This window comes from Brachycentrus maculatus, unplaced genomic scaffold, assembly GCF_059751285.1.
Source record: "Brachycentrus maculatus isolate JH-2025_06_01 unplaced genomic scaffold, ASM5975128v1 h1tg000013l, whole genome shotgun sequence".
Taxonomy (NCBI): domain Eukaryota; kingdom Metazoa; phylum Arthropoda; class Insecta; order Trichoptera; family Brachycentridae; genus Brachycentrus; species Brachycentrus maculatus.
In genome coordinates this window covers 711398-855576 of record NW_028280767.1, presented here as the reverse complement: position 1 = coordinate 855576, position 144179 = coordinate 711398, and the positions used below count along the sequence as shown (strand labels likewise).

The following is a 144179-nucleotide window of genomic DNA, read 5'->3' as shown; positions in this document are numbered from 1 at the left end:
AATAAAACAAAATATTTATATATCTCCACGTACATGAAGAAAAATATGGAAGTCTGAGAGTTTACAGGACATAAAAGGACTCTCAGTCTATTTAATATGATATATTATTAGATTAAAACCAATCTTTTTAGCTTTTCCACTTTATTTTTATTTGACCAGCGACCGGGTTTCGTCGTTACCGACATCACCAGACTGGTGGGAGGCTATACAAATTGTTGTTATATTTAAAACAAGGCAGGAGTTGATAACCATGTATATCAAATCATGGTTATCAACTCCTGCCTTGTTTTATATATAACATAACAATTTGTATAGCCTCCCACCAGTCTGATGATGTCGGTAACGACGAAACCCGCTCACTGGTCAAATAAAAATAAAGTGGAAAAGCTAAAAATATTGGTTTTAATCTAATAATATATTAAAATGCAATTCCATCACGAAGTGTCAGTGGATAATATAAATCTATTTAATATTGAAAATGCCATAACAATGCGAAACAATTCTCACAGATTTGATGTGTTTTTGAAAATAAAATACAATTTATTAGACTAAAAAAAATAGTATTTAATTTTAATATTTAAAAAATGTTTATTTAATATATCATAGGCTGTTTGAGTGATCACTTTACACGCGTGTAACATTCACCATTCCACCTTTGATTGACAATCACACTGCTCTTAGATATATCAAGATAAAAAGTATGTGAGTCTACTTTGATATTTCTTCTGCAACTTCCTGTTTCACATTCATACTTTAGAGTTGGAACCAAGACACCATTGTGTGCTGAAAGGTTTTTATTTGGTATAACTAACTTCAGTGCAACATGCACAATGTTCCAAAATTCAGTTACTAAGTTGAATTATTTCTTTCATAATTTTAACATTTTAAGAGATTATTTCATTACGTTTTTTTGACATCTCAATAAAGATGAAGAGGAATATGATTGACAAACACACAACATAATTATTTTTTGGAACTCTTAGATATATATATATCATTAATCTCATAATTCAGTACATATGAGTTCACAACATCCATCTATGTTGGATTGAGAAAGTTTTGATTTAGCAGAGACCATTTTTTAATGCATGCAAGATCCGAATCGAGGATTATTTTTACATACTTCCATATTCTTCTTCATCTATGTTGAGATGTCAAAAAATAACTACGTAATGCAGAGTATTTAGACTGGAGTTGGATTATTTTATTTTTCGTTTCGGCATTCACTTTGTGGTAATACATGATGGAATTGTTAATGAAAACACATTTTTACCACTTGAGATATATTCATTTTAACGACTTGTTTCGGAAGCTACAGATGCTTCCATCTTTGGGTCTGAAAACAAACTCAAGATTTGAAGATAGAAGCATACGTAGCTCCCAAAACTAGTCGTTAAAGTAAATTTAACTCAAGTGTTTTCATTTCTTGAATATTTTTCGCAGATTCTTTGTGGTACATTTTATAAAATTTATAAAATAAAATAACTTTGATTTTACCATTTTTACAACCGGTTTTGACAAGAACCTTGTCATCCTCAGGGTTTATGTACTAATTCTAAAACATTTAAATACTCATAGTTACGTTATAATAAATTACCCTTCCCTTACTATACCAAAAACTTCCACACACTCCGTACACCATATGAAAATATGATTTATTTCAAAATATGATTTATTTTTGTTTTTTTTTTTTTTTTTTTTATTATTAGATTAAAACCAATATTTTTAGCTTTTCCACTTTTTTATTTGACCAGCGACCGGGTTTCGTCGTTACAGAAATCATCAGACTGGATGATGTCGGTAACGACGAAACCCGGTCGCTGGTCAAATAAAAAAGTGGAAAAGCTAAAAATATTGGTTTTAATCTAATAATAAATTAAAAATGCAATTCCATCACGAAGTGTCAGTGGATAATATAAATCTATTTATTTTTCGATTTGATTTTAATGGAACTAGTTTTGACAAAGTTATATTTTATAGAGAAATTTTCATTAAATACGACATTTTATTTGTGACCAAACTGAGGAATATGTAGTGTGTCTGAAAATAAGTTCGAGTGTCACTAACGACCCGACGATGCAAAGTCAAAAATAGACAATGGCAAAAGTTATCACCGACATTTTGTTAATTTTCCTTTGTCGGAGTGCTTCGCCAAGTAATTAGAATATTAATATTAAATTAATATTAAATTTAAAGTAGAGGGCGACTTTATCTCAACTAATATTGCAAAGCAACATACTATTTCCATGAAGCAATATTACCAACCTGTCTGTGATGGAATAGTTTCTGCTCAATTATCAAATTACCTTTGATGTACAAAATGTACATTATAAACGATGCGAAAATACTAAAGTTCACAATTTACTGTATCTTTTAATTAAACAGTGAAATTTTCGCAATTTCGAATCAAGATTTTTTATTTTTTTTTATTATTTGTGAAGTATGTTTTCTAGGGATATAAAATATTAAAAAAGATTAAGAAAAAGAGTGAATGCTGGGAATAGAGGGAATGGACTGAAAACAGTTGTAGCAAATAAAAACTTTTCAGCGAAAGCTAAACCGGCAGTGCGCAAAGGAGTCCTGGTTCCAAGCTTAATGTTTAGAAGTGAAGCTTGGAGTTAGCAAAATAAGGATGAAATAAGACTGAATGCTGTCGAAATGCGATCAGATGAATATCTAGTTTATGTGATTCATTTATACAACATTTTAAATTATATTTCAGACCGTCCCTTGTTATTGAAAATGATAAATATTTACGCCAACCAAAAACACATGGAACCGTCATATATTTTGTTGTAATAACAGCCGAACAGTGTCTGGATTCAATACTCCTATACACCGAATGCAAAACCTCGGTAATGATTTCGCTGACCATTTCGACATCTGGAATTTGTCACTTCCTAACTATAAAGCAATGATTATTCAAAAATTTCAGTCTAATGCATAATTTCTTGTTTTATATTTTAAATATGTTTATCCTTGTTTAGATAAGTACCTACTCTCTCAGACAAATGTGCGGTAAAACGATGTATGATATATGTTTAAATGGTGATATGATGAATGAATCCAAGACTGAGATGAGCATTATCGATACAATTGAGAACGGTTCGTTGAGATGGTTTGGGGACTTGAAACGAATGAGTGAAGATAGAAACTGTAAAACAAGTTTATAAGGTGAATGTGGTTGGTAATAAAAGCAGGGAAAGACCGAAGAAATCAAATATTTCAAATACCGTAAAGTGGGTATACATTGCACCAAAATACTGCATTTTTTCAAAAAATTGTCTATTCAGATCAGGTTTTTTACTTTTTCTGAGGTTTCAACTATTGCAATGTAATAACACATATACCTGTAACATGTCTGATATGTTTTTAAATTTTTATCTATTTTGCCTATATATTTTTTTTATATTTATATTTTGGTGCAAAGTATCCCGGGGTAAAGTACAACTTTGCACCATGATATTTTCTCTACACTTTTCGTACTAGAATCCAAATTGATGCAAAGTAAAGGCTATCCTACAAGTTTTAGTGCACCTTATGAAGGGTTTTGGCTCACAGTTCACTAAATGCAGATTATAATATTGTATAATTATGGAAAAATAAGACACTTGAAAGAATTTTTTTTTTAAAAATATTTAAAAATGTAACAAAAATGTTTTTTTTTTTCAATACTGAAGGTTTAAAATTATATAAAATAAAAGGTGGATATTAAAACATATCGTACTACATAGGTAATAGGAATTAAAATTAAATTAGGTCTAAATATGGTCAAGTTCCGGGACGGTAAAGAAACCTCTTTTGGATTGCATTTTCGGTTCTTTTATGGAACCCGCTACATCCTTTCAAGAATTTTGAAGAAAGTCATCCTTCATCGGCCACTTCCACGATTTGAGACTCTCCTGCATGGATTTAACAGCTCTGTCTTTCTTTATTTCCAAAATCTGTCCCGGAAATTTTTCTCCTTCATAATGAAATACGACATATTCTCCCACCTTCTTTTTTACTGGTCCTAATGAAACGGAAGAACAAATACGATAACTGATTTCAGTCATCGTTTTTGTTCTTCTCCCTCTTCCTCAAAGCTTCCGTGGTAACTATAATCAGTTAATGCTAGATATGCTGGAAGTTTCGATGCGGAAGGTGGGATCATTGATGTAGTTGGTTCAGGTAGCATTTGTGTCTCGTCAACGTTCATTTCGACATTTGGATCGTGAGCAATGCTCTTACCTGGTTCTATCGGTATCGTTTTCCTGCGTTTTAAGACTGAATTCTTTGGGTTGAATCTGTTTTCTTCCAAAAACTGTTGAAAACTCTGGCGCATGTCATCGTCATACGCTTTTAATGGCAACCGATTAAGCAACTGACTAGTTTTAGCAACAGTCAAGGTTTTATGTCTTAGCAAAAATGATCTTATCCATTCAGAGCCTGGTACGTTGTTCTTTAATATTCGTACTCTTCTGCCAAATCTATCCAAATAGGCTATTAGAATGTAGCGAATGTTAAAAACACTCACTGGGAAACCGTACTCACTCATGTCTACTATGCAGTTTACGAAGGATTGCTCTTCGCCCTTGTCACATATCGGAGGTTTTCCCACAGGTTTTGTGTGCTGACCTTTGAGCTTATAGTTAATCGTCCTTCTGGGGATCTTCAGCCTTTCTTTGACTGATTGCACCATTTCGAATGGCCTTCAAACACTGCTCCACTCTCTTTGGTGTAAAATCACAGTATCGTCTGGCATAAGGCCGCTGTTTGTGTGTTCTTGACATTTTTGAAAAAAATATACCATCAGGAATTAAGTAAGTACACAAAACCAATAGATATTTGGCAAACATGTCAAGTTGTATTAGCCGTTTTAAGACTTTTCATCAAATTAATTAACTATGGCCTTTTGTGGATACTTTGCACTTGGTGCAATGTTACCCCAAATGTGGTCAATACAAGTCAGTTCTTAAAAAAATATTATTTTTACAAAAACTTGACAATGTAACTAAAAAATACAGCATTTGAGAAAAGCAGGGCCTATCTACCTACGATTTAGAGACCACTCGCTTGTTGTAACTAGTTTCAGTATACTGATTCCACTGGATTTTTTCGGACACAATTTTCAGACAGAAAACTTTCTTTACGTTCGGACAGGAAAAACGCATTGAAGCAATAGCGACCGACTGTTACTTCTGTAAACTAAAAAGTAGATTGAAGTGCCATCTATCAGAAACAATAGAAAGTAGAATGAAAAATGACATGTATCAGAGATGACCAGCTCTACAATTTCTTTACAGAAGGTGGTGCAAAGTATCACCCATGGTGCAAAGTATACCCACTTTACGGTACATGAAAGTAGTCAGCTCAGGAGTCGGAATAATAGACGGGTATCTATGAAGAGATGCATGAATGCTGAAGAGGCAAAAATCATTTCCAAATACAGATTGTGTGTATCTTTGACATTCACTGCAGGGAAAGGATGATGGTTGGTTAGTTGCTTTAACTTAACCTGTATTATTTATTGAATGGGATATTACCATACCACAAAGTTAACAACGCTTTTAATATACAAAATATAGTCGTGTTTACATTAATAACCTAAAAATTGGTCTTAAATACGTGTTTTTTGAAACTCAGCCTACATTTGAATGATTTATTTAAAATTCTAGCCATCGGTGTATGAAGTATTATTTTCTCATTAGTGGGCGTTTTAGAAACAGTGCCCGTAGAATATCTGCCCGAAATGTGTGGTAAGGTTGTTTTTTCGAGCGTACATTGTGGAGAGCCTTTGGCTGCTATTTTTATTTTTAAATTACGTACCGCTTTTTATGTCATGGCTGTCGGAGAGGAACAAGTAGCAGCTTAACATGAGATTTCCTCGTCGAGATGTTTTTCCACCTCAAGACTCTCTACAAGGAAATAATATTTTATTGCTCTACCTGCGACTGTGAATTTTTCAGAAATTATATTTCCAGCTTGCATCTGAAAAATTATGAATACGACGTTTCCTTTTTATTCCATTACACGGTATTAATTATGTAAAATATTATATTTCAAACGTGTTTTTAGAATAATGCCTAATCTTTTTGCAATCAATTAAGATTAGAACTAGTAAAAGACTGGATTGTCAGTAAAAAGAAACTTTTGAAATTGAAGATTTATTTGTTTAAAAAAAAAGTTAAATATTTTTTTATTATTTATTCAATAAAGTTACAAGATATTGAGTGTGTCCAAATACTTGTTTACAAAATCTGGATTATCTCCAATTACAGGAGTTATTTTCATATTATTTTTTGACATCTCTGATGAGATGAAGAAGAATATGGAAGTCTGGACATTTACGGTGTGTAAAGTAATCACTTAAACCAGCCTATGACGGTCGTCAGCCCCGTAAATGCCTAGACTTCCATATTCTTCTTCATCTTTGATGAGAGTTCAAAAAACAGTATGAAAATAACTCAGATTTTGTGAACAAGTATTTGGACACACTCAGAATGTTGTAAATAAATTATCTGGTCAAATTTTAAGCTTAAATAATAAAAATGAAAATGATATTTTCTGGCGTTTCTCGTGTGTGTGATTATAATCCAGGATTCGGACCTCACAAACTAATAAAAGAGTTTCTGCTCAATCAAAAGCTTCTTATCATCTCACCAATAGATCTAAAGTGATTCAAGAATAATGTTTCAAAATTGGTTCATATATATGTATATAGAACTTCCAAGAATTTGAGTAGTGTGGTTGTCAATAATCGGTAGAACTGGTGAATGTTACACGTGTGTAAAGTGATCACTTAAACCAGTCTATGACGGTCATCAGCCCCGTAAATACCCAGACTACCATATTCTTCTTCGTCTTTGATGAGATATCAAAAAATAAAGTTCCAAGACTTTTTTATAATTTAATTAATTTTCTAGACTTCCTACTTTACATTTTGAATTGATGTTTTACTTAGTAAATACCACTATTTCTTAAAATCTACTGTGATACGTGTTTCGATGCATTCCGCAACATTTTCAAAAACTACTTTACCCCTGGAAATTGAACCGGGACCTCCAGTACGGTAAACGAGCGTGCTGAAACTTTCAATTTATTTGAGCAAATGATACCGAAAAAAAACATGAATAAATATTATTTTTTACTATATTTTCGTACTGTTAAATTTCTTTACATTATTCTTCTTACCCTTATCCACACCCAGTGGTGCATAGGGCATTTCGTTCTGACAGAATGTTATATTGACTTATCATTTTTTACACGAAGGGAAGATGATCAATCCTGCCATTCAGGGACCAGTCCAGGGTAATTTTAATAGTTATTTGATAGATATATCACTAATTTTATTTTGATCCTCTACGCCTGAGAAAAAAAAGTGCTGCAAAGATCAAAGAACGGCTTATTGGTACTAGAAATTAGACCAAAACGTGTGGAATGTGCAATGCAAAACGTCAGAATAGAGCGTTATTACCTCACAAAGGTCTTATACGAAACAATCATTATATACGAAAAAATTTAAATATGACTCTACAAAACGAAACAGCTGTCATTCAAAACCACGAGTGGAATTGTACTGTATGAAACTTAAGTAACATCCACATTGATTAAAATATTTATTAATCTAAGAATACTCATTTTGAAAGTGGTCAGGTTAGGAGTCGTAATAATCGGCGGGTATGTATGAGGAGATGAATGAACGTGGAAGAGGCGAAGAATGTTTGCAACGACAGAGTGGTGTGGCGTTCTATTCTCTCTACCTACCCCTGCGGAGAAGCGGCGTGATGGTTAGTTAGTTTACACTCAACATATCATTCATCGTTCATAAGGATAATGTTATATTATCATACCTAAAGTGACCATACGTCCCGTTTTGAACGGAACCATCCCGTTTTTACATAGCCTGTCACGTTGTCCCCAACGAGACGTCGAAATGTCCCGTTTTCAAAAAATGAGCAACACACGGTAACAATAAAAAAGTGCAAAAAATTAAAGGTAGTAAAGCCGTTTGAAAATTTGTTCACCAGAAAAATATAAAACAACGTATTTTTTTCATAATTTTATTATTTATTCCTCTTTTTTTCTTTTCTTTTTATTAAAATATTAAAACAATAAAAAAAACATGTTTTCTTGAATATAATACTATTACGTAAAAATTGGTAGATGTACCGTTTTGAGGACAAAAAAAGTGGTTAGTTTAATCATACCACAACGCCTTTAATATAAAAAAATACTCATTATCTTACAGCCAAAATAACTAATTATCCTCGTATATTAATCTTTGGACACAAAACTCTTTATTTGGTCATAAACTTAATATGCATTTAGCCTTTTTAAATCATACTGGCTTTAATAATTTCATTAATTGATTCGGCAGATACTTTGTGATAATATTCATCCATTTTCAATTTAAATTTTACTTAGTAAATACCACTTTTTCTTAATTTATTTTATAATTTCTTAATCGTAATGATTTACAATATGCTTGAATACATTCCGCATCATTTTTAAAGACCGTATAATAATAAGTTAATGACTACATATCATAGAGTTTTTTGGTTAAAGATTATATGTATTATGCATTATTTTTACTGAGATAATTAGTATTTTCAGTTTACATAAAAAGCATTTTAACTTTGGGATATGGTAATATAACATTCTCCTTTTTGTTAATCTAACACATACTTAAATTAATCACGTTAACTTTGAGTTTAACGCAATAAAGTTAAAATAAAAGAAATTAGTCCAAAAAAATCATTAAATAACAAAACTACGAATATAAGAGCTAATTATAATTACATACTTAAGGAAGGTAAATTTGGAATGCATTATATTATTAGACAAATAACTATTCAAATAATTTTATAAATAAGGTTTTGCTAAATGTGCCTTTGGCACAGCAAAACACTTTACTTTAAATTTTAATTTGTAATTATGGGTATAATGAAAAATTCGACATAATACGTACAAGGTACTTGTATCAACTTTTGAGGATATTAAGGATTTTAATGAAGAAATTGAGTTCCCATACAGAAGCAACACTCTAAATCAACCCAATTATATAAAATAATTTAATATACAGGTTTTTATTACTCGGAAAAATGTTTGCTCAGCTTTTGAAAGGTACGACTCCCAGAGGTAAGTTGGGGAAAGAAAAATAACAAAAGCTTAGCGGGAAAAATATTTTTTGACAAAAAACATCAGTCGTCAGAATGGTATCATCACAGCGGATACTGCTAGCTTCACATAGGGATGCCAGGGATTGTCTTCTGACAGCTTTTTGTGGAAAATTCTTCACGTACGCATCGCGTAATCTCCTTGAGAGAATCTTGAGCACTCCAGTGCGTACGTTTATGTATTTAAAAGCGAGAGCTTTTTCACGAGGGTTTTAATGTAGACGTTTACTCCCTTAATAGCACAATTTTCCCAGCAAAATCTTATATTTTTCTTATTACTTTTGTGTTTCGAAAAATTTCTCGAAAATTGAGGCATCTTCTTTATACCTGTATAGTGATAATTTCGTATTGTGCTTTCAGGGTTTTTCTCACCTATGAATTTTAACACGGTATAATTCCTTCAACTAGAAACTTTGTAGTAAAAGAAATATCACATGTGTTTTCATATCATATTATAAACATATGTTTTGTTATTATTTCGTATTGTTTTTTAGGGTAATTTCACTCATGAATTTTATCTCTGTATTCTTTCAGTTAGAAATTCAATTGTAAAAACGGAATATGATATTTTTGTGTTTTTATATGAATGCATAGTATTTATTTTGTATTTTGTTTTCAGGGTTATTGTCACCTATGAGTAAATATCTTATATCACGACATAATTATTTCATCTAGAAACATAGTCATGAAATTGAAATATGACTTTTTGTATTGGTATATGTATATTTATTTGCAGTGTGTTTTCAGTATTATTCTAACCCATGAATAAGGGTATGATTCCTTTAAATAGCAAACCTCTAAATAATTATAAGTAGGGAAATGAAAATATTACTTGTATTTTTTATATGTATGTATGGTGATTATTTTGAATTGTGTTTTCAGGGTTATTCTCATTTATGAATTATTTCATATTTATGTTTTCAGAATATTAATACCTAAATCATTAGACACTCAACATAGACGTAGAAGAATAAAAAAGTCTGGGCATTAACATGGCTTACGACCTGTCATAAGAAAGTAAAGTGATTATCTCGTTTTGTATTTTCTGGGTTAATGTATTCTCACCTTTGAATTATTTCATATATATTTTTGTAAGAACATTAATTTCTGTCCGCCTCCATAGTGTAATGGTCAGCATGCTCGCCTACCGATCTGGAGGTCCCGGGTTCGATTCCCAAGGAGGGTTTAATAAATATAAGTGATTTTTTCACTCTAATATTTATTTAATATTACACTGGACTGGTACCTGAAGTGGGGGGCTGATTACCTTTCCTTCATGTGTAAACGATCGAGATAACACTGCGTTTATATGAAGCAGTGCCCTATGCACCATTGGGGTGCGGTAAGGGATTTATTATTATTATTATTATTAATTTCTTCTCATTTTTCAAACATTTTGGATATCTCCAAAATATGAAGAAGAATACGGAATTCTAAGCATTTACAGGGCTTACGACCGTCATAGGTTTGGTGAAGTGATCACTTTACGCAAGTGTTACATTCACCAATTCTATCTGTGATTGACAACCACACTACTCATTAAAAAAAATTTAAATACATAGAAACTACCGCGAGCATGTATGCAATAACTCTTGTAAGTTTTATCCCAATCAGCTCAATAGTATAGAAGTCTTAAAGAGTCTCAAAGAAGTCTTAAAGTGTCTCAGAGAAGTCTCAAAGAGTATAAACATATAAATATACATATGTTCATTTTTTTATATGCAAACATATATTTTTTTCTTCTGTATTTTATTTTTTTTGCATTTCATAATATATTATAATTACAAGTACATAAAGTTATAAAATAAAAAACAAAAAAAGATCGCACAAAGGCATGGCCTGTGTGTGGGTTTACATTTTATTTTAGGTCATAATTAAAGGACACTGGCAAGAATACAATAGATATTAGAAATAAAACTATTATTTTTTGAAATCTCTTCAAAGATGAAGAAGAATATGGAAGTCTGGGCATTGACGGGGCTGACGACCGTCATATGCTGGTTTAAGTGATCACTTTACACACGTGTAACATTCACCAATTCTACCCATTTTTGACAACCACACTACTCAAATTCTTGGAAATTCTATATATATTGACAATTTTGAAACATTATTCTTGAATCACTAGAATTTCACTACAGACGTCTATTGGTGAGATGAAGAGAAGCTTTTTTTTTTGAATAACGTAACGTCCAAGTGACTCTGAAATCTAGCTACGGCTTATGCAACACCGTTTATCATGTCCCTACTCAGGTTTCAACTTTATAAGTTTCATAGCCTATGCTTACTTGTGAGTGGATTTACTCTTTATGTTTAAAGTTACTATAATTTCATGTAATTCATGAGTGAAAATTCTAGGCAAAAACACTCGCCGAGAAGCTTTTTATTGAGCAGAAACTCTTTTATAAGTATGTGAGGTCCGAATTCTGGATTATAATCGCACACATGAAAAACGCCAGAAAACATCATTTTCATTTTTATTATTTAAGCTTTTAATTTAACCAAATAAATTATATCAAAAGTGCTAATATAATCTACAACTATTTGATTTTAACAAAAAAACAAACAAACTAAACTAACTAACCATCACGCCGCTTCCCCGCAGGGGTAGGCAGAGAGAATAGAGCGCCACACCACTCTGTCCTTGCAAACATTCTTCGCCTCTTCCACGTTCATGCATCTCCTCATACATACCCGCCGATTGTTACGACTCCTAACCTGACCACTTTCAAGTATTTGGCATACCTGATCGTGCCATGTTTTTCTCGGTCTTCCTCTGCTTCTTTTCCCGCTAACATTCGCCTCATAAATTTGTTTTACCGTTCTTTCCTCACTCATTCGTTCTACATGTCCAAACCATCTCAACACACCTTTCTTAATTTTATCGATAATGCTTATCTCAGCTTCGCATTCTTTCCTTATTTCACTATTCGCACATCTATCATACATCGTTTTGTTACACATTCTTCTGAGAGATCGCATTTCGACTGCATTCAGTCTACTGAACAATAAAAAAGATGAAAATGAAAAAAGTTTGCAAATATGTACTTTATATAAAATAAACACAATCGCGTTGGTGTGTATAACATGCTGGTATATTAACATCGGACGATTTGAAGTCCCGGCGCCTGAAATAATGGAAAAGAGGAATTTGAAAGTAACGCCGTAAGCGTGTGGGGGTGAGATGTTGTGTGGAATACAGTGGGAGCCGTGGAAAATATGAAATGTTTTACAAAGTGCGCCCACGTGACCCGCCAGCTGACCATCTGCGCTGCGACTTGGAGCTGGAAGCGAGAGACAAATTGCTCCTTCTCATACATCATTTGTAATGTGCCATTATTAGCGCCTTGTTCCGGGGACAACATTTAAAAGGAAATTTCCCGATGAGGGGTGAAATATTGCTTTAACCCCGTCCCTGTATTTTACTACACTTTAAAGAGAAAACTGTCCGCCTTCGTGCCTAGTGTAATGTTCAGCACGCTCGGCTACCTTTCTGGAAGTCCCGGATTCGATTCCCAGGGGGGTGAAATAAATTAAAAGTGATTTTTTTTACTCTAATATTTATTTAACACTACCCTGGACTGGTGTTTGAAGCGAGGGCTGATCACCTTTCCTTTGTGTGTGAACGATCAAGATAACACTTCGTTTATGTAATGCAGTGCCCTTTGCACTTTTGGGGTGCGGTTAAGGGTTTGAATTAAGAAATAGAGAAAATAAATATCATTTATATTACATCTTGTTTTTGTTATTTTTTTACCCTTGTTCGTAACCAATGATGCACTGGGCACTGCATAGTTATTTTGATCGTTAAAAAAGTATCATTATCAGTTACCACTGTTAAATTATTTAAAAAAATTGATTAGGCGATTTTTGAAACCGGCAACATTCTGTCTAGAGACTGTCAATTTGACAGTTGACAGTTGATTAGTAGTCAGTACGTTTCGCCATTTCATCATGGATAGAATGAATGACCATTATGCGCGTCGAAGGTTCGGTGAATGGGCCGAAAATGATGTTCAGCTTGGTCTTCTTTTTCAACGCATAATTTTATTCACCGATGAGGCGATTTTAGGTAAAATGGCTTTGTCAATAAGTAGAATTGCCGAATTTTGAGTTTAAAAAACCCAGGAGCCTCTGTCGGGACGCCCTAACATCAATTAAAAGTCCCTGTTTGGTGTGCTTCATGGGCAGGTGGAATCATTGGCCCATATTTTTTAAAAGACGATGCTGGCCAGAATATTACGGTCAATGAAGAGCGCTACAGAACCATGATTACTGACTTCTTCGTACCTCAGTTGAATGGCGTTGATGTGGCAGAGATGTGTTTTAATAAGATGGCGCAACATGCCACAATTTACTGCTGGAAATTTCAATTTATACTCGTAACCCTTTAAAAATACACCCTTTATTTTGATTAATAAATAGAGAGGTAGAAATATAGATACAGGATCAAATTTAAGGTTGCCTTTACGGCGAGAGAACGCCTAAAATTCTACATACGTTTCAACGTGACACACATATTATATTATTATGTGAATGGTAAAACTTCTTAAATTTAATATGTACACCATCCCTTTGGAGCGCGATGGTGATATGTCCAAAAGTTAAATTGTTCGGTGGGGCCATTCCAAGTTTGTGCGATTGTAAGAATCACTTCAAAGATTCACAAGTTTGTAAACACGGTACAACCATATGTGAATAGAAACAATTTTTTTTAAGTCAACATGCTGTGATAAACTTTATCCATTCTTATTGCGAGTAATTTCATCTTCTTCTTCCTTCTTAAAGGTTCCGTTATCCTTCTCCTGTGACGTGGACTGTCAGCTGTTACGCCATGGCTTTGCAGGTCTTCCAGGTGGTTTTGTAGAAGAATAAAGTCTAGGTTTTTACAGGGCTTGTGACCAGTTAAAGGCTGGTTAATAGATCGCTTTACCATCCGACCCATGATTGACAACCACATCAATCATATTTTGGAACTCCTAGATTTATGATCAATCTTAGATACAGTACCACCCTCATAAAGTCTGTAAATATCTAGACTTCCATATTCTTCTTCATCTATGTTGAGATGTCAAATGTTTCTATTTAAAAAATAAATTCTACTTGGATATGATCCAGATTTGTGGACAAGTATTTGGACACTCTCAAAATGTTGTAAATAATATAATTAAAAAATAATAATTCTTTTGATGCATATTTGGGATATGTATAATAGTGATTAAAACGCCGTATGATCCGACTAATTCGTTTATATTTTATTTATTGTTTCGGCATTAACTTTGTGGTAAGATATGTTACAATGATTAAAGAAAACACCTCGTTTTTTACCACTTGAGTTTTATTATAGACTACATGTTTCAGAAGTTAAACTTACATCATTCAGGTCTGTATAATAACTATATGTTATATACTATATTATTATACAGACCTGAATGATGGAAGTTTAACTTCTGAAACATGTAGTCTATAATAAAACTCAAGTGGTAAAAAACGAAGTGTTTTCTTTAATCATTGTAATTCGTTTTAACATAAAAAAGTCCTAATTGGAGACAATGCAAATTTGTGGAAAAGTATTAGGAAACACTCAATTTTTTTTTAATAATACATATAAAATAATGAAAGGTTTCGATGCACATTTGGGATATGTATAATACCTATCGGCATTAAAACGCGGTATGATCCGACTAATCCCGTATTTGAGAGTTACGCGAAGCTGGAATAAATTCCTGCAAAATAATGTTCTCTCCCTGAAACATTCACGAGGCTAGCTCATGCATTGTATAGCAGGCACGGTGTATATTGTCTCTACATTCGGGACGCCCTGCATTATTTACATCTGCCTTCAGACGCTGCCGGTTTTAACACATACATTTCCCTTAAGATAACAAGAAAATCCTATCACAGTTTCAGTTTCTCTTTTCAATACACGGAGAGGTATTAACAACCGCTGAAAAATGATACGCCCTTTTCTCTGAATAAAAATATGATATTATTGACGTAAAGAATAATAAACAAACAAATAAACAAATTGGATTTGAATCAAGAGAATATATATATATATATATATATATATATATATATATATATATATATATATATATATATATATATATATATATATATATATATATATATATATATATATATATATATATATATATATATATATATATATATATATATATAAATAATATAATATAATATAAAATAATATACTAAAATTAATATTAAAGACTAAAATAACCACTATGTACCTGCATAGTTTTATGCACATAATTTTTATTTGACTATCGTCTGGGTTTTGTCGTAACTGAGGCTAGACAAAATGTTATTTTATACACGCAACGAGGCGGGGGTTTAAAACCATGATTTTTATATTTTTTTCTGCCAAAATTAATTTAAATTGATCGTGTTTTTAAGTATTGTTTTATGATGATTATAACTTGTTAGTTATGGTAAAGGTTTAACATAATGATTATATGTATGATTTGATATCATTTTATTTTAGAAATTGATTTTGTTTTAAATTTACATTCAGTCAGTACAAAACGTATAAATAACACTATACTTATCATTCATCGGTCACTTAGTGTAAAACCACTTTAAAGTGGTATTACACAAAGTGAACGATGAATGATAGGACAGTGTTTAATTTCTATACCACAAAGTTAACAATGGTTTTAATATAAAAAAATATAAAATTTAAATATTAATATTGTTAACACACAAAAATGATAAATTGATACATAACTTTTAATAAAAAGATCTGTGAAAAACGGAACTTTCTCACGCTTTTTTCGTCTGCGGGTGAAAAAATAAAGAAAGTTGGCCGAAAGTGTTTGAACGCCTTTCGTTAAATCGTCGGGACATCGCGAGTATAAACAATAAAGTTATGTGAATATCCTTGTCACCTCAACTCATCCACTCTGCCCTAGAAAAAGTTTCGAGATTTACTCGACTGAAAGAAGAGGCCAAACTTTGGTCGGAGCAATCTGCGAACTCGCTATATATTATTACATCGTTATTGTCGGGGTAGTCCTGTATCCTTTATCTAGGTCCAAACTTCAGGCGCTAAGGGAACTTTGAATTATCATAAAATGCTGTATCCTTGTTTGGGATTATTCCTTCTAGACACTATGGGAACCAGCTCTTTACTCTGCACCATAACCTTAGCAACCCCCCAACTGATGATAAATTGTAATGCGTTTGTTAATATTCATTCGTCATTAAAAGCGAATACTGAAAAGGTGGGAATCAATATTTGTATTAAAATTTACGGATATTTTTATGGATTTGGAATGAATTTTGTGGAAAAGCATGATAATTTAAGTTTTAATATAAATCACTTGTAAAATAACCAGTCTGATGATGTCGGTAACGACGAAACCCGGTCGCTGGTCAAATAAAAATAAAGTGGAAATGCTAAAAATATTGGTTTTAATCTAATAATATATTAAAAATGCAATTCCATCACGAAGTGTCAGTGGATAATATAAATCTAGTAAAATAACTTTTATATTATCCACTGACACTTCGTGATGGAATTGCATTTTTAATATATTATTAGATTAAAACCAATATTTTTAGCTTTTTCCACTTTTTTTTATTTGACCAGTGACCGGGTTTCGTCGTTACCGACATCATCAGTCTGATGATGTCAGTAACGACGAAACCCGGTCGCTGGTCAAATAAAAAAAAGTGGAAAAAGCTAAAAATATTGGTTTTAATCTAATAATATATTTGTAAAATAACACTTTTTGAGTTTTTTAATGTAAACACGAACAGTTAGAAAAAAGAAAATACAAACTAAAAACTAACTAACTAACCATCACGCCGCTTCCCCGCAGGGGTAGGCAGAGAGAATAGAACGCCACGCCACTCTGTCTTTGCAAACATTCTTCGCCTCTTCCACGTTCATGCATCTCCTCATACATACCCGCCGATCGTTACGACTCCTTACCAAAAATACAAACTATTTGTTTATATATTTATATACGTGTATGTGTGTGCATCTATAAATTAATTTAAAAAAAACAGTATGTATGTGTGTAATTATTTATTTATTTTTTCAAAACATATTACATACATAAGTCATATACAATATATAATATTCCCGATGAGTAATTTCTACTTCTCATTTTAGGACTAAGGTTAACAAGACTGTAGCACAAATAATAAAGTTACGAAAAAGTTTTTTTTTTAAATAACCAAAACTAAAACATGGTTATATATAAAAACAACAAACAGATATAATAAAAAGGCGACGGAAGGTGCCGGAACGCTGCGACACCGCGTAACATGAAAAAAAAGTCTTGGATATAATGCATCGATTATCCATACATTTGTCTGAAGGCATGCATTTCAGAGTCATTTATTCTTTTCCCTAGGCCATAGCTAAGCGAAGTTTCGGGTCGGGTTAGGTAGAAATAGGTCTACATCAGGTCAAGTGAGGTCAGCCGTCTGAATGCGGAGTCTTGCATACCGCACGGCCAGTAATCCCTGCACTACAATCTTGGGTTTCCACTCCGCTGTCCATAAATGCTTCGGGCACTTCGACTGCAGGACTGAATGTCCTTTATGGAGAGTTGGATCAGTCGGGAGTCGAGGCATGAGAGGTGGAATGAGCTAGCGAAAGGCGCTTACATATCGCTCACTCCTTTCAACAACGTCATATATCAAAACACTTGATCTTTCAGGAGATCGTTTTTAAAGTTTAAAAATATAATAAAATGTATTAAAAATAAATATCAAGCCACTAATTGAACTTTTTATTGGATATTTAGAAAATAATAATGAAACAATACTTTTCTTAAAAATGCAAAAACAACACATTCTGCCCTGTAGCGGGTAAATATTAACTTAAAAATATGCCGCTTTTGCTGGGATATAGTACATTTTCTAGGCATTTTTGATAAATGACGTTGTTGAAAGGAGTTAGCGATATATGTACGTCAATAAGCATAAAATAATCAAGTGTAAGTATTTTAAAAGTTGTCGTGTAGTTTTTTTTCGTAAATGTATTAAAATCATATGATGTCGACTTTTGGACCCGTGGTTAGTATCGCGGACTCTTGACTCCAGAGTTCCCAGTTCGAACCCGCTCTACCACAAACTGATACATATTACTAATAATAAGCCGCTTAGGCTCACAAAAAAATTATTACACTGAATTTTTTTTGGTAAATTATAAGAACCCAAATATTTATCATTCTTTATATACGAAAATTAAAATTCATATACAAAAATGGTACAAAATTTGCAATATTCCACAATAAAAAATGTATATATATATATATATATATATATATATATATATATATATATATATATATATATATATATATATATATATATATATATATATATATATATATATATATATATATATATATATATATATATATATATATATATATATATATATATATATATATATATATATATATATATATATATATATATATATATATATATATATATATATATATATATATATATATATATATATATATATATATATATATATATATATATATATATATATATATATATATATATATATATATATATATATATATATATATATATATATATATATATATATATATATATATATATATATATATATATATATATATATATAGATATATATATATATACAAATATATATATATATATATATATATATATATATATATACACTTATATCGTAGTCATACAGGAGAAAGTGACCAAGTGCATTTTTTTACAAAACCGTGATCATTAACTATTTGATATATTACTAGCTTAATATTGCCCCGAAAAAAATCCCAAAGGATTTAAAACTTAGAAGTATAGTATATTATTTGTTAAAAATGACTATCTGCATTAATGTTTATTTTATTGCGAAGCAAAAGTGACTTCAATAAGGCCTCCTGATCATTCTCAGTTTTGGTAGTTGGTCATTTTCTCCTGTACGACTACGATATGATAAATAAATATTGTATGTATAGAATTTTACACAGCTTCTTTTTTGTATTTTCTTATTCTGTGAGTATATTATCCTTACACACATTACCATATAAAAAGTCCAAATGTTGGCAACTTGGAATTTTTACTAACCCACCAGATCTAGACCGGGGGACTATGGACCCCATCGGTGTTTTATATTATAGTCAATTTGACAATAACATGTTCACAATTATTGTGTATTTATAGTCGCATTTCGAACTTAATTAGAAAAAGTCCATCGTTACATTTTCATTATAAATGATTTTAAGTAATCAGGAATTCTAGCTTGTAAAACTGTTACTTATTGGTGCAATTAAATGATTTCATATTGGTTTAACACAGGATTGGTCACGTTTTAACGCAACTTTCATTAAGATTTCGATGTAATACAGTAAACAGGACAGATTTGCATTTAAATGATTTTCCGTGCAATATTGGAAATGTTACTTTTTGGTGAATACATCCACATTTTATTTTTCATTGTTTTTATTGAAAATAATCTATTATTATTATTTACCTCTGGACAAACTAAAAATATTGTGAATAATTTTTTTAATTCGTCCTAAAAAACCCCTTGGCTGATAATGATTTGACGTTCCGTTCGGCAAGGGTTGAACAACCGAGCCTAGAGCTGAATTTGCGTAAATGTGCACATTTTTTTCATCAACGACCTAAACCTAAAGCTGTTGTAGCATAAACCCCGTTAGGTTTGGGCTTATGAGCTTTTAGTTAGAACGATAATACGAGTTTTATTAGATAATACAAGCCTGTAATTATGAAAGGAGTCTCTTATATGTCAAACATATTGTATAACAATATTTGGAAATATCCTGAATTAACAAATGTAAACAACGCAAAATATTTGTCCAAATACTAAATAAGCTAAGTATGCTTAATGAATAAAATGCAAAGGATATTTTCTAACGTTTCTCGTGTATGTGATTATAATCCAGGATTCGGACATCACTTACAAATTAAAGAGTTTCTGCTCAATAAAAAGCTTCTTTCATCTATCCATAGATGTCTCTGATTGAAAGTAAAATTCTAGTGATGACTGTGTTTCGAATTTGAACAATAAATGTATATAAAAGTTCCAAGAATTTGAATTAGTGCTGTTTTAAATCATACGTAGAATTGGTGAATGTTAAAAGTGATGTGTAAAGTGATCATTTAAACCAGCCTTTGACGGTCGTAAGCCCCGTAAATGCCCAGACTTCCACATTCTTCTTCATCTATGTCAAGATGTTAAAAAATAATACAAATATTTATGTATACAAATAGACAATAACTTGGAATTAGCTGAAAATACTACAAAAAATAATATTAAAAAACTCAGGACATTTTGAGTGTGTCCAAATACTTGTTAAAATATATGGGTTTTCTTCACTCAGGAGTTATTTTCCCTTTTTTCTTGACATCTCAACATATTTGGATGTTGTGAATTTATATTTATTGTGTCGCGAGATGAGTCATATGTTTAAGAGTTCCAAAAATTTGAGTAGTGTGGTTTTCAGTCATGGGTAGAATGGTAAATGTTGTGTACGTGTGTAAAATGATCATTTAACCAGCTTACGACAGGTCATAAGCTCTTTAAATACCAGTACTTCCATATTTTTTTTCATAGGTGTTAATATGACAAAAAAAAGTAAAAACAATTTCTTAGTGGAGAAAACTAACAAAAATTTGGAATGAAACAAAAATGCTGCAAATGCTTATTTATACATAAATTTGTACGACAGGGTAAAATATTTCAAAGGATATAAGATTTATTGGGGTTTAAGGTAGGTGCGCTAGGTATATAAGCATATTTTAAGCATAATAATTTGCAACAGATTCGTTCAAAGACTTGAAATGATAATTATTCGGGAAAGAATTGATCTTCTGCCCGGAAGCCGCAAAGAGGGGAAATTATTAATTGTCGGCATGACAGCATCCGCTGTGACAGGCGTAACTCTGTCGTTTAAGATTCCACTTTGCCGATAATGCGAAGTGATGAGAAATGATTCGGCAATAGGTAAAGTGGTGTTCGGGAGATCAGGAGCACAGGAGCGGCAGGAGGCAGGGCGGAAACACTTTCGCTTGATCGATATCCGCGAGAAGGCGGCGTCTTCTTTACCGCCCTCATATCTCATCCATATAGCGCCGCATTTAAGAGTTCGAGTTCCTCTTTTCTATTACCCTAATGGCCGGGCGATTTCATTTTATTTATGGTATGAATTTAGCAAACGACCGATATTACTTGTTCCTGGCCTGTGCCGGAATGGTGTTATTTGTTATCTTTTATTTTCCTTATAAATATTTTAGTGTTTTTTTACGTGACGCGAGACGTACGTGAGCTCTTGGCCTGCTAACTCCATTAGGATTATTAAAACCTTTTAAACTGAGTTATGACGGTTTCTTTACATAAAATTGCTCAGATCTCTCTCAATTTATACGCATACTTTATGTTTAATCCCACTTTCAAAATATTAAATGATTCTCATTTGTAAATAACCTTTTGACATCTCAAAAAAAATAGAACTAAAAATATTACATTTTAAGGGTGTCTAAATACTTCATAAATCTGGGTTTTCTCCTCTTGGGAGTTATTTTTACATATTGATATCTCAAGATAAATAAATAAGAATATGTAAGTCTGGGAATTTACGGAGCTTACGACCGTTATAGCCTAGTTTATGTGATCACTTTACACACATGTAACATTCATCAAATCTACCCATGATTGACAACCATATTCCAGACATCCATATTTTTCTTATCTATGTTGATACATCAAAAAATAATTTGGAAAATAACTCCTTTAATTAGAGATAATTCAGATTTGTGAATTAGTATTTGGGCATACTCAAAATGTTGCCCCTAATACTTGTATTTTCATCCAAATACAGCCTTTAACATCAAAATTTGTTCATGAATTATTTTATTGCCTTTTTTGAATTTTGAGTAGTTTCAAGGTTATATGTAATGCTAACAAAAGATTTATATTATCCACTGACACTTCGTGATGGAATTGCATTTTTAATATATTATTAGATTAAAACCAATATTTTTAGCTTTTCCACTTCATTTTTATTTGACCAGCGACCGGGTTTCGTCGTTACCGACATCAGTCTGATGATGTCGGTAACGACGAAACCCGGTCGCTGGTCAAATAAAAATAAAGCGGAAAAGCTAAAAATATTGGTTTTCATCTAATAATATATTAATAATGCTAACAACCTTATGAATGAAGGTGAAATAAATAAAGAATGCAACCAAAGGCATTTCATACCTCATTTTCTATTTTATTTTATTTTATATATTTATATATATATATATATATATATATATATATATATATATATATATATATATATATATATATATATATATATATATATATATATATATATATATATATATATATATATTTATATATTTTTATATATATATATATATATATATATATATATATATATATATATATATATATATATATATATATATATATATATATATATATATATATATATATATATATATATATATATATATATATATATATATTTATATATTTTTATATATATATATATATATATATATATATATAAAAATATATAAATATATATATATATATATATATATATATATATATATATATATATATATATATATATATACCATATATATAAATTCTCTGTGAATTTGTTGCGTCATATCGAGTTTAGGACAAGAATGGCATATTGCTTACTCTGTCGTATGTTTCTTTTGTCAACGTTCCGGAAGCTGTGTGCTGTCACAATTTAGCCGGGAGGGGGGGGGGTTGCAAGAACAGGGGATGGTGGGGGAGGCTCACTCGTCCGGACGTTATTGGACAATGCACATAGTTGTTGCATTACGCGCATGGCCGTGCCGGCGTGTCGTCTGAGAGACCGCAAAGGGATGCGAAGTCTCTAAGAGAAAAGGTACTTGCTCTTCCCAATAAGATGAATGCAGCTGACGCTCGTTTATCACGGTTTTTAAATCCAATCAATTTAAATGGAGTGGTTAAAAATATTATAACTTAAAGCATTATCGATAAAATGTAGAACGTATTCGAAGCACTGGTCAAATAAAATGTATGTTTAAAAAACAGCATAGTTTTTATTTTTTATTTATTGATATAGCGTTTGATTTGTAGAACTCCATTTTAATTTAAGTTTTTATTGTTGAATTGATTATAGTCTAATATGTCATCTTTTAAGTGATCACTTTACACAGTGTAATATTCACCAATTCTACCAACGATTGACAACCACACTACTCAAATTCTTGGAACTTCTAATTGCATTGATTAAATCCGAAACATTTTGTTTTGATTTCCCTAGAGACATCTATAGTGAATCTAAAGATTCTTTTTATTGAGCAGAAACTCTTTTCCAACATTTTGTGTGTGTCCAAATACTTGTTCACAAATCTGGATTATCTCCAATTATAGAAGTATTTTTCATATTTTTATAATTACTTTTTGTAGACTTCCGTATTCTTTTTTATTTTCGATGAGATGTCAAAATAAAAATAAGAAACTCTTTCATTTATATGTGAGGTCCGAATCCTGGATTATATTCACATACTCGATAAACGCTGGAAAATATAAAATTTTTATTTTTAGTTCATAATTTGACCAGTTAATTCAATAACAAATTTTTATTTTTATATCTAAATCATCTTTGTATCCTAAAAAGATAATGCAATATTTTACTTACATATATTTACTTATTAACTTTGTGGTAAGACATGTTACAATGATTAAAGAAAACACTTGTTTTATACCACTTGAGTTTTATTAAAGACTACATGTTTCAGAAGTAAAACTTCCATCATTCAGGTCTGTATAATAACTCGATTTATTATACAGACCTGAATGATGGAAGTTTAACTTCTGAAACATGTAGTCTTTAATAAAACTCAATTGGTATAAAACAATTCGCTCACTCCTTTCAAGAACGTCATAAATCGAAAATCGTCAATTTTCAGTTCTGCATGTTTTCGGAATGCCCATAAAATGTACTATATCCCAGCAAAAGAGGCATATTTTTAACTTAATATTTACCCGCTACAGGGCAAAAAGTGTTGTTTTTGGATTTTGAAGAAAAAGTATTGTTTGATTATTTTTTTTAAATATGCGTTATAATTTTCAAATGGAGAAAAAACCTTCAGGTTTTACCTAAAAAGATCTGTTGCACAGTAAATAGTTCAATAAGCGGCTTGATACTTATTTTTAATATTTTGTATTATATTTGTAATCTTTAAAAACGTTCTCCTGAAAAATCAAGTATTTTGATTTATGACGTTCTTGAAAGGAGTGAGCGAATTATTTTTTTTAATCATTGTAAGATAATGCAAAATAAAGACATAACAGAAAAAATGACTTCTGTTTTATCTCAATTCATCTCTTTATCAAAAGTAGTTATTTTCAAACCCTCTAGTAATTATTCATGAACACCGCAAACCTACCCTTAATAAGCTGCAATTGCTTTGAATATTGAAATGCCTCGGTACCTACACAACGTAAATTCATTTAAGTAGATTGAATCCACAGATATATCTCGAGACGATGCAGTTGGCAGAGCAGACTTGCATCTCAACTCCATGGGAGTCACTTTTATTGGCTGAATAAATTATGGAGAGCTTTCCCGCCTTTCGAGAAACGAGAATAAGTAAAACACCCCTACCCCATAACACAGCGGAAAATAAATGAAATCGCTTTCAACAATAAACAGTGCAAAAGTACTAATTAAATAATCGAATACTTATTTTTGTTCATAAAAAGCATTGTTAATATATTCATTGATTTGGCGTTTAATTTGTAGAACTCCATTTAAAATAATATATATATATATTTTTTATTTAATAACCGATTTTAATTTATTTATTTATTTTTCAAAACATATTACATACATAAGTCATATATTTAATATTCCCGATGAGTAATTTCTATTTCTCATTTTGGGACATGGGATTTAGGTTAACAAGACTGGAACACAAATAATAAACTAACAAAAAAGATTTTTTTTAAATAACCATAACAAATACATGGCAAAATATAAAAACAATAAACAGGTATAATAAATAGGCATAAGAAGCATATTTAAAAGAAAAAAAATGAGAAAAACATAAGGTAAGAAGCATATTTAAAATAAACAAATGAAAAAATAAAATAAAATTATTAAATGTTTTAAAATATTGTGAGTCTAAGTTATATTTTATTAATATTGTTATTGCATTTTCAAACGAAATGAAGATTAAATGGACTGACGGTCTTTATATAGCTTTACAATTTTAGGTACTTAATTTATACATACATAAGAAACTACAGAAAATATCATTTTTATTTTTATTATTTTAGCTTATAATTTGACCAGTTAATTTATTTACAACATTTTGAGTGGATTAAAATACTTGTTAAAAAATCTGGATTGTCTCTAATCAGGAGATTTTTACATAATTTTTAACATCTCAACATAGATGAAGAAGAGTATGGAAATAAGAATAATATAAAATTAGTAAAGTCTATATTTTTCTTCGTCTATATTGAGATGTCAAAAATAACTCCTAATTAGAGAAAATTCAGATTTGTGAAAAAGTATTTGGAAACACTCAAAATGTTGTTATTATGATTTCAATTATACACAGTATCGACGTCAATTTAAAGATATTTAATGTACGTTATTAACTGACGTTTTAAGATATTTGTTGTACGTTATTATCTATAAAAAGAATAAACAAAAAAATATATTTAAAATGTATAACGCCTATTTTTCAGGCGTATAAGACGCCATGTTCATCGAATTTTCGCAATGAACTGAACTCCTAAAACGCTAACTACTTTATATTGACAAAACATAAAGTTATAAAACGACGAAATACATTATTTTATACTGCTTTCAATGTATAATACTAGTTTAGAATTTCAGATAAAATCGTAAATTAAAAAAAAAAATGCGTTGAAAAAATCTTCTAAGCTCTCTCCTGCAAAGTAACAGATTTGCAGAAAGAGTACTTTACGTAGGGGCCGTCGGTATTGTCCGAGACGTTTCTTATTTTGATTAAATAAGAGTTTAATCTTGTTTTTTCGAAACTCATATTTGATATTCACAAAACAAGTCTCCACTTTGCCGATGCGCGATTTCGAAAATTGGGTAGACACACTTTATTCGTCGAGTTAGCGATTTTAACTAGTGAAGCATTCGTGAAACTTTGTGGAAACTACGTAAGCTATAATAGTATTCCACTTCGTAGGGAAGTTTCTTCCACAATTTTCTCCGGGTATGAAAACTCAGGTGAGGAATAAAAGTGCTTCTTTAGAATAAACAACTGTCATATATCATTTTGTTATTATCTCCTTTCAGGAAAAATATACGTAGAAGTTACTGATTTCCACAATGCGGATTGGAAAATAAACTTTACCATTATATCAAGATACATGATTTTATTTTTTGACATCTCATCAAAAATGAAGAAAAATATGGAAGTCTGGGCAGTTACGGGGCTGACGACCGTCATAGGCACCAGCCTAAGTGATCACTTTATACACGTGTAACATTCACAAATTCTACCAATTATTGACAACCACACTACTCAATTTCTTGGAAGTTCTATATACATGAATCAATTTTGAAACATTGTTCTTGAATCACTAGAACTTCACTACAGACATCTATTGGTGAGATGAAACGAAGCTTTTTCTTAAGCAGAAATTCTTTTTATTAGTATGTGAGGTACGAATCCAGGATTAATCACATACATGAGAAACGCCAGAATATATCATTTTCATTTTTATTATTTTAGTTCATGATTTGACTAGTTCATTTATTTACAACATTTTGAGTGTGTCCAAATACTTGTTCACAAATCTGGATTATCTCCAATTATAGGAGTTATTTTTCATATTATTTTTTGTATTTAAATATATTATATATATTATATATATATATATATATATATATATATATATATATATATATATATATATATATATATATATATATATATATATATATATATATATATATATATATATATATATATATATATATATAAATATATACATAAATATAAATATATATATATATATATTTATATATATATGTATGTATGTAAATATATATATATATATATATATATATATATATATATATATATATATATATATATATATATATATATATATATATATATATATATATATATATATTTATATATATATATATATATATATATATATATATATATATATATATATATATATATATATATATATATATATATATATATATATATATATATATATATATATATATATATATATATATATATATATATATATATATATATATATTTATATATATATATATATATTTATATATATATATATATATACATATATATATTTATATATTTATATATATATATATATATAAATATATATATATATATATATATATATATATATATATATATATATATATATATATATATATATATATATATATATATATATATATATATATATATATATATATTTATATATATATATATATATATAAATATATATATATATATATATATATATATATATATATATATATATATATATATATATTTATATATATATATATATATATATATATATATATATATATATATATATATATATATATATATATATATATATATATTTATATATATATATATATATATATATATATATATATATATATATATATATTTATATATATATATATATATATATATAAATATATATATATATATATATATATATATATATATATATATAAATATATATATATATATTAAATATATAAATATATATAAATATATAAATATATATATATGTATGTGTAGGAATACCTTTATTTGAAATTACCATTTAAAAAATATTCGTTATTAGCTCACACAAATACGTTATAGAATTGAACGATCAATTATTAAACACGGCACACTCGACTACTAGAGTTTTTTATTCAAATCCCTAGTCGAATTTTTAATAACGAAATTTATGTAATGCATAAAGATTTCACAAGAGCGCCGGCAAGAGTAGTATTGTCGAACGTCGAAAGCCATTCTGAAAGTGGTATTCCGGGCGCTTAAAAAATAAGTTGTTGATGCCGTAAAAAGTTTAAGCACTTTTGTCGCCTCGGAGCATGCATTTCTTTTAAGCGGTCGGGAAAATCATGTTGCGCTTGGGAAATTAATTTCCAACAGTCTCACAGAGAGACACTCTCTTCTTATATCGACTTTTCGTGTAAATTTTCATCGGCGGCGGGAGGAACAAATCAGGCGCAAATATTTACAGAGGCCTCCACCCTTCCGCTAGGGGTTGTAAAAAGTTTAATGATACCTTCGCACGGGGAGGCGACAAGAGGCAATTATTGTTTTTTAGAATAGAGATAACTTTGTTTATTTCGGAAACTTTTCATTTACGCCCTAAGAAAAGGCTCACTCTGTCGTTCTAGTAATTATTTTAGCTAGACAAAAAATTAAGCATACAAAAAAATATTGTTTTAAAATAATACAGTAGTTTATAACGTTTTTTTCGTCTATTTACAGCCGTAGCCAATTCGTACATAATAGATATAATACAACATTTTGAGTGTGTCCAAATACTTGTTCCGGATTTTGTGAACAAGTATTTGGATACACTCAAAATGTTGTAAATAAATTATGCGGTCAAATTATAAGTTTTAAAAATCAAAATCAAAATGGTATTTTCGGGCGTTTCTCATGTGTGTGATTGTAATCCTGGATTCGGACCTCACATACTAATATAAGAAATTCTGCTTAGTAAAAAGCTTCTTAACATCTCACCAATAAATGTCTCAAGTGAAGTTCTAGTGATTCAAGAACAAGGTTTTAAATTGGTTCATATATATAGAACTTCCAAGAATTTGAGTAGTTGGTTGGTTGTCAATGATGGGTAGAATTGGTGAATGTTACACATGTGTAAAGTGATCATTTAAACCAGCCTATGACGGCCGTCAGCCCCGTAAATGCCCAGACTTTCATATTATTATTCATCTTTGATGAGATGTCCAAAATAATATGAAATATAATACATGTGATAATTGTCGTATAAAATAATATTATATTTTATGTTTATTAAACAAGCATGAACATATTAGTCAAGGAATACTACATCAGCCTGAAGTATTGTAATTATTCTTGCTTTATAGTTAGCAAATGACATGTTCCAGATATTGGTATGGTCCACGAAATCACAGCCGAGGTTTTGCATTCGGTGAGTATTACACCCAGACACTGAATCCACACAATCCGGAGTAGTGAATTTGAGATCGTTCACACCTTTTATTCTTAAGACTAGAACTGGCTTTGGTTTGGATGTGTTAAACGAATTAGCGAAGAAAGAATAGTTAAACAAAATTATGAGGTGAATGTCATTTAATAAATAGGAGCAAAGAAAGACCAAGGAAAACTTAGCACGATCAAGTATTTCAAACACTTAGAAGTAGGTCAGGAGTAGGAATAATCGACGGGTATTTATGATGACATGCATGAATGTGGTAGATGCAACGATTGTTTCCAAAGGTAGACCCGTGTGGCGTTCTATTATCTATGCCTACCCCTTCGGCGAAGCGGCGTGACGGTTATTTAGTTACATTATCTAAATCATTTTCATAGATTTATATTATCCACTGACACTTCGTGATGGAATTGCATTTTTAATATATTATTAGATTAAAACCAATATTTTTAGCTTTTCCACTTTTTTTATTTGACCAGCGACCAGTCTGATGATGTCGGTAACGACGAAACCCGGTCGCAGGTCAAATAAAAAAAGTGGAGAAGCTTAAAATATTGGTTTTAATCTAATAATATAAATCATTTTATTTGAAGGTCCAAACGAATGAATTTTGATACAACGATAATTACAAAAATAAAATTGTAAAGTTATCACTTCCCCAATTGGTCAAAGTTCATACTCGAAAATAGTTTGCCGATTACAAATATCTCATGAATAATAAATTGATTAAATTATTTAATAATTATCAAAAAAATTATCATAACTACGTGAATAATATACATTTTTTTGAAATCAGCTATCTTTAACTTTTATCAGCGAGGTCGACTTACTCGAACTGAGTCTAGTAGTATACATATTTTGTATATTATTTTTTGACATCTCATCAGTGATGACGAATAATATGGAAGTCTGGGCATTTACGGGGCTGACGACCGTCATAAGCTGTGCATAGGTGTAACATTCACCGATTCTACCCCATTATTGACAACCACACTACTCAAATTCTTGGAAGTTCTATATATGTATATGAACCAATTTTTGAAACATTGTTTTTGAATCACTAGAAATTCACTAGAGACATCTTTTGGTGAGATGAAAAGAAGCTTTTTATTGAGCAGAAACTCTTTTATTAGTATGTGAGGTCCGAATCCTGGATTATAATCACACACATGAGAAGCGCCAGAAAATTCAGGTATCATCTTTGATGAGATGTCAAAAAATAATATGAAAATAACTTCTGTAATCGGAGATCCAGATTTTTCGGACAAGTATTTGGACACACTCAAAATGTAAGTATATTTTGTAAATTAAAGTCATTGTCAATTTTGTAGTATGGTAATATAACACTCTCCTTATCATTCATCATTCACTTTGTGTAATACCAGTACTTTTTTAATTTTTGAAGTGGTATTAAGTGTAGTCTTGTTTAATTACACACTTTTTGAAATGCGAAATTATACATTCAATTTTTTACATCTAAATATAAGGTTCTGTCTGCGAACAAAACAATTTAAAAAATAATATTATTTTAATATTTTATGAACACAAATTTTTATTTTTTACCTCTTAAAATAAAAATTTGTGAATTGTTACAATTAATCAATGTTTTACTTAGTAAAATACCACTAACTTTGACACGTCTTTCGATGCATTCCACATCATTTTCAAACACCGAAAAGTGTACTCACTAAGTAAAACTTCAATTAAAAATGGATAGATTTTACCACAAAGTGACTGCCGATTGATTAATGAAAAGAATAAATTATTTTAGAACTATATATATATATATATATATATATATATATATATATATATATATATATATATATATATATATATATATATATATATATACATATATATATATATATATATATATATATATTTTTTTTTTTTAATTTTTTTTATTTATATATTTATATGTATATATATATAAGTATATATATATATAAGTATATATATATATATATATATATATATATATATATATATATATATATATATATATATATATATATATATATATATATATATATATATATATATATATATATATATATATATAAAAGTAGAGGTTTGCGGTAGGAAATTTGGATGTAAATTCCACGTCACTTAGAAGGGCTTTACCTTAATAAATGAGACGTCTATTAGTGCCCCTTCCCACCGGTGCCTGCGGAGCCCCCAACCGATAATGTATTGTATACTTTACCAATAATATTTTGCGTGGTTCGAGGCAATAAATAATAAACGAAGCCATCGGTGTTCAATAACGTATCACATTTAAAGCGATTCTCCCTCCCTTACGCACTTGTTGCTGTTGTATTTTGCCATCCCTCTCGCATTCATTTTTTATTTTTATTTTATTTGTTAAATAAAGTTATAAAAAATGCAATACAATGTAAACAAATTAAGCTTTCAAATTATACTTGTTCACAAATCTGGGTTTCTACGCTTTGGAGTTATTTTACATTTTCGACATAACGTAGATGAATAAGAATGAGGAAGTCTGGACATTTACAGGACTTAGGACGTGTCATAGGTTGGTTAAGTGATTACTTTACACACCACCATTCTAACCATTATTGACAACCACTTGAAAACACGATTTAAAAGTTTTTTTGTAGCTCATTCATTATACGACCAGTCACCAAATGCACGTTCATTGGGTTTCTCCAGTTAGCAGTTATTTTACATTTTTGATATCTCAACGCAGATGAATTTTACAAGGCATTTACAGGGCTTAAGACATATCAAATGCTTGTCATAGGAAAAGATTTAGCAAAATAAGGATAAGAGTTGAATGAATCGAAATGCGATTTCTCAGATGATTGCTTGGCGAAACGTATGATAGTAGTTTGAATAGTGAAATAAGGAAAAATGTGAGAGTGAGATGAGGATAACTGATCAAATTAAGACAGGGGAGATGAGTTCGACATGTGAATTAAATCAGAAAAGATGTGTTGAAAAATGAGCAAATGTAGTTTAAAATGGGAATAGAAGAATACCGTAGCACACTTGGCATAATCAAATACTTTTTATACTTGTAACTGGTAAGACAAGGATTCGGAATAATGGCAGGTATGTATGAGAAGATGTCGCTCACTCATTTTCACAACGTCATATATCAAAAACTTGATTTTTCAGGAGATCGTTTTTAAAGTTCAAAAATATAATAAAAAGTATCAAAAATAAATATCAAGCCATTTATTGAACTTTAAACTGTGAAACAGATCTTTTTAGGTAAAACCTTAATGTTTTTTCTCCATTTGGAAAATATTTAGTTTATTTAAAAAAATAATTAAACAGTACCTTTTCTTCAAAATACAAAAACCACACATTCTGCCCTGTAGCTGGTAAATATTAAGTTAAAAATATGCCGCTTTTGCTGGGATATAGTAAATTTCTTGAGCATTTCAAATACATGCACAACTGAAAATTGATTTTTTTATATATGACGTTGTTGAAAGGAGTGAGCGATGTGTGAACGTGGATAATTGTATTTATATAGTATTCTCTTTATTCTATGAATTAATTTGTATCAAAATAAGTGAAGTAGTCATTTGATAAGAGTGATTTTGTCGAGAATATTATGTTAGGTATATTACGAATCTGAAAACAAAATCTAATTTTAATAAATAATAAATACAGCTCGCTCCCAAATTGACTGTATTTTATTGCAAAATTCCACGAGAATGGCTTCTCAATTTGAAAACCCTACAGCCAAAATACGTGGAAGAATTTCGTCTCCAAGATTTATTGCCTTGCGAAATAGTGAAATTTATGTGTATTTTTATTTATTCTCTCGATTATTTGGTATCATCTTCCCGGGAGTTCCCGGCCTAACCACATTGAATTATGTATCTGTGCGAACCTATTGTTTGTAAAGTTTGAGCCGATTCAACGATATTGTCTACTGATAATGGGATGGCTATATTATACCTCTAGCTAAAGATATACAGTGTGTTTTTTTTATTATTTAATTAGGCTCAGATAAAGGACAAATGAGGACCATGAATCAAAAGGAGACAGTTATTTACTCCACAGATTTTATTTGGTAAGTCAATTTTAATCGGGATATATAATCGGTTAAAGATACCACATACGAGTATGTATGGTGAATGTTACACGTGTTTAAAGTGATAACTTCACTTTTTGTTAAACTTAAGTTTTTGACAATCATAAGCTCTGTAAATGCCCATATTTCCACATTCTTCTTTATCTTTATATGTCAAGATGTCAAAAAAAAGTTATTTTCAATTATTAATTCCGGTAATTAGTTTTAAAATAATAAAATTTATCCCCAAGTTTTGTATGTTATATATGTATGATATATATGTATATATATATATATATATATATATATATAAATAAATATATATATATATATATATATATATATATATATATATATATATATATATATATATATATATATATATATATATATATATATATATATTTATATATCGACGCAGTGTTATATTGATCGTTACTTACACGATAACAAGGTGATGATTACTCCTGCGCTTCAGTGACCAGTCCAGGATAATATACATATATATATACAGTTTTTTATTTGATCAGTGGCCGAGTTATGTCGATAGCTATATCAAAAGTCTAATGATGTCGATAACAACGAAACCCAACCACTAATCATATTAAATAAAAGTGAAACAAAAAACTCTAAAACAACACCCTCCATATTATTTTTTGACATCTCATCAAAGATGAAGAAGAATATGGAAGTCTGGGCATTTACGGGGCTTACGAACGTCATTACCCTCCATATCATTCATTCATCGTCCACTTTGTGTAATACCACTTTAAAATAGTATTACACAAAGTGAACGGTGAATGATAAGAATATTACTTTACCACGATGTAAACAATGCTTTTGATAAACAATATAAAATTAAAAAAAAAAACAGTTTATTTGTTATTATACAAAATACAATTGCCCCAAAAAATTTCAGTACAAAATGGAATAATATACTATTATATTTTTCTATCGAAATTTGAGAAGGAACCACCGATATTTATGTACCAATAAAAACACTCATGTGAGTGGAACCTTCGTAGAAAAACCTACGAAAAGTAATAAAATATATAAGAGATGATAAAATTTTTGCTTCCGTATGATTCTGTCACCGGTGATGAAATTATATCCCGACATCCGCACAAAGTCTCCGCCGATTACGGGAATTCTACAACTAATCGCAACTTTTTCTGAAAAGACAAATATTGGGTTTACTATTTCCTCCGCTTTTTCTCGGGAATTTCTATCTTATTGTGTCTTCTTGTGTTATTATTTGTCATTAAATAAAATTGAAAATATAAAATAAAAACATAACCGCCTAACAAGTTTGATTTAACTCTGAAAAACTAACCCAGCTCAAGTTGAGTCAGCATTTTAAACCGTAAAATAACAGCTTTATAGTTTTTATCACACCATTTCATTTAACCAGAAACATCAGACTGTTAAAGATGTCGGTTACGACAAAATCAGATGACCATGCATGAATTTGGAAGAGGTAAAAATTAATCGCAAAGACAGATTGGTGTGGCTCACCAATCACTAACCCTCAAGAAATCTTCGTGTCCAAATACTTGTTCACAAAATCTGGATTATCTCCAATTACAGGAGTTATTTTCATATTATTTTTTGACATCTCATCAAAGATGAAGAAGAATATGGAAGTCTGGGCATTTAAGGGGCTGACGACCGTCAAAGGCTGGTTTAAGTGATCACTTTACACATGTGTAACATTCACCAATTCTACCCATTATTGACAACCACACTACTCAAATTCTGTATACATTAACCAATTTAGAAACCTTGTTCTTGAATGACTAGAACTTCACTAGAAACGTCTATTGGTGAGATGTAAAGAAGCTTTTTACTAAGCAGAAACTCTTATATTAGTATGTGAGGTCCAAACCCTGCATTATAATCACACACATGAGAAACACCAGAAAATATATTTTCATTTTTATTATTAAGCTTATAATTTGACCTGATAATTTATTTACAACATTTTGAGTGTGTCCAAATACTTGTTCACAAAGTCTAGATTTTCTCTAATTACAGGAGTTATTTTCATATTATTATTAGTTTTTTTTAGTTTGTGTTTATTTTATATCAATCGTTTGGTCTCTCCAAATACAATATATTTTAAACCACCGCCGTTATTTGGGCAGAACAAGCGTGTCCCGAAACCCGATTTTTTCGCGTATCGACGAGGGTATAAATCAGGAATCATGGCATTTTTCACGCGACCGGCGCTATTAACTTTAATAACTAATACAGCGATACACTCGCCGCGGGAGCTTTATGATAAAATTAGTGCACACAAAGCTCCGCGCTGTTTCGCCATACCGCTAATTTATCGACAGTGCAGCAGCAGCGAGACCGCGGAGCATTATTCTAAATTTCAGCTTTAGTGCCGGCGTGACGGGGATGGCCATTTGCGCACACCGCCGGGAGAACGAGAAGGAGATACACATTACACGTAGATATATCGGCTAAGCGAGATATAAACATACGAGCGTAATTGTAAGGAGTGTGAGCCACTCTAATGCACTTATGCAGCACGTGTGAAGTTTTCAGATTTTTATCCACAATCAAAATAGTTGTCATCTAAATCAGTGCTACGCAACCGCTCGGCTGTCCAAACTTAAAACACAGTAAAGGTTTTTTTTGCATTTTTGGACTAAGTAGAATCTACACAGTCCAAAAATGCAAGAAAACGTACTGCAAAAAATTATCCCTTACTGTGTTTTGAGTTTGGACAGCCGCGCTGTGCCGTGACAAGATACAGGTGTACCGCGGGCAAATTAAGTGATATATTTTCGACATTTAACAATTTTTCATTATGTATTCAATACACAATGACAATATATATTTATAAAAAAATATAAATAAATATAAACATATATATATATATATATATATATAAATGTATATATATATATATATATATATATATATATATATATATATACATATATATATATATATAAATATATATGTATATATATATATTTATATATATATATATATATATATATATATATATATATATATATATATATATATATATATATATTATATATATATATATATATATATATATATATATATATATATGTATATATATATATATATATATATATATATATATATATATATATATATATATATATATATATATATAAATATATATATATATATATATATATATATATATATATATATATATATATATATATATATATATAATATATATATATATATAAGTACATATTTATATATACTTATATATTTAATTTAATACAACAGTTTCATAAATACATTTACATTAAAGAGTAACAAAAAACAGGTATTTGTAAGATTCCAAAATTCACATATGTAATTTAGTGGAAATGTCGAGGCACTCAACTGTGAAACTGGCATCGCGGGTTCGATTCCAGCCAATTGTAAAATGAATATTTATTTTCAACAGGTTTGGGTGTTTGTGCTGCATTTTTCACATTCACCTTCACTATCTTTACTATCCTACCTGCTGACAAGCATTTAAAACAGATGCTTTGCAGGTTATTCCTTTTAAAAAAAAAGTAATAACAAAATTTCCAGTTTTGTAAAATATAGTAACCTTGTTTAGAGATACATATTGCTTAAATATACTAGAATTTTACTAGAGGAATCTATGGTGAGATGAAAGAAGCTTTTTATTGAACAGAAACTCTTTCATTTGTATGTGGAACCGAATCCTGGATTATAACACATACTATAATTTTTATTTTATTTTTATTTGACCAGTTGATTTATATACAACATTTTAAGTGTGTCAACATAGATGAGATGTCCAAAAAATAATTTTAAAAAACTCTTAAAAATATTCTTTTTATATGAAAAATAACTCCTATAATTGGAGACAGTCCAGATTTGTGAACAAGTATTTGGGCACACTCAAAATGTTGTAACGGAGAAATATTCTTCGGGAATGTATGAATTTAAAAATGATTAATTATTCGCATGATGGAATGAATACCGCCAGGTCACCGCGTCACTTTGATGTAGTCGCGTGTAATATGTCGGGTAAATAGCTTCACCCCTTTGCAGCCACTTCGACCGAATCTCGGCTGCCTTTGTAGCAATTATTATATTTCCGCGCGGGGATATTACCGGCCTGGCTCGCCCGCTCTCTGCACCCAGTAGATGAATAAATTGTCAAATCGTAATGAGTTTCATCCCCCCACCCCTGCCTTTGTATCGCAACACCAGGATAACATCATGATACACACACACACAGTTCAGAGTGGACTGTAATTAAAATTTGACCATATTCCTGGCACGTAACGCCGTAAATCATCAATTATAAAAAATAAAAAAACGACCTAATCGCGTAAAGCACTCACGGAATGCCAAACACTGTTTTTCACCTTTTTACATGCTTAATACTCATTTTCTCAAACTTTTGTGGTGTACAGGGCACTGGACCGAATTAAAGCAATAATAATTACCTTGACAATTTTTTCTTGAATGTTTTTCGCAGATACTTTGCGGCAAATTTTATAAACTTTATAAAATAAAAATAAACTTTGTTTTAACCACTTTTTTATTGGTACACTTTATCCAACTGGTTTCGACAAGAACCTTGTCATCATCAGGGTTTATGTACTAAATTCTAAAACATTGTAGTTGTCATTTGGAGTTGTCGTATTCGCTACGCAATTGCACAATAAAAACAACATTTAGGAGTTTTTAAATCATATTCTTTAAATCATATTTTCATATGGTGTACGGAGTGCGTGTAAGTTTTTGGTAAGGGAAGGGTTATTAACTATGATTATTTAAATATTTTAGAATTTAACACATAAACCCTGATGATGACAAGGTTCTTGTCGGAACCGGTTGGATAAAGTTTACCAACAAAAAAGTGGTTAATACAAAGTTGTTTTATTTTATTAAGTTGATATTTTTTATTTAAATATTTAAAAAAAACAACCTTATCTCGTAAAGCACTCACGGAATGCTAAACTTTTTTTTTCAACTTTTTTTATGTTTATTACCCTTTTTCTCAAACTTTGGTGGTGTACAGAGCTCTGGACCGAATTAAAGCAGTATTATTACCTTGATAACTTTTATTTTAATATTTAAAAAAAAAAACTAATCGCGTAAAGCATTCACGGAATGCCATACACTGTTTTCCACCTTATTGTGTGTTTATTACCCTTTTTCTCAATTGTCTCAGTTGTCAATGATGGGTAGAATTGGTGAGTTGGTGAAAGTCGTAAGCTCCGTAAATGCCAAGACTTCCATATTCTTCTTCATCGATGTTGAGATGTCGAATATTATTTATTATCACCCCCCCCCCCTTAGGAATCGAACCCGGGACCTCCAGCACGGTGGCCAAACACGTAAACCATCACACCACGGAGGCGTATGTATGTATGAATATTATAATCATAAACGAGTAAGACTGCCAGCGAAGGAAGTTCGCTGTCTCAAATCCTTATTAGGTAAAATTACGCTACGTAACAGTTTCTTAAGTTTGCCCATGTAACGAAATGTTCGCTAAAAGTTGTCTGAGGATGGTCCACGGGAGACTTTCCTCATTAATATCTACTAAAATGACGGAGCACATAACTGTGACTGGGGCTAGGGGATGCTGGAAGGGGATGGGGTGAGATGTTAGGGGGTGAACAGCGGAGGGATGAGAGATGGAGGCTTTGTGCTTTAACCTAATTGTATTTTCATACTTTTCTTACAAGCGTATTGCACTATTGGGCTCAGATAAGGAACAACGCTCTATGATACATAGTGAACTAAACACTCTCCTTATCATTAATCGTTTACAAAATGAACGATGAATGATAAGGAGAGTGTTATATTACCATACCACAATGATAACAATGCTTTTAATATACGGAATACATTAGTTGAAAAGTCGAATGGTGAGCATATTGTCCTCTCAGGATCTTTAAAAAACTATGCTTCTCAGCATTGTATCTATGTTCCTACTAGAATCAACATCACGCACACACACACACACACACACACACACACACACACACACACACATTCATTAATTTGCTAGATCTACACTAAATATTTTGAACTAATCTTTTTGTTTCTGTAATTCACTTTAATTGGATTTAATCTTTCAATCTTTCAATTGTTTTATTTAACATATGTTGCTGTTGTTAACCCAAATAATAAAAAATAAAAATAAATACATTGTTTTTTCATAATATTTTGGTTGGTATCAAATTACTTCTTCTAACCTTTATCAGCACTCTTTGATTTTTTATCCCCAATTCACCAGTTCTACCCACGATTGACAACCACACTACTCAAATTCTTGGAACTTCTATACATATATATAATCCGATTTTTTAAACATTGTACAAGAATTACTAAAATTTTCACTAGTGACATCTATTGGTGAGACGAAGAATGTTGAGATGTCAAAAAATAATACGACAAATAATTCCTATAATTGGAGGTAATCCAGATTTGTGGTATTTGGACATACTCAAAATGTTGTTCATACCTGATCATGCCAAGTTTTTTTTCAGTCTACCTCTTATCCTTTTTCCGACTATATTCGCCTTAAACATAAATTTCTTTTATGTTGTGCCAAATATTTTTTGACTTGTGGAATTATCTGCTAAGCTCTATGTAATGTCATGATATTTGAGGACCTATCCATGTTAGTTCATTGGGAGCTCTCACGAGAGGTGGTATGATATATCGCTCACTCCTTTCAAGAACGTCATAAATAAAAAATCATAAATTTTCATTTGTGCATGTTTTCAGAAAATGTACTTTTATATATCTTAGCAAAAGAGGCATATTTTTAACTTAATACTTACCCGCTACAGGACAGAAAGTATTGTTTTTGCATTTTGAAGAAAAGGTATTGTTTAAGTTTTTTTTAAATATTAATTTATTTATTATTATTTATTTATAAAGTTCAAAGACCTCCATATTCTTCTTACACGTTAAAACGTTTCAAACGCGTTAAATAGATTATAAGAAATAGTGGTATTTACTTATTAAAAATGGATAGATTTTACCACAAGGAGACTGTCGAATCAATTAATGAAAAAATTCAATTATTGATCTATAAACCTTGTACATAAAAAGCAAATATTAAATGCAGTTCCCATTAAAAAAAATACATGATGATTTATAGGTGATGCCTCGCACTTTGATGCTGAATTAGGAAAAGTTACAACATTTTGAGTGTGTCCAAATACTTGTACACAAAATCTGGATTATCTCCAATTGCAGGGTATTTTCATACTATTTTTTGACATCTCATCAAAGATGAAGACGAATATGGAAGTCTGGGCATTTACGGGGCTGACGACCGTCATAGATCATCATCTCATTTTTATTTTACCAATAGATGTCTGTAGTGAATTTCTAGTGATTCAAGAATAATGTTTCAAAATTGGTTCATATATTTCATAGAACTTCTAAGAATTTGAGTAGTGTGGTTGTCAATAATGGGTAGAATTTGTGAATGTAACACGTGTGTAAAGTGATCACTTATGACGATGTGATCACCAGCCTATGACGGTCGTCAGCCCCGTAAATACTCAGACTTACAATTCTTCTTCATCTTTGATGAGATGTAATAAAAATATTAAAAAATAATAATAATAGGAAAAGATAGTCTAAGCTCCTATTTTTTCTAGCAGGTGCCATCTTTACTTGAATATCAGGTAGAGATGGCACCGGCGAGGCTGTATTGTACGGCGACCCGCCCTGCCGCTCTCCCCCGCCCTCGCGGGGAGCTGTTATATATTCAGAGTGATGAATATGTAACTAAGGATGTGCTTTGATCTCCTAATGTACGTGATGGCGGCCCGCGATCCCCGTAATAAGTAATTAAGGCAAGAGAGAAGATTGAGTTTAGAGAGCGTCTGCGATGGAATTTTTGTAAAAGAGCCAATTCGTACAAAAAATCTATTAAAAAAACTTGATTCAATTTCGTTTTCACACTTTGCTCCAGAGCAGCGAACGTTAAAACAGTCAATTATTTCATTCGCAATATTTTGAATGTTTTCAAATCTGGACTTGTTTATTTGGGAGTTGTTTATTTTACATTTATTTCACATTTTTATTATATATTTTAACATAGATGAAGGAGAATTTAAAGTTCTGGGTATATATAGAGTTTACTTTCTGTCATAGACTGGCTTTAAATGATCACCTTTTACACGTGAAAACATTGACCATTCTACCCATATCGCTCACTCCTTTCAAGAACGTCATAAATCAAAAATCGTCAATTTTCAGTTGTGCATGCTTTCGAAATGCCCAGAAAATGTACTATATCCCAGCAAAAGAGGCATATTTTTAACTTAATATTTAACCGCTATAGGGCAGAAAGTGTTGTTTTTGCATTTGGAAGAAAAGGTATTGTTTAATTATTTTTTTAAATATACTAAATATTTTTCAAATGGAGAAAAAATCTTCAGGTTTTACCTAAAAAGATTTGATGCACAGTAAAAAGTTCAAAAAGTGGCTTGATTTTTTTTTAATACATTGTATTATATTTTTAAATTTTAAAAACGTTCTCCTGAAAAATCAAGTTTTTTGATTTATGACATTCTTGAAAGGAGTGAGCGATATGTGAAAACTATATTGAAAATTTGGACGAATGTTCTATTTTTACATTTCATTGAAAAAAATCAAAAAAACAGAAATATGTGCGTTTTTATTAAAAATAATAATAAAACCCTTATCCGCACCTCAATGGTGCATAGGGCACTGCTTCATATAAACACAGTGTTATCTTGATCGTTTACACATGAAGGAAAGGTGATTAGCCCTCCGCTTCAGGTACCAGTCCAGGGTAATATTGAATAAATATTACAGTGAAAATATCAATTTTGTTTATTTGACCCCCCTGTGAATCGGACCCGGGAAATCCAGAAGCTCGGGAGCTCGGTAGCTGAGCGTGCTGACCATTACACTACAGAGGAGGACATTTTTTTTTATTATTTACACAAATATTTCAATTTCATACTATTTCTGTGAGCCTAAGCGGCTCACTATTAGAAATAGGTATGAAATTGTGGTAGAGTGGATTCGAACCGAGAAACTCTGACTTAAGAGTCCGCGACACTAACCACGGGACCATACCCGACACTTCCCAACTTCTTAAACTTATACAGAAGCATCTCGGCTTCCTGACAGACCTTCTCTTGCAAAGCGATTTTTGTTTTTAACTAAGTTGCGAAATTTATTGAAAATGGGGAGGTCTTCATCAAAACGTTACAATTCCATTAAAAATGAATTCTAGTCCAATCTAGGTATTCTAGCTTGTAAAATTGTTACGTTTTGGTGCAATTTAATGATTTCAGATTTGTTTAACACAGGACTTTAATTAAGATTTCGATAGAATACAGTAAACAGAACAGATATGCATTTAAAGGATTTTTTGGCAATATTGGAAATGTAACTTTTCGGTGAGGACCTCCAAAATTGTGGAAAAATTGTATCCCGTTTTTACTGTGAATTTACATTTAAAAGCTTTTAATATCTCTATCACTGCCAATCTAAATAAATACAAGATTGTAAAACCATTACTAAATTTTCTAGAAGTACCCCGGTGTAGGCAGTGAAAGGGATTAGTATTTAGTTAGTTCAGTTAGTCAGCTAGATTTGATGTTAGCCGGTACACAGACGCCTACACAACCGCGACCAGAACAGCACAAAGAAGTACATATATACTCGTGTTATATTACTCGTATAACACCGGAACGGCTATGAGAAGAAATTTTAAAATGGATACATTATAAGATGGCTATCGCAATGTCTCACTAGGCACTTCACCGTGTTGTAAGCAGGCACTAAGTAAGAGTGTGCGCCCTTAAGTGTCACGAGTTTACTTGAACCAACAAAGTTGTTGAAATACCAATATTGACACAAGCGCTCAGGTAGGGTACAGGCCGAGATCTCTCCCTTAAATAACTCGATCATACTCAACCAGCTAGAGCAGTCGTTTTGAACCTTTTTCAAGTCAGGGAGCACTTCTGATAATTTTATTTTTATTTTTATTCATTTTTTTATTTATTTGAATTAACAACACATACATTTATCTTCTTCTTCTTCTTCTTCTTTTTTTAGATCTAAGTCCTGTCATTCTTCGGTCCGCTCCTCAGAGGTCGAAGACCAGCTATCCCTCCATCGTTTAGGTGGTCTTCCTGGAGGTCTGATCCCGCATACATTTATGATAAAACAGAAGAATATTAAAAATATTAAAATTAAACACTTGAAAAATCCACTTTATCGAGTTTTATTCTTATTTACGACTAGTTTCGAAAACGACAGTTGTTTTCATCTTCTGGTACAAATTAATTTTAATTTGTACCAAAAGATGAAAACAATTGTCGTTTTCGAAACTAGTCGTGAATAAAAATAAAACTCGATAAAGTGGATTATTCAAGTGTTTAATTTTAATAAAGTAATCATGTCATTCCACAAAAGTTAATGGCGAATCAATAAATAATAAAAATATTAATATATCTAGCCAAACAATGAATAATTTACTAGAAATCCTTTTTTGCAAATCCAGACTCGCTCAGTGACACTCATTTTTCGTAACTCCAAAACTGTTTAATTCACAAAGACTATGTTAGAAATTAATTACCTTAGTTTGTTTCTATTTAAATATTGCTTTAATTATTTATTCTAAAAAAAAACAGATTTTTGTAAGTCCCTTTTACTTTTAAACGTATAACTTACATAATAAATATTTGCTAACTTTTTTCATTTTCTTCTTTTTGATTTTTTGTTTTCTTTCAAAATCAAATATTTGCAGTTTATATTGGCACTTTTAATAAGTTTTTTAAAGAGAAATATTTGTATTTTTCTTATTTACAAAAATATTTCAATTTCATACTATTTCTGTGAGCCTAAGCGGCTCATTATTAGAAATTGGTATCAAATTGTGGGGTACAGTGGGTTCGAACCGAGAAACTCTGACTCAAGAGTCCGCGACACTAACCACGGGACCACAACCGACTTTGTATTCTTGTCAGTGTCCTTTATTATGATTTAAAATAAAATGTATACCCATACACAGATCATGCCTCTGTGGGATCTTTTTTTGTATTAGTACCATTTTTTGTACGATCCTTGTAACTATAATATATTGTAAATAAAAAAATAAAAAATAAAATTAATTTACAAAAAATTAAAGCATTAATACTCCAGTGAAACTTTTTGCGGAGAAAATTATTTAATGTGACATTTGAGCTTGTTGGCTTTTACAAATTTCAGAGATAATAGGCAAATCAAAAATCGTAATTTTTCAGTTGTGCATGTTTTCAAAATGCCCAGAAAATGTACTATATCCCAGCAAAAGCGGCATATTTTTGACTTAATATTTACCCGCTACAGGGCAGAAATTGTTTTTGCAATTTGAAGAAAAGGTAGTGTTTAATTATTTTTTTTTTAAATACTAAATATTTTTCAAATGGAGAAAAAACCTTCAGGTTTTACCTTTAAAGATCTGTTGCACAGTAAAAAGTTTAATAAGTGGCTTGATATTTATTTTTAATACATTGCATAGTATTTTAAACTTTAAAAACGTTCTTCTGAAAAACCAAGTTTTTTGATTTATGACGTTCTTGAAAGAAGTGAGCGATTTGATATAGCTACTCTCATTTCTTCGTCCAAATTGCTAAGCCAAGGTTCACAAATCAAGGATCATAAATCCTTTCAATTTTAATGTACATAACTTCCATGATATTTTCAATTGTTCTAAGTATGATGAAATAGAATAAAAGATATCTTAACCAAGAATGCTGCCATCTAGCCATTTTATTTGCATTTCTTGAATGTTTTTCGCAGATACTTTGTGGCACATTTTTAAACTTTATAAATTTAAACAACTTTGTTTTAACCACTTTTTTATTATTAGTACACTTTTTAACCTTTCGGACAATAACCCTGTCATCATCGGGGTTTGTTTAGTTTTACAAATTTTATTTGCAACTCAAATCGCACAGTAAATGAGCCAACATAAAATTATGGTTTTCGTAATTTCGCGGAACACTTGCAAAAAGCTCGTGGAACACGGGTTTAGAGCCGCTGAGCTAGAGGCTTGATGTAGCTACCCTTGCTGAATTAAAGAAAAACTGACAACCTCGCCATTTACTTTTGTACAGAAACAAAAAAGTTTTATAAGCTGGTGACAAAATATAAACTATTATTACTCTATCAGGCTGTGATCAACTAACAAATCACGCCATCACGCCGCTTTCCGCGGGGGTAGGCAGAGAGAGAGAGAGAGGGAGAGAGAGAGACAGAGAGAGCCAGAGAGTTACAAAAGTTGGACTAGTGTGTTTGTCAATCATGACTACGTGGAATGTAATAAAATTAAAGCTTTATCGTTTTTCAAACTTTTATTTTATTTGACCAGTGACAGGGTTTCGTTGTTACGGACATCATCAGATTGATGGAAGACTAGAGATGATTCTAATTTTTTTTATATAAATAAATCAAGGGAGGGGTTTAGAACAACGATTTTTTTTAAATCACAGTGACATACAGTTTATTTGTTAATTTGACATAAAGCTAATTTGTTGCCGAAGGATGTTAGAGGTCAAAATAAAATATGAATCAAAGGCAAAATAAAGGAATGGGTAAATGATCAAGGGTTAATTGTATGAAAATTGTAAAATGTATATATAGGTACTTAAATTTTCTCTCTTTTTTGTGTGTATATTAGGGTAAAATGGTTAAAAACAATCAAAAATATATTAAAAAAGAACTCCACCGACAAGACACACGAGGTGGGCTTGGTGGGTCTCAGTAAAATATTTTTTTATATATGTATATAAATATATATAAGTATATAAATATATATAAGTATATATATATATATATATATATATATATATATATATATATATATATATATATATATATATATATATACATATATATATATATATACTACTACTACTACTACTACTACCATCACGCCGTTTCCCCGCAAGGGTAGGCGGAGAGGATGGAACGCCACACTCTTCTGTCCTGACATACACTCCTAGCCTCCTTCACATCCATACATCTAGTCATACATGCCCTCCGATTACGCAGACTTTTGACACCGCCAGATTTTTGGTTCTGATTGATCTGATCGTGCCAAGTCTTTTTCGGTCGTCCACGTTCTGTTTTCCCTCTCACATTCGCCACATATATTTTCTTAGTCATTCTCTCGCTATCCATTCGCTCCACATGTCCATACCACCGCAAAGAGCTTATATATACATATATATATATATATATATATATATATATATATATATATATATATATATATATATATATATATATATATATATATATATATATATATATATATATACATACATATATATATATATATAAATATATATATATATATATATATTTATATATATATATATATATATATATATATATATATATATATATATATATATATATATATATATGTATATATATATATATATATATATATATATATATATATATATATATATATATATATATATTGTATATATATATATATATTGTATATATATATATATATATATCTATATATATATATATATATATATATATATATATATATATATATATATATATATATATATATATATATATATATATAAATATATTTATAATATATGTAAACATTTAAGATAATAATGAATATGCTTTCGTAGCAAGGTCAAATGTTAACAGTGTTTGTTAATACGTGCGATAATGTACGTATTTATGTACAACATCTATTGAAGTGATCAAATAAAATACAGCCGTACGCGTAGGTACGAGTGTTTCGGCGAATTCGCCAAATTTATTCCAGTCACGTTCGCAATATTTCCAAATGAGTTGTGTATCTTACAGATTGAACGGCTTTATATGAAATTCAAGTTCGAAAGTTGGCAAGTTTAGCATATGTAGCGTGCACGATCAAAGCGTGGGATGGAGGGTGGAAGGCGGGGTCCGATTGACCGTTCAGGGATCACTTTCCGAAAGTGATATACCCGCGTATAATATCGCGGAGAGCCTACCAGTGTGCGGGGCGACCGAAACTTACCCCTTTTGATGTTGATTGGAGCGTCGCAAAGTATATATACTAGCACACCCATTCATTAGGAGGCCAGCAGCCGAGAGCGGACGAGCGAAAAGAGACCAATATAAATGGTAATCACCGTGTAGTTAAGTCAAAGTACTTTCATCAACACTGAGGGTCGGAGTATGGAGCGCTCGCACTGAGGAGCACGCTGCGGTCAGGCTTCGCTTCTACCCCTACAGACCCCTACTAGCGACTCCTGCCAAATTAAAAGACGTCTCGGGAATGTGAATAAATATCCAAATATCCTTTTATTTCACAACATTTTGAGTCAGACCAAATAAAATAGAAATTGCTTGATTAAAGCTTTCTCAATGCAACGTAGATGACTCTTGTGAACTCATGTAGGAATCCTAAAAATTTGAGTAGTGTGGTTGTCAATCATGGGTGGCATGGTGAATTTTACATTGTGTAAAGCCCTGTAAATACCCAGACTTCCATTTTCATCTTCGTCTATGTTGACATGTCAAAATGTATTTTTTTTTTGTTATTTTACTTCGACGAAAAGCTAACAAAAAGCTAAATTAGCAATACACAGCGTCCTTAACATTTTAAGTGCATTAAAAATAAATATCAAACCACTGATTAAACTTTTTATTGTTCAACAGATCTTTTTAGGTAAAACCTAAACGTTTTTTCTTCATTTGAAAAATATTTAGTATATTTAAAAAATACGTTTTCTTCAAAATGCAAAAACAACACTTTCTGCCCTATAGCGGGTAAATATTAAGTTAAAAATATGATGCTTTTGCTGGGATATAAACATGCACAACTGAAAATTGACGATTTTTGATATTTGACGTTGTTGAAAGGAGTAAGCGATATGCCAAAATGAACATATTCATAATTAAACAAAAATTTCTTTTGTGAAAAAGAATATTTACCAAGTCAAAGGCTCTAAGGGAGTTTAAACACCCGATATGCCACACCGGTCCGCGGGCTGCTGGTTGCTCTTCACGTTTTTATAACACACGTATGTGTGTGACTTTCCTGTTAAAAATTACAATACAAAAGGTCACGCGTCCTTTCCTTTACGACTACGCATATGTGCGTGTGATGAAATAATACATGAAAACAATAATTGCCAATTTGTGTCCTTTAATTTTACGCTTGAATGAGGACAAAAATCATATTTTTCGCGCGAGATCTCTCAACGACCTACAAATGTCGCACACTGGATCAAACCGAATACGTTTTTAGACAAGAATTTTGAAATTTCATTATTATTAAAAATATACAATATATATATAATTATTTTAATTAAAAAAGTTTATCTTCGAGATTCTCAAACGATTTTTCTGCTCCAAAATGCAACACTAAGCAATTTCAACAAAACTTCAAATATTTGGCAATTGAACATTTCAATAAACTCCCTAAAGAAATTAAAAAAAATAGATGATATGAAAATAGTTAAAAAAAAATTAAAGCTCATTACATATAAATCTTGAAAAAATATTTTAAAAAAAAAACTATTATACCATTTATTATATAACATTAAACTACGAGTGTAAGTCCCTCTCCAAGCACAAGAGCTCAGTCTCTTTTTTGGAGAGTATTATCTTATACTTAAAAATGTAAATACATTAAATAATATATTGTATATAAAATATATAAATTTAAAAAAATACAAAGATTTGAAAATGCTCGATTTTACTGTCTTTATTTTAATATGTTTTCAAATATAAAAATCTAAATCTAATATTGAGCCACTTGGGCTCACAGAAATAGCACGAAATTGAAATATTTGTGTAAATAATAAAAACACAAATATTTCTCTTTATTCAAAAAAATATAAATATTAAATTGTTGACAACGTTTTCAGTGTATCCAAATCCTTGTTCTCAAATCTGGATTATCTCCAATTGTAGGAGTTATTTTTCATATAATTGGAGATAATCCAAATTTGTGAACAAGTATTTGGAAACAATAAAAATATTGTTAATAAAATGAAAATGGTCTATCATGCACTTGTACAGTCTTCTCTTTGTAATGGAATAATTGGATGGGGGGGGAGCATTCAATATTCATTTAAAGCCTTTAGAAACAGTCCAAAAACTTATTATTAAAATCATGCTTAAAAAAAATTCTACTTTTCCTTCCAACCAATTATTTCAGGAAGCCGAACTTTTGGAGCTACGAGAAATCTATTGCCAACAGTGTCTAAAATATGTTTATATGCGCCAACATTTATTTCCTAAAAATAATAATAGATCTAGCCAACGAATTAATAATTTATTAGAAATCCCTTTTTGTAAATCCAGACTTGCGCAAAGACACTCATTTTTCATAGCTCCAAAACTGTTCAACTTATTCCACAAAGACTATTTGTTAGATGTTAATTCCCTAAGTTCGTGTAAATTAAAAAATTTGCCAAGATTATTTATAGAAGAGACAGATTTAAGCTCCTTTTTCATTTAGCACATGATCGCTAGCTTTTTAATTTTTTACTTTGTCATCTTTTTTATGTTTTTTAAGTTTTAATTTTAAAAAAATGCTTACTGAGAGTTAAGTATTTTTTTTTGTATTTTATATTAAGTTTTTTGTATTTTGTATTAACTAATTATACTTAGAAACCTATACCCTTATACCCTGTACTATGACTATTTATTTTGTATACCCCCTCACAGGCCATGCCTTTGTGAGATCTTTTTTGTATTCATTTTTATTTTTTATTAATATTTTTTGTTTTTGAATTTATGTAATGCAAAAGAATTTAAAATAAAGAAAAAAAAACTGCTTAAATAATAAGCTAAAATAATAAAACGAAAATGATATTTTCTAGCGTTTCATTATGAGTGTGATTAAAATCCAGGATTCGGACTGCACATACAAATGAAAGAGTTTTTGCTCAATAAAAAGCTTATTTCATCTCACCTATAGATGAAATCGTCTAGTGAAATAGCCTGTATTGAAATTCTTGTGATTCAAGCACCATTTTTTGAAATTAAAACCATATGTTAAGAAGTTCCAAGAATTTGAGTAGTGTGGTTGTCAATCATGGGTATATTACACGTGTGTAAAGTAGACATAAACTAACCTATGACGGTCGTAAGCCCCGTAAATGTCCAGACTTTTATATTCTTTTTCATCTATGTTGAGATGTTTATTTATTGGAAAACCAACAGAATATTAAACAAAAATAACGTAATATAATAAAATTAAAAAATAACATTCCAATTAGAGGTTTTCACTTAAGTAATTTAAAAAAAAAAACTATATAATTAACTTACATTACATGTTTTTATGAAATAAGATTAGAAATTTTCTTTATCAACTAGTCAAATAGACATCAAGAATATTTCTCTTAAACGTATTAAAAGAAACATTATTGATGTCTATTTCATTGTTGCATGGGGAGGCTCATACAACAACATACTGAACTCAGTGAAAATAGTACGGAAAACCATAATTAAAGTTATTTTGAAAAAAAAAACATATTTCCAACAAAATTATTATTTAAAAAATTTCAAGTCCCAAATATAGAATCCATTTATAGAAAAACCGCAATTTTTCAAATACTAAAGGGTGAAAATGATTTAAATTTAACAAAAAATTTATCATCGAGATTCTCAAACGATTTTTCTACTCCAAAATGCAACACCAAGCAATTTCAGCAAAACTTCAAATATTTGGCAATCAAACATTTCCCTAAAGAAATAAAAAATAGATGATATAAAAATACTTAAGAGAAAAATTAAAGCTCTATACATTTAAATCTTGAAAAAATATACAAAAAAAAATTATAACTTTTATTATATAACATTAAACCACGAGTGTAAGTCCCTCTCCAAGCACAAGAGCACAGTCTCTTTTATGGAGAGGCACAGTGAATCGAAATATAAAAGTTCTCCATGTGTATAAATGATTCAAATGTATGATGTTATAAATAAAAACGTAAATATATTAAATGAATAATAAAAAAATGCACATATCGCAGGCTCGATTTAAAAATGAATTTTGGTAGGACTTGGTGTGCATTTTAGGGATTTTAAATAATTTTTTTTAGATGTTGAAAAATTATACTAATATTGTTTAATTAATAAAAATACATACTTATTCTGAACAATGTGTTATGTAGATGTGTGTGTGTGTAGATGAGGGTGAATTTGGAATGAGAAATGAACGAAGGGGGAGTGAAACAGAAGAAGGCAGAGATAAAGTTTGTGGAGGGAGGAGAGCAGTATCACGTTTCATCAACTTCTCAGAAGTTGAAAGTATCAAGCCTGTTTATTTTCGAAATTAATGTTCATAAAATCTCGGTTTGAGCTGCCTCTTCAATTTGGCTAAGTTTACCTATAGCTACCAACCCTTCAACCAAACTGACATACATATTTTGAGCGGAACATTTTACGATTAAAAAAGTTCAGACAGCCCTACTCACGAGCACTGGTACCTTTTTGTATACCTAATATTCTAATACACACACAGTATACGTGTAAAATACAAATGTGGAGGTCCTCACCAAAACGTTACATTTCCATTATAAATGATTTTAAGTAATCAGGTAATTCTAGCTTGTAAATTTGTTACGTTTTGGTGCGATTTAATGATTTCATATTGGTTTAACACAGTCATCATCATCAGCCTGTTTCCGTCTACTGTTGAACGTAGGCCTCCCGCATGAGTCTCCATCCTCTTCGATCCTCCGCCTTCCGCATCCAGGTCACTCCCGCTATTCTTCTTATATCGTCAGTCCATCTTGTAGGGGGTCGGCCGATGCTTCGTTTGCCAGTTCTTGGGCGCGATTCTAATACTTTTCTTCCCCATCGACCGTCGTCTCTTCGACAGATATCGCTCACTCCTTTCAAGAACGTCATAAATAAAAAAACTTGATTTTTCAGGAGAACGTTTTTAAAGTTTAAAAATATAATACAATGTTTTAAAAATAAATATCAAGCCACTTACTGAACTTTTTACTGTGCAACAGATCTTTTTAGGTAAAACTTGAAGGTTTTTTCTCCATTTGTAAAATATTTAGTTTATTTAAAAAAATAATTAAACAATACCTTTTCTTCAAAATGCAAAAACAACACTTTCTGCCCTGTAACGGGTAAATATGAAGTTAAAAATATGCCACTTTTGCTGTGATATAGTACATTTTCTAAGCATTCCGAAAACATGCTTAACTCAAAATTCACGATTTTTGATTTATGACGTTCTTGAAAGGAGTGAGCGATATGTCCGGCCCATTGCCACTTGAGTGTGCCTATTCGTTGTGTGTTTTCGATAGAATACAGTAAACATAACAGATTTGCATTTAAAGGATTTTTTTGTCAAAATTGAAAATGTAACTTTTTGGTGGGGACTACCACAAATATATAACTCTTGAGCCATGTCAACTAAACGAAATTTGCGGTGTCGCAACATGATATGAAACATTTTTGACATCTCAACATAGATGAAGAAGAATATGGAAATCTGGGCATCTACTGGGCTTACGATTAATTTCCTTTTTTTTGAAGGAATAATACGTAAAATTATACTATATTTTTAGAGGCTTTTCTGCAGGTAGGATAGTAAGGATAGGGAAGGTAAATGTAAAAAATACATCACAAACACCCAGACCAATTGAAAATAAATCATTCTTGAATTTATTTTGCGATTGGTGGGAATCGAACCCGTAACACCAGTTTCGCAGTCGAGCGTCTACCCAACTACGCGACGGTACCTATCATAGGCTTGGTAAAGTGATCACCATGCACACGTATAACATTCACCAATTCTACCCATGATTGACAACCACACTACTCTATTTTTGGAACTTCTAGATAAAATATATTGATTCAAACTCGTGACAAAGTACATGTGAGTTCACAACAGCCATCTATGTTGCAATAAGGAAAGTTTTTACTAAGCAAAGATACTTTTTATTTGTATGAAAGGTCCGAATTCTTAAATTATTGAACTTACATACATATTATTATAAAATTATTGAAAATATTAAATTGACATACTCGCAATCACTATTTCTAACTACTGGTGGCAGAGCATCTCATGTCATCGGTCCAGCAACAGCAAAAGCACGTTCGCCAAATTTAGTGCGCTGGTAGCAAGCTAGTAAGATCGTTTTACCCATAGCAGTTGTTATATTATGCACTTGATCTAAGCGTGATGATGAAGCGTTGATGAATAATTCTTCTGGAATTCACAGCTCTTTTAGATACTTTGGAGCCATATTAGTAGACAGAGTGGATGGCTTAACTCTGACCATTGTACACGACGGATTCTTCAGTTCTTTGGACACGTTGCGCCTGGCAATGGGGATAGCCTGGAACGACCGGTTGTGATCGGTAGCCTGGAGGGGAAGAGGGGGGAGAAGAAGATCCCCACACGATGGACCGATCAAGTTAAGGCAGCAGCAGGCATCTAGGTGGTTGGAGCGCTACGTGCAGCGCAGTCAAGGGATAACTGGAGAAGAGTCATCGCTTCGACAAGGGTCACAACCCTCAGTAATAAGGAATAAGACGGAGAAGAAAATTATCACAAACCATTAATGTCAGTATTACCAATTGAAAAACCAAACAATTAATGTACATATTTTATTTATTGTTTCGGCATTAACTTTGTTGTAAGACATGTTACAATGATAAAAGAAAACACTTCGTTTTTTACCACTTGAATTTTATTATAGACTACATGTTTCAGAAGTTAAACTTCCATCATTCAGGTCTGTATAATAACATTATACAGACATTATATTATTATTATATTATTATTATTATTATTATTATTATTATTGTTATTATACAGACCTGAATGATGGAAGTTTAACTTCTGAAACATGTAGTCTATAATAAAACTCAAGTGGTAAAAAACGAAGTGTTTTCTTTTATCATTGTAATTAATGTACATGTGTTTTTTGTTTTTTTTTTCGTTTTTACTTTTTTGCACTCTGCTTATAAATGCAAGGTCATGCTACGGGTAAGGCATTCTTGCACTTTTGCTATAGTACTTACCAGTATGCATTATGTGGGAGAAAAAAAGAGGGTAGAGCGCGGTCAGCCGCTTCACTCTACTACATTTAATTCCATAAGTATTGGTCATAGTTGTTCGACAATTCCCGGCTCCGACGTTTATCCTCCTTCATTGTAGTTTTTCATCTCCAGAACTATGCTTTCCAGGTAGTCCAAGTACAACTTGGTGACGCCTCCGCTTCTTAGCATCTCCTGCGGGTTCAGGGAGTCGATGTTGTGAGCATCACACTCCAGTTGGAGAATCCACCTGTTTCGCTAAAACATTGGGCAAGATCTCAGTACGTGTTCTACAGAATGAGCAGTGGTGCCATCACACACGTGTTTATTAATGTTTTGTTGATGTTTATTGATGTAATATAATATATCGTCTTTCATTTATTGTTTCGGCATTTACTTTGTGGTAAGACATGATGAAATCATTAAAAGTACCACTGAAATACCAAATTATGAATTATGCATTTACAACATTTTGAGTGTGTCCAAATACTTCACAAATCTGGATTATATCCAATTAAAGGAGTATTTTTCATATTATAAGCTAAAATGATAAAAATGAAAATTATATTTTCCGGCGTTTCTCATGTGTATGATTATAATCCAGGATTCGGACCTCACATACTAATACAAGAGTTTCTGCTCAGTAAAAAAAATATTTTCATCTCACCAATAGATGTCTCTAGTGAAGTTCTAGTGATTCAAGAACAATGTTTCAAGAACTTGCAAGAATTTGAGTAGTGTGTTTGTCAATAATGGGTAGAATCGGTGAATGTTACACGTGTGTAAAGTGATCACTTAAACCAGCCTATGACGGTCGGCAGCCCCGTGAATCCCCAGACTTCCATATTCTTCTTGAATATGGAAGTCTGGATGAGATGTCAAAAAATTATATGAATTATGTATTTAGAAAATTTATAAATCCAAAAAAACTTAAATACTTATTATAATTAATAAGATATTGTTTCAAAATTCTTCACCTTTGCTTTACATTTTTCCTTTATTTTCAAACTCCACTCCCTTGACTAACGTCCCTCCCCTAACTTACCCCTCTTCTTATTTATAAAACAGTTAATTATTTATTATGTTTTAGTTTACATTTAGACCTAAAGATGTAAGCTTAAATTCAGAAACTAGTGGTCATAAAATAAACTCAAGTGGTAAAAAATACAAGTGTTTTTTTTAAAAATAATATCGTCTTTCCATGGGTGTAGGTCAAATTTGTCAATCGTATAGTATACGTACATATTATGTACATACTTATATCCACACACTCAAATCGCTCGTAAGCAAAATGAGCGATAAGCCTGACATAGTCTTTTAACTTTTGATTAACACTGAGTTAATTTCAAGGCTGATTCTGATAATATTATAAAATAAAATTGATGTGTAGTTATAATTTGTTTGAACTATAAACCTCAGCAAAGATTATAAAAAAGACAAAAAAACCCGAGGTGGAATTGAATAAATATTAAAAACAACATTTATACTTGTTCACAAATCTGGGTTTCTCCACTTAAATCTGGGTTTCTCCACCTTTGAGTTAAAGAGGTGTCTGCTGAATAAAAGCCTCATTCATCCAATGTAAACTCAATCATAAGACTAATCATATATATAGGAGTTCCAAAAATTTAAGTAGTGTGGTTGGCAATCATGGGTAGAATGGTGAATGTTAAACACGTGTGTAAAGCTATCACATAATCAGCTTATGACAGTTTATACGTTCAGTGTAAAATACCCAGACTTCCATATCCTTCTGAGAGGTCAAAACATACATTTCAACTTATATTTAACTAACTAAGGGGTAGGCAGAGAAAATACGCCTCACAGGTCGATCCCTGCATCACCAATATGAGTATGTATTAGTAGATGCATGGCTGTTGTTTTATTTGAAAATATTGTTTTTGCAAAGACAGATTGGCGTTCTGCTATCTTTGCCTACCCCTGCGAGGAAGCGTCGTGATAGTCAGTTTTTTATTATTATTTTATATTTAATATAAACGATTTTAGATCGCACCTCTTAAAAAACTGATGATAATGATATGCTAAATAATTTAAAATGTGACTTTGCCACAAGTCATTTTTTAAAGTTCATCGAGTATTGTAGGGTGAGAATATCCTTTCTGTATTTATCTATTTTTTTTAAATAAATACATTATTAAAACGCCTCTGAATAAGAAATAAACATATTTAATTTGAAATACGATCTCCTATAAAATAAGAAGATTGTATTGCACCTTCATTAAGTTTAGATAAATCTATCTAAATATAAATAAATCTATAAGTTAATAAATCTACTGTGTCATTTTGTATGCAAGCAAAAAAACTTAGCCTCTTTTGGAGAGGCGTAGCGTGACTAAAATAATATATTTTAAAAAGTAGTCAGGATTTTTTGAATTCTGTTTTCCTCAGTTAAAATGATGCGGAATGCATCGAAGCACATGTCATAAAAGGTTTTTAAAAATGATGATATGTATTTACCAAGTTAAACTTAAATTAAAATAGGATAGATATTTTATTTATTGTTTTTTTTATATTTTAGTTATTATACAGACCTGAATGATGGAAGTTTAACTTCTGAAACATGTAGTCCATAATAAAACTCAAGTGGTAAAAAACGAAGTGTTTTCTTTAATCATTGTAGGATAGATATTACTAAAAAGTGCCTGCCGAATCTTTCAATGAAATAGTAACATGTTGAATGATTCCAATTACTAAGTATTTGGACACACTCAAAATGTTGTAAATAAATTAACTGGTCAAATTACAAGCTAAAATAATAAAATCAAAAGTACATTTTCTGGCGTTTCTCTTGTATGTGATTGAAACATTTATGATTTGAACCTCACATACAAATATAATTGTTTCTGCTCGATAAAAAAGCTTCTTCGTCCCACCAATTGATGTTACAAGTGAAAATTCTAGTGATTCAAGCAAAATGTTTTGAAATTGGATCATATATATAGAACATCCAAGAATTTGTGTAATGTGGTTGTCCAATCATGGATAGAATTGGTGAATGTTACACGGGTGTAAAGTGACCACTTAAACCAGCCAATGACGGCCGTAAGCCCCGTAAATTTCCAGACTTACATATTCTTCTTCATCTCTGTTGAGATGTCAATTTTTTTTCAATTTAAATTGTACTTGGTGTAAATTATGCGAATCGAAACACGTGTCATAATAGGTTTTAAGAAATACATAGCCATATTTACCGAGTAAAACATTAATTTAAATTAGATAGATATAAACCACAAAGTGACTACCGATTCGATGAATAAAATAGTCATTAATTGTTGATAAATTTAAGTGTAATGTATTTTACAACAATAGAAAAATAAAAATATTAACTAAATTTAAAAAAAAAAAACTGATTATTTACGTTTTGTGTATTATGGTAATACGAGTATATCCAAATTATCGTTCATATATCTGGAGTTATTTTACATCTCAACATAGATGAAGAAGAATATGGAAACCTGGGTATTAATTAACAGGGCTTACGATCCGTGATAGACTGGTTTGGGTGATCACTTTATACACGTGTAACATTCACGTTTCTACCCATAATCACACTATTCAAAATTTTGGAACTCATATTTATGTGATATACTTTATTTGTCGCTTCATGTGCGAGTTACGGGCAGTATCTATGGTTTATTTGAGTGAGCTTTTCATTCAACAGAGACCCTTTTAACCCTAGACCATAGGACTTACATAAAATGTACGATGATAAGAAAATTTTCACATTTTGCAAAAAGTGTTTACTAAAACATTTAAAAATAACACTGGGCAACAATGATTTTGTAACTGAAATTTTGATGACTGATTTGGACTAAGTTAATCGTTCTTACTCAATGTCTATAAGGTGACAAGTTTGTATCACGTCAAGTTTTGATGTTACAGTCATATTATTGTTTGTATGGACCCCATACGTTGAAAACGTAATATTGGTTGGTATCTAGACATGTCTAAGGTCTAAGAGGTTCAAAAAAGCATTGATAATTATGGAGTAACAGTGGAAATATATCAATTTATTAATATTGAATAGGATAGCATTATATGTTTATATATATTTATACATAAATAATGAGATAAACTTTAGTCAATATCAGAATTAAAAATATCCGTAACTAAAAAATCTGACGTGCTATATTTTTTTTGCTTTTGTTTTATAATTCAGCTATACAAAGTGCATAAAGATCAGATATTTTCATACCAGTTACAAAATAAAATCTGTAAATTGTTGAACAGTGTTATTGCAACATGTTTTTTGAAAAACTAAGAAGCTTCATTTCACACATTTCACATTCGATAATTGTTGTTTTTTTCTCGAAAAATACTTATCTTAACGAGGATGAATACATAAAAAAACAAGGAATTATGCATTAGCCTGAAATACTGTAATTATTATCGCTTTATAGTTAGGATACGACATATTCCAGATATCGATATGGTCCGCGAAATTATTGCCGAGGTTTTGCATTCGATGTATTGGAGTATTGAATCCAGACACTGTGCGGCTGTTGTTACAAGAAAATATAATTATGACGGTTTCTCGTGTTTCTGGTATATTAAACAATCTATTATGTTATATGACGCAATATACAGATATCTAAATGTATCTTTATTAAGATATTAACGGGGTCATAATTGTATAAGCAGAATGACTGACCGCAATTATCACTTATTAAAGTTAATACTGTTTTTTTCTAAAATTATCTTACACATTTTGCTCATTATCTTTGTGTATTATATAATAATTAATGCGGATGTTTTTATTCTATCATTTATTAACCCTTTGACTACCAAGACTTTTTACGTGTCAAGGTTAATCAACGATATGCAATTAATTGATAGAAATATAATACATTCGAGTATATTGTACAACATAAAAAAATAAACGCTAATTACTCATACTCCTACTCTATTTCTTTCAACACCGGATGTCGTCGATTCGGCCAAGAAGTTGTTTGATTTGCAGTGTTATGTGCACTGTGTTAAAGGAGGTGGATACTAAGCGAGCATCATTTACTTGTCAACTAAATTCAGATATTATCGACGCGCCGAAAATGAAATTTAAAAACAGATTTGTCTCAACAATGGCACAGTGTGTTTAACATTTGAATTCTTCTTAGTCCTCATTACTGAGGGTCGTGGCCCTTATCGAAGCAATAACTCTTCTCCAGTTATCCCTTGACATTGGCCAGAGACAAGCCAAAGAGCCAAGTAGCGCTCCAACCGACGAGATGCCTGCTACTGTCTTAACTCGATCGGTCCATCGCGTGGGGGATTTTCCTATCCCTCTCTTCCCCTCCAGGCTACCAATCACAACAGGTCGTACCAGGTTATCCAGATTGCCACGCGCAACGTGTCCAAAGAACTGAAGAGTCCGTCATGTACAGACATTGGCCAGAGTCGAGCCATCCGACTGTAACCCACCGTTGGTGCGTCTAGCTGTCCATGGGATTCGGAGCATGCGCCTCCAACATCAACAGACCAACCAGATTTCCATATTCTTCTCCATCTATGTTGAGATGTCAAATATATTTTAAACATTGTTGACAATAGATTTCTCGTAACCCCAAAAGCGCAGCTTCTTGAAATAATTGTTGGATGGAAAAGTTATATTTTAAGCGTGTTTTTTTTAAACATTTATTTATTTGTCAAATATATAAACACATATACCATACATTCATTTACAAATTCATAAGTTTAGTTAACACGCAGAGACCTACCAAGCCACTTTGTGTGTCTTGTCGGTGGAGTTCTTTTTACATACGTTTTTCATTATCTTTCATGTATTTTAACATTATATACACACAAAAAAGAAAGAAAAAAATTGAAATAATTACTATTTTACAATTTCCATAGTATTTACTCTTAACCCATTCCTTTTATTTCGCCTTTGGTTTCTGTCATCTGTTAGTTTTCTAAACTAGTCGTGTGTAATGAAATTCAAACTCATTAAGTGGTTATACAAGTGTTTAATTATAAATAAAAAAAATCAACATGATTTTTGAAACAGGTAGATGATTTCGTGTATTTGGGTAGTATGTTTTCTAGAGATGGAAAGATTGATAAAGACATAGAAAGGAGAGTGAATGCCGGGAACAAAGTGAATGATGCACTGAAATCAATTATAGCAAATAAAAACCTATCAGCGAAAGCTAAACTGGCAGTGCACAACGGAGTCCTGGTTCCAACTCTAATGTATGGAAGTGAAACATGGAGTTGGCAAAAGAAGGATGAAAGTAGACTGAATGCAGTCGAAATGCGATCTCTCAGAAGAATGTGCGACAAAACGATGTATGATAGATGTGCGAATAGTGAAATAAGGAAGGAATGCAAAGCTGAGATAAGCATTATCGATAAAATTAAGAAAGGTGTGTTGAGATGGTTTGGACATGTGGAACAAATGAGTGAGGAAAGAACGGTAAAACAAATTTATGAGGCGAATGTTAGTGGGAAAAGAAGCAGAGGAAGACCGAGAAAAACATGGCACGATCAGGTATGCCAAATACTTGAACGTGGTCAGGTTAAGAGTCGTAACAATCGGCGGGTATGTATGAGGAGATGCATGAACGTGGAAGAGGCGAAGAATGTTTGCAAGGACAGAGTGGTGTGGCGCTCTATTATCTCTGCCTACCCCTGCGGGGAAGCGGCGTGATGGTTAGTTAGTTAGTTAAAATCAACATGTCATTCCACAAAGTTAATTCCGAATCAATAAAAAATATGTATTGAAGTGTTCTACTGCCATATTTTTTGTTCAAATCAATATCAAACCTTTGTTGTTGTAGCGCCCTTACGAAAATGGTGCTATATATATTATCCAAATTTATTATTATTATTTGTTACGCAATATTAAAAGCTGTCCTACAGCATTCCCATATCTCTGATACAGAAGCATCTAGGCTTCCTGATAGACCTTTTCTAGCAAAGCAATATTTTTTTGAACTAAGTTAAATTTATTGAAAATATGAAGAAAAAAATTATATCCCGATTTTACTGTGATTTAACATTTAAAAGCTTTCAATATCCCTCTCACTACCAATACAATTTTGTTGCGTTATAAGTAATAATACTTGAATACATATTTTTTTTCATATTCCAGATGAAGAATCTTCCGGCTATAGTCCTGGTGCTGTGCTGGTGCGCCGTGAGCGTTGTGCATTCCCAGTGCACAGGAAACAACTTCGGATCTTGCACTTCGCGCTGCGGCAAGAAATGCTCCCTCAACCGAGATCTATGCAAAATCGAAGTGCGTTGTCCCCCAAACACCGTTAAGATTAACAACATATGCCAGGAGACTCGAGTCATCTGCCCCGTCGGGGCCACGAGGATCAACGACGTCTGCGTAATGTCGGACGTCAGGTGTCCCCAAGGATCCTACTTACAAAACGGCGTTTGCGTATCAACCTCGGTCACATGTCCTTCTAACAGCGTCAACGTCAACGGAGTCTGCATCAGAGAAGTATCCAATCTATTAGAATCGCGTTGTCCGCCAAACACCATCAAAATCAACAACGTATGCCAGGAAACTCAAGTCGTATGCCCCATGGGATCTTCGAGGATCAACGACGCCTGCGTGATATCGGAAGTAAAGTGCCCGGAAGGCGCCTACTCGCAAAGCGGGCAGTGCATATCGACTACCATCGTATCGGTCTGCCCGGCAAACAGTTACAAGGTCAACGGCGTCTGCCAGATCAGAGATGTCGTATGTCCAGACAGATCTTATTTGCAAAACGGCCAATGCATATCGACAACGATCGTGTCAGTCTGCCCGCCAAACAGTATCAAAGTCAATGGCGTCTGCCAGATCAGAGACGTAGTATGTCCAGACGGATCTTACTTACAGAATGACAGATGCATATCTACCACCCTCGTGGCGGTTTGCCCTCCGAACAGTAATAAGGTCAACGGCGTCTGCCAGATCAGAGATGTCGTATGTCCGGACGGATCTTACTTGCAGAATGGCAGATGCATATCTACCACCCTCGAGACGGTTTGCCCTCCGAACAGTATTAAGATCAACGGCGTCTGCCAGATCAGAGATGTAGTATGTCCGGACGGATCTTACTTACAAAATGGCAGATGCATATCTACCACCCTCGTGACGGTTTGCCCTCCGAACAGTAATAAGATCAACGGCGTCTGTCAGATCAAAGACGTAGTCTGTCCCGAAGGTGCATTTTTACAAAATAACGTATGCACGTACACGGCAGTGTGCCCGTCCAACAGCGTCAACGTAAACGGCATATGCCAAATACTGGAAGTGTCTTGTCCTTCGGGATCTTACAGACAAAACGACAAGTGCGTCTTCACCGCGGTCTGCCCGGCAAACAGCATCAGAGTCAACGGGGTTTGCCAAATATCGGAAGTGTCCTGCCCGTCCGGGTCCTTCAGACAGAACGACGTGTGCGTATACACCGCGAGATGTCCATCAAACAGCGTGATGCTGAATGGAATTTGCCAAGTCTCGGAAGTGTCCTGCCCTTCCGGGTCGTTCAGACAGAATGACCAGTGCGTGTACACGGCAAACTGTCCTTCCAACACTATGATGGTCAATGGAGTATGTCAGATCACGGAAGTGTCTTGCCCATCCGGTTCCTACAGACAGAATGACATATGCGTGTACACTCCGAGCTGCCCGTCAAACAGCGTGATGCTGAATGGAATGTGCCAAATAACGGAAGTGTCCTGTCCTTCGGGCTCCTTCAGACAAAACGACCAGTGCATTTACACCGCCAGATGCCCTTCAAACAGCATTATGCTCAACGGGGTTTGTCAAATATCAGAGGTTTCCTGTCCTTCCGGATCTTACAGACAGAACGACCAGTGCGTGTATACCGCGAGATGTTCGGCAAACAGTATAATGATCAACGGCGTTTGCCAAATCACGGAAGTGTCTTGTCCCTCCGGGTCTTACAGACAGAACGACCAGTGCGTATACACGGCGAGATGTCCGTCAAACAGTATAATGGTCAACGGAATATGCCAGATATCGGAAGTCTCCTGTCCTTCCGGAACCACGAGGCAAAACGACGTATGCGTGTACACCGCAGTCTGCCCATCGAACAGTGCCAATGTCAATGGAATCTGCCAAATACTCGCGGTCTCTTGCCCCTCCGGATCTTACAGACAAAATGATCAGTGTGTGTATACTGCAAATTGTCCATCAAACAGCGTGATGATCAATGGAGCTTGTCAAATATCCGAAGTTTCTTGCCCCCCCGGATCTAGCAGGCAAAACGATAAATGCGTATACGCCGCAAATTGTCCGTCGAATAGTGTTTTGATCAATGGAATCTGTCAAATATCGGAGATCTCTTGTCCTTCGGGATCTTACAGACAGAACGACATGTGCGTATATACTGCGGTCTGTCCGTCAAACAGCATAATGGTGAACGGAATTTGTCAAATATCCGAAGTGTCCTGCCCCTCCGGGTCTTATAGACAGAATGACCAATGCGTATATACCGCGAGATGTCCGTCAAACAGCGTGATGGTCAACGGAGTCTGTCAGATCTCGGAAGTGTCTTGCCCCTCCGGGAGTTACAGGCAAAACGACGTATGCGTTTACACCGCGGTTTGTCCATCGAACAGCGTCAATGTAAATGGTATCTGTCAAATAATGGAAGTCTCTTGCCCGGCCGGAGCGCGTCGTCAAAATGATATATGCGTCTTCTCCGCGAGTTGTCCATCAAACAGCATAATGGTCAACGGGGTTTGCCAAATAAGCGAAGTGTCTTGTCCCTCGGGCGCGATAAGGCAAAACGACATGTGCGTGTATTCTGCAACATGTCCGTCAAACAGTATAAATGTGAACGGCATCTGTCAAATACGCGAAGTCACCTGTCCGAGTGGAACGTATAGACAGAACGACGCGTGCGTGTACTCCGCATCTTGTCCATCCAACAGCGTGATGGTCAATGGCGTCTGCCAGCTGACCGAAGTGTCTTGTCCCTCCGGGTCTTACAGACAGAACGACCAGTGCGTATACTCCACGAGATGCCCGTCAAACAGCGTGATGGTCAACGGGGTCTGCCAGATATCGGAGACGATCTGCCCTTCCGGATCGATCAAGCAGAACGATCAATGCATCCAACGCATCACTTGCCCTTCGAACAGCATGAATATCAATGGCGCCTGTCGCTTAACGGAAATCAGCTGCCCACCAGGGTCGTATAAGCAGAATAATGTCTGCTTATACACGCCAGTTTGTCCCGCCAATAGCGTCAACATCAACGGCGTTTGCCAGATAACGGAAATAACCTGCCCGCCTGGATCTTACAGCCAGAACAACAAGTGCTCATATCCCGCAGTATGCCCTGCTAACTCCCATATGGTGAACGGGATCTGCGAACGCATGGACACTAAGTGCCCCGCCGACTCTTACCAGTCAAACGGACAATGCGTCAAAATGTACTCCGTGTGTCCACCTAACACCATCAACAAAAATGGGCAATGCCAATTGACTCAGATCACATGTCCGGAAGGAACAGTTATGAAGGATAACAAATGCGTGGCAGAATGTTCTGTGGATACGGGAGACTGCGCCAACAATGGTAAGTAATCCATTCAGTCTCTTTTATTTAAAGGTTTTATAGATTTTCTGTTTTCTTGTTCTTTTGTATCCTGGATTGGTCTCCAGCAACAAATGGCACATCCTTCACCACTCCGGTCTATTTTGCAAAACCCTCTTCAGCTCCTCATACATTTAATAGCTCATGTCCTCCTATAAGTCGCAAAGATATTTGTGTGGCTTGGGCGTCCTCTGGCGTTTCTTCCTTGTTTGTCTCCGATTTGATTTGGCTTGTTTTGATTTGGTCAATTTAATTTAACTGCGATGCAGTTGGAGAACATGAGCAACAAAAACAAAGTAGAACCTCTCATGAGTTTAATTTGTTCCTGCATCTTACTCGTTAAGCAAAACATTATTTCCCAGACAAATCAAGGGAAAATATGTTAATGTGTTCCAGGCCGAAAGAAAACTCAATTTTTTTATAATTTTTTTAAAATAAAATCAAATAAATTACTTGTTAATTGTTAAGGAGTGTTAAAACTTGGAATCTCCTTCTTTGGCCAACAATAGATTCTACTAAGTTGTATTTTATTATTAAAAACACATACAAATAAAATTTGTGACAATTGTTTCGCTTTGTTATGGCTTTTTCAAACTACTATTTCAAACTACAGTAGTTTTGATAATAAAATACAACTTAGTAGACTATACAAATCAGTATTTGATTTTGTTTTGAATTTGAGAAATTATTAATATATTTTTTATTTTTCAGAATGCTTATATAAATAATGGATAGAAACGCATATAGATCCAGAAGCATATTTCTTCATTTCTGTGGCTGATTTGTTACATAAATAACGTTACATATGTAATATATTACAATACACTTCTAAAAAATTGTACACTAAAATTAATACAATTACATTTCCATGTCTTTTTTTTTTAAATGGTCACTATTAAATTTATAAAAATTAATATGAAAGTTAATGTGTTATTTGATCACCCTACTCATAAGAACGTACGTGATACGTTGGCTATATTATCGCCCGAAAGCAGCAAGCCGTATCCCGTACGTTCAGGTACAAAAAATTATACACGCAAGCATAGAAACGTTGGTGATATCGCTCACTCCTTTCAAGAACGTCATAAATCAAAAATGGACAATTTTAAGTTGTGCATGTTTTCGGAATGCCCAAAAAAATGTACTATATCCCAGCAAAAGGGGCATATTTTTAACTTAATATTTACCCGCTACAGGGCAGAAAGTGTTGTTTATGCATTTTGAAGAAAAGGTATTTTTTATAATTTTTTTTAAATTTACTAAATATTTTTCAAATGGAGAAAAAATCTTCAGGTTTTACCTAAAAAGATCTGTTGCACAGTGAAAAGTTCAATAAGTGGCTTGATATTTATTTTTAATACATTGTATTATATTTTTAAACTTTAAAAACGTTCTCCTGAAAAATCAAGTATTTTGATTTATGACGTTCTTGAAAGGAGTGAGCGATATGTTAAATTGTTCCTACTCGCCCCACGCATACCAATACTTTAAATGGCGCGTGTAGTAAATGAACTGTTTATATTCGAATCTTCTTCTCTTCTCCGTCTTAGTCCTTATTACTGAGGGTTGTGACTCTTGTGGAAGCAATGAGTCTTCTCCAGTTATCTGTTGACTGCTCTGCACGTAGCGCTATAACCACCGAGGTGCCTGCTGCTGCCCTAACTTGATCGATCCATCGCGTGGGGATCTTCCTCTCCCATTTTTCTCCTCCAGCCTACCGATCGCAACCAGTCATTCCAGGCTATCCTCATTCTCCAAAGAACTGGAGAATCCGTTGATATTCAAGTACCGAGCTTATATTTAAACCTGTGGATGGAAGCATCTGTAGTATCCGAAACTAGTCGTAAAAATTTAATACTCAAGTTGTAAAAAACTAGTGTTTTATTTATAATTTACTCTGTACTACACACATTTTGTGCCAAGTCTCATATTCATTAACAGTATTACATATTTTAACATTATTATATTTTCTCACTCATTACTTTTAATAACTTATCAATAATAACTAAGTACTCTTTATATAAACTCAGACATTGGATGACAGTTAAATCTTCGCAATAAACGGTCAGCAACTGAATACTTTCAGAATACTGTTGTCTCCTTGCAATCAAAATTGGTTCAGCTATTTCGTAAATTTGAATCAAGTCGGCTTTGCAAAAACTTGAAGAAAACATTTTCATATTCCACGATGTTTTATCATTATCAGAAATAATAAATAAAAAACGTAGTAAGTTATAGCTGAATCCGTTATGATCTAAATAAATGTCTACATTGATTTTATGCTTATTGATATAAGTAAACTTTTCTCTCGAGATACCGCAACAAGATTCATTGCGAACATATTGACAGATATCGTCAAGCGTAAAAATAACTGCAGTAAGACGATTTGACGGTAGACAAAATCCGTACTCCGTTAACAATTTCAAATTACCGTGCTGACCGTAAGAAATGAATATTTGATTATATTTAGAAATGCCAGACAATGTGACTAACCTGTAAAATGGTAAAGTACAATTATCGTTGGTGGTACTTAGTGACTGTATTAATTGAGCATCGGTATTTACTTCAGGCGAGTGATTAAACATATCCAAGTACGGAATCAAACCCAAATTGGGAGAGTCAAAAATCAAATCAACGGAGTTAAAATTAGTTTTTTCATTTTTTTCAATAATATTTTTCATTATAACAGGATCTAAGTACACGCATCTACTATTTACGGCGAAATAGGCCCAAGTATATAATTCAAGAGTAAACAATTTTGAAAAATTACAAATCTCATCATCCGCTAACCGCGAATGCAAATTTAATATGTTTTTAAAATAGGAGTACGATGTACTGATGTTGGATTTTTGAGTATCAATAATTTCCAATACACCTTCATCCAAACAACCTAACTGATCGTTAGAACAAAAATACGGTTGATTGAATGCTTCAGGCAAAGAATTGATATAGTGTGACCAGAAAGAAGACGGCGCACTTGTTTTTAAATATGCCAAATAAAATGAAAGCAACGCTTGACAGCTTTGAGGAGATCGTTTAAAATTTGGTAGCGTAAATAATTTGAGGAAACGTTGATCAGTTTGTATCGTGTGTAAGCTGATAATCAAGTTAAAAGGTATTTCCATCAATGCATCGCCGGCTTTCACTCTCTCTAAGGCCATCACGCCTCGTCCCGTGTCTACAAAGTTTGCTAGGCATATTTTCTTGCCTTTTTTAAATCCATTGTCGTTAATCCATTTATTGAGTGATATTACTTCGAGACTGTTTTCGATGGAAACTGGCCTGTTACCAGATTTGGATCTACGTTTATTACCAGTCCTTCCCATTACTTTGCCAATTTAATACCTGAAAACATAAATAGTAAAATTAGAAAACATGAGATGCCTATATAATAATAATTTTTCTGAATTTGCTGAACATATATTAAATAACAATCATTCTTTTAACCGGATCCACGCGGCTCGCATAACCGTATGTGTTTTAACTAGACATGCCCCATACGCGGCTGACATAAGCGTTTGTGTTTTCACTTTGCTCAATCCTCGGCCTTATGACATCTGTTGAAATATCTGACTAATAATTTGTACCATCACAAGGATAAATAAAACAACAGATCCCTGATTTTTCTTGCGGTCGGTAATTAGTCCGCGCCATAATCATGCCCTATATCTGTCTCACTCTCGACGCTACGCATCGCCAGTGGGTAAGAGTGACACACGATGCGTGCTTTGATTTATTTATGTTACGATCTAATTTGTTTATATTACGATATATTTCAAGAATAATGTGACACACGTGTATTATAGAGTACCAAAAAGGCACAATGAATCCCATTGAACGTTTTTGTTTAGGAAAATAAATCTTTCATAACTAAATACATGATAAAAGTAATCATTTAAAAAACGGCGAAAAACAGCCGCACGAGCGTCTCTTAGGAACAAAGTTAACGCGTTTAAAAGGTTAATTTTTAAAATGGCATTGAAATAATAAATTCTAATAAAAAAGTTAACTCATTACATATTTGGAAATTAAAAAAAGCGATAAAACAAAATTTAAATACTATTAATAATCAATTACATTTAAGTAACAGTCCTGTATTTGATATTTTTCCAATTTCTGTTCCTAAAAATTCCGCACAGTAGGTTTTTGTGTGTGTACTACACTTTACGTTCACGTTTGCCATACATTCTTTCTTAGTCGTTCTCTCGTTATCCATTCGCTCCACATGTCTAAACCACATTAAGTAACTCTTCTTGACCTTTTCAATTATCCCTTGTCTTACATTTCTTTCGTTTTTAATTCTGTCATAAAATAATTTTCCATACATTCGTCTGAGGGAGCGCATTTCAACGGCGTTCTCTGTTCTTAAAAATATCCAACAAAAAAATCACAACTCTCCGTTTGTCCCATCCTATAGCAATATGGCCAAAATATCAATAATAGATATTTTTTAGTTAGAACATGGAAAATATAGGTTATTAATTTTAATTTGATATTTCACATTTTATATAAATTGAAAAAGGGCCCTTATTCAATAATATAAACTCACCGAAGAGAATTAATAAAAACATAAGCAAATACAATAATCAAGATATATATGACGATATTCTATTAGCATTTTTTGAAAGCTCAAATGTTTGCTTTCATTTTAAATTTGAATGTTAAACGTCAATGTTACTGTCAAATGTCACCATAGATAATTCCACAGTACTGTATGTAGAACGGATTAATTTATTTTTGAAATATTTTTTACTAGGCACTTTATAAACTGGAATCATTCCTAAAGAGATATGATTTTTACTAATTAGCCTTAGCTTTGAACTCATCACCACAGCAAAATGAATTTTAGTATTTGGAAACTGCAACGTCATAATGAAATGCATGAGCATAGGGAAAATATATTTTTTTTAATTACCTAACGTGCAAGTGACTCTGAAATCTAGCTACGGCTTATGCAACACCGTTTATCATGTCCCTACTCAGGCTTCAACTTTATAAGTTTCATATCCTATGCCTACTTGTGAGTGGATTTACTTTAAATTATGTTATGTTTAAAAATTATGTTTAAAGTTATTATAATTTCATGTAATTCATGAGAGAAAATTCTACGCAAAAACACTCGCTATCTCGCTAGAGGCATGAGTTTATACATTTCATTGATTCTAAGTTAGCAGTGAAGTTACTTAGGTGTATGATTTTAATTCTTGATTTTACTTAGATAGTGAATTTACTTATGTGTTCTTATATCTATGTATATACTTACATTACTATAGCCTTAGGAATACTTACATTGCGCCCGGGAATGCAACATGCTTAGCTTAACATTACACTTAACTAACTTATGATTAAGTAGCATCTATGTGCGGGCGGCTGGAATGGGCGGGCTCGTCGGGGGGGGGGGGGGGGGGCAGCAGTTCCAAGTGTGTGGGAAAATAATTAAATTCACACCCTATTTTATATGGAGAGTAGCTAGTAAAATGCATATCTTTCGTCAGCAAATTCCTCTTTCGAAATTCACAATACATTTATCTCATAAAAAAATAATTTTTCATGCAGGCAGTCGTTTATTTTCAAGTTGAAAATATTTCTCTTCTGAAATTTCAATTTAAACATTTATTTGTTCAAAATTTTGCAAGAATAAAACGGAAAGTGAAAATATCGGCAAATTATGCGCTCTTGCTAATAATTCCCGAAAAAATAAGATTGTACAATATTTATACAGGTAAGTACTGACAAGAACAATTTTATATTTTGTTTATAAATGTATTTTAACGCTGTCTATGGTCACAATGGTTAAATTTTCTGCGCCAACTGTCAAAATCTGTGGTTATTAAAAGTCAATTGTGTGCTGGCTGTCATCATATTGGTTATGTCACAAATCTATCGATTTTCTTACAAAAATGTTTTGATTGCTATACACGATATATCATAAATGTAGTTGTTTTTAATACTCTTCGGTTTTTATTTATTGAAATCCGAAATGTCTCTCCAACTTAAGGCTTTCGGACTTAAGAGATTGATATACAAAAATAATTTTTATTCCCAACAGAAAGTTTTAAATTTTGTTCCATATTTGTACTGTGGACACCCAGCGTGCTATAGTCATGCACTTCGAGTAAGTCTATGAATATTTGTATTCTAAATCAATTGTTTTCTGAATTTTTAACAAGTATGTGCCTTTTTCTGTGTTTTGTCATTTTGTTGAATAACTTTGAGTTTGAATTTAAACCTGGCACTGATGAATGCCAGATATATAACGCGAGATCGTGGTAATTCTAAAAAGCGGGCCATTTATGACCCTTGAACTATTTTATTAGATTGTAAACAAGATAAAGAATGTAAACATTTTTAGAAAACATGTATAGGACTGTATTTAGTTCAATGTTGTGGCAACAGGTTTGAAGTAAAACTTCGTCAAGCGCATTGGGGCGAAAAAGTAAAACGCTTCTTTTATATATTTTTTCTTCCGCTTCAAAATTTTGTAAAGACTTACATAATTATAATTTTTTTTTAAAAAAAATAAAATATTTGTGCTGTTCTTTAAACCCTTATCCGCACCCCAATGGCGCATAGGGCACTACATCATATAAATGCTGTGTTATCATGATCGTTAACACATGAAGGAAAGGTGATCAGCCCTCTGCTTCAGGTACCAGTCCAGGGTAATATTGAATAAATCTTAGAGTGAAAAAATCACTTATAATTATTTGACCCCCCTTGGGAATCGAACCCGGGATCTCCAGAACAGTGGCCGAGCATGCTGACCATACACTACGGTGGCGGACAAATATTTTAAGCATATAATTTTATTTTCTATTAGGATACCAAGATTCAGTTTATTTTTTTTATTATTTTACAATTTCAGCACAAAAGCACACAGACGCAGTCTCCAATTTCTAAAAGTCCGGACTCTAAGTATGGGAATAGTGTGCTAGCAGCTGTTTTGGGAAGGAAAGTGAAAAACTTGAAAATACCCCAAGGTAAAACGGTAACTCAGGGTTATTTTTTCAGATCTTAATAATTATAGTAATTATCAATCACGTAGATCATGTTACCAGCCTATGACGTGCGGTAAGCCCTGTAAATACCCAGACTACCATATTCTTCTTCGCATTTGTTGAGATGGCAAAAATGTAATAATATGGAAACTTTGTATGGACAACGTCATGAAACGATTTATTTTCCTAAACAAAAACGTTCAATGGGATTCATTGTGCCTTTTTGGTACTCTATAATACACGTGTGTCACATTATTCTTGAAATATATCGTAATATAAACAAATTAGATCGTAACATAAATAAATCAAAGCACGCATCGTGTGTCACTCTTACCCACTGGCGATGCGTAGCGTCGAGAGTGAGACAGATATAGGGCATGATTATGGCGCGGACTAATTACCGACCGCAAGAAAAATCAGGGATCTGTTGTTTTATTTATCCTTGTGATGGTACAAATTATTAGTCAGATATTTCAACAGATGTCATAAGGCCGAGGATTGACGTATTATTTTATCCAAAGTTCCACACCATGAAAAAATCCCTCCAAGTTGAACTGAGGTTCGAAACTTGGAGCAAAGTGAAAACACAAACGGTTATGTCAGCCGCGTATGGGGCATGTCTTGTTAAAACACATACGGTTATGCGAGCTGCGTGGATCCGGTTAATGTAAATTTTCATCTTCATTTCTCACTAATTATTTTTCACTTACAAACTGATGTATGGAATGTGTTGCGTCAAGTTTCATTATTATTTCAGTGTAAAAACTTGAACCAGCCTGTGACACATTGTAATCCCTATAAATGCCAAGAATTCCATATTCTTCTTCATCTATATTGAGACTTCAACAAAAATCTTGACAGTTCTTTGGTTGACAATAATCAATAGTTTTTTTTTTTTTTTTTTTAACCGGATCTACCCGGCTCGCATAACCGTATGTGTTTTCACAAAACATTCCCCGTACGCGGCTGACATAACCGTATGCGTTTTTACTTTGCTCCAAGTTTCGAACCTCAGTTCAACTTAGAGGGATTTTCTCGTGGTGTGGAACTTTGAATAAAATAATACGTCAATCCTTGGCCTTATGACATCTGTTGAAATATCTGACTAATAATTTGTAACATCACAAGGATAAATAAAACAACAGATCCCTGATTTTTCTTGCGGTCGGTAATTAGTCCGCGCCATAATCATGCCCTATATCTGTCTCACTCTCGACGCTACGCATCGCCAGTGGGTAAGAGTGATACACGATGCATGCTTTGATTTATTTATGTTACGATCGTATTTGTTTATATTACGATATATTTCAAGAATAATGTGACACGAGTGTATTATAGAGTACCAAAAAGGCATAATGAATCCCATTGAACGTTTTTGCTTAGGAAAATAAATCGTTTTTTAACTAAATACATGATGAAAGTAATCATTTAAAAAACGGCGAAATACCGCTTCGCACGGCGTCTCTCAGGAATAAAGTGAACGCGGTTAAAAGGTTAATGTAGCATTTATTTCTGAAGAATATTGAATTACTATATGAGGTTTGGTTATGTGGTTTGTGAATATTTATATGTAAATGTGTTATTTTTGCATGAGACTATTCAAATGATTTACCATTTTAAATATATGTACAGTGAAACCCATCACATTTTTTAAAGAAAAATGTAAAAAACCAAAATGAAAGAAAAATGAACATGAGTTATATTGAGAAAAAAAAACAATATTTCAATTTTTTTTGTCTACAAAATTGTGATGAGTGTGATGGTTGCTTTTTTGTGTAATTCTACTAATGTTTTAACCCTTTGGTTACCAGGACTCTTTTGGCTACTAGGTCAGAAAAACCACGATTTAAACATAAATAATTCAAAAGTTAAATGTTTTCTATAATGAATAAACACTCTGTGCCATTGTTTTATTTTTGGCGCGACGAAAATGTCTCTCGGGGTTTAGTTAACTAAATGTATGCAACATTATAAATAATGTACCACCAAGTAAATACTGCTTGCCTAGTGTTCACCTCTTTTTTACGCCGTCCGCGTAACACTGAAGATCAAACGACTCGCCGACATAATTGCAGATATCCGGTGTTGAAAGAAATAGTATAGGGTTGCGTGTAATTAACAAATAATTTTTATTTAAAAATTTTTTGGGTATACAAAATATGTTTTATATTTGTATCAATTAATTGCATATTTTTTATTAACCTTCAATCGTAAAAATGTATCTTTTTGAATAATATCATAGCTTAACACAACTTATTTTATGCAGAAACAAAATTGGTTTAAAGCGCTTTTGTTTTTCTCGTCCGTTTTTAAGTATTTTTGTAATATTATAAGTAATTGTCATAAATGATCAATAATTCAAAATTTCGATGTATAACTTACTTAAGATAAAAAAAAACAAATATTTTACATACTTATTTATTGTTACTGCAGACAGTTAGTAGAAATCCGTATTGAATTGTTGGGTAATTTATCCAAAATTAAACACGATTATTGGATTGAATTCTACTTTTATTTACATATTATCATATATCGTAGTCATATGGGAGAAAGTGACCAAGTGCATTTTTTACAAAACCGTGATCATTGACTATTTGATATCTTACTAGCTTTATATTGAAAAAACCCCAATGGATTTTAAACTTGGAAGTATAACATATTGACTTGTTAAAAATGACTAACTGCATTAATGTTTATTTTCTATGCCCTGCAAAAGTGACTTAAATGGCTCTCCTGAACATTTTACATTTTGTTAGTTGGTCACTTTCTCCTGTACGACTACGATATATGTAAATAAAAGTAGGATTCAATCCAATAACCATGATTAATTATGGATATATTACCCAACAATTTTACATACTATCCAAAACGTATCTGATACTTTTATGTATAAATCACGACATCTGATCCGACGCATCTGGTATTTCTTGAATTTTGGTAACCAAAGGATTAAAATATACTATTACTTAAATAATTACACGCAATTTGCCGGGAAAGCGGTAAATCTGGGCATTTTGATTCCTTGTTATTATTTGTTTGACAACTTTTTGTTTTAACAGTGGATGATTGCAGTGCTTGTTTTCCCCGACTCCTAGCGTAGTTCCTAACCACCTAGATGCTTGTGCCACCCTTTCCTTGCTCCCCCGCTCTGTCCCATCCTCTCATGGACTTGTCCCTTGGTGTCAGGTATCCACAAGCGAGACTGCTTTCATCCAGGTGCCTCTTTTTTGTCCCGAGAAGATGTCAACCTCGGCAGGGATGTCAAGTCGGTGACGTCCGCGGACATGCTGCGCGGAATGATGGCGTACATATGGCCCAAGGTTTGATATGTAATCCATTTCATTTGCTAAACAAATATTTCAATAACCTTCCTACAGATATAGAAAAAAATAGAAGATAATAACATTCTTTCAAAAAATTCATGCCTTTTATTAATTACGCCTTTTATTATTAATTTAACAACAAAAAAACACACACACAGAAAATCATCATTAATGACTTCATTAATGATGATTTTGTACTTACAAACAACAAAATTAAAAATTAAACAATTCGCTCACTCCTTTCAAGAACGTCATAAATCAAAAAACTTGATTTTTAAGTTTAAAAATATAATACAATGTATTGAAAATAAATATCAAGCCACTTATTGAACTTTTTATTGTACAACAGATCTTTTTAGGTAAAACCTGAAGGTTTTTTCTCAATTTTAAAAATATTAAGTATATTTAAAAAAATAATGAAACAATACCTTTTCTTCAAAATGCAAAAACAGCACTTTCTGCCCTGTAGCGGGTAAATATTAAGTTAAAAATATGCCGCTTTTGCTGGGATGTAGTACATTTTCTGGGCATTCCGAAAACATGCATAACTGAAAATTGATGATTTTTTATTTATGACGTTCTGAAAGGAGTGAGCGAATTGTTAACTCTTACCACTCTGTAGGCCAGATTCTAGTAGGCAGCTTCGTGGGCCACAATGTCTGGCCCGGCAGAGGTATAAGTTTAGTCATTGATTTCTCTATCACCAAAGTATATTCTACCAAAAAATATTTGAGATAAATGGGGTTAATCATTGCAACATATTGAATTAACCAACATTTCTTCAATAAAACTTTCTATTACTTAGATATAATCTAGGAAAAATAGATTATCATTTAGGGTGATAGAATATTTGTCATACGCTAATATTTTTTGGGACAGTCAGTCGTTATCCTTCATTTATGACGGTTCTCCAAGGATACGTTTTGTGGAGCTATTATATTTAAAAAATTTGTGATATTAGTTTTAGTAGTTAAAATAACAGAAATTGCATTTTATGTGTTTATAATAAATATTTGTATAGTTAATCCGCCATGGAAAACAATGAAAGTTACACTTTCAAGTTTAGTTATAAAAACGAATGGTCATACGAATTGCCAGACAGAGTGTCCCAAAATTAGGGAAAAAAAATATTTATTTTAATGGTAGAAAAACGTCACATTTTTTTGATCAGAGTAGCTGATCAGTTATGAGAAAAAATGGCCAGAGTGGAAAAGGTTAATTGTATATATGTTGAACTTAAAAAGTTGAAGTCTAAATAGGGTCATGATAAGCGGTATTCCATAAGCCGTAGTTAGATTTCAGAGTCACTTAGATGTTAGGTAAAAAAAAACTAAATTAATTAAATTATTTCAGGACGATGAATTCATCAAGTCGCGTGTGAAGTTGGCGTTATCGCTACTTGTCGGTGCCAAGGTATTGAATGTGACAGTCCCGTTCATCTTCAAGTACGCGATCGACGGCATCAACGAGGCGGCAACGATGAACGGCGAAGCCCTAATGGGAATGGCGACCGTGCCTCAGGCTTTGGGAACCGCTGGCTTCAGTCTTCTCGTTGGATGTAAGAATAACATCATATCGTGGGTGTACTGGCAAGAAAGGTTAAATTTTTGGGTAATATCCAAAATTAAACACGGTTATTGGATTGAATTCTACTTTTATTTACATATAAATGATTGTAAGCGCCCTTGAGGTAGTATTTTACGAAAATGGCGCTATACAAATCATGCTAATTATTATGTATTATTAGTATGTGACGCGTTTCCTCTTATTAAGACATTATTATACTAACTAACTAACTAACTAACCATCACGCCGCTTCCCCGCAGGGACAGGCAGAGAGAATAAAGCGCCACACCACTCTGTCCTTGCAAACATTCTTCGCCTTTTCCACGTTCATGCATCTCCTCATACATACCCGCCGATTGTTACAACTCCTAACCTGACCACTTTCAAGTATTTGGCATACCTGATCGTGCCATGTTTTTCTCGGTCTTCCTCTGCTTCTTTTCCCACGTACATTCGCCTCATAAATTTGTTTTACCGTTCTTTCCTCACTCATTCGTTCTACATGTCCAAACCATCTCAACACACCTTTCTTAATTTTATCGATAATGCTTATCTCAGCTTTGCATTCCTTTCTTATTTCACTATTCGCACATCTATCATACATCGTTATACATACATTATTATACACTCCATCAATATGACATTATTAATAAGACGAAACGCGTTACATATTATCATATAAACGTAAACAAAAGTAGAATTTAATCCAATAACCTTGTTTAGTTTTGGATATGTTACCCAAAAATTAAAAACGGAATTCTACCGACTGTCTACAGTTACAATAAATAAATAACGTTAACCCGAAAATATGAAATTTTGACTCAATGATGCATAATATTAAGTTTTAAACGTTCTATAAACTGGCAAAATACACTAAGTAGTTTGAAATGTCATATATTATATATGTGGTTTTAAAAGTATATTCAGCATTAAGTTTAACAGCGGGTATTTTATTCAGGCTAAAAGCTTTAAATAACAGAGATTATTCATATGATTTATATTTGAAGCAATGCCTTTGTGATTTTCCATTTTACAATTAAAATATAACTTTGTTTTAAAATGACTATAAATATTTTATTATAACTTAATTATAATGTCTACTGACTATTAATATTAATCAGTCTTGAAAAAGAAGCGGTTAGCTTCGAAACCGGTAGACATTATAATTAAGTTATAATAAAATATTTGCAATGATTCTAAAACAAAGTTATATTTTAATTTTAAAAGAGTTATTCAATCTGGGATTTTAGAGTTAACGTTTTTTTCCAGTATACCCACGATATTTTCACAGTATATTTCTTTGATTCGATCCAAAAATCTTCTTCTTCCTCTTTTTCTAGATCCTAAGGATCTGTTTATGCCTCTGCTTGTAGCTCTTGACTCCCAGCTGTCTGTCCACCTTTTTGGAGGTCTGCCTGGGTGTCTGCGTCCTTCAGGGATTCCTTGAAGGGCGATACGTGGAAGTCTGTCATCTGACATTCTGTTTACATGATCATTCCAAAAATCTTTATGTAAAATTGTAAAGCCTCCTTGTTTTTGAAGATGGTATCGCAAGGTCCGGAGCGGCAGGTTTGAATGAGTTGAGAAATGCCGTTTTCGCGAGGGTCGCCCAGCACTCTATAAGAAAATTGGCGTGCAACGTGTTCACTCATATTCACAACTTGGACCTCAATTTCCACTTGTCAAAACAAACTGGGGCGTTGTCCAAGGTAACTATTTTGGTTGCTTTTAACCCTCCCCTAATTGCGCTAAAAAAATAAAAAATCAGGTTATACTTACATAATAAGTGTGTTCTTGAATCTTGGGATTTCTCAGGTTTTCAAATTTCCAGGTTTCAACTGTACTAAATCTGATCCACGGATTTCATTGCTCATATTTTAGTCGTTATGGCTTAGTTACTGTTCCTTTTTTAAAATCTCTTATCCGTACACAATGGTGCTTAAGGCACTGCATCAAATTGATGCAATGTCCACTTGATCGTTTTTATTACATGAAGGCAAGGTGATCAGTCTTGCACTTCAGGCATCAGTCCAGGGTAATATTAAATAAATATTAGAATGAAAAAACACATATTTATTTGGCCCCCTCCCCTGGGAATCGAACCCGGGACCTCCAGCGTGATAGCCAAATGTGCTAACCACTACAGTATGGAGATGAACAAACTACTTCTTCTGCTGGTATAATATTTTATTATTATTTAAAAAAATACAGTTACAAACTAAAAAATATTCAAATACATGTTTTTTTCCAGACTATTGATAGAGGATCACGGGCTATAAACTTTGTTTTGACGGCTATGGTGTTTAATATTGTGCCTACAATATTTGAACTTGCGTTAGTCTCAACGATACTAGGTTTCAAAGGAGGTCTGGCATTTGCAGGTAATAATAATAATAACAAATTTGGCGTTGAGAAAAGGAGATGGTGGAAATGATTTAGCAAACAAATGCGTTTTTATTTATTTTTTATTTTAAAGATCATCTAACTCTCACTTTTACTAACTACTGGTAGAAGATTATTCCACTCCATCGGTTCCGCATCAGCAAAGGCACACTCGTCCAGTTTAGTGTGCTGGTTGCAAGCAAGGTGGTCCATACCACCTTTAAGAACTTTTCTTAATCTTTTAAATAATTCCTAGTTTAGCCTTACATTCCTTTCTAATATCTTCAATTTTAATTCTGTCATGTAACGATTCACACATTCGTCTGAGGAAACAACATGATAAAAATTAATGAACATTCAAACAATAAAAACAACATTACATATCGCTCACTCCTTTCAACAACGTCATATATCAAAAAACTTTGAGGAGATCGTCTTTAAAGTTTAAAAATATAATAAAATATATTAAAAATAATCAACCAATTTATCGAACTTTTTACTGTGCAACAGATCTTTTTAAGTAAGACCTAAATGTTTTTCTCCATTTGAAAAATATTAAGTATATTAAAAAAAAAATAATAACAACACCTTTTCTTTAAAATGCAAAAACAATACTTTCTGTCCTGTAGCGGGTAGATATTAAGCTTAAAATATGCCGCTTTTGCTGGGATATAGTACATTTTCTGGGCATTCCGAAAACATGCACAACTGAAAATTGACAATTTTTGATATATATATGACGTTGTTGAAAGGAGTGAGCGAAATGTCAAATACATTTGATTGATGCACAACGCCGTTTGGAAAAATGATAACATCTTCCAATAGGGTGATAAATTTTGTGCCACCCTGTATCTGGCATCTACTATCATTTAAAATGGATATGTTTAATCAGAGATGAAAATTAATTTTCAGGAATTTCTTTCAGCTGTGTGTTTATTTATTCAGCCTATACGCTGGCTGTGACCCAATGGAGGACCAAGTTCCGGGTTTATATGAATGAAGCTGAAAATGAGGCTGGAAATAAGGCTGTTGATTCGTTGATCAATTATGAGACTGTCAAGGTAAAATAACGATTCCTCCTTTCAAGAACGTCATAAATCAAAAGACTTGATTTTAGAGGTGAACGTTTTTAATAATAATAATAATAAAACCCTTATCCGCACCCCAATGGTGCATAGGGCACTGCGTCATATAAACGCAGTGTTATCTTGATCGTTTACACATGAAGGAAAAGTGATCAGCCCTCCGCTTCAGGTACCAGTCCAGGGTAATATTGAATAAATATTACAGTGAAAAAATCACTTATATTTATTTTACCCCCCTTGGGAATCAAACCCGGGACCTCCAGAACGGTAGCCGAGTGTGCTGACCATTACACTACAGAGGCGGACAAAAATAAATAATAATAAAATAAAAATATAATACAATATATTAAAAATAAATATCAAGCCACTTATTGAACTTTTTACTGTGCAACAGATCCTTTTAAGTAAAACCTGTAGGTTTTAAGGAAAAGACGTATTTACCAAGTATAATTAAAATAAAATAATGGTTATAATTACCCTGTAAAAACCCAGGCTTCTTCATCATCAATGCTGCGATATCAACATTTTTTAAAAATGAATTAAGTAGTTGAAAACAATGTGTGAAATTAAACTATTTGATTTTATTACGACTGTTATATTTTCTCATATCCGCTTTGATTTTATTAAATACTGTGAACTTTCCATTTTAACTTTATTGTGACGCTATTATTACGGACGTGGATAGTTTATAATAAATTAAGATAATGAATATAGCACCATTTTTGTAAAATAATACCTCAAGGTCACAAATATTTCATGTACTTGTCTACTTTTTTGATTCACGCATGTATACTGTATAAATATAATCTTTGTATTATATGTACGCGAAAGATATATATTCATGTGTTATTAATATTCTAGTATTTTAACAATGAAGAATACGAGTTGAAGAGGTATGACGAAAGCTTAAAGAAATACGAAGAGGCGTCCCTTGAAACTTCGTCCAGCTTGGCCATTTTAAACTTTGGACAGAACGCGATATTCAGTGTTGCCCTCAGTGCGATCATGGTCCTTTCTGCCAATGAGATCATTCGAGGTAGGTACCTGTTAAAAAGTACTTGGCCACTTAATGCTTTTGAACGAGCAGTGTTTGCGGACAGCATATGTTTCCGCCTACATAGTGTAATGGTCAGTACGCTCGGCTATCATACTGGAGGTCCCGAGTTCGAATTCCCAGGGGGAGTCAAATAATATAAGAGATTTTTTTCTGATGATGACCTTTCCTTCATGTTTTAATGTTCAAGATAACACTGAGTTTATATTATGCAGTGCCCTATGCGCCATCGGATGTGGATGACGGTTTAAGTGATTAATGAAATAATGCATTATTGCATAGCATAAAAAAAATTCAGTTTTTATTGAATGATTACTAAACTAAGAGAATTTCTCAACTACTTTTAAAATAAATGTTACATACACCGTTACAATACATAATCGACTCTAGATACGACAAAAATATTTTTCAATTGACGGGCAGCATTAGTTGGCAGATTCTTGCGAATGCTTTTAAGTGCTGCTTGCCTGTTCCAGGAAATATGACTGTCGGGGACTTGGTGATGGTGAACGGCCTCCTCTTTCAGCTCTCGGTCCCTCTGGGCTTCCTTGGATCTGTCTACAGGGAAGTGCGCCAGGCCCTCATAGACATGCAAACTATGTTTACTCTCATGACGGTCAACAGCGCTATACAGGTATAATATGTACCATAGTATTAACACATTTCGGACGGGTGTTTTAAACGCCTGCAGACACCCATACCTCGCTATACGGCCGCTCTTTATACGGCATTTCGCTATAACGGCCCTCTTCAATTAAGGCACATTCTCGATTTAAAATGTTTCCCTATGCAAAAAATATGCTAAAATGCCCTATGCTAAAATGTTTCCCTAGGCAAAAAAACTTTTTTTTGACGTCAATATATCTACATGTTGCCAATCACTGAAGAACTAAATAGACAAGTAGGCAAGATAAACAACGTTGATCAATTTTTTTAAGCCAGGCCCATCCTTACCAGCGAAAAATGATGACGACAGCGATCCGCAGGTTACCATTTCTTCATCGTCTTCAGATTAAAGCCATTTAAAAAATATGTGTGTGTATACACACATTTTATGCAACATGTAGTTGTTTAATTTTTGTTTATAGATTATTTTTGGTTTTTAGAGTCATTGTTTATGTACAAATGTATGTACTTATTGTGTATATATTTTTTATTTAAATGAAATAAAAACATAAAATGCATTTTGAATGATAAACCATGTCACATATTTAACAAATTTGGAATGGGTCCCATTGAATTTGTATGAATTTGTATTAGAATAATTGATTCTTTATATGGCTTTTCGCTTTGCGGCCAAGTTTCGTAGAACGTATCTAAGCTGTAAAGCAAGTATAGGTGTATATATATATATATACATGGTGGTGTATAAGTAACATTATTCATATCATTCACCATTCACTTTGTGTAAACTATATTTAAAATTTTCAATTCATTTCAATTTATTTATTTATAATTAACACACACATTACAAAGTAAAATTTAAAGCCAAAAATTAACAAATATTGAAAATAAGCAAGAGTACTCTTGTTAGTAACGTAGAAGAATCCGCTTAGCAATACCCCCTCAGACACAAAACAGATCAATATACAGCTTGGTATTGTTCAGCATAGCGGTAGCTCTTCCTACAGGTATAACCATCGGAAGGTTGGTCCTGTATATAGGAATGTTAAACAATCTATGCTGATACTGTCTTAGATAACTATCGGGAACACACAGACCAATGCTCCGGATAATTTCTGGATTATACCGCGCAACAATCGATAAAAATGCATAGTCAAATACACATTCCTTCTAGTCTCTAAACTGCCAAGCATACCCTGGAGAATCTCGAATATTTTTTTTTGACATCTCAACATAGATGAAAAATAATTAATATGGAAGTTTGAGCATTCCAGAGCTTACAACCTGGCATTTGGCTGGCTTAAGCGATCACTTGTGTAACATTCACCATTCTGCCCATTGTTGAACATCCATATTGCATTCATTCTTAGACACAGGTCGTAAGCCCTGGATGCTCACACTTCCATCTTCTTTCATTTTTTTTATTAACATAAATTGTAAATTAATATAAAATTTTAAACATATTTAAAAAATTTTTTTTTTGCAGAGACCCACCAAGCCACCATGTGTGTCCTGTCAGTAGAGTTCTTTTAGTATACCACAAAAAATCCTTTAACCTTTTAACTGCGTCAACTTTGTTCCTGAGAGACGCCCGTACGCGGCGGTATTTAGCCGTTTTTAAAATGATTACTTTTATCATGTATTTAGTTAAGAAACAATTTATTTTCCTAAACAAAAACGTTCAATGGGATTCATTGTGCCTTTTTGGTACTCTATAATACACTTGTGTCACATTATTCTTGAAATATATCGTAATATAAACAAATAAGATCGTAACATAAATAAATCAAAGCACGCATCGTGTGTCACTCTTACCCACTGGCGATGCGTAGCGTCGAGAGTGAGACAGATATGGGGCATGATTATGGCGCGGACTAATTACCGACCGCAAGAAAAATCAGGGATCTGTTGTTTTATTTATCCTTGTGATGTTACAAATTATTAGTCAGATATTTCAACAGATGTCATAAGGCCGAGGATTGACGTATTATTTTATCCAAAGTTCCACACCATGAAAAAATCCCTCCAAGTTGAACTGAGGTTCGAAACTTGGACCTAAGTGAAAACACATACGGTTATGTCAGCCGCGTGTGGGGAATGTTTTGTAAAAACACAAACGGTTATGCGAGCCGCGTGGATAGAGTTAACCACTCTCATTAATTCCTCTCCTTTCCTTCTCCTTCCTGCTAAATCTATTTTTTATACCATACCCTTACCCTTTTACTCCCTTCCTCACACACACACACACACTCTCCCACTCTTTTTTTTCTTTTTTTTATCTCTTAATGTTTTTACAGTTATTATAACATAAATGTGAAATTGTTTAATTGGCTTTATTTTTATTAATGTAACTATTGTCGTTACTTTAGTGTAATGTTTATTATTGTTAATGTAACTATTTTTTATTATATACTTTTTTAAATGTAAAGCTGTACAATTCCATAAAAAATAATTATATTTTTTATTGTTTTAACCATTTTAACCTAATATACACAAAAAAGAGAGAAAAATTAAAAATATAAACTATGTAGTTTACAATTTTCATAAAATTAACTCTTGATCATTTACCCATTCCTTTATTTTGACCTCTTACATCCGTCAGCAACAAATTAAAAAAAAATCGGAACGATATATTGCAGTGTATATAAAGAGAAGAATCATACATGTTTTATATCATGTTGAGAAACCTTTAAATTGATATCTCACCGTAAGATGAATAATTCAGTGTCTGACACAAGTAATATTAATATTAGTTTAAATTTTATTTTTAGAATGCAGTGAAGGCACCATCTTTGAATGTGGACAGGACCAATGCATCAATCACTTTCAAGGATGTCAACTTCGAATACGAACCGGGGAAGCCTATATTTAAAAACTTGAATTTTTCCATCAGTCCTGGTAAAAAAGTTGCTTTTGTAGGGGGATCTGGTTCAGGGTTAGTACGTATTGACTTATTTATAGATTAGGCAAATAATTTTTAGAAATCCATTTTAATTTATGTATTAAATGTTAAATCAAACACTGATTTTATGTGTCTACTAAATTGTATTTTATTATTTTAAAAAAACCACATAATAATCAATTTTGTGACAATTGTTACGCCTAGTTTTGCCATTTCAAACATTCGTTTAAATATGTCTTAACTAGCCGAAACAATCGTCATAAAAATTTTTTTTTTGTTGTTTTTTTTTAAGAATACAATACAACTTAGTAGACTCAAAAAATCAGTGTTTGATATTATTTTTTGACATCTCATCAAAGATGAAGAAGAATATGGAAGTCTGGGCATTTACGGGGCTTACGACCGTCATAGGCTGGTTTAAGTGATCACTTTACACACGTGTAACATTCACCAATTCTACCCATTATTGATAACCACACTACTCAAATTCTTGAAAGTTCTATATATATGAACCAATTTAGAAACCTTGTTCATGAATCACTAGAACTTCACTAGAGACATCTATTGGTGAGATGTAAAGAAGCTTTTTATTAAGCAGAAACTCTTATATTAGTATGTGAGATCCGAATCCTGGATTATAATCACACACATAAGAAACGCCAGAAAATACCATTTTCATTTTTATTATTAAGCTTATAATTTGACCAGATAATTTATTTACAACATTTTGAGTGTGTCCAAATACTTGTTCACAAAATCTGGATTATCTCCAATTACAGGAGTTATTTTCATATTATTTTTTGACATCTCATCAAAGATGAAGAAGAATATGGAAGTCTGGGCATTTACGGGGCCCGTAAATGCCCAGACTTCCATATTCTTCTTCATCTTTGATGAGATGTCAAAAAATAATATGAAAATAACTCCTGTAATTGGAGATAATCCAGATTTTGTGAACAAGTATTTGGACACACTCAAAATGTTGTAAATCAGTGTTTGATTTGACATTTAATACATAAGTTAGTATTGACTATTTTCCGTTTTTCACTAAGGTTTTACTCACAGTAATAGAATTCACTAAGCATCCGGCTTATTCATTAAGAGCTGGTCTTCACTTACATATTAGATTTTCGTTTTATTTTTTTATAATCTTAAATGTTCAAAAAAACTCCTTACCTTTCAATCACTCTTCTTTTTAAAATTTTATTTCACCATTTGAACATCTATCATACATCGTTTTGCCTCAGATTTTTCTGAGTGAGCACCATTTAAATTGTAAAATTTTTGTTCATAGGAAATCTTCAATGGTCCGGTTATTATTCAGATTTTACGAACCTCAGTCGGGGGAGATCCTAGTCAGTGACCAAAATATCAAGGAAGTAGACATGGATAGCTTGAGGGAAGCGATTGCTATTGTACCCCAGGTAAATTGCAATGAGAAGTTCCTGATTGACCCACATTAGATTATCCCTCCTGTTCCCAACACAGATTCAAATAAAAACATATTTTTTAGTTACAAGAAACAAAAATCTACTTAATGATCTATAAACCGTTATATTTATTGTTTCGGCATTAACTTTGTGGTAAGACATGTTACAATGATTAAAGAAAACACTTCGTTTTTTACCACTTGAGTTTTATTATAGACTACATGTTTCAGAAGTTAAACTTCCATAATTCAGGTCTGTATAATAACTAAAATATAAAATATAAAATTGTTCTATAAATAAGGAGAGGGGAAAGTAAGGGGAAGGGGTTAGTCAAGGAACGGAGTTTGAAAACAAAGGAAAAATGGAAAGCAATGGCGAATTATCATGAATTATCTTGAAAATTTAGAAATACAAAAAAACCTGAATTCTAATAATAATTTATTAAATAATATATTGTTTCAAAATTCTTCGCCATTGCTTTCCATTTTTCCTTTGTTTTCAAACTCCGTTCCTTGACTAACCCCTTCCCCTTACTTTCCCCTCTCCTTATTTATAGAACAATTTTATATTTTATATTTTAGTTATTATACAGACCTGAATGATGGAAGTTTAACTTCTGAAACATGTAGTCTATAATAAAACTCAAGTGGTAAAAAACGAAGTGTTTTCTTTAATCATCTATAAACCGTGTACATAATAAATGCAATTCTCATCCATAAAAAAACGCCAGGTAAATTTAAATAAATAAACTGCTAAAACCATCCATATTCTGCCATTTTTGTGCTCCTGTTATTCAATGTCCGGTACTCGGAGCCCTGAACACCACTTTACCTATCGCCGAATCATTTCTCATCACTTTGCATTATCGGCAAAGTGGAATCTTAATAACTTATTAATTTTTTTACAAAAATGTTAGTTATATGTATTAGTATAACCACTCATCGAGATTTTTATGTCTACCGGTTTTGAGACATACCCGTCTCTTTGTCAGGACAATCACTACCACAGCATGCAAACAATACTACCCTTCACTACCATAGCACTATTTACACACTTGAACTACACAAAATGTTTAACATATGCGATTTTGGTCGACCCGAAGACCAACATGTGTTAAATGCATGTGTTAAACATTTTGTGTGGTTTGTGTAAATAGTGCTATGGTAGTGAAGGGTAGTACTGTTTGCATGCTGTGGTAGTGATTGTCCTGACGAAGAGACTCGGTGAGTCATCTCGTGAAAAATCTCGGTAAGTGGTTATATTACTATTATTATATTACTATTATTACTAGCATTTTTGTAAAAAAATAAGTAAAAATGACTAACCACAGCGTAAATGCTTTAATTATTAATAATATTGGGAATCTTAATCATATCCGAATCGTATCGAGTTGTGGTCCCGTGGTTAGTGTCGCGGACTCTTGAATCAGGGTTTCTGGGTTCGAACCCACTCTACATACCACAATTTAATACCTATTTCTAATAATGAGCCGCTTAGGCTCACAGACATAGTATAAAATTTAAGTATTTTTGTAAATAATACAAATTTAACATATTATGTTTAATGCGAAATGTGAGCCTCCTTAACTGAGCACAGGCAATCAAAATTTGGAGCTATTGTGTTATTTTCACAAAACTAGACTTTTTTCCGCGGTACACCATTTTATCACCACGGTATACCAGTGTGCCACGGCACACGTGGCGGAACAATGGTAAAGATTAATTATTTAAATAAGTTTAAAAATATCTTTGCAACATTTTTGGGTATGTCCAAATCCTTGTTAACAAATTTGGATTTCGCTACTTGGGAGTTATTTTTACATCTGGACATCTCCACATAGATGAACACTCCTTTCAATAAAAATGAAAATCTGTTCCAGGACTCCGTATTATTTCACGACACAATTTTGTATAATCTCAACTATGGAGATTTGTCAAGCCCGCGGAACGGAGTTGAGATGGCAGCCAAGATGGCGGAGCTTCACGAGTCCATTCTGAACTGGCCCAACGGCTATGAAACCAAAGTGGGCGAACGCGGCCTCAAGCTGTCGGGAGGGGAGAAGCAGAGAGTAGCCATCGCCCGAGCTATCTTGAAGAACTCTCCTATACTCATATTCGACGAAGCCACCTCTAGTCTGGACTCACTAACCGAGCATGTGAGTATAATTGCTCCTGCAATCTGACTGTATTAAAAAAAAAACACATACAAATTTCAGTGCGCTTTAAATCAGAACTGATTCAAAGCGCACTGATCACTTTGCCTTCATATAATTAACAATCAACTCGATATTGCATCAATTTTATGCAGTGCCCTATGCACCATCGGTTCCGGGTAAGGTTCAGTGGTACGTTGCATCAGTGGTTATAGAGTTTAAAAAAAAATATAAATATAATATCTTCTTTCTTTCATTGATTCAGTAGTCACTTTGCGGTAATATATATCCATTTTATATTTAACTTTTTCTTGGCACTATTTAACCGTCTAATCGTACCAAGACTTGAGAGTCCGCGACACTAACCACGGGACCACAACTCGACACATATTTCACATATTGTTAAAGAAAAACACTTGTCTTTTTGACCACTTGAGTTTATTTTATTATAATAACTAGTTTCGGAAGCTATGCTTCAATCTTCTAGTCGTTATAATAAAGTAAAGTGGTAAAAAACAAGTATTTTTCTTTCACAATTTCATTATGTCCTGCCACAAAGTGAATGCCAAAACAATAAACAAAATATTTTGCATATTATAGTGTCCGCCTCCGTAGTGTAATGGTCAGCACGCTCGGCTACCGTTCTGGAGGTCCCGGGTTGGATTCCCAAGGGGGGTAAAATAAATATAAGTGATTTTTTCACTGTCATATTTATTTAATATTATCCTGGACTGGTACCTGAAGCGGAGGGCTGATCACCTTTCCTTCATGTGTAAACGATCAAGATAACACTGCGTTTATATGACGCAGTGCCCTATGCACCATTGGGGTGCGGATAAGGGTTTTTTTATTATTATAGTGTTAGCTCGCTAATTTACGATCTTGTTTGTTACAGAACATTTTGAAAGCGTTAAACAGAGCAACAGAAGGTAGAACATCGATTTGCATCGCACACAGACTCTCCACCGTGATGGATGCAGATGAAATATTTGTGCTGGAGAATGGATCTGTGAGCGAGCGCGGAACGCATTTTCAACTAATTTCTAATCACAATTCATTGTACGCGCAAATGTGGAAGAGACAAAATCAACCCGACACATCTACTAGTAAAAAGAGTTGATCATACCTGCAAATGTTCAAATAACGTTATTGATTATTATAATATATGCATATACAATATGTACTGTTGATATTTCATGAATATATTTTTTATTAATAAAACAAAAAAACATGACTTTTATTTCTACATTGAAATTCTTTTTCAAGTGGAACTTCTTACTTTAACTAACTAACTAACCATCACGCCGCTTCTCCGCAGGGGTAGGCAGAGAGAATAGAGCGCCACACCACTCTGTCCTTGCAAACATTCTTCGCCTCTTCCACGTTCATGCATCTCCTCATACATACCCGCCGATTGTTACGACTCCTAACCTGACCACTTTCAAGTATTTGGCATACCTGATCGTGCCATGTTTTTCTCGGTCTTCCTCTGCTTCTTTTCCCGCTAACATTCGCCTCATAAATTTGTTTTACCGTTCTTTCCTCACTCATTCGTTCTACATGTCCAAACCATCTCAACACACCTTTCTTAATTTTATCGATAATGCTTATCTCAGTTTTGCATTCCTTCCTTATTTCACTATTCGCACATCTATCATACATCGTTTTGTTACACATTCTTCTGAGAGATCGCATTTCGACTGCATTCAGTCTACTTTCATATTTGAAATCATAGTTTCATAACTTCTTACTTTAATATTTGAATATCAGTATGTGTTTAATGCAAGAAAGTACCTTCGAGCAATGCACGCAAATCACAATTAACACATTTTATGGAAACGCACAAAGAACTACAAGAAACACAGAAACACATCAAACAAAATACATACCGTAGAACAGGGCTACTTGAACTTTGATGTTTTACTTGAGCCCAGTACAAAAAAGATATATAAATCTGTATTTGGTCTACAATAATGAATGTATCGTGACAATAAGTGTCACCTGTCAGGGAAACAATGAATCATGTCGATACGTTCATTATTGTAGACCAAATACAGATCTATTTTTTTTTGTACTGGGCTCTAGTAACACATCAAAGTTCAAATAGCCCCGTTCTACGGTACCTATTTTGGTCAGAAGAACTTCGATTATTATGTAATAAAGTTGTACAACCTGCTTTTATGTGCAAAAGAAGGTATGCAGTTGGCAAAAATTGATGAGGCAATAGGACATAAAGATCCATCAGATTTAGTGGTGTCTTATTAAGAAAATATGACAAGAAAAAGAAGATATTGAATCCATTGTGTCTTGCATTGTCGTATCTATTGTATTGTTTTTAGGGATCAACCTTATTCATATATTATTAACTATACGCATCCACTATCATTTTTAAGATGTATAAACTAAATATGCTATAAATCCTTGTACATAATAGGCAAGGAGGATTTTCTAAGTCAACTAATAACTATTTAAAAATGACTCGACTCTGAGAATGTTTTGAATATTGAAAGCATTAACTTTGTGGATCGTATTGATATATTATTTCGAGAAATAAAAATACTTTGCGTTTTTAGTCATAAATTAAAGTTATAAATTAAACCCTGAAGAGGGCAACAGGTTGTTGCCGAAACTAGTTGGTTAATAAAAATGTGAGTGGATCAAAACACAAAGTATTTTTATTTCTCGAAATAATACAACTCTGAGAAAATTATAAAACTAAAAACCCAAATCATCCTTTCCTTATTTTTTTCTTTCTTAATGATAGAAGTTTTTAGACACATTGCATTGCAAAATAAAGAATGATTTTGTTCAGTTCTGTGCAAAAGACTGGTTTGTTTCTCATTTTTTACTACACTTGGGCTCTAAAGAGCTTGCTAGTAGATGTCATGTGTAGTAGTATTCGATTTGAACATGTTCAGAAATAGCATGCTTAATTTGAGCTTGCATGGACAGGCTAGAGAGCATGCCCATTTTAAGCATGCTCATTCGTAGCATGTGTATCTATACCTTATGGTTAACAATTATTGACCAAGTTTCCACGCTTAGCAACCGTTGTCAAGGTATACAAAACACAGCCATCTTACACACTCATTACAAGGTGATGTAATTTGTTTATCCTTTATAACAAACATTTTTTTACTCAAGTTATTTAAAGATTTGGAGACATATAAGGGGATATTGGAAATGTCAGTCCTGAGCCTGATTCCAGAGGAGAAAAAGAAATGCATCCAAAGGTGTGTACACAAAGCAAATAGCAACTGGTGCGGATATTAAATAATGTAACATTTCAGACATGAATTCTATGGATTTCCCTCAATATTTATGTGATCCTGGTAGGGAGGGGTATGTATTTATTATTAGTTTGCATTTAACCGGGACATTTGTAAAATTTGCGAAGGACATCCAATCTGTGGGAAGGACCGAGGCAATACATGTAAAGAATGTAGTGACAACTGGCATGAATCTCAATTTGTTACCAATATTTTATGATCGTATTTTATATAATGTTCTCAAAAAACATGTTGAAACATATGTTTTAAATGTTTTTAGCAGTGGTGGGATTCACCTGGTTCGCACCGGTCCGCTAGAACCATTGCCTAAAATTTTACGAGTTCACCCAACCTTAACCCTTTGTTGTCACACAATATTCCAATTGAGATCATGTTTCGGGGTCATCATAAAAGTCAATTGAAATTTATACCTACTATTATAATTGGAGCATTCTCAGTTGTTGTGTGAATGTTCTGTTTATGGGCAGAATAAAAAACAAAGAAATGAATAAATGTTAAAACTATTTTTTATGGGGGGGATAGGAGTAGTACCTAAAGGGTGAACCGGTTTTTGAAAATTTTGAATCCCTTCACTGGTTTTTGGTAAAATGAGAGTTTTTCTCATCGTACATTTTATAATAGTCCCTTATTAAGATACATCGAAACTAGTTCCATGGTCTTACTTATAACCCTTATCCGCATCCAATGGTGCATAGGGCACTGCATCGAATTGGCGCAGTGTTATCTTGATCATTACTTACATGAAGGCAAGGTGATCACTCTTGCGCTTCCATGGTCTAGGGTTACAAAAAACATTCATATAGGAGTCACAATCAATGTAAGAAATATTATAGGTGTCTAAGCTTGATATGAATTATGTATCATTCTTATATATTAATGAAGATGGAATTTGAGAATCCCAGGGCTTAAATGAAGTATATAGCTTTCTTCAATTGAATATAGGTGAGATTCATTCAGAATTAGTTAACACATATTTTTAGAAGAGAGAGAGCCTGATAAAGCATTAATTTTTTTTATATAGACTTCTATCTTTATTTGTATAAAAACAATAGATGCCCTGCTTCAAGTTGACACACTAATAATGTATATATATTTTTAAATATTAAAATCAAATACTGATTTTAAGGATCTACTAAGATATATATTTTATTTATAAAAAATGAAGATAAAAATTTGTGATAATCGTTTCACCTTATTAGAGCATTATCAAACTTCTATATAGTTTGTTTTTTTTTTTTAAGTAAAATATTCAACTTAGTAGACCCTAAAAATCTAAGTTTGATTTAAATATTAATTAAGGACTTCTACAGATGAAACGCCAAGTCAATAAATATACTGATATATCGCTCACTCCTTTCAAGAACGTCATAAATAAAAAAACTTGATTTTTCAGGAGAACGTTTTTAAAGTTTAAGAATATAACACAATGTATTAAAAATAAATATCAAGCCACTTCTCGAACTTTTTACTGTGCAACAAATCTTTTTAGGTAAAACCTGAATGTTTTTCCTCCATTTGAAAAATATTTAATATTTTTTAAAAAATAATTAAACAATACCTTTTCTTCAAAATGCAAAAACAACATTTTCTGTCCTGTAGCGTGTAAATATTAAGTTAAAAATATGCCTCTTTTGCTGGGATATAAGAGATTTTCTGGGCATTCCGAAAAAATGCACAACTGAAAATTGACGATTTTTGATTTATGACGTTCTTGAAAGGAGTGAGCGATATATCATCGAACGGGTGAAAAATCCAGTATCTGATGAATAATTTATAAAAATATCAATGATGTTTCTTAATATTTCATGGTACCTGCTTCACATATATGCCTACATCCACATTGTTAGTTAATCTATGTGATTTTATTACATGCTTGTATTTTTAATGAGTTCCCTTTAGATTTCACTCTGTTTATCTTTTGTTTTCTTTCTACATATTCTTGCTCACGGATGAATCACAGCCGATAGCTAATCCATAAGGTATTATCATTTAATATTCTTAATGTTGTGTGAACTTACCATCGTGTTTAGGAATAAAGGTATACATGTATGTATATCATCGATGTACACACATTTTAGCTCATGTGATGTATAAAACCTATTTTTTCGACCCCTCTCCTGCAATTCAAATGGTACATAGAACAATCGTGATGTTTGGAAGTTCAATGCTTGTAGTTAGTAAAAGAACTATGAAATTGCAGTCAGAATGCAATCTTTCAGTGTAGCAAAACCATGTATGATAGATGTTCCAATAGTGATATAAGGAAAAAGAATGCAAGGCTGAGATAAGCATTATTGACAATATAAAGAAAGGTTTGTTTAGATGGTTTGGGCAAGTGAATCGAATAAGTTAGTAGTAGAGGGAAAACAAGACCAAAGAAAACTTGACATTTTGAATACTTGAAAGTGGTAAGGTCAGGAGTCAGAACAGTTTAAGGGTGTGTATGAGGAGATACATGGTCCCCTAAACTATCTTCACTTAGTACACGACTCACTCCTTCTGTACTCCTGGTAATTCAAACATTAAAATGTGACTTTTTAAAAGTTATTTATTTATATATTGTACTGGTTCCAACCCTAATGCATGGAGTAGGCAAAAGAAAGATAAATATAGACCGAATTCAGTCGAAAAACAATCTCTCAGAAGGATGTGCTGTCAAGTGATGTATGATAGACGTTCAATGGTGATATAAGGAAAGAATACAAGGCTGAGATAAGCTTTGTCCATAAAATTAAGAAAAGTGTATTGAGATGGTTTGGGCATATGGAACAAATGAGCAGAGAGTAACATTCTGTACAATGTTATTCGTACTTGTGATTTTGAAATGATTTTGTGTGATCAAAGGTGCATTGTGTTTTCTTTATATAATGTATTGCATTGTGTTGTTGTCTTTTTGTATCGTGGTAAGAACTTTGTGCTAGGTTAGCCTAGGGTTGTCTTTTTATTCTGTCCATCGTTTGTTAGAATTGTGATAGGTTTGTGACAAGAAAAACTTGTGAAAGGGATCTGTAATAGAATGTCGATGAATAATGGCTGAGTGGGAAATGCGATGACTGAACATTTTCTGCAAATGCCTTGGTACTGTTCCGTGTCTATTTGCTGTGCTAGTCATGGTTGTTGAGGCGTCTGTGTATCATCCAATGTCAGGTTGGAATCGAATAAAGCTAACTATAAACTAACTAACAACTAATCCCTTTCACTGCCTATACTGAGGCACTTCTAGAAACTTGGTGGTGGTTTTACAACTTGTATTTATTTAGATTGGCAGTGACAGGAACATTTTAAGCTATTAAATGCGAATTCATAGTAAAATCAGGATACAATTTCGTTTCACATTTTCTTATAATGTTCGCTACTTAGTTGCTTTGCAAGAGAGGTCTGTCGAGAAGCCTAGATGCTTCTGTATCGAATCCGGGAATGCGGTTAGATTAGCTTTCAATGTGCAATTAGTTTAGTAAATGTAGGGGATTAAAGTTGTCTGTTCAAACAAAATAAGAAATTTATTTTAACTGCAGACAGTTGGTAGAATTCCATATTGAAATGTTGTGTAATATATCCAAGATAATACAAGGTTTGTTGGATTGAATTCTACATTTATTTATGTATTTGTTAATACGTGACGCGTTTCGTCTTCTTAGGACATTATCAAACACTTGATGATGTCAATTGAATAGAGTGTTTGATAATGCCCTAAGAAGACGAAACGCGTCACATATTAACTTATATATAAAGAAATGTAGAATTCAATCCAACAAACCTTGTTTTATTTTGGATATATTACACAACACAACTAGAAAACTAAATTTGTATCTTATAGCAATATAAATGATGGAATTTCTTATATGATTGTGTAAATTTCAACAGTTCTGAGAGTGTGTACAGTTCGAGTTCTCTGAAATTCCCATGCGCTTTACACAAAAGGAAGATTCTTCATCCGCTGCTCAGTTCCACCACGATGCTTTCCGTTGCCAACAACACCAGTCGGAGCGGAGACAAATTCGTCACCAAGAGGGTCTTGTCAGCGAAGGAACACAGGGTGAAACAGCTGCAGAACCAACTGGCTGATGCTCACTTTCATTTAAGCGTAAGATTAGTATTTTCTAATTACATATATAGTAAAATACGATAAGTCAAATGTCTTAAGCCTTAAATGCGTACGGTTGCAATTCTGCTACAACAATTTCATACCAGTTGAAGAATCGTTTTTATAATTCTGTTGCATATTCATCACACACCTAGGTGTTAGAATAAAGTCAACCTTTTATGTTTTGAATATTGAAAGCATTAACTTTGTAGATCATATTGATATATTATTTCGAGAAATAAACCTTTTATAACTAGATGGCGTCGGGAGTACTTTCTTGACATTTAATTATTGTTATCAGAGATTTTTTTTTTAATTATAAAAATTATGCATTTATGGGTTAAAATTATTTACAACGTTTTGATGTGTGTTCAAACACAAGTATTCACAAATTTGGATTATCTCCAATTATAGGAGTTATTTATCATCTCACTAATAGATGTCTCTAGTGAAATTCTAGTGATTCAATAACAATGTTTCGTAATTGGATCTTATATTTAGAAGTTTCAAGAATTTGAGTAGTGTGGTTGTCAATCATGGGTAGAATTGGTGAATGTTACATGTTTGTAAAGTGATCGCTTAAACCAGCCTATGACGGTCGTAAGCCCCGTAAATGCCCAGACTTCCATATTCTTCTTCATCTTTGTTGAGATGTCAAAAAATTATGCTTAAAATTATCCTTGGGTAGTTGAAATTATACCCTTACAGTCTTGACACAATTTTATGCCAGTATGTAATGAGTGTCCGCCTCCGTAGTGTTATGGTCAGCACGCTCAGCTACCGTGCCGGAGGTCCCGGGCTCGATTCCCAGGGGGGTCAAATAAATATGAGAGATTTTTTTTACTCTAGTATTAATTCAATATTACCCTGGACTGGAACCAGAAGCGGAGGGCTGATCACTTTTCCTTCATGTGTTAACCATCAAGATAACACTGGTGTGATCAGGTACGGATAAGGATTTGAAGAAGATGAATAATACTAACGGGCCGTTTTTTTTTGCAATAGTCCGGTTTTTTGGTCCGTTATATCCAAGTTTAGTTAAGTAGAGGTCCGTTATATCGAGGTTTTACTATCTTTCCATATCGGCGCAGGGTATGGAAGTATAATTTCTTTTTATTTGGAATCTGAGCCCGCCATCCACCCGCAGCAGTTATAGAGTCCTGAGGGACTCTCTGTCAGCTGCACATAGAGGAAAATCTTCAAATTATTTCTGAAGAAATAAATAATGCTCTATTCAATTAATGAGGGGGGAGGAGGATGTACGGACATAGGCCGACACTTCGTCCCCACCCCTCGGGATCCCCTCATTACCTCTGTTTCTATTATTAATAATAACAAAATAAAACAATAAGAAAACAGAAAATAAATAACAATGTTTGCAAAAAAATGAGGTATTTAAGTATAGTAAATCCGACCACTGGTCCACACATAGTCGTAGGGTAATGAAATATTCTGTTACAATGATTAAAGAAAACACTTGTTTTTTACCGCTCGAGTTTTATTATAGACTACATGTTTCAGAAGTTAAGCTTCCATCATTCAGGTCTATATAATAACTAAAATATAATATATAAAATTGTTCTATAAATAAGGAGAGGGGAAAGTTAGGGGGAGGGGGTTAGTCAAGGGGCGGAGTTTGAAAACAAAGGAAAAATGGAAAGCAATGGTGAAGAATTTTGAAACAATATATTATTTAATAAATTATTATTAGAATTTAGGTTTTTTTGGATTTCTAAATTTTCAAGATAATTCATAATTTGGCCTTTATATGGAACAAGGTGTAATAATTTTAATTTATGAGAGTGAAATGAGTGATCAGTATCTATTTTGTGATTTGCAAATTCCAAAAAATAATTACTAACAAGACCGCTATGATGTTCTTTTATTCTAATCTTTAAATTTCTCGCAGTTTGGCCTATATATTTTTTATCACTAATTTATATTTTTGTGATAAAAAATATATAGGAACATGTAGTCTATAATAAAACTCAAGTGGTAAAAAACAAGTGTTTTCTTTAATCATTGTAACATGTCTTACCACAAAGTTAATGCCGAAACAATAAATAAAATATTCTGTTTGTAGGAATTGTCCAATGAAAATCGTCTGCTGCGCAGTTTGCAGAAACGCCAAGATTCTGCTCTCCAAAGGTTTGTTAATTAATACTTTTGCTTGGATTCTAGAATGGCTAATTTTATCGGATTTCTGTTATTTCTTAAACGTTTTTCGCAGATATTAATTATTTATTTCACAGATATCTTTGTGGCAAATTTTATAAAACTCTTACTTATTATTATTTATTTAATAAAGCCATATAATTTTTTTAAAAAAATAACGTAATTAATTTGCTAGACATTTCTACTTTTGGCGATCTTAAAATTTATTTTATTTATTGTTTCGGCATTAACTTTGTGGTTAGACATGTTACAATGATTAAGGAAACACTTGTTTTTATACCACTTGAGTTTTATTAAAGACTACTAGTTTCGGAAGCTAAACTTCCATCGTCATGTCTGAATAATAAGTGAATAATAATTATGTTATAATTCAGACCTGACACTATTTAAGTTAAGCTTCCGAAACTAGTAGTCTTTAATAAAACTCAAGTGGTATAAAAACAAGTGTTTCCTTAATCATTGTTATATTAAAATTAGTTTTGCTGTTCTCTCCAATAATGACACTAAGCTCTTGTGCTTGGAGAGAGACTGACACTATTTTTTTTATTGTTTTCCATCAGTACCTTGTGAGTTTTTGATTAATATGTTTAAATGGAATTTAACGTATTTTTTAGATTTTGAATATCTTTAATTTTTTATATCTGTAAGAAGGTTAATATAGTATTTATTTATTTATTGAACGGCTAATGCCTTTAACATAATACATTTATACAGTATCTAATATAAAAATACACTTATGAATACACTTATAGAGAAACAAAAAGTCTTAAACATAAAATAATAACAAAATAACAAATAGTTAGCACTGGTAAATACACGTCTCCTTCACACACTATCAGCGAGCAGTGAGAGAGTTGAAGTTCTGCTGGAATTGTTTGGTACCTATTGTAAAGTAATTTTGGTATCTCGAAAATGAAATTTTCCACGTCAACTACAGCCTTCTTCTAGTGTCCAGTATTGAACAAGGCTTCTCTTTTGGATTTCCACAGTTCTCTTTTCTTTAGATCAAGTGTGGAGGTCCTCCTCCAAAAGTTACGTTTTCAAATTTGCACAAAAAATCATTTAAATGCAAATCCGTTCTGTTTTTTTGTATTCTATCGAAGCCTTTCTTAAAGTTGCGACAAAACGTGACCAATCCTGTGTTAAACCAATATGAAATCATTAAATCGCACCAAAACGTAACAATTTTACAAGCTAAAATTCCTGATTACTTAAAATCATTTATAATAGAAAAATGTCCGTGGTGTAATGGTCAGCGTGTTTAGCTACCGTGCTGGAGGTCCCGAGTTCGATTCCCAGGGGGGGGTGAAAATAAATACGTTTTAGTGATTTTACACTGTTATATTTATTTAATATTACCCTGGACTGGTTCCTGAAACGCAAGAGTGATCACCTTGCCTTCATGTATGTAATGATCAAGAAAAAACTGTGTCAATTTGATGCAGCGCCCTATGCACCATTGGGTGCGGATAAGGGTTATAAGTTATAATAATAGAAATATAACGTTTTGGTGAGGACATCCAAAAGTATTTAAAAAAACTCAAACTTTTCTTTAACCAAGCGAATGTTTTTGCCTAGAATTTTCACTCATGAATTACATGAAATTATAGAACTTTAAACATAAAGAGTAAATCCACTCACGAGTAGGCATAGGCTATGAAACTTATAAAGTTGAAGCCTGAGTAGGGACATGATAAACGCTGTTGCATAAGCCGTAGCTAGATTTCAGAGTCACTTGGACGTTAGGTAATTCTAAAATTATTTAACCACATTTATTTTTGGCGCTTTTCTTCAATATTGCGATACGGGTATTTTGTAAATTTTCAGGTACGAAAACGCAAATGGCGATATTCCAAAGCTCATCAACAGTCACACGGAGGAAATGAGGTCGTGGCAGGTCAGATACAAGCAGCTAAAGCTCCAGTTTCGAGCTGTGACTCAGAAACTAAAGGACAAGGACTTCGAGCTGCAGCAATTGCACGATGACCACAAGCACTTAGTCTCCTTGAGCAAGGATGCGTAAGTATCTCAAGGACTACAGCACAGATCTCCTTTTAATCCTTGTAATCTTTAACTTATCTATGATTGATTTAAGTAAGCTTTTAGATTAAGTTTTCGTCCGCCCCCGTAGTGTAATGGTCAGCATGCTCGCCTACCGTTCTGGAGGTCCCGGGTTCGATTCCCAGGGGGGTTTAATAAATAAAAGTGATTTTTTCACTCTAATATTTATTCAATATTACACTGGACTGGTACCTGAAGTGGAGGGCTGATCACCTTTCCTTCATGTTTAATCGATCGAGATAACACTGCGTTTATATGAAGCAGTGCCCTATGCACCATTGGGGTGCGGTAAGGGATTTATTTATTTTATTTAGTTTAACAGAGACGCTTTTATTTTAAAATGTATGCTAGATCCCGAATTATTTTACATACCGGGAGACGCCTGAAAACATGACCTCCAACGACTATTTAAAATACTTGATCATGCCATGTTTTCTTCTGTCTTCCATGCTTATCAGTAAATACGAGAACATATACAGATTTTAATACATTATTAGTATAATAAAATAACAACTATGTAATTTTTTCCACATTAATTTTATTTGACCAGCAACCGAGTTTCGTCGTAACCGACATCGTCAGACTGGTGTTGACGACATATCGCTCACTCCTTTCAAGAACGTCATAAATCAAAAAACTTGATTTTTCAGGAGAACGTTTTTAAAGTTCAAACATAAAATACAATGTATTAAAAATAAATATCAAGCCACTTATTTAACTTTTTACTATGCAACAGATCTTTTTAAGGTAAAACCTGAATATTTTTTCTCTATTTGAAAAATATTTAGTATATTTAAAAAAAATAATTAAACAATACCTTTTCTTCATATTGCAAAAATAACACTTTCTGCCCTGTAGCGGGTAAATATTAAGTTAAAAATATGCCGCTTTTGCTGGGATATAGTACATTTTCTGGGCATTACGAAAACATGCACAACTGATAATTGACGATTTTTGATTTATGACGTTCTTGAAAGGAGTGAGCGATATGTACCCCTAGACTTAATAATATTTAATAATAGCAATTATTGTTAGTATACCATATAAGGACGTTTCGTTAATATTTTTAGTCAGTGATTGATAATGTCTTATAATCTATATATAGTCTATGTATATAATCTTATAGTCTGTAATAAAACGGAACGCGTCACATACTATCAAATATATGTAAATAAAAGTAGAATTCGATCCAATAACCATGTTTAATTTTGGATATATTACCCAACAATTTAAAATGGAATTCTACCATCTGTCTGCAGTAACAATAAATATGTTTCTTCTTCAGCAATCTTATTGAACGTGAAAAATTACAAAATCAAGTGACAGAGCTGACGGAGAAGGTGCAAAAACAGAATGAGATGATCAACACCCTGCAGAGACGCATCAGTTTGGAGGCCAAGAACTTCAAACATCAATTGAATGTTGAAATGTTGAAGCACAAAGAGACGCAACAACAGCTGACCGAGGCGGTCTATCATTCCGACCAACTTTCTTCCGTTTTAGAGGTAAATTTAAATATTTTAATTTTAATCAATAATTTGTTTACACGACGGATTCCTCAGTTCTTTGGATAAGTTGCGCGTGGCTACGAGGATAGCCTGGAACGACTGGTTGCAATCGGTAGCCTGGAGCGGAACAGAGGGAGAGGAAGATCCCCACACGATGGACCGATCATGTTCAGGTGAAGCTCTACGTGTAGCGCAGTCAAGGGATAACTGGAGAAGAGTCACTACTTTCACAAGGGTCACAACCCTCAGTAGTGAGGAATAAGACGGAGAAGAAGTCGATATATTACAATGAACTAACTAACCAAATTTTAAAATGGTATAAAATCTTCAATATTCCATTAAAAAAATTACCTAGTTATACATATAATTGAAAGGATAGTACAAAATTGGTACAAAACCATGTCAAATCATTTCCAGTTCGTGGAATATTTGGATGGTTATCATAGTTGAGCAACAAACTAGTAAAATGTATAAAAATACTTGACTTTCAAATAGGTTTTTTTCAAATTCAAAAACAACCTATTTCATTTCAAATACATCCTTTTTCATTTCAAATACTACCTTTTTCATTTCAAATACAATTGTTTTCATTTCAAATACTTCCTTTTTTCATTTTGAAAGCGACCTTTTTCATTTCAAAAAACACATTTTTTAAATATCGTTTATCAAAATAAAAAATAACGATATATGCGAAAAGACATATTTTTACTATTAGCGAACAGAGAAAAGCGGAGGATAGAGACGAGTGGAGACTGGCTATGAAAGAAGCAAACCAATTGTTACACAGCTTGCAATCTACGAAGAAGAAGAAACTACCATAAATTGTTTGCTTTTTTTCAAATTGCAGATGAAAGAAAAAGTGATTGCGAATAATATACCTAAAAAAATGTTTCCCAAAATAAATAATCCTGGAAGCTCTAATAGTAGAACTTCTCTCAATGTATTCAACCTGGAAAACAGGAGTAAACACAATATGCTGGCAGCACAGTTATCTGCAAAAGGAAATTCCTCTTCTGATAGTCAGGTATTATAACTACTTTTATTTAAAGTTATTTATGACTTGATTGCTTGCTAATTATAATTGATTACAATAATTAAATAATTGATTATGTCTAAACTTCTAAAAAAATAAATAAGAAGAAAGACTTAGGGTGAACGATAGAGAAGAGAAACAGAGAGAGAGATAGATTCAGATACTCTCTGAAAAGATAATCACAAAACAAAATTTACATAAATAATATCCTAAACACGTGTCACAGTAGATTTTGAGATATAAAGGTATTCACTAAGTAAAAATTGAATTAATAATAAATATATAATAACCAGGGTTTTATTTAAAAAAAGGTCCCGAAACTCACTTCATGTCAAGCTTTTTACTAAAAAAACTTTTCAAATATTCAGTACAATACCATATTTAATCATTTTGACATATCGCTCACTCCTTCCAAGAACGTCATAAATCAAAAAACTTGATTTTTCTGGAGAACGTTTTTAATGTTTAAAAATATAATACAATGTATTAAAAATAAATATCAAGCCACTTACTGAACTTTTTACTGTGAAACAGATCTTTTTAGATAAAACCTGAAGGTTTTTTCTCCATTTGAAAAATGTTTTGCATATTAAAAAAAATAATTAAATAATACCTTTTCTACAAAATGCAAAAAAAAAACACTTTCTGCCCTGTAGCGGGTAAATATTAAGTTAAAAATATGCCTCTTTTGCTGGGATATGGTACATTTTCTGGTCATTCCGAAAACATGCACAACTGAAAATTGACGATTTTTGATTTATGACGTTCTTGAAAGGAGTGAGCGATATTATATAAATTTCAGTTATTCCTTCTCTGTCCAAGCGCCCAGACTATGGAATGAATTACCTCTCCTTGTAAAAAATGCACCTTCTCTTATAACTTTTAGGAAACGTCTGAGACATTACTATTTATCATTAGAATCCTAACTGTCCATCAATCCTCCCCCCTTAGTTTTTCCCTCTACCTCCTTCCTTAAAATTCCCTTTTCCTTTGCCCTCCTTACTATCATCTTTTGTAATTTATGTTTTTTAATATGTTAATTTGTATTTTGTGATTTATTTAAATGTTTAAGAACTATCTACCCTCTGATTGCAAACAGCTATACGTGTATATGGTATCAAACGTTTTGATCAATATCACTAGTCTGTTTTTGGTTGTTTGGAAGATATTGCTTTTTAGCAATAAGCCCGCTAATGTACTTATTTATTTTCTGTACATGAAGTTTAAATAAATAAATAAATATAATTAAAAATTTAAAAATTTCCTTAAAAGAAGGTGCCGGAACGCCATTCCACCGCGTTACGTTTTATGTACTACGTATTATGTACTATGAAAAGAGGATGGACAAATTTGTTTTTAACTCGTGTGAATGTGTGTTTTTTTTAGGTTTCCCTAGAAAGTAGCCCCAAATCAAGCCCAAGCTCTAAATCAATGTTTTCTGTGATTGGAAAATCCATGCAAAATAACGATATTCAGGAACCCAGCGCTGTAGCCATCAAGGCGTCCGATGGAAACATCAGAAATCCTTCAAAATTTGAAAATGCGACCAGCGAAAGCTCCCGCGACTTTGATAATGCGTCTTCAGGGTACGATATTGTCCAAGCGATAAAAAACGGGATGCCGAATTTGAAGATCTTTGAAAGTGATACAGAAGCGCCCAGAAGTTCTGACGAAGATGTCAGAGATCGTGTGAATATTATGAAAGATAACTTAAGAAAACAGTCGTATGATTCAAATTTATCTTTTGAACAACACGAAAGAAACGTCACATACAGAGAGATCAAGGGTAGCTTCTCGTCGGACGAATCGGTCCAGAGTGAGAATTCAAAACAAGCAATCACTAGGAACACAACAGCGAGAGGATCTTTAACCGACTTGGAGCATTCCGATTTCGGAACTACTCGTAACTTGCAAGATCGCAATCCAGAGATGGAGCTAAACATGCAGAATCTAGATACATATCACAAATCCCTAAGCGATATAGATGTGATGCTCAACGATGACACCAACGTCTTTGACGACTCATCCAATACCAAACCAGCGTACGATTTTGCAGGAGAGAAGTCATCAAGAGGCAAAAATGTTCCGATCTCTTCTGAAGTGAATAATAACGCGAGCAGCCACAAAGTCACGACGGAATTGAACAGCGAAAAGAAGAAGAAACTCTTGGCAGCATTGAAGGCCATAGATCGGGGGGATGATGACGGAATACATTTCGATGCCTTGAAGAAGACAAAAGCTCCTTTCAAGAGCTTAAATAATAAACAAATATTCAAATAGACATGTTTAAAAAATATATTTTCAGCATATTACATTACAAATGGTGTTCCCAATCATTTCATTACATTTTGGGAACTTTATAAATATATATTTATATACACATTTTACTGACAAATAAAATGAAAGTATGGTTATATTACTGAATGTGTGAACTAGATTATTGAATCGCAACATTTTCGGTGTGTCCAAATTCTCGTTCACAAATGTGAGTTTCTCCACTTAGGAGTTATTTTTACATTTTGACATCGCAACATAGATGAAGAAAAGCATCAAGTGTGGGTATTTACAAGGCTTATGACCTGTCATAAAATAATCTGGTCAAGAAAAAAGCTGAATAATAATTGAAATCATGTTTTCAGGCGTATCCCTGTATGTAAAATAATCCGGTAAGGTTCTTAAATACATCTGAATAAATGGGCCTCTGCTAAATAAAACCTTTTTTAATCAACCATAGATGGCTCTTGTGAGCTTAAATATAAAGCGTCATATGATATATGTGTGAGTTCCAAAAACTTGAGTAATGTTACTGTCAACCATGGGTAGAATGGTAAATGTCACACGTGTGTAAAGTGACCATTCGACCAGCCTATGACAGGTCGTAAGCTCTGTAAATACCCAGACTTTCATGCTCTTCTTCATCTATGTTGAGATGTCAAAATGTAAGATAGTTGATTATTCTTGTTTGGATGTATTATTTTATTCATTTTATTATTATTAAAAAAATGATATAAAACAAAATTCTTTTCTTTACGACATAAGTATCTCAATTTCCTCATATGATTGTTTTTTTAAGTGATTCTAACATATTCAACCATAGATGTCGCTAAAGAAGTGATACGTGGAAAATGTTTTTTTTATTTAAGTTTAAATATAACCTCAAAAATGAGGTTGGAATTAATGGGTAAATAATGTATTACTCAAAACCACTAGATTTTTATAAAAAACGGTTATTGAAAATTCACTAAATATAATATATACATAGGTGGGAAAAGGTTGTCAAAAATGATGGCAGATATATTTAGTAACAACAAGAAAAAAAAAGATACTACAGAATAATGGTTGAATTTCTGGTTCATCTTATATATTTATAGATGACGTTGTTGAAAGGAGTGAGCGTTATGTTACTCTTATGTATGTAATATGTTTTGAAATAAATAAATACATATTTATTTCAAAACATATTACATACATAAGAGTAACATAACGCTCACTCCTTTCAACAACGTCATCTATAAAAAAACTTGATTTTTCAGGAAATCGTTTTTAAAATTTAAAAATATAATACAATGTATTAAAAATAAATATCAAGCCACTTATTGAACTTTTTACTGTGCTACAGATCTTTTTAGGTAAAACCAGAAGGTTTTTTCTCCATTTGAGAAATATTTAGTTTTTTTAAAAATATAGTCCGCCTCCGTAGTGTAATGGTCAGCACGCTCGGCTACCGTTCTGGAGGTCCCGGGTTCGATTCCCAAGGGGGGTAAAATAAATATATGTGATTTTTTCACTGTAATATTTATTCAATATTAACCATGGACTGGTACCTGAAGCGGAGGGCTGATCACCTTTTCTTCATGTGTAAAAACGATCAAGATAACACTGCGTTTATATGACACAGTGCCCTATGCGCCATTTGGGTGCGGATAAGGGTTTTATTTTTTTTTTATTATTAATAATATAGTAAAACAATACATTTTCTTCAAAATGCAAAAACAGTTTCTGCCCTGTAGCGGGTAAATATTAAGTTAAAAATGTGCCTCTTTCGCTGGGATATAGTACATTTTTTGGGCATTCCGAAAACATGCACAGCTGAAAAAAGATGATTTTTGATGTGTGACGTTGTTGAAAGGAGTGAGCGATATGTGTATAATATTCCCGATGAGTTATTTCCATTACTCATTTTAGGATTAATGTTAACAAGGTATACAAGAAAAAACACAATTTTAAAACAAAGTAAATAAGATCCATAAATAAAAAACTAAAGTATTTAGTAGAATACAGTAAAAATAATAAACAATTTTTTTTTCAATGTAACCAAAACAATAGTAAAAAATAAACAAGACTGAAACACAAAAAATAAAGTAAAAAAGATAAAAAAAATAAACAAAACTTACACAGGGCAAAATGTAAAATATAAAATGATAAACGGATATAGTAAATAGGCATAAAAAGATAAGGTAAGAAGCATATGTAAAGGAAACAAATGAGAAAATATAACTAATTCCCAACACACATATCTTTCCATATAGTATTTTTCATTCATTCATTTTGGATCCCTGACTGGGTTCTATTTTTTATACATCGCTCACTCCTTTCAAGAACGTCATAAATCAAAAAGCGTCAATTTTCAGTTGTGCATGTTTTCGGAATGTCCAGAAAATGTACATACTATATCCCAGCAAAACAGGCATATTTTTAACTTAATATTTACCCGCTACAGGGCAGAAAGCGTTGTTTTTTTCATTTTGAAGAATATGTATTGTTTAATTATTTTTTTTAAATAAACTAAATATTTTTTGAATAGAGAAAAAACCTTCAGGTTTTACCTAAAAAGATCTGTTGCACAGTAAAATGTTCACTAAGTGGCTTGATATTTATTTTTAATACATTTTATTACATTTTTAAACTTTAAAAACGTTCTCCTGAAAAATCAAGTGTTTTGATTCATGACGTTCTTGAAAGGAGTGAGCGACATATCAGGCAGCTGGTTAATTTGGGTAAAGGCCTTTATTGTCCTTGCAATATATATTTATTGCAAGGATCTTACTTCAAACTTGGTTGTGTTTATCGGCTCCACGTTTTATTTGATTTAATTAGGGAATTTTACAGAATAGTCACTTCAGTTATATCGTTCACATAAATAAGTTACACAAAATAATTAGTTAAGCTTTATTACAAAGTTCTACATTTGTAAAGTTGTGAAAATATCTGGAAGTGGGATGGCAGGATATATGTATATATGTATAAGTTTACTACAATATATATACTCATAAACCCACACATTATTGTGGTCACCTATGGGCTGGACGCAGGATGCAGTAAGGAGACAAACATGTCATGTCATATGCAACAACCACAATATTATCATAGCTGTATGACAATTATAACCTAATTATAGTACCTAATCAATTAGTACCTTATTCAGACAGGATTATTCGCCCTACGGATGATATCGCTTACTCCTTTCAACAACGTCATATATTAAAAATAAACTTGATTTTTCAGACCCTTTTTTAAGTTTAAAAATATAATGAAATGTGTTAAAAATAAATATCAAACCATTTTTTAACTTTTTACTGTGCAACAGATCTTTTTAGGTAAAACCTGAATGTTTTTTCTCCGTTTGAAAAATATTTAGTACCTATATTTAAAAAATAATTAAACAAAACCTTTTCTTCAAAATGCAAAAACAACACTTTCTGCCCTGTAGCGGGTAAATATCAAGTTAAAAATATGCCGCCTTCGCTAGGATATGGTACATTTTTTGTGCATTCCGAAAACATGCACAACTGAAAATTGACGATTTTTGATATTTGACGTTGTTGAAAGGAGTGAGTGATATGTCAATATAAGAGTCAATATCAAATAAAAGTTCTCCGCTTATTAAAGGTTTCCTCATTCCAACATAGATGGTTGTTGTAAACTCACACGTACTGTGTCACGAAATAGATCAATATATCTAGGAGTTCCAAAAATTTAAGTAGCGTGGTTGTCAATCATGGTTAGAATTGGTAAATGTTACACGTGTGTAAAGCGATCACCAAACCAAGCCGATTCTGAGACATTGTACAAGAATCGATATAATTTTCACTTGAGACATCTTTTAGTGAGATGAATAAGCTTTTTTAATTAGCAGAAACTCTTATGTTTGTATGTGAGGTCCGAATCCTAGATCACATACATAATCAGAAACGCCAGACTTTTCATTTTATTATTTTAGCTTATAATTTGATTGGGAATCCGTAGTGTAATGGTCAGTACGCTCAGCTAACGTTCTGGAGCTCCCGGGTTCGATTCCTGGGAGGGGGTCAAATAAATTAAAGTGAGTTTTTCACTCTAATATTTATTCAATATTACCCTGGACTGGTAACCGAAGCGGAGGGCTGATCACCTTTTCTCATGTGTTTACGATCAATATAACACTGCTTTTATATGATGCAGTGCCCTATCCACCATTGGGGTGTGGATAAGGGGTTGAATGAAAAAATGAAAAATAATTTGATTAGATAATTTAAATAAATAAATCACATAAACTAGCCTATGACGGTCGTCAGCACCGTAAATGCCCAGACTTCCATATTTTTCTTCATCTATGTTAAGATGTCAAAAATTGTAAAAATCTTCTTATCTAACTCGCGAGAATCTGCGCATATTTTTTCATGATTACTATTTGCTCAAAATTATTCTGGAAGAAAATTCGGGATAACGATGTTAGCTACAAAAGGTTAAAAACATACATATAAACGAATAATCTAACTGTGCAAACAGTATATTTGAAACGTCACTTGACCCTTAAAAGGTAAGACCTATTCTTTTATTTACTGACTATTCGTTTTCATTCTTTTGTAAATACATTCTGATTTTCGTTGAAAAATTAAATAAACAGTCTCTTTTTTATTTTTTTCTCATCTTTCTATCTTAACCTAGCCGAATCTAACAGGGGGATTGAAATCCCCCATTTATGAATTTTAATTTGATAAACTTTGTTTATTATTTTAGATAAGAATTGCATTTATCGTTTATCTTGTTTATTATGTACAAGGTTTATAGATCATTTAGTGGATTTTTGTTTCTTCTAACTAAATAAAGACTCCTTTATTTGGATGTTAGCAAGATCCTCGCCGGATTTTTTTACATACTGGTAAGCGTGACGATATATGATGAGATATTAACATTTTAAAATATTTCTTCAGTGAAGAAACCCAGTTTTGTAAACAAGGATTTGAACACGATCAATGTTCCCACTTCTGTTTTTTCCGTACTCATTATATTCACATACCCAAACCAGCTCAATACACCTTTCATAATTTTCTTATTTTCTTTTATCACCATTCGAACATCTATCATACGTAGTTTTGCCTCACAATAAATATAATGTACCTTATATTTCCCAAGATTCTCTACGACACACGGCAGGTTAACATTTTTTCCCACGGCTGCCGTCATATTTGGGATTGGCTGTACGAATCTAGGATCGCCAGCCAGAGCTGAAACAATTTGTTTTTAATTATTTACATTGATAATATATAATATTCTTCTAACCCTTATCCGCACCCAATGGTGCATAGGGCACTGCATCATATTGACGCAGTGTTATCTTGATCGTTACTTACATGGAAGCAAGAAGATCACCCATGCGCTTCAGGGACCAATCCAGGGTAATATTTAATAAATATGTATTAGCGTGTACAATCACTAAAATTAGATAGGGCAATAATACGAGTATTTATGTTACGTATAAAACTACTACTACAACCATCACGCCGTTTCCTTACTCCTTTCAACAACGTCAAATATCAAAATTCGTCCTTTTTCAGTTGTGCATGTTTTCGGAATGCACAGCAAATCTACTATATCCCAGCAAAAGCGGCATATTTTAAACTTAATATTTACTCACTACAGGGCAGAAAGTGTTGTTTTTGCATTTTGAAGAAAAAGGAATGTTTTAGTATTTTTTTTAAATATACTAAATATTTTTTAAATGGAGAAAAAACATTCAGGTTTTACCTAAGACGATCTGTTGCATAGTAAAAAGTGGCTTGATATTTATTTTTAATACATTTCATTGTATTTTTAAACTTTAAAAACTATCTCCCGATAAATTAAGTTTTTGATTTATGACGTTGTTGAAAGGAGAGAGCGATATGTGGTTAAAAATAATATTTTACCTTGAGAGATGATTCCAACGATGCATAAAACCGCTTTATTAATTTCATAACGTCTTTTGTACATTTGACGACCACTCGAAACTACCATTTTGACCACATCACGGAACTAAATCACTTGTTATTTTGCTTCAAAACAGACAATCAACCCTTAACCTTCGAAACTTCGGAAAGGAATAAAAAAAAAACAGAATCACAAATTTGTTAAACCGTTCTTTCCTCATTCATTCAATCCACATGTTCAAAACATCTCAACACACCTTTCTTAATTTTATCGATAGTGCGTATCTCAGCCTTGCTTAAATATATAAATGTAACTTTACAATATTACTTTTGTTTTTTTAATTTTTTTTTTATTAAAAATTCTTAATAAATTATCAATCCAATAATCAATCCTTATTATGTTAATTTTTTGTGCTGGAAAACTAATTTAATTTAAAATCAAGACATCCTAACACTTGCTAATAGTATTTTTTTTAAACATACAAGGAGGCATAGAAAAAAACGTTGTGAGTTTAAGAATATATTTTTTTAAAGAAATTTAAAAATAAAAAAACAATATAAAATAATGTCATTTAGAGACTGGTCATGTATCATTGTTTTATGAAGGAATTTACAGTCTTTACTCTCAAAACTAATGAATAAAAAATCTTTCAGGAAATTCTGTATGTTTTACATTAAAACATGATATTAATGATGTGTGTTTTAATGTCTAATCTACCAGAAAAAATTGATTATTTAAGTATTTTTTGTTGTCATTACTTTCGGGGAGTTTGCATTCAACAGTTAGTTTTCAGTGGATCATTACGCTTCGAAGACGGCGTCGAATTTCACGACGCTACTTTGCCCTGTCGACGCTCGCGTAAGGACGCCCGCTCCACCTTACCTACAGCGTCGTACTGAAGGCTAGGCTGAAGTTCGGACTCAGTGTTAGAAATGGAGACATGCGAAAGAAAGCTTTTTGAAACTGCATCCAGATGCATTTTCCTGAATCGAAAGTTTACCATACTACTTTCGTTTTTCAACCTCGTTAGGTAAGGTGTAGAGCCAATATCAAACATATCTCGTTTTTATGTAACAGGTTCCTGCAGCCCAGGAATACCACTATAGACAATTTGTCACTAGGAAGGATATACTAATTTTTATACCTTCGTCAGCACTAATGCTGCATAGGGCACTGCATCATATAAAAACAGTGTTATCTTGATCGTTAACACACGAAGGGAAGGTGATCAGCCCTCCGCTAAAGGTACCAGTTAGGATAATATTTAATAATTATTAGGGTGAAAAAAATTAGATGAAGGAAATCATTTATTTTATTATTTATTAGACATACACAGTCTTTTTCGTGAAAATTCAACTTGAGAGCGTTTTACAATTACAGTAATTTTAACATTTTAAGTGACAATAAAATACTTATTTCTCAAATCAAATCATTAAATATAATCACTCACTCTTCACTTTGAACCCTTATCCGCACTCCAATGGTGTATAGGGCACTGCATAATAAAAACGCAGTGTCATCTTGATCGTCATTACATAAAGGAAAGGTACCAGTACATAGTAATATTGAATAAATATTCGAGTGAAAAAATCGCTTATATTTATTTGACTCCCCCCTGAGAATTGAACCTGGAACCGTCTCCCAGTTTGTAAAATAATTCGGTTAGAATAAAAAGGGTCTCTGCTATATAAAAGCTTACTTAAAAACACTCCATAGATGGCTCCAGTCAACTCACACATAAAGCATCATGAGATTTATGATATATACATATATATATATGTATATATATATATATATATAAATACATATATATATATATATATATATATATATATATATATATATATATATATATATATATATATATATATATATATATATATATATATATATATATATATATATATATATATATATATATATATATATGTTGTGTTTTCTATTCCATTTAGAGTGAACCCCACTATAACGTTGAAATAGGTACCGCGTTATCGGAGAAAACGTTATAAGGGGTTTATTGTTCAAATTGTATTATTATAATTTTACTAGCGGAATTGAATAAATGAGTCATTATTAAATTGAAATACAAAATAAAAACATGTATCCCCTTTAACGTTACTTCTGATAACGCTGTACCTATCTCAACTGTTTCTTCCAAATGGGTTTATTCAAAGGTTTATTTTATATTCCACCCGATTTCAATAAATTGATAACACAACTTGGCCCAGCCAACGAATAGACAGTGTCTTATCTTTAAGAATATTGAAAATATTATGTAATTTTGCATGTGCCATAAAAAAAGTGTATTTTTTAATGATATATTTTGATAATATAATATCAATGTTTAGAAATTAAGGTTATGTAAGGCATAAATGTATTCGAGAAGAACAAAGAGACGCAGTTCATTAAGTTTTAAATGTTAACAATGTTGTCCCCACCACATGCAACGCCTTTAAAATCGTATATAAGGGGTGGATGGCCAATATTTGGGTGCTAAGATAAAAATAATATTCAAACGTGTATACGTCGCGCTCGCTCTTTTTCTATTGGTGTCGCTTTGTTCTTTTCGCTCTCATAACTTTGTATTTTTTTATAAATAAATAGTTGACTTTCATTTGCGCGTTTCCGTCTTCCTCATCACAAGTGTTCCAGTACCATTAGACGAAACATTAACGTTTTAGGGGGGTTTACTGTATTTTCTATTTGATCACACAAGAGTACATCTAATTTGAAATAAAAACAGAGTGTTGGTAGATACACAATAAGCATTCATTTGAGAATACATGTCATTCCGGATATTGTATCTTTATTACACCCTTCGAGTGGTCATAATATAAAAATGAAAAAGGGCCAATTTGCTTATTACGAAGTGAGAGTGTCAACCACTTTCAATTTTCTTGTATCATTCTTGTATCAATAGCCATATTTAATATTTAAAAAATGTTATAAAATAAATCTACGCATTTTAATATTTAAAAAAAAGTAAGTTAACTTGTTTATGAGAACATATCGCAACTAAGTTCAATCAATCAAAGTTCTCGAAACTAGTCGTGTTTACATTAACAAACTCAAAAAGTCTGCCACCGCGGTGAAATGGTTAGCGTGTATAGCGACCGTGCTGGAGGTTCCGAGATTGAATCCTAGGGGGGGTTGGTGAAAAAAAAATTGATTCTAATAGTTATTTAATATTACCCTGGACTGGTTCCTGAAACGCAGGAGTGATCACCATGCCTTCGTGTAAGTATCGATCAATATAACACCGCGTTTATACGATGCAGTGCCCTATGCACCAATGTGTCCGGATAAGGGTTAGACGGAGAAGAAAAAAAACTCAAAAATGGTCGTTTACAAACGCTTTATTTTTATGCTTAAATTAAATAATTTCACAAAGTAAATGCCAAATTAAAAAATAATATCAATATACATATATTAGAATCAAATTATTCAACTTATTTTTAAACTTTAAAATCCATGGTTGACCATTCCCATTCATTTCAATCTAATAATTTAAAGTGAGAATCGCAAAATGCAATGAAGCAGATGCCTTCTACATTACTAATTTTACATCCGTCTTAAAGCTACTTCAAGCGGTTTCTCGGAACAAATATTTGTGGAATTTATTTACAATGTCCATATTTTCTGTGATCTTGGTGTTTTTGATAATTTTATACGGGTCAGAAGCGCAAAATACGGTCGAAAATTTTATGAGGACTTATTTGGGTTATCTATACAAAGTGGACCTTAGAAATGATAACTTAATTATAGTCCTTTGTGGCTCTGAAGATTTTCAACAATACTCTTCGAGTATCAGCCAAACCGCTTACACTTCAGATTATCTTCCCAAATATGGAAAACCGACGTACGTTTATCGTTTTCAAAACTTCATAAACATATATAACAACGAACATATGCGCGACATGATATTCAACAAAGCGGACGCCCTTTTCATCTTTGATTATTTCGATCACAATATATCGAAAATTCTTATTCCCGCAATGCCGTTTTATGAACGCCAGACATTAGTAATTTTCGGCAAACTGCCGAAGAACCTCTTTCTGGAAATGAGCAGCAATGTGATATTCTTCCATGTCCTCAAAGAACACGTCGTTTTGCAAAATATGACCACCCTAGAGTGCGGAGAACGAGACATCGTCAGCGAGACTTATTTTCCAATCAACGATTTGGACAACGCTGTATCAAGACCAGTAATAAAACCCAACGCAGAATGCAAAGTCAATCTGATAATCATTTTCTACAGCATTATGAGCGCTGACTGGAGCGAGCAAGCCAGATTTATAGAAAACTATTACATGTATAAGATGTTTAAATTATTTAGCGATCGCCTTAAATTTAAACTTATTGTTTCGTCGTTTTCTTCAAAGATTGGGAAGTATTCATTGATTTGGAAAAGCGATAAGTTTCAAAGAATCCCCTTTAATAAATACAGTTTAAAATTTGTTTTGAACGACAACCATTGGCTCACTGGAAAACCATTTCAGGTGAAACAGCTTAATTCTGATAACTGTAAAACTTTGACTATCGAAAATATAGTATGGGTGATCGTTAATCAAAAGAGTACATTGATTGACTGGTGGAATTTGTTAATAGTTATATTGACTACAGTTCTTATTGTTATAATTGTATTTATTGCATCAGTTAATTCAATGGTATCCAGAAATCAGCGGGTATTCGATTTGCCAAAAATGTTGCTGATGTTTTGGGCAATTCTGTTGGGAGTATCCGTTCCGCGACAGCCTAAAACTCATCTCATCAGGGTGTTCTTTATATCCTGGACCGTGTCCTCTTCGGTCCTCATGATGTGTTATTACTATAGCATCCTAGATAAACTAACGGTACCCCCTTTGGATGTGATTAAAAATCAAGACCAGCTGATTCAATCTTCGATACCTTTATACGTCTTTTCGCAGGACTACGCGCAGATCGCTTTTGTCAAAAACGACAAATTAACACGTTCAAATCCTAAATACGATTACTTCTTTGGATACCAAGGGGTAAAAAATGACAGAAATGAAACTTTCGTAAGATTTGTGCAAAAAATCATTGAAAGTGGCAAGCAGAGTGCGATTTTGATGAATAAAAGCTTAGGTAAGCGCGTTCTAAGTGACTATCCTACAGTCAAATATTACTTTATTTCAGAGATAATTTCGAAATACCCGGTATATTTCTGCTCGCTTACGAATACTAAAATGAGCAGGAAAATCATGGGAATGGTCACTGCCCTAAAGGAATCTGGACAATTTGAAAGAATGCTCATGGAATCTTCTAGAAATGATAATCATTCGTCACTTCAGACAGGAGATTTAACTAGAACAATTTTCATAGTCGTTTATGTAATAATGGGATCTGCATTCTTACTCTCCGTTTTGATATTTTTGCTGGAAATAATATGTAAAACATATTTAGAGCCATTACTTCTAAATATAATATGAATATTTATATTATTCACTGACACTTCGTGATGGAATTGCATTTTTAATATATTATTAGATTAAAACCAATATTTTTAGCTTTTCCACTTTATTTTTATTTGACCAGCGACCGGGTTTCGTCGTTACCGACATCATCAGACTGGTGGGAGGCTATACAAATTGTTATGTTATATATAAAACAAGGCAGGAGTTGATAACCATGATTTGATATAATTTTATTGAGAAATTAATTTAATTTGTCAATAAAATTATATCAAATCATGGTTATCAACTCCTGCCTTGTTTTATATATAACATAACAATTTGTATAGCCTCCCACCAGTCTGATGATGTCGGTAACGACGAAACCCGGTCGCTGGTCAAATAAAAATAAAGTGGAAAAGCTAAAAATATTGGTTTTAATCTAATAATATAAATATCTTAGCTTTGATCTGTAACCAATTCCATCCATCTCCTTTCAATGTCCTTTTTCTACAATATTTTGAATACATAAAATAAATTGTTCACAAATTCTGGATTTTCATCACTTAGGAGTTATTATTTTCAATAATTTTAAAATATAAGAATAAAACACTGTTTAAAACACCACCATCTTGGGTTTATTTATTTATAAGTGTTCTTCATTATTTATATATTTTTTTATTACAATATACAATATGTATGTTTATATAAAACATACATACATATGGAAATGGAAAATATGATTCAGTAAGATTAAAATTGTAATGGTATAGGGGAAGGATCAGGTATGGAGTTGGGAGAAAGAGAAAAATAATATTAAATAAAGCGATTGTTAAAGTATCCAAATGTTTCTTTTTATTTTGCTACAGTTTTGTAGAAACAGCAGTGTTTCGTGTCATAAATATATTTATTTAGTAAGGAGTCGGAATAATCGGCGGGTATGTAAGTGGAGATGCATGAATGTAGAAGAGGCGAGTAATATTTGCAAAGACAGAGTCGTACGGCGTTCTATCCTCTCTGCCTATCCTTGCGGAGAAGCGGCGTTATGGTTATTTGGTTAGCTAGTTATTCTTGTTTTAAGTTTCAACATATCTTTAAATTGAGTCTCTGCAGGCATCTATTGACCAAATGCAAAAGCTTCATCTTTGCCAGCATACGTTTTTACTAAAATTTGCGGAAATTTCTAGAAGGTATTGTCATATTACTCAAACACAAGCACAGATGGCAATAAAAATAATATTTCAATAGGGCTTAAACCTTTTTTATTTAAAGAAAAATATATTGAAATAAATGTGCGTTGAAAAGTATGCGAGCTCATTTTATATTCTAATGATATCGAAAAAGCTTTATATAGGTACTTTTTTGCTTTTTAAAATTACTCTTCAAGGCTCGTTTGATCAAAATGTCAACGTATCGGCTGTAGGAGGAAAAGTTTTTACGTTTGCAAACGATGTAATGAAGGACTATTGTGTTTTGAAAATGAAATCTGTTTATTTCTAATATTATTATCTTTTGTTCAGAAAATTGTAACATTATTCATATGCATCAGCATTATTCACATCGTTATAATATTTGTAGTGATTTTAAAACAAAGTTATAATTTAATTATAACATTAAATTAATTTTGCGCCACCCTAAATTAGTTTGTATACTGCAGCTGTTTAGTTTACAAATGATAAACATGATTGACGTACGACGACATTTGAAAAAATTATAGCATCTTTCGATTGGATGATTAATTTTGTGCCTCCCTTTACAAATAAGACTCTAATGAGGTTATTTTGAAATTCCTGAAAAATATGCACCTAAAACACGTGACATTAGTAAAACCTCTTAAATAATACAGAACACAATTATAAATATTACTGACAACGTGTGATACCTCCACTGTTCATATATAACGTCTGATGTGTATTTCTATTCTATTTTATTATTGTATCGTTTTGTATCCTTGTACACATAAATAAAACGTCAATTTTTTTGCTCCACTACTGTAGCGTTGAAAAGTATAGCTCTTTCTCTTACTCTTTACGTTATATCTTTCTTCTCTCCCATGTAACGAAGTGCGCCTTATAAACGTGACGCGCCCTTGATATTTCACCCTCAAGTCTCGTCCAATCATCAAAATCATCGATTCAAGTAGATAAATAAATTTAATTAATTTTGTGATGTGAAGTGTGAGAAAGGTGAAAAAAGAGGCAATATGATGTAAAGATCTATCAGACTTTGTGGCGTCTAATTTAGAAAATATGACAAGAATAAGAAAATAAATTATGATACAAATCTCGATTGGATTGTATCTATTTTATTGTTTTTAGGGAAAAACCTAATTCATTTATTTTTAACTATTTGCATTCACTTTCATTTTTAAGATAAATAAGCTAAATATGCTATAAATCCTTGTACATAGAATAGAATTAATCTACAAAAAACCTAAATTACAATTTCTTTACCTTTCCTTTCCGGTGCTTAAATAACAACCCGCGTCCCGGTGTTGAGAAGTCACTACACAATAAAAAATTAGCGACTTTTTTTAAAGTAGCAATGTATACAAATTATAATAAATTGTAAAAAAATGTTACTTTATTAAATTAAATAAAATTAAAATAATCAAAATAAAATTAAAATAATTAAATTAAATTAATTGACATAATGGGCTAGGAGAATTTTCTAAGGCAAGTAATAAATATGATTTTAAAAAAATGTGAAAGGATGGGTAGTACGAAAGGGTATAGTATGAATTATACAGATGGATAGAAATGATTCAAGGGTGTCTATAAACGCGTACACAAAGAAATACTCTGAGTTGGGATTCACTGGTGATGCGTTGTCATCCCATGTTATATTCGCAAGGGTTGTGTTGCCATGGTGATTCGAAGATGCTTGGGGTTTTCACATGAAAAGATCAGCCTACCTTAAACGATGTAGCTATTTTTTTAATACAGCTTTATATGAGTCATCCATTGCGTGATAATGCGTCAAATACAAAAATAAAACATAAATATGCATACTGGATGGGGCGTGGTCACTTCCTTATTTAAAAAAATCATAACACAAAAAGTTTTCACTGGTGTGAAAATTCAATTGCGAAGAGTTTCTACTCCATAAAAAGCTTCTTTCATATCACCATAGATGTCTTTAGTGAAATTGTAGTAAATTCAAGGACTTTATTTCAAATTTGAACAGTATATATATAAAAGTTCCAAGAATTTGAGTACACTCCTTTCAACAACGTCATAAATCAAAAATCGTCAATTTTCAATTGTGCATGTTGTCCCAGCAAAAACGGCGTATTTTACCCGCTACAGGGCAGAAAGTGATGCTTTTGCGTTTCGAAGAAAAGGTATTATTTAATTTTTTTTTTAAATAAACAAAATACTTTTTAAATGGAAAAAAACCTTCAAATTTTACCTAAAAAGACCTGTTTTACCATAAAAAGCTCAATTGATATTTATTTTTAATACATTTCATTGTATTCTTAAACTAACTAAAGTTTTTTGATTTACGACGTTGTTGAAAGAAGTGAACGACATGTGTAAAGTAATAACTAAACCAGCATATGACAGGTCGTAAGCTCCATAAGTACCCAGCCTTTCATATTCTTCTTCATCCTGGTTGGGATGTCAAAATAAAAAAAATTATAAAAAATGGAAAAACCCAGATTTGTGAACATGGATTTGTAGATATACATGAAAAAGTTGTGAATAAAATGAGTCATTTGTATGTCTGGGGATGTGTGATATAAAATAATGGTTTTTCATTTTGTGTATGACCCTTTTTAAATTTAAACACGCTTTTCTTCGGCTTCTTACGTAACAGATCATTATTATAACTAAAATTAAGGTCTCTTCGAAAGAAATTATTTTTTTGAAACAGTACGTCGCTTTCGTTCAGCATTATGATTTTATTCCACTTTTGTTCTATAGGAATATTCTTCGCTTTCAGCTTAGCGTTTTCAGTTTCAAGATATTTCTTGTAGGATATGTAAAGCCTTATGGTAAAATGGTATACGATTTCCACAATACTGAGAATAGATCCTCCGAGACACAGGCCAAATATTCCTCCAAATGATGCTGAAATTAAAAAAAATATTAAAATTTAATTAAAAAAATTACAGGTTAAATAATAAGTTGAATGGAAATTGAAAAAAAGATTTTTTGACGCCTCCCTGAATGTAAAATAATTAGGTGAGTATCTTGAATACACAAATAATAAAAGCGCCTCTTCCATATAAAAGCTTACTGAAATCAAGTATAGATACTGCTGAGAACTCACAAGTGAAATGACTTGAGAATTATAAAAGTATTTTTTTTAAAAGGAATAACCCGCAAAGAATTGAGATGCTTGTCTGCAGGTAGGATAGTAAGAATAGGGAAGGTAAATGTGAAAAATACATCTCAAACACCCAGACCAATTGAAAATAAATCTTTCTTCAATTCATATTTCAAGTAGCGGCAATCGAACCCGCGACTCCAGTTTCGCAGTCACGGGGCCTGGCGCATGACATACATATGTATGAGTTTCAAAATTTATTATTTTTCTTCTTGGTATTTTTTTCAAGCCTTATGGCATGTTTTGAGGGATTAGCCTCCTTCAAAGTCGATTCCCAGCTGTCAATTCATCTCTTTGGTAGTCTCCCCGGGAATCGTCTACCTTAGGGTTGGCCGTGCAATGCAATGTGGAGGAGTCAGGGTCTATTTCCCTCACATGCTCTACCATTATCTGTTTCATTGCCTTCTGAAGAATATGAATATGAATATATCGAATATGTCGTTAGGTGAACCTAACGACATATTCGAACGCATATATTTCTCTTCCAAAATTCATTATCACTAAATATATTTTTATGAATTTCCATTGTTGAAGAATGTTTTGTTTATCTAAACTTCATATACAGAAAAGAAAAAAGTACATTGGCGTGCTTATTGCTAAAAATAAATATCTGAAAATAAAAATAAATACCCAACCAAAAACAGACTAGTGATATTGGTCAATACGTTGGATATCATATATCGTAGTTACAGATCTCAAATCACTTCCCAAAAACATGACGAAAAATCCGATAAAATTAAGACAATGAAATTGTTTCATGGCTGCAAATTAAATGCTTGCGATATGAGAATACTAGACCAGGAAAAAGAATGTATTTGTTTTCGTATAACGAAGATTTTAAAATCCTGTCAGTATTTGGGTGAGGATTTTCAGTAATTTTTCCTCCATTAAATTATTTATACAAAGAAGAACTAAGAAAAAGAAGAAAGATTTGCTGGTGATACTGGTGCAATTCCACGGGAATAGTATGGGTGGCACAGATCACTTTATCTCAATATTAAAGAAGACAGGGCACCAGAACCAAACCTAGATTCTGAATCTGAGTCAGAATAATACGTCTTTACTTTTTGTATATTTATTTTTAAAAAAATATGTTATTTAAAATAAATGTTATGTTACCAGCTAGTTAATATTCCAAAAAAAAGTTTCTTCTTAAGATAAATTAATAATATAAAATGCTTTGAATTAAACTTTTTGTATCTATAACTAACGTTTCCAATCTCATTCTAAGAATCAAAAGTGACTATCTGCATTTTATCCTAGATTTTTTACTGGAAAAAGTGACCATCTGCTTTAAGTAATTTTAAAAACTTTAGGATGAAAATTTTCTAAAATATTATTTACTCATTTCAATAAAAGCAAACATCTCTTTTCACACAAAAATAATTACAATCGTGAATACATTATTTCTGTGTTTTTAATTGATGACAAAAGTGTAAAAACGGTTAAATGGCCCTCCTGAACATTTTACGTTTTGTCAGTTGGTCACTTTCTCCTGTACGACTACGATGTAGATATTTGCAATCAGAGGGTAGATAGTGGTTGAAAATTAAAAAAAAAACATCAATTACAAGTTAATAATAATGAGGAAGGCAAATGAAAAAGGTAGTTTAGGGAAGGAGGTATGGGGAAAAACTAAGGAAGGAGGTTTGATTGACAGTTGGGAATCTTATGATAGATAGTAATGTGTCGGACGTTTCTTAAAAGTTATTGGAGAAGGAGCATTTTAACAGGAATTACTGAAGAATGATGTGTTATGGCTAGGAATGGAATGTGTTCTTTCTTGGTAAGAAAAAAGTATATTTCAACCATATATTACATACCAAAAAGTCCATCCCACGTTATAAGATTACTTTGTTTATACTTCAAACAGCTGAACTCCATGTAATAAACGTGAATTGCGACTTTAGTTTTTAGATTGAAACCATCACTGAAAGAAAATATTTAAAAAAATTAATTGCTTTTTTATTTACATATTTCATGGTTTAAATTCACATTTTTATTTTACAATATTCTTTATTAATATTACAATTTAACTTATTTAATTCTATATATTTAACATTAGTATCGTTAATTCGCAGTCATAATTTCAACAACATTTTTGTCTATTTTTTAATTTTTGGACCTATGTTGTTATTATTTTTGTGGTTTCACATACGGAATTCTCCAATGAAATGTCTAACAGAGGATAGGGTATAAATTGTAATTTTCATTTAAAACGTTTGGAGTGTGCCCAAATACTTGTTCACAAATCTGGATTATCTCCAATTAGGTGTCATTTTTTATATTATTTTTTGACATCTCAATATAGATGAGGAAGAATATGAAAGTCTAAGATTTTATGGGGCCGTCATAGGCTGGCTTAGGTGATTACTTTACACACGTGTAACATTCACTAATTCTTCCCATGGTTGACAACCATACTATTCAAATTCTTGGCACTTTATAGATAAAATGAATTATCTCGATCCATAATTCTTGATCTCGATAGACCACACGAGAGACTTATATGGTGAAACATAGTTTGAAAAGTGTGGTTTTCAATCATGGGTAGAAATTGGTGAATGTTAGAATTGGTGAATGTGTGAAGTGATCACTTAAACAAGCCTATGACGATCGTAAGCCGTGTAAATGCACAGACTTTCATATTCTTCTTCATCAATGTTGAGATGCCAAAAAAATAACGATAAGAAATCGTATAATTTATAATTGAAGCACTAACTTTGTGATTTTCAATTTTATAATTAAAATGTAACTTTGTTTTAAAATCACCATGAATATTTTATTATAACTCAATTATTGCCTACCGGTTTTGAAGTCAACCGCTTCTTTATCAATATAGTATAAATCAGTCTTGATAAAGAAGCAGTTAGCTTTGAAACCGGTAGACATTATAATTAAGTTATAATAAAATATTTATGGTGTTTTTAAAACAAATTTACGTTTTAATTATAAGATAATAAATCGATTCATAATCGAATCATCTTGTCAGTTTACCACGTCACTATCTGCGAAAAAAATCACTGTTGGATGCATGATCACATTTCTTGAAAAATAGAGGGCAAAGCCATCGATCGGAAGATTGACATTTCTGCTCCCCTCTCAAGTTCAATGTCATAAGGTCGAAAGGCCAGTAAGCCAAGGTCGTGTAATTATTTGCTCTCCCCTAATCTTACATCGAATAAACAACATAATTTGCATGAATACATCAGACCCCTTTCTGTTAAAGTGAGGTGGAAATTTTCCAAACACTGTTAGACTTGTGAGAATATATCAAATATCTCAGCTGAGACAAAACAACAACTTATAGACCCTGAGACAAGACAAAAAAGGAAATTCGAGAACACAATACATTTTTTTTCCTGACATACTCTCCTACCTTCCTTAACATCCATACATCTAGTCAGAAAACAAATAATGTAGGCATATAATTTTAAAGATATCGCTCACTCCTTTCAAGAACGTCATAAATAAAAAAAACTTGATTTTTCAGGAGAACGTTTTTAAAGTTTAAAAATATAATACAATGTATTAAAAATAAATATCAAGCCACTTTTTGAACTTTTTACTGTGCAACAGATTTTTTTAGGTAAAACCTGAAGGTTTTTTCTCCATTTGAAAAATATTTAGTACATTAAAAAAAATAATAATACACTACCTTTTCTTCAAAATGTAAAAACAACACTTTCTGCCCTGTAGCAGGTAAATATTAAGTTAAAAATATGCCTCTTTTGCTGGGATATAGAACATTTTTTGGGCATTCCGAAAACATGCAAAACTTAAAATTGACGATTTTTGATTTATGACGTTCTTGAAAGGAGTGAGCGATATATCAAATATCTCAGCAAAGGCAAAACAACATTTTATGTAAAAAAAACGTGAAAATCTGGGACGCCACACTTTTTTGTCCTGACATACATTCATGACTTCTACATCTAGTCATACATGCCCTCCGATTACGTAGACTTTTAACGCCACCAGATTTTAGGATCTAATTCACCTGGTCGTGCCAAGTCTTTTTGGCCGTCTTCGTTCTGTTCTCTTGTTCACATTACGCTCACTCCTTTCAACAACGTCATATATAAAAAAACTTGATTGTTTTTAAAGTTGAAAAATATAATAAAATGTATTAAAAATAAATATCACGCCACTTTATCACTTTTTACTGTGCAACAGATCTTTTTAGGTGAAATCTGACTGTTTTTTCTCCATTTGAAAAATATTTAGTATATTCAAAAAAATAACTAAACATTACCTTTTCTTCAAATTGCAAAAACAACACTTTCCACCCTGTAGCGGGTAAATATTAAGTTTAAAATATGCTGCTTTTGCTGGGATATAGTACATTTTCTGGGCATTCCGACAACACGAAAAACTGAAAATTTGCAATTTTTGATTATGACGTTAGTGAAAGGAGTGAGCGATTAGCCAAATATACGTTCTTAGTCATTTTCTCGTTATCCAGTTGCTCCATATATCTTTACCACCTTAAAAAAACCCTTTGTTTTTCCTCGTTATCTTCATTTTTAATTCTGTCATACAATGATTTTCCACCCATTGGTCTGAAGGAACGCATTTCAATGGCATTTATTCTGCATTCATCCTTCACTTGCGAATTCCATACATCAGTGTTGGTACCAGCATTCCGTTGTAAACAGCTAGTTTGGCTTCCATGGGAGTATTTTCATTTGCAATAACTCTTTTTAAAGCACCGCTATTCTTTTTATTTATTTATTTATTGATTTTCAAAACATATTACACACATAAGTCATATATATATAATATTCCCGAGGAGTAATTTCTATTTCTCATTTTGGGACATGGGATTAAGGTTAACAAGACTGGAACAGAAATAATGAAGTTACAAAAAAGATTTGAAAAAAAAATAACCAAAACTTTTACATGGCAAAATATAAAAACAATTAACAGGTATGATAAATAGGCATAAGAAGCTTATTTAAAAAAATTAATGAGAAAAACACAGGGTAAGAAGAATATTTGAAATAAACAAATGAGAAAATATAAAAAAAAACATAAGGAAACAAAGGAAAAACAAAATAAGAAAATATGACTAAACACTACATATATAACTTTCCATAAAGTATTTTTTCAGATCATTTATTTTGGATCCCCGAATGGGTTCTATTTTATATATCGCTCACTCCTTTCAAGAACGTCATAAATCAAAAATCGTCGATTTTCAGTTGTGCATGTTTTCGGAATGCCCAGAAAATGTACTATATCCCAGCAAAAGTGGCATATTTTTTACTTAATACTTACCAGCTACAGGGCAGACAGTATGGTTTTTGCATTTTGAAGAAAATGTATTGTTTAATATTTTTTTTTAATATACAAAATATTTTTCAAATGGAGAAAATACCTTCAGGTTTTACCTTAAAAGATCTGTTGCACAGTAAAAAGTTCAATAAGTGGCTTGATATTTATTTTTAATACATTGTATTATATTTTTAAACCTTAAAGACGTTCTCCTGAAAAATCAAGTATTTTGATTTATGACGTTCTTGAAAGGAGTGAGCGATATGTCAGGCAGCCGGTTAATTTGGGTATAGGCAATATATTTTAAGGACCTTACTCCAAATTTAATAGTGTTTATCGGCTCCACATGCATTTTGTTGTGTCGTGTATTCTGATTATTATTTCTTTGTTAAAAATCCTAATTTTTTTTCCTGCATATACCCTTCTCTCAATACCTTAATCCACTTCAAATCAAACGAAATTGAATTTTTCTTTGTCGTACTGGTATTTTTGTATCGTGTAAAGAAAATTCACTTTTAAATTTGCCTATAAAACGACGAACATTGAATCGATGAACTGAATAATAACGTCAAAAAATTATTCTTAATTTTTTCTCAGTTTTCGCAAATGAGCACTGATTTTACAACATTTTGAGTGTGTCCAAATACTTCTTAACATTTCACCAATAGATGTCTCTAGTGAAGTTCTAGTGATTCATGAACAAGGTTTTTAAATTGGTTCATATATATAGAACTTCCAAGAATTTGAGTAGTGTGGTTGTCAATAATGGGTAGAATTGGTGAATGTTACACGTGTGTAAAGTGATCACTTAAACCAGCCTATGACGGTCGTAAGCCCCGTAAATGCCCAGACTTCCATATTATTCTTCATCTTTGATGAGATATCAAAAAATAATTTGAAAATAACTCCTGTAATAGGAGAGAATCCAGATTTTGTGAACAAGTATTTGGACACACTCAAAATGTTGTAAATAAATTATCTGGTCAAATTATAAGCTTAATAATAAAAATGAAAATGGTATTTTCTGGCGTTTCTCATGTGTGTGATTATAATCCAGGATTCGGATCTCACATACTAATATAAGAGTTTCTGCTTAGTAAAAAGCTTCTTTACATCTCACCAATAGATGTCTCTAGTGAAGTTCTAGTGATTCATGAACAAGGTTTTTAAATTGGTTCATATATAAAGAACTTCCAAGAATTTGAGTAGTGTGGTTGTCAATAATGGGTAGAATTGGTGAATGTTACACGTGTGTAAAGTGATCACTTAAACCAGCCTATGACGGTCGTAAGCCCCGTAAATGCCAAGACTTCCATATTCTTCTTCATCTTTGATGAGATATCAAAAAATAATAGCACTGATTTTAATAAAACAATTCAATAATTTGTGAACGTTGTTCAAGTGTGTATCTTTTTATGATTAAATGGCATAACCTACTAAACATATTAAACTTAAAAAAATAATAAGCAGTGTTGATATTATATTCATTTAAAACTGTATAATTGCTATTAAAAGGTCCTTTACCATAATTTAAATACAATACTCACTGTTCCATGACGTCCATATCGCCTTCATCTGTAGTGTAGGAATACCAATTTATATCGCAAGTGGGATAACAATGACACACAAGGCCTGCAGAAAAATTCTTCTGTTGTCCGTCGTTTGATTGCAAAGTGTTCACGAACCCTAAAAACATCTCAAAATTAATTATAAAATAATTTCGACATCTCGTGTTGAAATAAATATTAATTCATTGATTTTGAGTTAACTTTGTGGAGCATGTTGATTATTAAAAATTGAACACTTGTTTTATATCAGTAATTAAGTTTTAATTATATATATTTGTATTTATGAATTTATTGTGTTTATTTATTATATTTGTATTTATGAATATTTTGTCCGCCTCCGTAGTGTAATGGTCAGCACGCTCGGCTACCGTTCTGGAGGTCCCTAGAATATAAGTGATTTTTTCACTGTAATATTTATTCAATATTACCCTGGACTGGTACCTGAACCGGAGGGCTGATCACCTCTCCTTCGTGTATAATCGATCAAGTTAACACTGCGTTTATATGAAGCAGTGCCCTATGCACCATTGGGGTGCGGATAAGGGTTTTATTATTATTATTATTATTAATTAATTGTATCAAACAAAGATTTTCTGAGTCTACTAAGGTATATTTTATTGTTAAAAGTCAGTCCAATGATTAAAGAAAACACTTCGTTTTTTACCACTTGAGTTTTATTATAGACTACATGTTTCAGAAGTTAAACTTCCATCATTCAGGTCTGTATAATAACTATAATAACTATAATAACTATAATAGTTATTATACAGACCTGAATGATGGAAGTTTAACTTCTGAAACATGTAGTCTATAATAAAACTCAAGTGGTAAAAAACGAAGTGTTATCTTTAATCATTGTAACATGTCTTACCACAAAGTTAATGCCAAAACAATAAATAAAATAAAAGTCAGTCCATTTAATGTTCACATTCGTTTGAAAATACCATAACTAGGCGAGAAAATTGTCGCAATATTAATTTTTATGTGTTTTTTAACAATAAAATAAACTCAGTAGACTTTAAAAATCTGTGTTTGATTTAACATAAATAAAATAAATACAAAAATTAAAATGAAGTTCTACTAATTTAATGCTTAACCAATGAATATATGTATTTGTATTTGCTATAACTGATTTTAGTACACTATTCACTCTGTCTCCAGCATTCACTTTCCTTTCTATATTTTTTATCAATCTTTCTATCCTTAGTATAATACTCTCCAAATAAAGGAAATTACATATTGACTTTTTCCATAATTTCCTCATATACTTCACCAATTTATTTTAGTATTTAATATAAACAATACAAACAAAATTAATAAAGAATGAACAATGTTACCATGAAAATAAATAATTGAAAAATAAAACTTATTATAATTTAAATTTTTATAATTTTTGTTTCAATGATATTTTGAGTGCATTCAGTGTACTTTCATCCTTCCTTTGCAAACTCCATGCTTCACATTTTAACACATTCGAGTTAAAATTAGGTATTAATAAAATGAAATTATATAAATAACTTACTATGATTGTTTCGCAAACATTCTGTGTCTTTTAATTGACAAAATGGATAGTTCTTCACTGAAAATTAATACCATCACATATTGTAAGTGCCATTATATATTTTATTAAAATTCTTCGTCATTTTTGCTTAAGACTTGCTTAAGAAAAAATATTTTTTTAAAATTTGAAATACAATACATAGTTGTATTCGGTCACGGGTCACTGTGTCTCAGTCTAGTGAAAAAAATAAAGAAAATAAAAAGCACACATTTCCAATATAACATCAAAATCTACGAAACAATGATCGTAACAGCTAAGTCGGCATCTTTTAGTAAGCATGATGTCTGCCTTGAGCAATGTTTATTGATGTTTTTTAACAGTTTTTTACCGTAATGGCAGCGCCATATGTTGAACATAATAGCAACAAACGAAAAACTGAACACTGATCATGGCGGATAACTTTCATTAATATTGTATATTATTTAAAGCAAAAAATCATTTTAATATAAAAATACATTAAGGTAGATTTTATATATTTTTTTAACATAAATTCATGGTTTTGAATTCCCGCATTGCTCTATATATAAAACATAATTTTTTCTAGCCTTCCACTAGTCTAATAATGTCGGTAACGGCAAAACCCGGTCACTGGTCTAATAAAGTATATGTGGATAATATACTTGTTATTTTATTATATAAGTATAAGGAAATAAATTCCACCACTTTTCTTTCTTATCTATTAAGTAGACTGAGCCACAACAACGAGTGGCCGGGTACAGCTAGTTAAAAATAAATAAATAAAATTAATTATTAGATAGATAATTTAGTTACGATTATAGAATTTCACATTGTAGTAAAACGGAATGCATCCACAACGAAGTGCCAAAAAATCCATCCGACATTCAATTATGCAATTTTCGTAGCTGTAATATCCAATACTGAGAGATTCCTGGAACACAATGTAAATTTTATCGTAATTAAAAAGAGCTTTTAATGAAAAGCTCTTACGGTTCAAAAGTTTTTTCCCGTCTGACATAATTAATTACTATTTTAAGATATATATGGAACAATTTGCCTTCATTTGAAAAATAATTAAAATTAAGTTGTTAAAGGCATTTTATTTATTGTTTCGGCATTAACTTTGTAGTAAGACATGTTACAATGATTAAAGAAAACACTTTTTTTTTACCACTTGAGTTTTATTATAGACTACATGTTTCAGAAATTTCACTCTCATAAATTAAAATTATTACACCTTGTTCCATATAAAGGCCAAATTATGAATTATCTTGAAAATTTAGAAATCCAAAAAAACCTGAATTCTAATAATAATTTATTAAATAATATATTGTTTCAAAATTCTTCACCTTTGCTTTCCATTTTTCCTTTGTTTTCAAACTCTGCCCCTTGACTGATCCCTTCCCCTTACTTTTCCCTCTCCTTATTTATAGAACAATTTTATATTTTATATATTAGTTATTATACAGACCTGAATGATGGAAGTTTAACTTCTGAAACATGTGGTCTTTAATAAAACTTAAGTGGTAAAAAACAAGTGTTTTCTTTAATCATTGTTATAAAGGAATTAAAATTGAATTGATTAACTTATGGTTAAGAGTCAGAGCAGCATTGTTGTTGATTGGTGAATGTTACACGTGTGTAAAGTGATCACTTAACTTAGCCTATGATGGTCGTAAACCCTGTAAATGACCAGACTTCCATTTTCTTCTTCATAGGTTTTGCCTAAAGAGCCGTAATACATTTAATTTTAGAAATTGTATCTATGAAATAAGAAAAAAAAAACTTTCTTTTAAATAATAAATGGATTCCAAATCTTATATCAATCGAGATTTGTTTTATAATCTTAAAAATGATAGTTGATGTGTAAAGTAAATAATAAATTAACAAAGTTGATACCTTAAAAACAACACAGTAGATAAAATACAATACAATAGATACAACAGATTCAATTTTTTATATCAATACAGATTTATAACATATATGTTGAGATGTTAAAAAAAGCGTAAGAATTTTTTTGTTAAAAAATGTCACAGATTTTAAAAACGTCTTTTAATTTTAGCTCGTTACCTCCCCTTCGAAAGTGCAATTTCTCTTGGTGTAGTGCAGAGTCCTCACGTCTTCAGTTGTATCCGTGACAGAAGGTTCCACTGGAATGTTCACAAGTTCCCCCTTTTGAACTAGGTTTGCGAGATTACGCATTTCTGGATAGTCTTTGGAATCGTGAATGAGGACCTGAAAGAGGACAGATAAGTTAAGACTTAGATCTCAACCTTGTCACAAGCGTTCAAATCGGAATGCGTTCACATTATTTTTTGACATCTCATCCAAAGATGAAGAAGAATAAGGAAATCTGGGCATTTACGGGGCGTCCATCATAGGCTGGTTTAAGTGATCACTTTACACACGTGTAACATTTACCAATTCTACTCATTATTGACAACTACACTACTCAAATTCTCGGAAACGCTATATGTAGTAATCAATTTCAATGAAACGAAACTATTTATTATGCAGAAACTCTTTTATTAGTATGTGAGGTCCGAATCTTTGATTATAATCACATAAATGAGAAAGTATATATATATATATATATATATATATATATATATATATATATATATATATATATATATATATATATATATATATATACATATATATATATATATATATATATATATATGTATATATATATATATATATATATATATATATATATATATATATATATATATATATATATATATATATATATATATATATATATATATATATATATATATATATATATATATATATATATATATATATATATATATATATATATAATATATATATATATATATATATATATATATATATATATATATATATATATATATATATATATATATACATATAAACATACACATATATGTATATACCCATGAAAATTATTTGATCTCTGCGTGACGCGTTATTGTTTGGATAGTACATTTTTAACTGCCTCTAGTCAGATGCCTCCGTAGTGTAATGGTCAGCTCGCTCGGCTACCGTTTTGGAGGTCCTTGGTTCGATTCCCGGAGGGGGTAAAATAAATATAAGTGATTAATTTCAATCTAATATTTATTCAGTATTTCCCTGGACTGGTACCTGTAGCGGAGGGCTGATCACCCTTCCTTCGTGTGATAACGATCAAGATAACACTGCGTTTATTTAATGCAGTGCCCTATGCACCATTGGGGAGCGGATAAGGGTTTGAATTGAATTGAATTGAAAGTCAGATGCAGTGCGAGTAGAAAAGGATTGATATCATACTGACATGTTTAGAGTAAAATTAACATTGACTTTTTTAATCACTTCAATTTGTAATCACAAAATACTTTGAGTTTCAGGTTTATTTTACAATTTCGTCGAAACGGAATAAAGACTAGCATATATCAGTTATAAAGAACAACTATGATAGCTTACCATAACTGCTGGTACCAGCCTTGTACTAGATAAGTAGTTCGGGTCGTCTACATTAACAATGACGTTCAGTCCTGTATGTATGCCAGCTCCGGCTGTATAGAATAATTTGCTTGCGTTGCTTCGAGCGTCCAATAGATTAACCCTATAAGAAAATTGATTTTCTTGAATTATATATTATCAACCCTTATCCCCACCCATGGTGCATAAGGTACTGCGAATTTTTAATTAAGTGAGGGTGGATATGACGACAGACCTAAACCTTCTTTAAAGTTACCTGGTAAATTATTTACAGAATTAATGTGTATACGAGTAAGTACTAGTTCGAAGACAATTGTTTGGAAATTATCAGTATCCAATAGTTTCAAAACAATTTTATACATACATACTCGTACATATGTTTGATTGATTTGAGTAAGTTTTTTTTTTATTTAGCAGAGACCCTTTTTTAAATGCATGTGAGATCCGAACCGAATTAATTAACATACAGAGAAACGCCTAAAAATGCATGCTATCTCCAAAGCGTTGTGGTTATCGCGTTTGACTACTACGCCTGAGGTCCGGGTTTGATTTTCAGGCGGTCAAAAGAAATATAAAGATTTTGTCTCATTTTAATATTTATTTAATAATACCTTTGACCGGTATCTGAAGCGCAAGACCGAACAGCTTGCTTTGATCAACTTAACATTAGATCAATTCAATGCAGTGCCTTATACACCATTGGGTTTGGATGTAGGTAAGAAGAAGAAAAAGGAACACACACACACATATATATATCTTTCAAAATTTTAGTAGTGTGGTTGTCAGTCATAGTTAGAATTTTTATACTATTTTTTTTCATAGATATATTTTTTATTTACAAGTTGTATGTATAACAGCTCTTTAGAAATATATATTTATAAATATATATATATATATATATATATATATATATATATATATATATATATATATATATATATATATATATATATATATATATATATATATACTTATATATATGTAATAAAATACCTAGGTACCTACCTTTACATTTTATTAAGTACTAGTAATACATAAAACAGTTCTACCACCAGATGTCGCATGCGTCGCACAGAATAAAACAAAAGAGATCCGATAGAAAAAATATTATATTGTTAACTGTCAGAATCAGATAGATATAAAAATTATTGTAAAGATTAATTAAGAATAAACTTTTGGTGTCGTTTCTTTAATTACAAAGCAACACATTGTTTATTTTATTATTATACACCCACTTTACATATTATTTACACCCAATTTATAAAGAAAAATATTACCACGTTATATACATATTTTTTTTTTATTTTTTTGTTATTTACTCGGTTTTATATATTGATATGTAACATTGAATGTTATGTGTACGTGTATAAAGTAATCACTTAATAACATACCATAATACCATACTATGTCGAAAGCCCTGTAAATACCCATTGTTCCATAGTCTTTTTTATCTGTATTAAAATGTGATTAAAATATATTTATTGTATATTAATTATTTACCTGTCAAAGCTTTCGTTGGAATGCAGATAGTTGAAAGAGCAGCAGAACCCCTCGTCGGTCTTTATCGTTTTGAATACCTGTGAGCAAACCACGTCATCCCCCATCCACGTACACTTATTCAGCATCTCGTCACAAGGGAACATCACCTTTAAAGGGAACAGCAATAAGGCGAATGTGGCGAATCACTATTCAACCAGAATTTTCCAGATTTTTTTAAAAAGGTGTGTTATAAATACATATCTATGCTATGAAGAAGAATATGGAGAAAAAAAAAATTATTTTTCAAAAAACATATTATATACGTATAATATTCCCGATTAGTAATTTCTATTTCTAATTTTGGGACATGGGATTAAGGTTAACAAGACAGAAATAATAAAGTAACAAAAATTTTTTTTTTCAATTACCAAAACTAATACTAATACATGGCAAAATATAAAAACAATAAACAGGTTTAATACATAGGCACAAGAAGCATATTTAAAATAAATAAATGTGAAAAACATAAGGTAAGAAGCATATTTAAAATTAACAAATGAGAAAAGAGGGTCTTTGCTTAGTCAAAGCTTCCCCTATTCAAACAGAGATGGCTCTAGTGAATTCATTCGTACAGTTTCATAAGATTAATGATACATGTAGGAGTTTCTGTTTTTTTATAAATGTATGCACTATGAAGAATAATATGGAAAAAATAGATTTTTAAAAACGTCTCTGCTAAATAATAGCTTCCCCAATCTATCATAGATGGCTCGAAGTCATATGTACTGTGACATGATATAAATGATACTTATATGCAGGAGTTTCAAAATTTGAGAAGTGTGGTTGTCAATCATGGATGTAATGGTGAATGTTGGCCGTGTGAAAAAGTCATCAGACTTAATCGGCCTATATGACAAGTCATAATCCATGTTGATTTCCAGATTTCCAAATTCTTCTTAATATACGTTGAGATATCAAAATGTCAATGTAAGTATGTGTACCAGAATATGCTATTTATATTTGCCACCAATTATGAAATTAAGCGTTAAATTATAATGATAATTCAGAATATTTTGAGTGTGTTCAAATACATGTTCACAAATAAAAAGCTTTTCAATCCAAGATAGAGGTCTCTTGTGAACTCATATGTACCGTGTCATAAGATTAATGATATATGTAGGAGTTCCAAAATTTTGAGTAGGTTGTCAATAATGGGTAGAATGGTAGAAAGTGATGACACAACCAGCCTTTGGTAGGTCGTAAGTCAGATAAATACCCAGACTTCCATGTTCTTCATCTAGGTTCTTCATATTTATTTTTATGTATGTTGAGATATCAAAAAAATTATAATCATAATTATAAAACTCACCTCCAGCATAAGAGCCTCTACGGATATATCCAATACTTTCAAAACATTGAAAACGGAAGGAAAAGGTTTTGTAGTGTGATGAATATTAATTAAATAACTCAAAGACTTGAAGAACTCGTCGGCTTCCGCTTCCGATATGTTGTTAGACAATCTTAAATAAAATCGAAAGAAAAGTAAAAGTTACCAGCGAAATATTTCACAAAATTTATATTTACTCTTTTGCCAAATGATAAAACTAAAGCACTTAAAATCTCACTTTGGTTTTTTTTGTGTATATTGAGCATTTCGCTCACTCCTTTCAAGAACGACAAATCGTAAAACTTGATTTTTCAGGAGAACGTTTTTAAAGTTTAAAAATATAATACAATGTTTTAAAAATAAATATCAAGCCACTTATATTTTATTTATTGTTTCGGCATTAACTTTGTGGTAAGACGTGTTACAAAGATTAAAGAAAATACTTCGTTTTTTACCACTTGAGTTTTATTATAGACTACATGATTCAGAGGTTAAACTTCCATCATTCAGGTCTGTATAATAACTTGAATTATACAGACCTGAATGAATTTATAGTCTGGAAGTTTAACTTCTGAAACATGTAGTCTATAAAAAAACTCAAGTGGTAAAAAACGAAGTGTGTTCTTTAATCATCAAGCCACTTATTGAACTTTTTATTGTGCAACAGATCTTTTTAGGTAAAAAAAATACTTAAACAAAACGTTTTCTTCAAAATACACAAAACAACACTTTCTGCCCTGTAGCGGGTAAATATTAAGTTAAAAATATGCCGCTTTTGCTGGGATATAGTACATTTTCTGGGCATTCCGAAAACATGCATAACTGAAAATTTACGATTTTTGTTTTACGACGTTCTTAAAAAGAGTGAGCGATTCATCTACCTGCCTTTCCCAGGAGTCGATTCCCAGAAAAGATGCCTAAAATCTTTTGGGGTTAAAGGTAAAAATTGAATAGGTAACAAATTTTGTACATTATATATTAACAAAATATAAAGCAATTAACAATGCCGAGAAGAAAAATTTAATAAGGTACTTACAGAAGGTTTTTTACTCTTCCAATTTTGGGTCCATAAACCTTGTTCACATCGCAAATAGTCACGGCAGGAAAAGGTATATTCCAAACGGGATAATTAATCGTTTCCACCTTAAAAAAATAATGAATTGATCTTTATTTTATATTGAAAGCATTATCTTTGTGGATTATATTGATATATATATATATATATATATATATATATATATATATATATATATATATATATATATATATATATATATATATATATATATATATATATATATATATATATATATATATATATATATATATATATATATATATATATATATATATATATATATATATATATATATATATATATATATATATATATATATATTTGAGAAATAAAAAGACCTTGTGTTTTGAGTGGATCAAAGCACAGGCTTTTTATTTCTCAAAATAATATAATTAATTTATCGTTCAAACATATATAAAACGTGCTGAAAATATGTTTTCAGTGATTTCAGGAAAAGTAACGAGTGCTTCGATATAGATTGCGGTGTTTAAATATCTGTACCCATTTTCCACTGTGTTTAAATTATAATTTAAAGATTTAATTCTTAAGCCTGAAAAGGGGGGGTCGCGCAATGGAGTAAACAGCTTAGTTTCATCAAAAAATTCAATTACTTTGAAACTAATTAAGTACTCGTATATTGTCAATAAAGTTGGAAGAAATATTATTTAATTGATATAAATTTATAATACATGAAGGTATTTCTTTAACTTTATTAATGTAGTGCGAATTTACATTATTGTGTACAGGTCATAAAAAGTACAATTTAAACAAAAGAAGTTATGCAATGTAGGCAAAAAACATGGATAAATATTTATAAAATATGATATATTGTGATATATATATTAATATTTGAAATGTCACTCTCATGAATGTTTTTGTTACAAAAGTTTTATTATAAATATAAAAAATTCCCATTTTATCGGTAAAAATAGACGCTGCCGCTTTAATTATTACATAATTGGTGCCCTGTTATTATGATACTAAAGAACCTTTGGCCTTATACTATGATGCTAACGAACATTACCGACGCCGACGTCCAGATACTAAGATGCTAAAAAACATTACCGGTGCTTTTATACAATAATATAAGAACATTATCAATGCCCTGGTACAAAGATACTACGATAGTAAGGAACATTACCAGCGCCGCGGCGACATGACACTAAGAATACTATGATACCAAGGAACATTACCGATGTCCTAATACAAAGATGCTATGGTGCTAAGGAACATTTCCAGTGCCCTGATACTAAGATACTATGATACTAAGGTGGATACTGTCCGCCTCCGTAGTGTAATGGTCAGCGTGCTCGGCTACCGTTCCGGAGGTCCCGGGTTCGATTCCCAGGGAGGTTTAATAAATATAAGTGATTTTTTCACTCTAATATTTATTCAATATTATACTGGACTGGTACCTGAAGTGGAGGGCTGATCACCTTTCCTTCATGTGTAAACGATCGAGATAACACTGCGTTTGTATGAAGCAGTGCCCTATGCACCATTGGGGTGCGGTCAGGGTTTTATATATGATACTAAGGAATATTACCGTTGCCCTGACACTAAGATACTAAGGAACATTACCGATGTCCTGATACTAAGATGCTATGGTACTAAGTAACATTTCCAGTGCCCTCATACTAAGTTACTATGATACTAAGGAATATTACCGTTGCCCTGATACTAAGATACCAAGGAACATTACCAATGTCCTGATATTAAGATGCTATGGTACTAAGGAACATTTCCAGTGCCCTTATACTAAGATTCTATGATACTAAGGAATATTACCGGTATCCTGATAGTAAGATACTAAGGAACATTACCGCTGTGATGGTAGGGTTGGAAGAGAACCTGTCCCACACCAGGTACATGAGGTAGATGCAGAAGACGGTCCCCAGCAGCGTGAAGACGGCCCACACGGCGCTCTGGAGCCACTGCGCGCCCTCCTGCGTGACGTAGCGCAGCCCGTGCAAGCTGGTCTTCTCGCAAAACTCTCGCGTGTGTTGCAACATAAACTTTTCCTAAATTGGTAGCACTTTTAATTGAAATCGAAGAGGTTTTATTAACAACATTTTGAGTGTGTCCAAATACTTGTTCACAAATCTGGATTATCTCCAATTATAGAATTCATAATATAAGAGTTTCTGCTCAATAAAAAGCTTCATTTCATCTCACCAAAAGATGTCTCCAGTGAAGTTCTAGTGATTCAAGAACAAGGTTTTTAAACTGGTTCATATATATAGAACTTCCAAGAATTTGGGTAGTGTGGCTGTCAATAATGGGTAGAATTAGTGAATGTTACACGTGTGTAAAGTGATCACGTAAACCAGCCTATGACAGTCGTCAGTCCCGTAAATGCGCAGACTTCCATATTCTTCTTCATCTTTGATGAGATGTCAAAAAAAAAAATGGAAATAAATCAAGTATTTAGTACACACTTTGGTACACTTAAAACATTCAAAATGTTGTAAAGATATGTACGATTCTGCCAGAATTATTACACAAATTATTTATTTATTTACCTTGTTATTTGATTTAAAATTCTTTTTTTCTTTCATCGTACTTCTGAAACGAATGCCCCTCATTACAGCCATTTGAGAAATTCGACTTCAGACTTCGTGAAAGTAGTTCAACATCGGACTGAACATATCCCTTCCAGTGAGTCAGAAAATCGATATTCTTAACCAGTTTTAACGTTTCCCTAGTCAATGTTTCTATTACGATATGATGTTTAATCAAATTAAAGTCTTCTTCTTCTTTTTCTTCTTCTTGGTGTAGGCTTTGTGGCCTGTTTTTAAGAAGGATTAGCCTTCTGCGGAGTCGATTTCCAGCTGTCGATCCATCTCTTTGGGAGTCTGGCCGTACAGTGCGATGTGGGGGAGTGTGTATGGTTCCATTCTCCTCACATGCGTATACCATTGTCTCCTTCGTTGCCTTCCCCACCTAACGACATCTTCGATCTCGTAAATCTCCCTTATCCTGGCGTTTCTTATTCTATCTCGTAGACTCTTGCCTGAAATGCTTCTAAAAGTCTTCATATCTGACACTCTAAGCGCGTTTTTATTTGTGCCGACAGTGTTCGTTTTACTTTCGATTAAAGTTATTTATGTAAATGTATTTTTTCTTAAAATAAAACAGTATTTAAACTAACATTCATTTTTTACGAGTATAATATGTAATTTTTGTAATTAAGGGTGGTATTTAACTTAAATTATTGTATGTATTTCCATATTTTCAGTAGGCATTAAATCTTTATTATATTTTCTCAAAATACTTTTTTCTCTTATTAACGGCCGTGGCCGTTTTGTACACAATATATTACACAAAATATATATGTTGTATAAAATAAAATGTTTTCTCTTTAAATGTATATTGTTGGTACGATAAGAACTTATCTAAACAAGGATTAACATATAAAAAACAAGGAATTATGTATAAGCCTGAAATATTGTAATTATTATCGCTTTGTATTTAGGAAGTGACATATTCCAGATATCGATTGTGTGGTTGTCAATCATGGGTAGTATTGTTAAATGTTACACGTGAGGACGTGTGTAAAGTGATCACTCAAACAAGCCTATGACGGTCGTAAGCCCCGTAAATGCCCAGAGTTCCATATTCTTCTTAATTTTAATTGAGATATGAAAAAAATACTAAGATCTTTAGGAATAAATCAAATTCATTGTAACAAAAACAAAAAACACAAAATTGAGTATTTCTGTAAAGGATTAGAAAATATTCATTTTTCCTCTCTGATTCATTTTCTTTGTAAAACAAAAAAAAATCACCTCTAATAAATTCAGCGCCTCGACGGTTGAACGTAAAAATTATTCGAGTGTTTTAGTTTAGAAATCATAATGGGTCTTAGTTGTTATCACCAATCATACAAATTGAGCTTTCAAAACTTTTTCTACGATCGAAATCGCGTGTTGACTATTAATTAAAGTCAATATGTCAAAAGGTTTTTTTTTTTAAATAGTAATCTGATTTCAAATATTGAATAAATAATGCGGCGCAATAGAAAGATTTTTATTAACATATCTATAAATTACGTCATTTAAAATTTTGATGCACATTCGTCTGAGAGAACACATTTCGACTGCATTTAGTCTATCATTCTTCTTTTGCCATCTCTAAACTTCACTTCCATACATAAGGGTTGGAACCAGGAACTCCATTATGAACAGCCAGTTTAGCTTTAGCTGATTGGGTTTTATTTGCTAAAACTGAATTTAAAGCACTATTCACTCTGTTCCCGGAATTCATTCTTCTCTCAAAACGTCGAATGATAGATGTTCGAATGATGATATAAGAAAAAAATGCAAGGCATAATCGATCAAATTAAAAAATGTGTTCAGATGGTTTGGGCATGTGAATCGAATGAGCGTAGAAATGATAGCTAAACAAATTTATGAGGCAAATGTGGCTGGTAATGGAAGCAGAGAAAGACCGAGGAAAACTTGTCCTGATCAAATACTTAAAACTAGTTAGGTCAGGAGTCGAAATAATCGGCGTGTATGTATGAATATTGAAGAGGCGAATATTGCGTGCAAAGATAGATTGGTGTGGCGTTCTATTTTCTCTGCCTACACCTGCGGTAGAGCGGTTGTTAGTTTTTTTTATTATTTTATTTATTTTTATAAGTACATTTATTTAAATCACAATTTTACATATTTAGAACAATTTTTTTGCAGAGACCCACCAAGCCACCTTGTGTCTTGTCGGTGGAGTTCTTTTTTAATACATTTTTTTATCGTTTTTAACAATTATAACCTTATATAAACAAAAAAAATGTTAAGAACATAAACATTTTACAATTTTCATAAAGTCAACTCTTGATCATTTACCCATTCCTTTATTTTGCATTTGTTCCATATTTTATTTTGACCTCTAACATCCGTCGGCAACAAATTAAAAATGTTCGGAACGGTATACGAGTATTGCAGTGCTCGACTCCCATATTTATTTTTAATTCTTGGGTAAGTTAGTTAGTTAGTTATAAATTACGTATTTTATTGTATTATCTTCTTCTTTCACTGAGTCCAATTTCAGACTGATCGTCATTCCGCCCATTATTGAACATCCATATTACGTAGATTTTTTTAAATATACCATAAGTATGGTATATTTTCACCTCCGGTCTTGTGATGATGTGTGTATGAATTCATAAAATTTGAGAAGTGTGGTCGTCATTCATGGGAAGAATGGGGAATTTTACACGTATGTATATGGACATAAGCCCCTGTAAATACCCAGACGTCCATATTCTTCTTCATCTATGTTGCGATGTCAAAATATAAAATTAATAACTCCCAGAGAAACCTAGATTTTTAACAAGTATTTGGACACACTCAAAGTGTTGTGTTTTAATTTTTTTAAATTTGTTTCCTAGGGTATGATGATTAAATTCATTTTTATAATTCGAGAAAGTAGATAGGTACTCTTTAAGCTTGTAAATTTACTTAAGGAAAAGTTTCAATAAAGCACTCTATTACTTACGAAAAGACATTGAAAATAATGGAATTTAATAACGAATGTTTTAAAACTATCGTTAAAATATTGTGAGACTCATATATATATATATACATATAGTGATTAACATATCATATTAGACTAATGTATGTGAGTTCAAATTATGGAAAATACAGTAAATTTTCTCGCTTCTGTTAGTATACGGATGTAGTTATCCCTGCTCCAATTTTTCACGATAAAATACAATTTTTATTTGTCAAACATCATATTTTAATGTTAGCAATACAATATTTAGGCAACTTCCCATTGTGTTTCATTATTTGATCATTACAATACACTACATCGCTCCCAGACGACTAATAATGGATAAACGTATTGGAAACGGAAGCCAACAAAAAGTAAATTATTTTATATGATTTTATTTTTCATGTTTACTCTTATACTATATGTTATACAGTGTGGCGCAAAATTAATCATCCTATAGGAAGATGTTATAAATTTTGCAAATGGGGTCGTACGTCCATCATATTTGACATTTTGGAGCCGTAAATCAAAAGATTATTTACTTTAAAAAACTGTATTTTCAGGGGAGACGAAAAACGTATAGTGATTTCGCCTTATGTAATAGAAGTTTCCTGTTTTCTTTTATGAATGGACAATGCGTGTTAAAGAATATTTACATTAAAACATTTCATACTAACTGAATCATTTACCATCATGCCGCTTCCCCATAGGGGTAGGCAGAGAGAATCGAACTCTTTTATTCACCAAAAGGAACATATACTGCTATATTTTGAAGAATATTTAAGATATTGACAAATCGGATAAATTTATATATGCGTCTTCGTTTGTAAAATCCGAATAAGTGAATATCTAAAAAAAATCAAAAATTTTGAGTTGATACAGTTTTGATCTAGAGATGCGATTTAGACAGCTGCAGTATACAAAGAAATTGATAAAAGGGGCAAAAATATGTATCAACACTGGCGGCAGCCACTTGACGGATATCATATTTTTCACTTTACAGAAAAAAAATATAAAGATTCAAAACAGGATTATCATCACTTATTATTAAAAATAACTTGTTAAAATTTTTTTTTTCAAAAATATATTGATATGTAATTTATATTTGAAGCAATAAGCTTTGTGATTTTTCCATTTCATAATTAACAACTTTGTGTTAAAATCACTATAAATTTTGCGCCAGTTTATTTATTTTTTAATATTCTACAGCTGCCTCACAAATTTTAAATATGATTGATGTGCGAATTCATTTGCTAAAATTATAACATCTTTTGATGGGCTGATTACTTTTGCGCCACCCTACATATTAGGTACATGCATTGTACTTGTGTGAATTTATTATACACATATAACAATCTGTCGCAAATCAACAAGGTTTTATATTATCGATTCCGTTTAATTTCCCATATACTGAAAGAGACAATTTGTCATTTTTTTGTTTTGTAAAAAACAACGTAACACGGCGTTGTTCTGAATCCCATACGACGTTTTGTTGTGAACAAAACGTAATTACGCGACCCACCTTTCTTGGAATATTTGCCAAATTAAATTTCGTAGAAAATCTGTTCATTTCATCCTTGAAATATAAATTGCTGTTTGAAAATTCGAACAAAATAAATTATTTAATAAATTTCCTCCTTTCATCTTTCGAGTATTGATCCCACAAATGAAACTTGTTAAGCTACGATTTGATAATTGGAAGAGAATTGAGAGTGAAATCTCAAGGACGTGTCACGTTTACTAGGCACATTTCGTTACAAGACAGAGAAGAAGATATAACGTAGATAGAAAATGAGCTTTGCATTCTAACACCACAAATATTTTATTACAACTTAATTATAATGTCTTCCGGTTTCGAAGCTAACCGCTTCTTTATCAAGACTTTTAAACCGGTAGACCGGTAGACTTTGAAACCGGTAGACATTATAATTAAGCTATAATAAAATATTTAGAGTGATTTTATGACAAAGTTATATTTTAATTTTAAAATGGAAAATCACAATGTAAGTGCTTTAAATATTTTATTTATTTTTTCGGCATTAACTTTGTGGTAAGACATGTTACAATGATTAAAGAAAACACTTCGTTTTTTACCACTTGAGTTTTATTATAGACTACATGTTTCAGAAGTTAAACTTCCATCATTCGTTTCGGCATTAACTTTGTGG

The 144179-nt window shown here is 31.9% G+C and overlaps 4 protein-coding genes and 1 long non-coding RNA gene across 7 annotated transcripts; 4 read left to right on the top strand and 1 right to left on the bottom strand.

Annotated features, from left to right (window-relative positions):
* Positions 1-38829: 38829 nt before the first annotated feature.
* LOC148313391 (uncharacterized) lies at positions 38830-54791 on the top strand. The gene is made up of 3 exons (XR_015837846.1): positions 38830-38898; positions 43601-43683; positions 54725-54791. It is a non-coding gene; the product is annotated as an uncharacterized LOC148313391 (long non-coding RNA).
* A 1854-nt stretch (positions 54792-56645) lies between these two features.
* LOC148313390 (uncharacterized) lies at positions 56646-66020 on the top strand. Its single transcript, XM_088263611.1, has 3 exons — positions 56646-56679; positions 61686-65139; positions 65869-66020. The coding sequence occupies exons 2-3, from the start codon at positions 61686-61688 to the stop codon at positions 65883-65885; spliced, it is 3471 nt and encodes a 1156-aa protein (XP_088119737.1). The 5' UTR covers positions 56646-56679; the 3' UTR covers positions 65886-66020.
* A 1000-nt stretch (positions 66021-67020) lies between these two features.
* Positions 67021-69835, bottom strand: LOC148313389 (SET domain-containing protein 4). The gene is made up of 2 exons (XM_088263621.1): positions 69707-69835; positions 67021-68502 (listed from the first exon to the last, which is right to left on the bottom strand). Exon 2 carries the CDS (start codon positions 68481-68483, stop codon positions 67119-67121), a length of 1365 nt encoding a protein of 454 aa, XP_088119747.1. The 5' UTR covers positions 68484-68502; positions 69707-69835; the 3' UTR covers positions 67021-67118.
* A 1161-nt stretch (positions 69836-70996) lies between these two features.
* On the top strand, positions 70997-89902 carry ABCB7 (ATP binding cassette subfamily B member 7). Of its 3 annotated transcripts, none has more exons than XM_088263590.1 (13): positions 70997-71272; positions 72023-72137; positions 75396-75475; positions 76832-77036; positions 78587-78753; positions 79296-79425; positions 80339-80487; positions 81373-81547; positions 82042-82199; positions 84961-85124; positions 86386-86515; positions 88401-88676; positions 89569-89902. In XM_088263590.1, the coding sequence occupies exons 1-13, from the start codon at positions 71138-71140 to the stop codon at positions 89791-89793; spliced, it is 2109 nt and encodes a 702-aa protein (XP_088119716.1). In that variant the 5' UTR covers positions 70997-71137; the 3' UTR covers positions 89794-89902. The 3 variants fall into 3 exon arrangements, with proteins under 3 accessions (XP_088119716.1, XP_088119721.1, XP_088119709.1); XM_088263595.1 differs by having other exon boundaries at positions 75396-75484; XM_088263583.1 differs by having other exon boundaries at positions 75342-75475.
* A 1846-nt stretch (positions 89903-91748) lies between these two features.
* On the top strand, positions 91749-105809 carry LOC148313387 (uncharacterized). Its single transcript, XM_088263728.1, has 7 exons — positions 91749-91906; positions 95828-96047; positions 98131-98195; positions 100050-100241; positions 101569-101788; positions 102639-102815; positions 104211-105809. Exons 1-7 carry the CDS (start codon positions 91857-91859, stop codon positions 105102-105104), a joined length of 1818 nt encoding a protein of 605 aa, XP_088119854.1. The 5' UTR covers positions 91749-91856; the 3' UTR covers positions 105105-105809.
* The last annotated feature ends 38370 nt before the right edge of the window (positions 105810-144179 follow it).

Bases quoted from the DNA above. Each gene is read 5' to 3' on its own strand.
- LOC148313390 (XM_088263611.1), top strand. From the start codon at position 61,686: ATGAAGAATCTTCCGGCTATAGTCCTGGTGCTGTGCTGGTGCGCCGTG.
- LOC148313389 (XM_088263621.1), bottom strand. From the start codon at position 68,483: ATGGGAAGGACTGGTAATAAACGTAGATCCAAATCTGGTAACAGGCCA.
- ABCB7 (XM_088263583.1), top strand. From the start codon at position 71,138: ATGTCTCTCCAACTTAAGGCTTTCGGACTTAAGAGATTGATATACAAA. The intron at 71,273-72,022 runs GTAAGTCTATGA...TTACAATTTCAG, and splicing joins GCTATAGTCATGCACTTCGA to CACAAAAGCACACAGACGCA. The intron at 75,476-76,831 runs GTTTGATATGTA...AAATTATTTCAG, and splicing joins TGGCGTACATATGGCCCAAG to GACGATGAATTCATCAAGTC.
- LOC148313387 (XM_088263728.1), top strand. From the start codon at position 91,857: ATGTCAGTCCTGAGCCTGATTCCAGAGGAGAAAAAGAAATGCATCCAA. The intron at 98,196-100,049 runs GTTTGTTAATTA...GTAAATTTTCAG, and splicing joins CAAGATTCTGCTCTCCAAAG to GTACGAAAACGCAAATGGCG. The intron at 100,242-101,568 runs GTAAGTATCTCA...TTTCTTCTTCAG, and splicing joins GTCTCCTTGAGCAAGGATGC to CAATCTTATTGAACGTGAAA.